The sequence below is a fragment of the Camelus bactrianus genome, chromosome 18 (genome assembly GCF_048773025.1).
Source record: "Camelus bactrianus isolate YW-2024 breed Bactrian camel chromosome 18, ASM4877302v1, whole genome shotgun sequence".
Lineage (NCBI taxonomy): Eukaryota > Metazoa > Chordata > Mammalia > Artiodactyla > Camelidae > Camelus > Camelus bactrianus.
The window spans coordinates 6,499,884-6,605,840 of record NC_133556.1 but is presented as its reverse complement, the minus strand read 5'-3'; the positions used below and the strand labels follow the sequence as shown (position 1 = coordinate 6,605,840).

The 105,957-nt window shown below is 51.5% G+C and overlaps 6 protein-coding genes and 1 pseudogene across 8 annotated transcripts in view; 2 read left to right on the top strand and 5 right to left on the bottom strand.

Moving 5' to 3' along the window:
* Window positions 1–1,995: 1,995 nt before the first annotated feature.
* On the bottom strand, window positions 1,996–3,725 carry LOC105067512 (ubiquitin-conjugating enzyme E2 E3 pseudogene; annotated as a pseudogene).
* Window positions 3,726–8,529: 4,804 nt separating this feature from the next.
* Window positions 8,530–17,386, top strand: NAT16 (N-acetyltransferase 16 (putative)). Its single transcript, XM_074346863.1, is given in 14 exon segments — window positions 8,530–8,534; window positions 9,556–9,948; window positions 13,447–13,489; window positions 13,491–13,535; window positions 13,537–13,707; window positions 13,709–13,771; window positions 14,506–14,730; window positions 15,382–15,418; window positions 15,421–15,548; window positions 15,550–15,634; window positions 15,637–15,689; window positions 15,691–15,808; window positions 15,811–15,904; window positions 15,906–17,386. Coding segments are annotated over 14 exon segments (1,482 nt in total). The 3' UTR covers window positions 15,928–17,386.
* A 5,194-nt stretch (window positions 17,387–22,580) lies between these two features.
* On the top strand, window positions 22,581–25,671 carry VGF (VGF nerve growth factor inducible). The gene is made up of 2 exons (XM_074345844.1): window positions 22,581–22,791; window positions 23,298–25,671. The coding sequence occupies exon 2, from the start codon at window positions 23,318–23,320 to the stop codon at window positions 25,169–25,171; it is 1,854 nt and encodes a 617-aa protein (XP_074201945.1). The 5' UTR covers window positions 22,581–22,791; window positions 23,298–23,317; the 3' UTR covers window positions 25,172–25,671.
* Window positions 25,672–26,394: 723 nt separating this feature from the next.
* AP1S1 (adaptor related protein complex 1 subunit sigma 1) lies at window positions 26,395–32,742 on the bottom strand. 2 transcript variants are annotated; one of them, XM_010952718.3, is made up of 5 exons: window positions 32,518–32,742; window positions 30,474–30,652; window positions 29,737–29,845; window positions 28,648–28,785; window positions 26,395–27,351 (listed from the first exon to the last, which is right to left on the bottom strand). In XM_010952718.3, exons 1-5 carry the CDS (start codon window positions 32,725–32,727, stop codon window positions 27,304–27,306), a joined length of 684 nt encoding a protein of 227 aa, XP_010951020.2. In that variant the 5' UTR covers window positions 32,728–32,742; the 3' UTR covers window positions 26,395–27,303. The 2 variants fall into 2 exon arrangements, with proteins under 2 accessions (XP_010951020.2, XP_074201946.1); XM_074345845.1 differs by lacking the exon at window positions 32,518–32,742 and adding an exon at window positions 31,693–31,833.
* Window positions 32,743–41,662: 8,920 nt separating this feature from the next.
* SERPINE1 (serpin family E member 1) lies at window positions 41,663–47,838 on the bottom strand. The gene is made up of 9 exons (XM_010952715.3): window positions 47,680–47,838; window positions 46,746–47,017; window positions 45,883–46,116; window positions 45,129–45,323; window positions 44,345–44,543; window positions 43,120–43,220; window positions 42,916–43,002; window positions 42,349–42,432; window positions 41,663–42,042 (listed from the first exon to the last, which is right to left on the bottom strand). Exons 2-9 carry the CDS (start codon window positions 47,014–47,016, stop codon window positions 42,005–42,007), a joined length of 1,209 nt encoding a protein of 402 aa, XP_010951017.1. The 5' UTR covers window position 47,017; window positions 47,680–47,838; the 3' UTR covers window positions 41,663–42,004.
* Window positions 47,839–63,757: 15,919 nt separating this feature from the next.
* Window positions 63,758–72,436, bottom strand: TRIM56 (tripartite motif containing 56). Of its 2 annotated transcripts, XM_074345843.1 has the most exons (4): window positions 72,143–72,436; window positions 71,967–72,041; window positions 71,013–71,124; window positions 63,758–70,903 (listed from the first exon to the last, which is right to left on the bottom strand). In XM_074345843.1, exon 4 carries the CDS (start codon window positions 70,900–70,902, stop codon window positions 68,659–68,661), a length of 2,244 nt encoding a protein of 747 aa, XP_074201944.1. In that variant the 5' UTR covers window position 70,903; window positions 71,013–71,124; window positions 71,967–72,041; window positions 72,143–72,436; the 3' UTR covers window positions 63,758–68,658. The 2 variants fall into 2 exon arrangements, with proteins under 2 accessions (XP_074201944.1, XP_010951016.2); XM_010952714.3 differs by lacking the exon at window positions 72,143–72,436 and having other exon boundaries at window positions 71,967–72,125.
* A 19,551-nt stretch (window positions 72,437–91,987) lies between these two features.
* The window catches only part of LOC105067509 (uncharacterized), a 68,135-nt gene continuing 54,165 nt past the window's right edge, over window positions 91,988–105,957 (bottom strand). The window contains exons 12-22 of the mRNA XM_074346862.1: window positions 101,306–105,957; window positions 100,798–100,899; window positions 100,213–100,340; window positions 99,806–99,870; window positions 97,119–97,270; window positions 96,680–96,754; window positions 96,427–96,589; window positions 95,569–95,730; window positions 94,816–94,892; window positions 92,981–93,069; window positions 91,988–92,779 (exon numbers count right to left, since the gene is read on the bottom strand). The exon at window positions 101,306–105,957 is cut by the window's right edge and continues 7,558 nt beyond it. Of these exons, the coding sequence (XP_074202963.1) occupies window positions 92,738–92,779; window positions 92,981–93,069; window positions 94,816–94,892; window positions 95,569–95,730; window positions 96,427–96,589; window positions 96,680–96,754; window positions 97,119–97,270; window positions 99,806–99,870; window positions 100,213–100,340; window positions 100,798–100,899; window positions 101,306–105,957 (5,707 nt within the window). The 3' untranslated portion in view covers window positions 91,988–92,737. The remainder of the gene's footprint in view (window positions 92,780–92,980; window positions 93,070–94,815; window positions 94,893–95,568; window positions 95,731–96,426; window positions 96,590–96,679; window positions 96,755–97,118; window positions 97,271–99,805; window positions 99,871–100,212; window positions 100,341–100,797; window positions 100,900–101,305) is intronic.

The window sequence follows — 105,957 nt, the reverse complement described above, 5'->3', positions numbered from 1 at the left end:
TCCAAAACCAATGACGCTGAGATTGGGGGTCGGAGTGGGAATTGTCCTGAGGCTGGAGAGGAGTGAGAAAGGCCAGGAAGTGCAGTTAGTAAATGAAATTGGCCCTGGAGGCTGAGATCTGGTCAAAGGGGGAAAGTGTTGCTAGTACCTATGATGGCAGTTAGGCAGGTTTCTAGGGAAAGGGGCCAGATCTGGAGGGAGGTAGAATCAAGAGGGGATCAGACCTGTATGGGAAACATCTGTGCGGGGAAGAGGCCACAACACACACAAGAAAGGTCCAGGAAGGTCAAGATCAGGCTTCTGATGACTGGACAAAGAAGCTGTGTTGTATTTATACAATGGAATACTACTCAGCGATAAAAAATAAACAAAATAATGCCATTTGCAGCAACGTGGATCGACCTAGAGATTGTCATTCCAAGTGAAGTAAGCCAGAAAGAGAAAAAAGAATACCATATGATATCACTTATATGTGGAATCTAAAAAACAAACAAACAAAAAGACAAATGAACTTATTTACAGAACAGAGACAGACTCACAGACAGAAAACAAACTTATGGTTACCAGTGTGGGAAGTAGTGGGAATGGATAATTGGAAGCTTGAGATTTGCAGATATATATATATATATATATATAATAAATAACACGTTCATATTGTAGAGCACAGGGAACTATATTCAGTATCTTGTAGTAACTTATGGTGAAAAAACTATGAAAACGAATATATGTTTGTTCATGTATGACTGAAGCATTGTGCTGTACACCAGGAATTGACACAATATTGTAAACTGAATGTACTTTAATAACAAATATATATATACAAAAAAAAACTTCAGGCTTCCGGCTCTGGGAGAGAGACTTGGCATCCACATGGGGTGAGGCAAGTAGGAGATGTCAGTACTGCTGAGGGGTGTGGAAAGACTGTGTGGGGCAGAGGAAGTTGGAAACAACCCCCCCTGGAGAATGGCAGGTGTGCCTCCCAATTAATATCCCTCCAGAGTCTGCTTGAGTCAGATGAGTGTCACTCTCCTGGTCATTAGCCAGCTTGGCGTCCTTCCTGTCCAGTGTGACCAACCAGAGGCAGCATCCCGCACTGCCATCCACCTTCTGAGTGTGCAATCCTCTCCCAGAAGCCACTCAAGCCTGGGAGGAAGCCATAGGCCAGACTTTCACCCTTTTCTGCGCCAACCCCAGCAACTTCTGCTGTCGTGTTCTGACCCCAGCCTCACTGAAAGTAAAATAAATATCTCCTGGTACCCGCTTCCCTCCTGTTATCTGGCTTTCTAGCCCTCCCTCATTAGGCATCCATCTTGGGTGGGACTTGATCTAAGGGGCTGGAACTGGGCTTGGAGAAGAGAGGAGAGTCCAGGTTCTGGGTCCTTGTCACACACACCCAGCTTGTAGGTGCAGACTCCAGATCCCAATGTCCAGGCCAGGGGTACACCAGGGAAAACACTCAGAATGGACTTTCACACATCAATTATGTCCCAACAGCTGCTGTCATATCGGTTCCAACTTGGAACAAAATCCCCAAACTCAACTGTCAGCTTGGCTGATGGGGGTCAGGCCCAGAGCCCTGTGGGAATCAAGACTCTAAATAAGATGAGCCTGAGCCCAGGCCTCAGAGCAGGAGTCCTGTTCCTTCTGGTTCTGGCCTCCTAGTCCTGGGTCCTCACAGAGACATGTACCACACAGCCCCTCTGGTGCAGTGACAATGGCTGTTTCTTGGGAGCAGAAATAGGACAGAATTGGAAGCCTCATATTCCAAGTGGAGACAAAGAACTTGGATTTGGGGACCCAAAGTGGTCCATGGGCCATCTTAGCACTGATGGGGGAGCAGCAGGGAGAAGGGGGCACCGAGCAGTCAGGAGGGGGAGGGCACCCACAGACCCGGCTTTGAATCCCAGCTCCACTGGCTACTGATCATGACTTGGCCAAGTCATTTAACCTTTCCAAGCCTCAGTTTTCCTCAATTTCTGGTAACATAGGGCTACCAACTTCAGAGTTGTGGAGCGCTTTAAAAAAAAACTTTTATTGAAATACAACACAGACAAGTACACAAATCTCAAGGGCATGACCTGATTTTTCTCCAACTGAACAAACATGGGGTTATCCCAGGAAATGGATGAGATGCTCCAAAGTTCATGGGACAGCTACACGTGTCCTTGTGCGTAGATCGGAAGAGAACTATCACCCACAGGCTTCTTTACCCTTGAATTTCTCTGCTGGGTGGGTGCCCACTCACACGATGGATCCAGGAGGAAACATCTGGGAGCCTTTTTATTTTATTTTCATTTATTGTTATTGTTTTCTCCTTCAGGAGCATGTTTATTGTGTTTGAGATGATAAATCAGGGGCTCTCTGAGCTACATAGGATAAAAGGAAATCCTCTCATTACAAACTGACAAAGGTAAAAGGCAAAATATGTTTCACCACAGCATGAAGCACATACTTAGAAATAGATCTGGGTTTAATACAAATGACATAATTCCTAGTCATCTACAGCTACTTTTATAACTTTATACAGATAATGAATTGGGCTAAAATGCACTCTAGTATTTGGCAGACTTCAGGACCAGTATCCTTAGTACATTACAAAATACATTTTGACGTCCCAAAGAAGCCACTCTTGAAAGTAGGCATTGGTTTTTGTTTGTTTGTTTTACTGGAGGTACTGGGGGTTGAAGTCAGGACCCTGTGCATGCTAAACACGTGCTCTACCATTGAGCTAAACTCACCCCCTGCAACTAGGAGTTTTAAACATAGCTAATCTACAGCTACAAAGTTCAACTCTCGATAGCATTTACCTTTTGGGGGAGGCTCCCAGTCTTCAAAGGATAAAAGCGAGGAGTGGAATCAGTATAACGTACACAGAAGTCCGTATTGTAAAGGCTATAAAGATTTGCAGCCCAGTGAAAAGATGCCCTCTGCTCCTTCACACTGCATACGCATTATGTGAACTTTTTTTTTTTTTTTTTTTTTGCGTATCTCTTGGTCCACTGTCTGGCTATCCTGTCATGTTCTGCTCTGTTGGTCAAATACTGAGTGGCTATGCTTCCAACCAGAGGATCCACAGGGTTGCAGTCTGTCCAAAGGGAACAAATAGACAGCAAAACCTTTGCACCAGTCAGAGCAGGACTCCAGTTGTCTTTAAGGATGTCCAGGCAGATGACTCCCTAACTGTTGATGTTGCGGAGAGAGAGTCTGGTGAGGAAAGTAACCTTTGGTGGCTTAAATGGGTAACTGGATGGAAATGTGATACCCAGGAAAAAGCACAGCACCTTCATATATAGAACCTAGTGGGCCGAGTATAGTAGATCTCCATTCGGAAATACTGCCTCCTTTAGACCTGCAGTTAGGAGGAAGATCAAGGGTTATTTCAGCGAGTTCCTTCTGAACTCTTTTAGCACTAGTGGGTAATTTAGCAGCGGTTTTGCTAGAGAGTTTGGTGTTTTTCTTCTGCTGGGTGGCAGAAGGTTTTCTTTCTTCTTCTTCAGGCTGTGGAGCAGCTGGGTCTCCCTGGTCCGCGTCTGAACTACTGCTGGTGCTGGGGCGCTCACTGTCGGACCCTTGCCGATCACCAGACATCTTGGTGAAGTTATTTGTTGGGAAGCTCGGCCCCCAGGCCGGCAGGCTTGCGCGCGGTTGCGGTGTCGGGGAGGGAGAGAGGAAAAAAACTCTTCCTTAAGGAAATGGAGGCAGCTGGGCGAGGGAAAAAAAGAAGCCGAGGAGGCTGTGGTCGGGGCATGCGGGGCATTCAAAGTCGGAGGGATTGTGCAGTGCCGGGCTCCGGCCGGAGGGTGGCGCCGCCCAGCGCCTTCGAAAAAAGGCTATAGGCGGTGGGTCGGTGGGAGCTCGGCTGCGCCAAGGGCTCAAGCTCTAGGCGGAGGGGACGCGAGACACCCCCGCGCGCTGTAGCCTCCCGCCGCCGCCGCCCTGGAAGCCTTTTCAGAGAAAGAAGAGAGGGGTGCCCTGCGGAGGGCTGGGGTGGGGAGGAGCCTCTAGAACTTGCAGAGGCCGACCCAGGAGGCTGGAGGAAGTTAGGGTCGGTTAGGGCATCATTATAGCTGTTTTGGAAGCTCCAGACCCGGACAGTAAGAATCCTGCTAGGGTCAGACTTCAGCCCAGAGCCATCCCCACTCACCCACCACTCACGCAGACCCTAACGTGGGCTCCTCTCCAGTCCTCCTGCTGGTTCTCCTCCAGAGCTCCAGCCCCTGTAGGTCCTCCCCAACTGCCTGTCCCTCTAGCCCTGAGATGTCACCTGTCTACAGGCAGAAAGTGGCATCCGTGTGTCCAGTGAGCTCCATATCTTGCCCTGCCTGCTGCAACCAGACATTATCCTTCCCCAGTTTCACCCTGGCGACGCCAGAATCACCTTTACCTCCCTCCTCTCTCCCTACCTTCCAGAACCCAAGTCACATTTCTTGGCGTCCTGTCTTCCTTCTAAGGGCTTCTTAGCTTCTTCTCTTACTCCACACCCCCACCCCTCCCGTGGACTTTCTCTAGGACCACTCCTCAGAGAGCAGAGGTCTTGCCTCTCATTTCCCATCTGACAACTTCTCATGCTGGCAAGATGCTCTTCCTAAAACACTGCTTTCATCGTGTCATTCCCCCCACTCACTGTCACTGGATCCTTGTTGTTAGAAAGTGTGGACTCCTTAGCATAGGATTCAAGGTGCCTGGCAAACAGAGCCCAATGCAGATACACAAGAGTACTGTCTCCTTGTGCCTGGGGGCTGCATGCACCGAGAGGTGGTCTTTGTGCAAGTTAGAAAAAGAATGCTCCAGGCTGGGCGGTGATAAGCACTTGCTATGGGATCTTCTCTTTGGGGAAGTGCATGGGCCAGGTGCCCAGAGAGAAGGTAGGTCACTAGACTGCCTAAAGGATCTATTCTATTTTCAACAGCCCTGAGCTCCACAGTACGGAGCTCTTAAGGAGCTTTCCTGTACCATTTCTCTTCCCATTTATCTAGATAATAACCCTCAACACTGTGTGATTTCTCCTCCTGATCTGGAGGGGTCTAACTTGTGTGAACTAAAGCCTTATGAGCGCAGCTAATCCCCTCCTCACAGGGCTTGTTCCCTCCCTGCCATCCTCCACATGGCCACCAGAGGGAGACTTCCACCCGCAAGGCAAATCTGTTACTTTCCCGCTTAAAGCTCTCCCCTGCCGGCAGCCCCTGCCTACAGGATGGGTGCAACCCAGAATCGCTTGTTCTTGCAAAGCAGGCTGTTTCTCAGCTCTGGGCTTTACTTAAGCTTCCCCTCCTGCCAGAGGGAGCCTGTCCTACTTTGTCATCTGGAGGGGAATTTTTGAGACCCAATTCGGGTCTCACTTCCAGGACATTTCCCTTGACTGCCAACCTGCCATACTGGTCCAGAGCATCTCTCCTCTGTATCCCCATAGCTCTTCCTAAAGTTCTAGAGTGACCCTCTGTGTCACTTTAAAACATCCATTATCCAAAAAGTTGAATAACTTGAACATTAATAAGAACAATAACTTTACTGGATTGCATCACAATAAATGTTTAAAACCCATGAGTTCATAATGGTTCTGAAAATAATAATCACCGTTGAAAGAACTACCTCATTATTTTGAAATTTAACAGATAAAGGGAAAATTTTAAGCACTTATTCTGTCTTTCCTGCACATACTATGCCTCAGGGTAATCATAGTAGAGGAGAACGTTTCCTTTTATAGACATAGTCCAGCTAAGAAAAAAAAAACAAAAACCCAGAATAACAGAATAAGAATATCACCATTTGCAGCCCTTAATAACTGATTAGATTTAAGTCTTGAGCATCAATATCTGATAAAATTCCAACAAGGCAACCATATTTGAGCCTTTGATGGGAAAATGCTACACATTAATTCATACCAATTAATTTTAATAATATTTTATTTACCCCAATAGTCCCAAAAAGTTATTTTAATCTGTACTCAATATAAAAATAGTAATGAGCTATTTTACATACCTTCTTTTTGGGCTAAGTTTTTAAAATCTTGTTCATATTTTACACTTTGAACATGTTTCAGTTTAGATGTTAAACATCCATTGGAAATACTCGATCCAGATTTAGAGTTTCTAAAATTCACAAGCAAAAAAGTGTATTCACAACTGAAAAAGTTGTTCTGAACATACTTAAAACTTTTCCCAATAACTGAATCAATTATCCATTTAAAATTTTAAATTATTTCAAATTTTACAAAATAAAAAGCTCAGTTCCTCAGTGGTACCAACTACATTCAAGGGCACAGTAGCCACGCATCACTAATGGCTGCCATTTTGGACAAGAGGGTAGATCCAAGTACCAATCTACAGGATAAACAAAGGAGAGAAATATGGTAGACAGCCTCATGGAGGTGTGATCAGCAGAATCCAGATGGCAAGGACAGTCACAGGATAAACAATCTTGTTCCTTCAAAAATTAGTTGCAAAAAGAGAGATGGAAGGGAAACCTATGGATTAAAAGAAATCTAAAATGTACATCAACTGTATCAGTCACCTGATACCATATTACTGCAAAGCAAATTGAACGTTCATTATCACATAGTTTCTGAGGGAGAAGCAGAGCTGGGAGATTTGGAGCTATTTGAGTTTCTCAAGACAAAGCAGCTGGCTTCCCCCAGAGCAAGTTAGGTGCTATGCCCTCAGTGGTATCATCCTGCTGACAATAAGGCATACTTGGCCCCCAAAGAAAACAAACCATAGGCTCTTGCGAATAAAAGGCCCAAGTAAACAAGCCCAACAGGAGGGTCAAAGCCAATTCTCAGTACTCCAAGATGCAAGGTTGTTTTTTACACAATTCAGGTCGACTACAGGAAATCCCCAGCCTTAAGAGCACTGACCTGTGCTTCATTCTTTACCTTTTGCAAAGTACTTCCATGAAGTACATCTCACCTCAGAGGGATTAGTAGGCAGTAGGGTCTGAGTTTGCAGTCAGAGGACCTGAGAGTGTCCCTTGCCAGCTATGAGACCTAGCCCAAGTTATGGAGCCTCTCAGAACCTTCTTTATTCATTTGTAAGATGGGTAAACAATCTCACCAATTCTACAGTGTTGTGAGGATTAAGCCGAAGTGCTTTGTAACCATTCTGGGTGGTTCTGGGCCTCTAGACATCACCAGGGGTAAAACGTGGCCCTAGAACCCAGGTCCGTGAAACCAGGGCTCTCACCTCTCAACCAGCAGACCACTCCTTTATCCCCCACCAGCCTTGACCTTGGCCAATTTCAACATACAGTAGTACTGGGTGATAGCCCACCTCCCTGCATCCTGAGAGCACTTAAGGATGTTGGAAGTCTCTCCTTCTCTCTTGCTGGGAGGGGCAGCCTGGAGATTAGTCATTTTTCAACTTCTTGCCACCACTGCCCTCTATCATCCAGGGGAGTCAGATGGACGAAGTCTCAGCGTAGTGATATTGGAACCCGGTGGCTTTTGATTGGCCCAATGAGCAGTGACATCTTGCTTCTGACTGGCTTGGACATGAGAGATTTGGAACTCTGGACAGCTTTCAATTCTGATTGGTTGAGGGAACTGGGGATGGGTGAATGCTGGACCAATCCAAGAGTTTCTGGTGGCAGAAAGAGGCTTCCAGTAAAAGGGGAAGGATTAGAATAAGATTGCATCTACTTTCAGTAACTAGTGACTTTTTCCTCCAACACCTTTAACTTAAAAAAATTTTTTTAATTGAAGTATAGTTGATTTACAATGTTGTGTTAATTTCAGGTGTACAGCAAAATGATTCAGTTATACACACACACATATATACATTCTTTTTCAGATTCTTTTCCATTATAGGTTACTACAAGATATTGAATATAATTCCCTGTGCTATACAGTAGGTCCTTGTTGTTTATCTATTTTATATATAGTAATGTGTCTATGTTAATCCCAAACTTCTACTTTATCCCTCTCTCCCTTAGTTTATTTTCTATGTGAGCCTATTTATGGTTTGTAAATAAATTCATTTGTATCATTTTTTTTTAGATTCCACATGTAAGTGATATCAAATGATATTTGTCTTTCTCTGACTTAACTTCACTTAATATAATCTCTAGGTTCATCCATGTTGCTGCAAATGGCATTATTTCACTCTTCTTTATGGCTGAGCAGTATTGCATTGTGTGTGTATATATATACACACACTACATTTTTTTTACACCACATCTTCTTTATCCATTCATGTGTCAATGGACAATTAGATTGCATCCAGCTTTTTGAGGTGCTTTTCCACAACTGAACATATTCCACTTTCACTTCAGCTTTGTGAGATGCCCAGTGTGTTAGCAGTCCCAAAAATCAGAAATGGGGAAGCCTTATTTTAAAAAAAAAAAAAAGAAAGAAAGAAAAGGTTGGGTGACTTAGTTCTTTATTGGCCTACTTGGCCTTGATCTCAAGAGAGGATTCTGACCCCTTTAACCCTTGGTGTGGCTTTGTGTGTGGGAGTCCAGGAACAAGACCCTCCTTGTCACATTAGCACAGCCAGTGGGATCAGATTACCAGGTTATGGAAAGTACAAACCTGGAATGAGGTAGGTGAGAGATCAGCTTTGGTGCGAAGGGGGCATCATGGGAACTGGCAGGCCCTGATGGGAGGACAAGGGGTCGGGGTGGGGGGTCATATCCTCAGGAGAACTTAATATTCCTTGCAGCACATAACCAGTTTCTAAAGAACTTTACTTTCACATCCACACTTTCCTGGCTCTTTACAAATAGAACTGCAGGTGTTTAATCTCACTTTACGCGGGTGGTGGAAGCCCCCCGGGAGTTAAGAGCCTGGGCCACCAGCTTGTTAGAGTCAGGAGTAGCGCTGCATTTACTCCTGTTCCAGGTTCACACTTCACTCTTCCTCCCACCCTTCCTCCACTCGCCTAGGGTAGCAAGGGTGCCACGCTGTGTGCCCAGAGGTCTGTGTTCCTGCCGGCACTCAGACGGAGGTGGGTGTATCTGGAAGTCTTTCTGCTTGCTGCCCCTCGGGGGCCTTGCTGCCAGATGGCTTGTGAGATACGCCCAGCTGAGTGTGACCTGAGACGGCCTGTGCACCCTGGGAGGCAAGGCTGCTCTGAGACCCCGGGGAGTGGTGGCCCATCTGATCCCTCTTGGCCTCCCTCTGCTCCTTTCAGCCTCTCGGCTGCTGCCTCTTGATGTCTTCCCTTCCCGATCTTCCTGGTCATTTTCTCCGACCAAGTCCGTAGGGTGTTCTGCCCCGCGACCCCTTTCCAGCTGCTCTTACTTATCTGGCTGCTGGAGGTGACGTTGAGGGAGGGTGACCACTGGATAAGGGGAACTGCGGGGCGCTGTGGTGGTGGTGGGGCTGTAGAGGTGCTGGGAACGCGGGGCAATAACTAAGCCAGCAATCACCCCCTCTACCAAAACCCAAGACACCTCCCTACCCTCAGTCCCGCTCCCCACTAGGACAAGGGGCGGAGTCCCGTCTTTGGAGCTTGAAGCCACTCAGCAGCAACCACCGAGGGGACCGCCCCGCCCCGCGTAACTCCACTTTCCCACGCGCCCTGTCACCCCGCCTCCTCTCCCCTCCCCCGTCCCCTCCAGCCCCCTGCTGCACCCGAGTCCGCTCCAGATCCGCTCCGGGTTTCCTCCGCGTCGCTGGGGTCTCCGCCCTCCGAGCCGCCGCCCCGGCCTTGCCGGAGCATCGCCGCGGGAGCGAAGCTCACCGCCCGAACCCCGAAGCGCTGGGCGTGCTAGCCCGCGCTCGGGATTGAGCCGCGGCACAGACCCCGCGCTCCAGACCGAGCCGCAGCGCAGACCCCGCCTTAGCATCCAAATTCCGAGTTGGGACCGGACGGCGCGGCCAGGTCCCCGCGCGTCATCGGAATTTGACCCTCGGGGCTCTCAGGTGACCCCTCTCTCGGCACCGTTCACTGTCTGCGCGGCCGGCCCCGATCGGCTTCTCAGCATCCCGGCCCTGGCCGGGGCTCGGGCGAGGTAGGGGGCCGCCGGTCTTGGGGGCTGGGAGCTGGCGTGCTGCTCCGCCGTGGAATCCGCGCAGCGGAAGGCCACGCCCCCCTATCGGGGAGAAAGCCGCCGCGCCCCCTACGGCCCAACCCCTCCCTGTTGGGTGTCCTAGATACATGAAGCCTGGACTTCGCCTAGGTGGTCAGAGGCGCTTTCCCTCTTCCACTCCTTCATCATTTGGCTCCCGCCTGTCCCCAGAGTCTGGTGTCCGGGGGGAACCCTGCCAAGTAGACAGCTTCCTTTGAGAAGGGAGGAAGCCTGCTTTCCCGGAGACCCGGGAAGACCTTCTAGTACAGCAACCCCCTTCTTCATGATCGTGGCCCTCTGGGGCACCCCCTCTCCCCAGCTCGTTGGTCCATCTTCCTCGCCCCTGCCTCTGCTCACTTTATCTTGTCTCCCCTGCCTCTCTTCTCTAAGTCTGTTCTCTTTCAGCCTCTTTTCTGGTTTTCTCCTCCCCCTGACCCTTTCCCCCATTGCACACCTTCGGGAGAAGGGGCCTTGTCACGCTGTTTTCTATTCATGTTCTCCTTGGGGAGGGGGTGTGTGCTGGGACTTTTTTTTTGGCATCTGCTGGGCCTTGAGTCACGAGGTGTCATGTCTGTGACTCGGTATCCGTGCCTCCTCGTGCTCTTCTCTCCCATCCTCTCCCACCCTGCATCTCCCTGTTGCCTTTGTCTCCTTTCTGCCTCGGTTCCTGTTCTTTTTGCTCTCTTCTTTGGGCGCTTTGTGTAGCTAAGTCTCTTTGTCTCCGTCTCTCCTCTCTCTGCTCCCTCTGCTCCCTCCTCGAGCACAGAGAAGCTGCGACCTCAGGGCTATCACTATTTCAGGTGTGTGGAGTTGGGGAGAGGTCGGTAGTGGGGTGGGCTCCCGGCATGCCCAGCGATGACTACAATCGTCCCGTGGCCAGAGTGGATCATTCATATTTATGAGATTGAGAGAATGGATACAAGGATGACAAGAGAAATACCATCCCTTTTCCTGGAGCCTGTTTCAGGGGGTGCTTGAACTAAATCTCCCACAGTGCCCTGGAGGCACAGGGCTTCCTCGGCCTCTGCCTAGACACCTACTGGGAGTTATAATTCAAGGAGCCAGGTTGGAGGGTGGGAATGGATCGGAGTAGGGAGCAGGGGTTGTGGGGCCAGCTGGCTGCTTTGGATTGGCCTGGGACCTCTGACCTGCTGTGTTCCCAGCACCCACTCCCCCAGGGTCCTTGGAAATTTTGTGTCTCTTCAAAAGTGAATCAGAGTAGAGTGCTTGGGAAGAGAAGATGCAGGGTGAATTGGCAAGCTCTCCCCTTCTTTCATCTGACCCTGGGAATCAACCACCCCCCTCCACAACTTTATCTGAGCTGTAGACACACTCTTTGGAAATGATAGCCTCCCCATCTTAAAAAGAGGAGGGAAACCCAAGCCTAATGTGTTGGTCTCTATTGGGTGTGTTCCAGTCTACAAGTTGCTCATATTCTGCCCTCTTCTAGGGGCAGTGGGGGAATTGCTGGAGTTACCACTGAACTACCAGCTTGTATTTTTCAGAGACCCGTGAATTGCTGGTGAGGTTGCCTGGAAAGGGAGGCAGATGGGAGCCTCAAGCTCCCATCTGCCTCTGGAACCCATCATCTGCAGAGCCTGGGGTAAGGAGTCTGATTAAGCTGGTTGTTGGCATAGGAATTGCTGACAGTGGGGAGAGGGCAGTGGGGGTTCCTGACACAATCCCATCCTGGTTCTGAGTCACCTTAACCCTCAGCACTTGAGCCCTTAGGCTACTGCCAAGGACCCAGTAATTCCTACCCTTACTCCTAAGGCTGGAGTTGGAGGCCCAGTTCCCCCCCCCCAAACAGGGTCTCCCCACTGTCCTTGGAGTCAGGAAAACTTAACTTTTAGCCTGGCTTTGCCCAAACTGAGTCAGTCACCTTAGGCAAGATCTTAACCATCAAGGGCCTTAATGGATTTCCTCTCTGTGAAAGGAGTGGCTTGAACCTGATGGTTTCTAAAGGCCCTAGCAGGGGCTTAAAGGTCCTGAGCCTGCACTTCTATCTGCCCTCTGCTGATGCTGGCCCGAGCTGTCTTACTTCACTTCAGCTTACCTGGGAGAGCCTTATGCATCAGCATCAGACTGGAAAGAAAGAGGGAGATGGAGCTCTTGTTATGAGGCTTGTTTGCATAGGAAGCACTCTGTGTTTACTTAAGCCGTGTTTGTGGTTTAGAAGCTAAACTCACCCCTAAACCACCCCTTGGTGCCCCTGCTGGTCCCTTCTCCCAAACCCAGGTTGTGTTCTTGAGGGAAAAAAGTCTAGCCAACTCAATATCACCCCCCACAAAGTAGCTGATCTGTGTGTCCCCTGAGATATTGGCTACTGAGGCTTATGTAGGTTCTGTGAGGGGACAGTTATAATTGACTGAGAGAGGATGGGGATTTGATTGGTTGATTTGGTTGGTCTGGAGGAGAGAGGGCTGAAAATGAGGAGGCATCCGAACTTGGGGAGGGGGCTTTCTCGTTGGCTGTGTCTCTGGGTGCCAAAGTGGTGCCAGATCCCAAAAAGAGGACTGACTCAAGAAGGAGATCCTGAGGAATGGGAAGACCAGGGATGGACTGAGTGGGAGGTGGTGCTGGGATTATAGGGAGATATTTCAAAAAAATAAGAAAAGAAGAACAGAGAAAGACTCCATCTTTGGAAGGGAGGTAAGTGGGGAGGGGGCATTGGTGGTCATTTTGTTTGCTAGAGCTCCAACAAAGCTGTCTTCAAAATGATCATCTAGCCCTGGAGTGGAGCCAAGTCTCCCTCTGGAGAAGGAGGGAACAGGCTCAGAAAGAAAAGGGTGATTTTGATTAGCCTGGGAGGAACAGCTTGAAATTTTCTAATGGAACTGTGCATCCATCCACTCCTTCAGCTTATGTTTAAATACGTGCGTTGGGGGGTGGGGCACTGGGGCAGCGATGTGGAGTGATCTGGGGTCTACACACCGCCCCCCATCCTTTGCCCTGAGAGGATAAATGGCAGTGGTGGGAAAGGGGAGAAGAGTTAAACCCTCTGTTTCTCCCTCTCAACCCCTCCCTCCTGCCACCTGGGGAAGAGGGCTCTGGGAAATCTCCCGTAGGGGTAGCAGAATTTCTTTTTCATGTTCTTGCAGAGAGGTGGTGAGACTCTTGAGGGGATGCCCCTCCAATATCCTCCCCCCACCCACTGGCCTCCTCTCCTTAATCTGAGTTCCTAGGGGGTGATGAGGAGCTCATGGGGTTTTGAATGCGGGAGTTCCAGAAGCATCCTGGAGGGTGGAACAGGGCAGGATTGGGGGGTCTGAGAGCTGGAAGAAGGAGGGGAGCTGGAGGCTCTCGATTCCCAGGGTCTGGGTGGAGAGCGGAGAAGGGATGTTTATATATGTAGGAAGAGGTTGTGGGGACTCTGTGGAGGGGGCCAGATGCAGAAGCAGGGGACTCTGATGCTGGTGTTGGATTCTCTCTTTTCTGCAGGGTAACGAAGCTGGAAGCCAGCTGTGGTGGAGCCACCTCAGAGGTCAGAGGTCCCTAAGCCGGAAAAAGAGGCCAAACCAGATGCGGAGGGGCACTTAGGGATCCCTAACACAGGAGGTCAGGTCCAAGTCCAGGTCCAGATCAGGGCCTGAGATGGAGGCTGCGCCTTTGGACTTTGTGATGGTCACAAAACAGGAGTTTGAAGAGGTGATGGCCATATCCTAGGGCGTCTGAAGTGGCCTCGACTACCTTCCCAGCCGCCTACCACCTCTCGCTCCGGGATCCGGACCCCACGGCAGTGCTGGCCAATTGCAACCGAGGAGTGGTGAGAGCTGGGGGGCGGAGCTCAGGTGAAAAGGGGGTAAAGCCACGTTTGAGTGCATGGATCTTAGGAAGGAGAGGAAGAGAACCTCACCTCAGCCCTCTTTCGATTGTTCAGGAAATAGAATCGGCTTTGGAACCAACAAGTAGGGCGTGCGGATCCAGGGGCCCAGCCAATGAGAAGAAGGATGGGTGGGGGATGTGTAGAACTCAGAATAGTGGAGGAACGGGAGGGACTGATGACAGCTTCAGTATTTGAGGATTCCTTTGAGGAGTTTATGCGGGAGCACAGAAAGTGGGAAGCAGACAAGAGGGGGTAGTCTGGGGTGGAAGCAACTAGAATGGGATCCGGACTACTGAGTAAACGGAACTCTCTGGATGCGGAGAGCAGAACCAGCTCAGAGATGGGCTCCGGGGCTGAGCTTAGAGGAAGCCGGGCGTAGCAAGCTCCAGGGGGTGGAGCCAAAGAAAGGGGCGTGGCGAGTGGGCAGGGACCTGGTGTGCGTGGAGCTCGAGCATCACAAGAAGTGGAAGACGCCTGCGAATGATTTTTCTGCCGGCTCTTGGAATCCGAGACCTAAGTGCTGAGGAGAGCTCCCTGGGCAGGCCCTGGTCTGGCCTGGCGCCCAGGGTGGTGATGACAGAGTGCTCAGCGTTCGGGAAGAGGCGAGCCCCGTGAGCTGAGTCTTGGCTGGGTCGGAGGTGGGGCGTGGTCCCCCTAAAGGCCTCGGTCCGCAGGTCGAGCTGAAGGCGATGCACGTGATCGACGTCGGGGAGACGGCGCTGGTGGAGGGGCTGCGCGTGGCCCCCAGGGAGCGCGGCAAGGGCGTGGCCGGGCTGCTGGGGCACTTCTACTCGCAGTCGGTCAAGCGACAGCACCCGGGGGTGAAAGTGGCACTGCTCACCCGGGACAACCAACTGGGCCCCCAAGAGCTGAAGAAATACCGCCTAATCGCCAAGCAGGTGAGAAGGACAAGGGAGATAGGAGGGCAGCGCCTCTCTCCGGGAGCCTCCGGGCGTTTTCCCCTCAGCGCGCACCCAGTGACTGGCTTTCTTTTGCTGCTGGCTTTGACGAGTGGGGGCGCCCATGAGCCCTGCCCTGGGACTCCCAGTCCTTACCCAGGCCCTTCTGCCCAGAGAAAGTCAAACAGCTCCCCACTTCCAGTCTGTAAACGCTCAGTCCTTACTTCAGGACGTTGGAGCCCAGGCGTGCGGACCTCCATGACCCTGCCTCCCCTACATCGATCCTGCCTCCCTTCAGGGACCCAAACATCCTAATCTGAGCCTTTGTCCTTCCCCTCCTCCTCCCCCATCCTACTGACTGATCTGCTTCCTTGGCTTCCACTCCCCTCAGAGACCCGGGGCCCACATACCCAGTTCCCTGACTACTCCACGTTGATCCCGCCTCTCCTGGGGATCCAGGTATTCCGAGGCCTTGCCCCTGGTTCCTCGACGCTCTCGCATACCCTACTCCACCCGGCCCCACACGGTTAGGCCTTCCGAGGGACCCAGGTGGGAGCCCCCAGGGGGCGAATGAGGGAGTGCAAATGCCAAGAGGCGCCGGGCTCGCAGCCCTTCCGCCGCCTGCCCCGCGCTCACTCGTGCCTCCTGCAGAGCATCCTGTTAGTCCAGTTCAACTCGTCGGAGCTGTTGGAGGAGCTCGGCTGGCGGCGCTGCGGGCCTCCGGCATCTTCTCGCCGCTGCCCACCGGGGCCGTGTCGGAGGCTGGCAGTGACATGGCATGCCTCCTGATGTCGCCCTCCGTGCAGCGCGACGTGCTTCCCGGGCGGGACCATCCAGGATTGGCAGCCCTACCGGCTGAACGAGAGCAACCTGCGCTGACTGGCGATCAAGGGCCTGAAGTGGCGGGACTGCCTCACGTGATCACGCTGTGCACTGAGCCCCTTCCCCAACCTACAGGACCGCGAAGGCACAGGGCGCTACCTCTACATTGACGCCTTCGGCAGCGACGGCGCGCAAGTGCAGAGCCAGCTTCTATGGCATCTGCAGAGCCAGGCCCCACGCCTCGTCAGCCTCAACGTCTGTGCCAGATCATGCTGGCGCCTCAGTTGTTGTCGCAGCTGGCTGACTTCTGCCAGGTTGGCTTAGGGCTCGAGCTGGTCAAGGGTTATGCCGAACCTGCTGGAGGCCGACATCTGAGGCCTCTCAGTTGGGAAGAAAGAAGGTGCCCTTTTGATCCACCTTCTTCCGCAGATCCCCGGACAGCCCCGCCTCTACTGTTTTCTAGCTCCGCCCCGTCCCCCTGCCCTTGGTAACAGGCTCTGACGCCTACCCTTACCCGGTGCCCAACACTCCCCTCCCTTTTCCCCTTATCTCTGTCTGCCATCTTGACTAGCCCCTCAAACGCTATTGCTCACACCCTGATCTGAACCGCTGGGTTTGGGGAAGCCACTTGCGCTGCTGTTGTCCACACTTTCCCTTTCCTCGACAAAGAATGGGTTCCTTCACGGGCTTCAGAGCCTTTATCAGTCCTTGCCCCCGCCTGGGAGTAAACTCTGCCCTTTCTGGCTTCTCCCTTCTTCCTCTTCGCCGTGAATGGAAGCTGGCAGAAGTGTGTGCAATACCCAGCACCCAGCCAGAAGCACAGTTGCTCATTACTTTTCTTCCTCCTGCTCTTTCTCAGGCCCTCAGAGCTTTCCCTGCGCCCCTCTCCTCTGCGCCATCTCACCCTCCTGTACCTGGACCTCTCCTATTCCCCGTTGCCCATTTGTCTGCCCCTCCATTCCCCTTCCTCTTCCCCATAACCTCTTCACTACCCACCCTGTGTGTAGTATGCAGAAAGAGCCTGGAACGGAAATAGATTTATAATGCCCCACCCCCATTTAGCCCCTGCTTACACTTTTGGTGATGCATCTTTCTGAGGCTGCCTCCTCTGACTAGGGTTTCCTCCAACTGCATAATGGTGCTGTTTTGCAGTCTCCCTCCTCTGCTTCAGGGGGTTCTGGGTGGAGAGTTTGGTGTAGTGGAGGGCAGGTCCCCCAGCCTGGTGCGAGGCTGTCTCCTGGTTCTAACCAGGTTGCCTTCTAGTGCAACTGGAACCCCTACTCCCAGATATTTCTAGACACCCCTACCACCCACTTGTCCCTTTATGCTTTTTGTGGACTTTGACGGTCTTCTATTTAAATGCAAGTAGTAACTGCTGCATTTGCACAATGATGTCTCCTACACGGGATCCTCACATGTACCACAGAGGGATGACATAGAGTTTCAGAAAGATCCAGGTGACTTCCAAGTCACTCGTAGTAGCTGGGAGCCTGGCAGGGACTAGAACCAAGGTGTCTCAAGCCCAGAGCATGCTTCAGAACCTCACTGTATGTAACGGGGTAGCTTGAACTTCTTGTTGGACAATGGACAGTTTCTAGGGATTTGTTGACAGCGAGCACAGGGTTCTCTGGAGATGGAATGAAAGACGTGGACAGAGGAGGGCGCCAGCAGGCGAAAGAAGGTGGACAAAGAGGACAGCCTCTGCTCCCCACTGTCCCCAGTTCCAGCTGTGCTGCTCTGCCTTACTTGGCTGCCTCCTGCGCCTGGCCATGCTGCCCTCCTCCCTGTCCCTTCAACCACAGCTGTATTGCAATAAAACGGCCCCTTTAGCCCACCCTCCGTGTCTGTTTCACTTCTTCTCAGTGGGGAGGGATGAGCTGTACTGTCCTCCCCCCTTCCCCAGCAGCCTGTATTAGAGAGGATCTCTAAGCCCTGTGGCAGTGAGGCTAATGACTTCCTGGAGGGGAGATGGGGAGGGCTGCTGGCCATTGCGTGCCCCCACCCCCACCCCAGCCAAGCTGCAGAAAGAAGTGATTGCTCAGAACCGAGGCGGGCAGCAGCGAGGCACCTTGGCTAGCCCGGGGCCTCGCTTTCCCCTGGACCTGAGAGACCACTGCTATCCAAATTTTTGCTCTTCTCGCAAGTTCCCCTTGGCATCCAGGACCAGCCTCCCTCATTCCTACGATCTAGGCTTCTAACTCCCAGCTCTCTCATGGCCTATGCTATGCTCTCGCTTTCCCCATTCCTGGGTGGGCACCGCGCGGATGGGGAAGAGGTGGAGGGAGCCTGGGCGCCGCCCCGCGGGAGACGAGCTCCGGATCCACGGAGACTGCGATCCCGAAAAGTAACACGCGGGGGCGCCAGGACGTGTGCGGACGCGGGCGAGGCAGCGCAAGGTGGTTTCCGTCCGTGTGAGTGTGTCCATGGGCGTCTTTGTGTGTCTGCGTTTCTGTACATGTGTGTACGAGTCAGGGGGGTCTTTGGGAGGGATGTATTTGGAACTAGGTGCCTGGCGCATCCCAGAATCAGGTACTCCAAGTGGCTTCTTGATGAGGATGCTTGATATGTTACTATGTACGTGTCGATGGGGAGGCAGGCGACTGTGTGTTGTCGCGTGTGCAAGGCATAGCCTGTGAGTCTTGGATTTTTGAAGTTACATTCCTTCAGGGCTTTTACCCCCTCCCATCATCCAGTGTAAAATGAATTGAGAGCTCTCAACGCCAATCTCCATTACCCTGGTCACATCTTCAGCATGTGTCTGGGAGACTCTGCTAGGCTAGGTGTGACATTGTGTTTGTGTAAATGGGCGTGTCCCAGAATATCACTGTAACTCTGAATGATAGTGGTGTGTGTGTGTGTGTGTGTGTGTGAGAGAGAGAGAGGGAGAGAGAGAGAGACAGGTGGATGTTGGAGGGGGTTGGTTTAAGATTATGGAAGTACACAATTTCCTTTCTCTTGTTAGTCTGCGGATACCACCTTCTTGTGTGTGTACATTTTCCTTTCTTAGTCTCTCCAGTTGTTGTCTCTCTTTGTGTCTCTCCTCATCTCTGTCTCTCTCTCTCTCTCTCTTCCTTTCTTGGTGACTCATCTCTGCGGCTTTGCCCTCCCCCGGCTTGCTGAGTCTCCCCTCCCCCACCCAGGAGTGGGTGGGGGTATGAGGAAATGGGACCCCAGGACTAAAAATCAGGGTGAGCACCCCCTTCCTATTACTCATCATTCCCAAACCGACCAGTGGCCCCCAGCCCTCTCCTAGTCCCTTTCCCAGGACTCCCACCCTACTGAACTGGGGTAGGCAGGGGTTAGGGCAATGATGCTTTCTAATGGGACCATTTCTAGGAGGACCTTCAGCACCATCTTTCAGTTCAAAGTGGAGACCCCTGCGTCTCTCACAAAGTGCCCCCTCCCTGCCTGCCCCCCTCATCGCTGACGCATTGAAAGGCTGCAGAGGTGAGTCACCGTTTGGGCAGAAGGGAGGAAGAGATGGGACAGTAAGCTATGGGGGCCCCCAAGCCCCTGCCCTTTTTTTTCTTTCCCAAACCTTCTCAGGGAAAAGACCCAGTGCTCTGCCCCCTTCGCCTTGTTTTCCAAATCTTCAGCTTGGATCACTACTTAGCTGGCCCCCATCTTCTCCTTCTACCCTCCCGGAGTGTGTGAGATTCAGAAACAAAGACAAAGAGATGGATTTATACAAACAACTCAGAGCAAACACCAGGCATCCCCTCCTGGTCCCCATCTCAGCGTTGCCTTTTCCAGTTCTGTCTCTCCTTTCTCTTTCCTGCCACCTCCCTCCTCTCCCCAGTCCCAGTAACCGGTCCCTAGTCCAGCTCTTTTCCAGAAGCCCCTAGATGCAGCAGGGTATGAAGGGCACAGCACATCTTTGAGAGGTGGGGTGTGTGTGAATGAGTGGACCCAGGTAGGGAGCTGAGATGGAGGGAGGTAGAAACAGACCCAGAGATTCAAAGTCCATGTGGACATAATCCAGATTGTGGAATCACCAAACCGATTGCAGTTGGCTTCCACCTCACTGCCCCTCCCCCACTCCATGATAACTGAAGACTCTTGGGATGTCGATTTCTGAGAAGCTCCCCTGGACTTCTTGGCTGAGTGGAAGAAGAAAGGGTTGGGAAGAATGGAGGAATGGGGGAACACTCTAAAACACAAGGGGCAAGACCTGAACTTAGGGGCTGCAGATGAGTGGCTAGGATCCTGAGGTTTTCCTGCACAGAAATCTAGAGATGAGAGGAACGTGGGGAAGGAGCAGGCAAGATCAAAGACATACAGAAACCCGCATAACCTCTAATATATATGAACAGGCATGGAAGGAGCCAGAGACATGCACAAAGACACACATGTACACACACATCTTATTGACACACCAAGCCAGGCACATTTTTCAGACACCAGCAGATGCCCAGACTGGATGCATTCAGACTCCCAACCACACAGATATAGGGGCATTCATAGAGATCAGGACCCACACACACTCACGCTTAGATACAGACACCTAGAAACAGATCAAAACACAGACCCCACAGATTGGAAGAAATTTTTCATATTTAACTTGCAACACTGCTATGCCCATCCACTCTCTAACTGGTTAAATACACACTTGCCCGCCCCATTCCCTTTCTTTATCTTTCCCCTACATGTTTCATTAATCTCTGTACACACACAAACACACATGTACACATATGTACATGTACACATAGGTGCATGTGCGCATACACAAGCCCACAGGAACAGTTTCTCTAGATGCCTGTCTCCCTTATCTCACACTTGGTCTCTTAGCCCCATCAGCCTCTCAGTCTGCCCCTCTTGCCTCTCTCCCTCCCTCTTTCCTTCCCTCTTGGATGGCTTCCCCTCCCCCCACCAGATGTCTGAGCCATCTCTCTCTGAATCATCCATCTCAGGAAGGTAACGTGACCCCCCCCCTCCCCATTCCACTGCTCTCAGTTAAATGGCTGGGAGGATAAGGGGGGAGATGGGAAGAGGAGGAAGAGGAAGGAGGGGAAGCCACAGGGGATGGGGAGGTCCTAGATAGTTTTGTGTAGAGGGGGTGGGTTGGGGGGCGTTAAGGCAAAGACTTGAGTCTGCAGTCCCCTCCCTCCCTCCTTTCGTTGGCATCTCTACAGTCACCTTGGTTCTCAGGTTTTTGGTTTTTTTTTTTCTCTCCTTTAGCTTGTTCTTCTACCTGTTCCAGATGCCTGCCTTCCTGCCTCCCTCTCCTGCCCCCATCTTTCTCTTTCCTCTTTCTCTCTACTCCTCCCCACCTCTTTCCCTGCAGAGCGGATGGGCTGATGGGCTTTCTTCTGGGAAAGTCGAGCCACTGATGGAACCGAGAAGCCACTGCTGGCTATAGAGGGAAAGCACGTGAGTGTGTGTGTGTGTGTGTGTGTGTGCAGAGAGAGAGGGAGAAAGGGGGGAGGGAGGGAGGGAGAGAGGGGGAGGAAGAGAGAGAGAATGAATGAGGGTCAGTGCTAGGAAGAGATGAGGAGGGGGTTGAGAACTGTCTCTGAAAGAATCTCTGAGCTCCTGACAGACAGCCCTGATTCCAGTTTGCAGAGCGTAGGGCTCCGGTGCCCTGCGTGTGCCCATGGACACCCCTGTGTCCGCAGTTCTTGTGTGTCTGGCGTGTGTCATTCCACTCCCCCCTTTCTCTGCCCACGCCCCCGCGCAGCTCTCTGCTTGCACCGCAGCCCCCTCCAGCCTCCCTCCCTCCCCTTCATTCCTGCAGTGGCTTCTCCCTTTGCCTCCCTCCCCTCTCCCCTGCCCCCCTCCTCATTTCCGTCCTCCCCCCACCCCCGCCCACGTCTGGTCTCCCTTCACTGGACCCGGCTCGCTGATGGATTCTCTTTGCGCAATCTGTGCGTCATCGCCCCCCATCCTCCCGGAACCTCTAACTGTCCAAGACCCCAGTCCCAACCCCTCTGGCAGGAGACGCGGACGAGGGGTATGGTGGCAGAGAGGGCAATCTCTGACGTTGCACCCCCCCACCCTCCACCCCCCCGCATCGCGTTCAAACCTTTCTTTTAAGCAGTGGAGAGAGATGAAGTTGAGTCACCCTGCCCCCACCTGAGCAACCCCCTCCCCACCTGGTCTGCTCTCGTCCTCCAAATGTCCTTTGGTGGTGGTGGGGAGGCAGCGAGAGGGGAAGAAGCAGGAGGATGGTGGGGCGAGGTGGGCTGCAAAGGGGCACAGCGGGGACGCCAACATACGCTACAGAGTCAGCTGGACAGAAGGACAGACACACCTTTTTCTCCAGACACGCACCGACCATGAATAGACACGACACAGGCACACACATCCTCAATCTTTTCCCCTTCTCTTCCGACTCGGACTCTTTCCGACGGGATTACTCAAACCGCAAGATCCACCCATATGCCTCGGCCCAGAGCCCGCACCCCGCACCGCAGACCCGCGGACAGCGCCCGCAGGCGAGCACAACCGTCCTTCCTCTCTTAGGTTCACGCTGTCCTTGGGCGTGTTCCCCACGGACGGTGCAGTAGGAGGATGAGTATAGCCCCCTCCTCAGCTTTGGACTCCTTATTTCCCTCCTTCCCTGTATAGATCTCCTACTGGGGCCCAGTCAGACGTTGGGAGTGCCCCCACCTTATTCCGCTCAGCGACGCGGGCTCCCGCCGCTGCAGGTTGCTCTGTAACCCACCCTCCCGCCTTGCAGCTTCTCAGCATCCACCCTTCCATTCATTCTGCCATTCATTCTGCCATTCATTCATTCATCCTTTCTACTCGTCCCTCCTTCATTCATTCATAGCCCCCTGCCCCGCCCGCCTCGGCATTTCATTCATTCATTCATTCATTCATTCCTTTCCCGGGTGCTAGGCTAGCGCACGCCTCTCCAACCGAGGCCTGCAGAGCGCAGGCGCAGGCCGGGAGAGGCACGCATTCTCCAATCGTTGGGTGTCCTCCCGCCTCTAGGCGCCCGCCCGCTTCCCCATGAATGAACATTGACGTCAATGGGGCGGGGCGAGCCCACATGACCCACCGCTCCTCTTTATAAGGCGGCAGCGGCGCGGGCGCTGTCCAGCGTGCTGAAGCCGGAGCGAGCGAGCCTCCCGAAGCTGCGCCGACTCAGCTGAGCCCAGCCCACTGGACGCCAGACCTTGACCATCGCTCGTATCTCAGCCACCGCTTGGAGCCGAGGCGGACGCGTCCTGATCTTTCCCTGTTCCCACCCCGCCCCGACCCTCCTCTCCACCTCCCGCGTCGTGACACCAGCTGGTAAATACTCTGCTGTCCGTCCCTCAAACCCTCGGCAGCCGTGGGCGTGAGGGAGGGCTCTCTCTCGCCCCAGATGGGGGTGTTGAAAACACAGCGGGGAGCCCCCGGTAAGGGTCCCTGGTAAATGGGGGAGTCGCCGCTTTTTTCTTGCTGCTGAAGTCGCCCACGCACCATCCGGGGAGTCCTGTGGGGAGGGAGCAGAGATCCCCCCCCACTGCCCCGGTATCCTTGCTGCTTAGTACGTGGGCGCTGGCAGTGAAATGGCTCAGGGAAGGGGGCGAGGAGGCACTGGGGGAGAGAGGTTTGCGGGCGTTTTCCCATTTACACGACTCCAGAGATCGGCACAACAGCTTCCTCTTTTGCTCCTAAACGTCCCTCTTCTGGGTAAGGTTAGGGGGATAAGGGAAACCCCGGATTTCCCGATTAAAGGTGGGGGAAGGGAATATAAAATCAGAGAGCAGAAAATTCTTACAGAAACCCTTTCTTTGGTCCCTTCTATTTTTCAGTCTCCGGCAATCCTTTGGTCATGAAAGCACTCAGGTTGCCGGCTTCTGTTCTCTTCTGCTTCCTTCTACTGATCAAGGGGATGGAAGCAGCGCCTCCGGGGCACCCTGAGGTGCAGCCACCTCCCCCCAGCTCTGAGCATAAAGAGCTGGTAGCCGGGGACGCAGTGCTCGGGCCGAAGGATGTTAGCGCCCCAGAGGTCCGAGCCGCTCGAAATTCAGAGCCGCAGGACGAGGGAGAGCTTTTCCAGGGCGTGGATCCCCGGGAGCTCGCCGCGGTGCTGCTGCAGGCACTCGACCGCCCGGCCTCGCCCCTGGCGCCCGGTGGCTCCCAGCAGCGGCCAGAGGAAGAAGCAGCAGAAGCTCTACTGACCGAGACCGTCCGCAGCCAGACCCACAGCCTCCCGGCTCCAGAGACCCAGGCGCCCGCGGCCCCGCCTCGCCCTCAGACTCAGGAGAATGGTCCCGAGGCGGGCGACCCCTCCGAGGAACTCGAGGCGCTAGCTTCCTTGCTCCAGGAACTGCGAGATTTCAGTCCGAGCAGCGCCAAGCGCCAGCAAGAGACAGCGGCAGCAGAGACAGAAACTCGCACGCACACGCTGACCCGAGTCAACCTGGAGAGCCCCGGGCCGGAGCGCGTGTGGCGCGCTTCCTGGGGAGAGTTCCAGGCGCGCGTCCCGGAACGCGCGCCCCTGCCGCCCCCGGCTCCCCCACAATTCCAGGCCCGTAGGCCCGAGAGTGGGTCCCTTCCCGAAGCCCACCAGTTCAGGGAAGGAGTGTCCTCCCCCAAAACACACTTAGGTGAGGCACTGGCACCCTTGTCCAAGGCGTACCAAGGCCTGGGCGCTCCCTTCCCCAAGGCGCGCCGGCCGGAGACCTCACTCCTGGGAGGCTCTGAGGCGGGGGAGCGCCTTCTACAGCAAGGGCTGGCGCAGGTAGAGGCCGGGAGGAGGCAGGCAGAAGCCACACGGCAAGCAGCGGCGCAGGAAGAGAGGTTGGCCGACCTCGCCTCCGACCTGCTGCTCCAGTATTTGCTGCAGGGCGGGGCTCGGCAGCGCGGCCTAGGGGGTCGGGGGCTGCAGGAGCAGGAGGAGGAGCGAGAGAGCGAGAGAGAGAAGGAGGAGGCGGAGCAGGAGAGACGCGGCGGGGAGGGGACGGTGGGGGAAGAGGACGAGGAGGCGGCGGAGGCGGAGGCGGAGGCGGAGGAGGCGGAGAGGGCGAGGCAGAACGCGCTACTGTTCGCTGAGGAGGAGGACGGGGAAGCCGGAGCCGAAGACAAGCGCTCCCAGGAGGAGACGCCCGGCCACCGACGAAAGGAGGCCGAGGGGGCAGAGGAGGGTGGGGAGGAGGAGGACGATGACGAAGAGATGGACCCGCAGACGATCGATAGCCTCATTGAGCTGTCCACCAAACTCCACCTGCCAGCGGACGACGTGGTCAGCATCATCGAGGAGGTGGAAGAGAAGCGGAAGCGGAAGAAGAACGCCCCTCCGGAGCCTGTGCCACCACCCCGGGCAGCCCCCGCCCCCACCCATGCCCGCTCCCCTCAGCCCCAGCCCCCTGCCCCGGCTCCCGCTCGAGACGAGCTGCCCGACTGGAACGAGGTGCTCCCGCCCTGGGATCGGGAGGAGGACGAGGTGTTTCCCCCAGGGCCCTACCACCCTTTTCCCAACTACATCCGGCCGCGGACACTGCAGCCGCCTGCTGCCTCGCGCCGCCGCCACTACCATCACGCACTGCCACCTTCGCGCCACTATCCTGGCCGGGAGGCCCAGGCGCGGCGCGCCCAGGAGGAGGCGGAGGCGGAGGAGCGCCGGCTGCAGGAGCAGGAGGAGCTGGAGAATTACATCGAGCACGTGCTCCTCCGGCGCCCATGACCGACCCCGGCCCCGCCCCCGCGCACCACAGCGCGCGCCGCCGCCCACCCTCCGTGTCGTTCCTCTCCCCTCTCGGTGTTTGCATGCGCCCGGCCCCGCCCCTGGCCGCCGCCCGGCCCCGCCCCACCTCCGCCCGCGGGCCGTCCCAACCCCCGGGCTGGGCTGGGACCCGTCAGACTCTTTCGTGGGTCGGAAGTCCCCAAACACACTCACTGGTGTCCCAGGGCCAGCCCTGGCGAGCGGGTGGTTTGTGTGAGTTCCCTGCCCCCGCAGGATCCCGTCCCCACCTAGTCCCCCCTCGGATGTCCCCGTCTGAAACCGGAAAAAGCGTTTCCAGTTGTGTAAGGAAGTGTCTGTCTCCTGCCCTTTGGGTCTCCTAAAAGCCTCGCCACCCTCTCTCCATCGCTGTGAATTTACCCCTTCTTTCCCTACCCTGTTGTAAATACCCCTCACGGAGGAAATAGTTTTGCTAAGAAATAAAAGTGACTATTTTATTAGGACTTTGTTCTCGGTTATTCACCCGTCCCCTTGGGCCTGCGTGGTCCTTCCCAAGGGGCGGTGAGGGAAGCACCAGCCAGACACCCAACTCCTCTGGCTCAAAAGTGAGGGTTGAGTGGTAGAACCTCAGCCGTATTTGAGGGGTAGAATAGGTTCACATATTCTAGGAAACCTCAAATTCCACTTTCAGCGTGGGGGGGGTTAGTCACAGGTCTTGATGCAGAAGCAGAGGATAAGGTGCGGCAATTCTGGGCCATGGGAAATTCTTTGCATGATCCCTGGGCCACCTAGGTAGTCGCACAGACCCTGTCGCACCTTATCCACCTTCTTCCCTTAACTGCTCCTAAATTCCCTGGTCCTTTGTACTTCATAAGAAATATGGGCAGGACGGGTTAGCAGCCACAGAAACAACCGATTCTCAAGTCTTTTCTAAGCATAGGGGGTGGAATATACCCTTGAACTCCTGAGTCACCTCCCAAATGAAACTAAATCTGGCAAATGAAATTTTCCACAAAGAAACCTCAGAGGAATGAAACCAAGTCCCCAGGAGTTGTTCCTCCTAGTCTGAAGGCAGCACAGGGAACTGGAGGCACCTTGGTCAGTGGTCTTGGTTGTGGTCAGAGGCACTGAGCTCACAAATTTGTCTGGGGAGAGGTGCTAGGTAAAATACAGGACACCCAGTTAAATTTACATTTCAGATAAATAATGGACACATTTGCATAGGGTACACTTATCCTAAAAATTTATTTATTAGCATAACCAATTGAACTGGGTGTCTTCTACTTTTTTTTTGTTTGGCCCTAAATCTGGTAGCCCTAATTCCGGGGGCATGTGGAGTGGGTAGTGTTCCCTTCTCGTCCTGACTGATCCCAGCAGCCCTGCCTTCCTTCACAGAGCCTAAAGCAGGCAAAGTCCAGAAACGCTTTTCCATTTATTTCAGAGGAAAGGAAATAAAGTCAGACACTTTCCCCACCCCACCCCCTTAGCTCCTGCCTCACCCAGAACATGGAGTGAAGGAGGGACAGGGCCCAGTCTTCTGTAAAGCCTGCCCTTCCCCCAGCCCTCCCTTCCCTCAAAGTGGCAAGGTTAGAAAAAAATTAACTATGCTGTTCCTTTTCTGGAACTGGACAGAGGCCCCACTGCAGCCAAGAAGGAGGGGGAGGGGGCAGAGGAAGGAAAGGACTTCCCCCTCAGGACACAGAAGTCCCCCTCCAAGGCAGAGAAGCTGCCCTGGCTGCCGTGGGGAGGGGTGGAGGTAGGTTATGGGGCAGGGCGAAGAGAAGAGCCCTGAAAATCTTTTCCCTTTAACCTGACATATTTATATATTTACAATTATGGGGGTGGGGGAGTTCATGGTGACATTAGTTCTTCAAAGGCAGGGAATGAAAGCCAAATAGCACCCCCAACTTGGTTACATTTTCCTGCCTCCTAGCTCCTAAAACTTTCAGTGGGAAAGGGGGAAACAGGAGGTAGGGGGTGGAGGGAGGGAATGTTTGAGGGTCCTGAGCCCACCACTCACTGCAAAAGAAGGGGAGGCAGTGGAGGCAGAGCAGCTGGGTCCCACCAAGAAAAGGGCCACCGATGCCTGGCCTCTCCACCAGCTCCCCACATCTCCACGTGGCCCCAGGCGGGGGCTATGCCAGACCCATCTCCTCCAGCACACTGCGTGGCGACTCATCTTCCTAAGGCAGAGACAGACAGAGGGTGACACACAGACACCAGGAGAGACAGGCGGGGGTAAAGGAGAGGAGGGTGGGCAAGACAGCGAAGACAGCGTAGGGGAAGCACAGAGAGACACGGGGAGGGGAGAGAGAAGCCAACGTGAGCCCAAGGCTGGAATACCTGGGGACCTTTCAGGGGAGCTCCCCAGCCTCCCAGGACCATGCCCCAGAGCCAACCATGGCAAGGAGCAGGGTCCAGATTGAGTCCACCACCACCCAGAGAAACCCAAGGCCAGGAGCTTGGTGAGCAGGGGGCTTGGCCTTAGTATCTGAAGGGGAAGGGAGTAAGGCTGGGTCTGCAGGATGGGAAACCTGCTTTCCCAGGGCTGGGGGTGGCAGATGGCTGGGTAGGTCCTTTTATTTTTTCAGAGTTGGCAGAGGGAGTAAGAAGTTGGCATTAGGTCCGTGAGGAAAGGTGGACCAGACTACAGAGAGATGAGTCATGAGGGTCTGAGCAAAGTACCAATAACAGGTGTGTGTGTGTGTGTGTGTGTGTGTGAGTGAGTGAGAGAGAGAGAGAGAGAGAGAGAGAGAGAGAGAGAGATGGGGGAGTGGGACTGGTGAAGTGGCAAGTTCGATTCTGTCCCTTCTCCCACTGCAGGCAGGAGCACCCCCCCATGTCTCCCCCTCCTCAGAGCCAGCTCTGGCCGCCTTGCTCATCATTGCAGGTTCTGGTGACTCATCTCCCTGCACCAAGGCTCAGCAGTGGCACAGCAGAGAGGGGGCAGGCAGTAATGGGGTGAGGGCGGGGGTGCTGGAGAGCAGGCAGAACAACAGCCAGGCGCCCTTGACCCCAGCGCCCCCATCCCTGCAGCAAAATTTGCTTCTGAGAAGCAGACGCTTTGAGCATGAGTGTGTTAAAAAAAAAAAAAAAAAAAGAAAGAAAGAAAGAAAAAAAAAGGGAAGACACCAGGGAAGAAAAAAAGATCTATCATCTCCCCTTTTTCCAATTCTCTGAGCAACCCTGAATGCCAAGAGAAGCATGGAACAAAGGCCATTTGGCTGGGATGAGACATCCTGTGTCTTGGGAGAAGGAGGGGAGAACTGGCACAGCCCTACTATCTCCCACCAGAGTAGTCAGGGCTTGAGGGCAAGCTGGCCAACCGTGCACTGTGAGGGCCAGACACCACAGGGAGGGGGGGCCCCTGCGCGGTGGCGGGAATAGGGCAGCTGGGGCCGGCAGGCAAGGTGTCCAGGGGAGGGAGGGCACCCTCTGCCACGGTACTCTTCCTCCTCCTCACTGCCTTGCGCCCATACCTCCTGGAGCAGGTCTGCCTGCTCGATAGCCTTCAGCACGCTCTTCTTGGAGGTGTCCTGGACATCACCCCCCATCAAAAACTCATCCAAGATGAAGTAGGCCTTCTCAAAGTTGAAGATGATGTCCAGCTCACAAACCTGGAATGAAGGGGAGAAGGCAGAGCTTACTGTGGAGGTGCAGCCCCACCCCACCTGAAATCCCAGCAGCCCCGCCTCTTTTCCCATCCTGGCCCCAGGCCTTCTTGACCACTCCTCCAACTCCAAGCCCTTAGTCCTTGGTTTGGCTTTTCTTGCTCCTCTTGCCTCTTTCTCTGTGATGATGAAACATTAGTGGCTCTAGTCTACCCTTGACTGTGACTCCTGTTGCCTTCTCCTCAAATGTGTGACACTGCTCCCACTGGAAGTGGGGCTAGCTCTCTGCCCTTGGCACTGAGACAGCGCAGAGGAGGAGATTCCAGATCCTGGAACTTGAGTTCCAAGCAGTGCTATGTCACTAACCAGCTAGCTGTACATGCCACTTAATTTCTCTGAGCCTCAGTTTTCTCATCCAAAAATGGAGACACCGACACCTACTCACAGGAATGGAATGAGGAGCAAACAGGAGAACCTGAGAGCACTCTGTAAATTGTTAAGTGGAATACAAATTATGGAATTATTACTATTTCCCAACTAAGATCTGAGCTGACTGCCAATGCCTGGGCAACAGCCCAGATCAGTTAATTCAGAATTTCTGGGGGTGGGACCCAGGCATGGCTATTTAAAAAAACAAAAACAAAACCAAACCTCCAGAAGATTCCAGAGCTAAGTAGGTCAGGAACCACTGATAAAATCTGAACTTGGCTTCTGTCCTTGTTTGAGAAGTCTAGATGGACTGATGGAGTGGCAGATTCTGGTCCCCATCCTCCTTCCTGGGGCTGATTAAGAGGCATGGCTAATAGGCTTAAGGCTTAAGGAGGGAGATTAATTACTGTTCTCATTGCTCCAACTTCACCTTTCCCGAGTCTTCTAGGGCAGAGGCTGGAAGGGTCCCAGGGTTTGGTAGAAAGAGGGGATTGCCTGGGGGAAACTGGGGTGGGTGGGGAGACTTACGCTGCCGAAGTATTTGTCCAGGAGCTCCACGTATCGGTGGATCAGCTCCAGAGTGATGAGCTCATTGTCTTGGCCCTCGATGGCACAGCAGAAGTAGAGGCTGGCATATCTGAAGATGGCGACACAGGAGGGCTAGCTGGGAGGGCTGCTGGGTCTGCTTCAAGACCCAGGGACCCAGGCATGTGGTGCCAAACCTCTCATTTCCCCTCATTTTCAGTGTGTGCCCCTATTGGACACAGGCGGGGTGACCCCAGGGTATGCAAATAGTAACTCATTCAGCCTCTTAGCGCCTCTCATAAACACAGGCAAAGACGCAAGCTCTTTCCCTCTTGCCCTCTGACCTGTTCACTTTGACTCAGCAAAGTATCTTGAGTCAATTAATTCACCTGCTCAGAGAAGGAACCAGAAACGGGGTGTGTGTGTGTGTTGGGAAAAGTGGCACAGAATCCATGACTGTTGAATGAGGCTGCAAGGGACGTGTGCAATAGACAAGATAGAGCCTTTGGGACAGAGGTGTGCACGTGAACTAGGCTTGAGCAAAACCAAAAGGGAACAAGGATTTCTTCACGGTGAATTTGCGAAGGAAAGGCAGCTGGAGTTCATCACTGCCCTCCAGATGGCCTTAGCTCTCAGCTCTTCCTGACCTAAAGGACAACTTATTTCTCAGCCATTGGAACCCACTGCCAGACCCCAGTTAAGCAGGATCCAGGTGGTACTGACAGAAGGTGGGGAATCACCTCTTGTAGACGACTTTGAGGTCCCTCCACTCCAGGAAGCTGCACATCTTAGGCTTGCGAGCCAGAACAACCTGCATAAGCTCCCGAACCATCTTCTTTCGCTCCTTGTCTGATGTGGCCAGGTACCATTTTTGCAGCCGCAGCTTCCCCTGCCGGCTGAACAGCAGCATGAATCGCATCTAGGGGGCGGGAGGGGGTGGAGTCAGAGCTGACTCTCAGAGATTTGTTTCTCCGAGCTTGTTTCCTCTATAAACACACAGCCCCAAACTCATCTCATCTAACCCATCTCAACTCATAGCTCCTACTTTCTTCAAAACATCAGCCCTTGCTGTCAACTCCAAGTATTCCCAGAAGCAGGTGTCTTTCCTTCAGGGGGTGTCAGAGTTTCTGAATCTTATCTTTTGGGTTCAAATCCTGGCTCTACTGGTTTGAGTAATTTGCCTTGGGCAATTACTTTCTGTGTCTGGGCTTCTGTTTCCTGATGTATAAGATGGAAATAATCAAAGTACCTACCTTACAGAGTTGTTAGGTGGGTTAAGGGAGTTTTTATATGAAAAAGTACCTGGCACATGGTAAGCACTATAACACGTTAGGTGTCACTATTCCCTGACTTCCTGTTTCCTAATCCTGTTTTCCAAAGGTGGGTAAAATGTTAGCACAGTGACAAGCAGCCTGTACCTGATGTCAAAGAGATGTCTGTTTTCTTCCCTGCTCTTTCTATTCATCACCACGCGGAAATTAGGCATTTTGCCCCTCAAGAAGCTACCTCAATTCTGCCCCTCTCCCGCCCCATTCTAGCCATACACCCTTCCTGGTGTCCTCAGTACACTGCTCTCCAGTGCTAGTCCTATGTCCAAGGGTATCCTTCATGTCAGCACATGGTACTGGGACCCCTAAACTCCACCTTCCTCTCTTCCCAACCATCCAGGCATTTGGCTACTGATATTTCTACTTTTTTCCTTTTAGGAAGCCTCCTGCTACACGCCCACACCTCCCCAGATATCAGGTGACCAATTTCCCTTTCAGTTCCTCAGTTAGGACACAGCCATTCAGGGTGGCTCACCTAGGGAATGCCTGTGGAACAAAGCACAAGGGGGTGGAGTGGGGAGGAGTGCAGAGCCCTCACTACCCGGTGCACACCCCCACCCCCACCCCCGCTTCCCAGTTCCGGAGGGTCCGGGCCACAACACTCTGTAGCTCTTCTCTCCAAGTACATTACCAGGGCTGGAATCCTGGGTGTGTGGAACGTTACTACTTTAGTAGGCTAAAGATCAAAATTCAAGAGAACTGGGTTTTTTGGTGGCGGGGATGGAGAAGCGCTGCTAGCGCGGTGGGAAGGCAACATAGGGGCGGAAGGGAGCCGCTCGCGGCTAGGATTAGGGGTGGGCCGGGGCGAAGGAGCAGGAAGACGGAAGGCCTGGATTCCGGAAAGAGGAGGGGGTGGGGGGCGGAGAGTGAGGAGCACCAGAACCAGGGAGCCAAAGCCCGGGTCCCGAGAGCAAAACCTCGAGCCAGCTTGGCTTCCCCACTTTACCCCAGTCTCTAGGTGAGCTGGGCGACAAATCGAGGCAGGACGTCCACTCCTCGTACCCGGAAATTATCCCCTCCCACACGCCGCCCTCCCCCCCAGCCACCGCTCCTCTCTGGGCTGCATAGGGGCAGAGGGTCTTGGTGACCAACGACCCCCGCTGCCTCCCTCCGCCAACAGGCCCCGGAGCCCCTAATTCTCGGGCGACTTCCTTGCGGCAGTGGTCAGGACCCCCTGGATCGCGACCCGCGCGCTCCCCTAGGCTCGGGACGGTCCCGCTGCCCTCTAGTCACCTCTCTCGCCCCACAAATGTGCCCCCTCCCCGCCCCTTCCTCCGAAAGCCATTTCCAGCTGCTCTTCTTTCCGAGGCCGGCAGCTCACCCGCCCAGGTAAGTGAGGGCCTCTGAGGACCAGAAGAAGACAGAGCGGTTCACACAGAGGGCGGCCCCCAAGGACCCCCGCAGGTGCAGCCCACGCCCCTTGGTTCCCCCTCCCCTCCCTCTTTGCACAGCCTACCATCCTGCAGCCTCCGGCTCTGCGCGTCCCTCTTCGGCCACCGTAGGCGCCAGCTCCCCTCCCTTTCTTATCCTTTCGCCTTCTTCCCTCCCTCTCGCTCGAAGCCCCGCCCCGTCCGCCCCAGCCTAGAGAACCAAAGCGTTGCGTAATGCGCAGGCGCCAACGCTGAGGGGCGCGCTGGTGGAGCTGGAGGCGGAGAAGCGGAGCCATGGCAACCAGGTCCTTGACTTCAGCTTTGAGTAGCTCTGTCGTCTTGGTAACAAGGCTGTCTTGTGGGCTGGTTGGAGGATGGGGGAGGAGGACAATGAGGTCCTCGCGCTTTGGAAACTTGGGGAGAAAAGGCGGGAAAAGGGGTGAGAGGTGGGTGAGATGACCATTGGAGTTTGTGAGCAAGTAGGGAGGTTTAATGGAAGGGGCGTGGGCGATTGAGAGCTAGCAGGGTGGGGATTGTCTGTAGGGAAACAGGAATGAGGAGGAAGGGAAGACAAAAGGTGGTGGTGGGGCAGGCATGAGAAGAGTATGGAGCTCAAAATACATATCTACCGAGAACCTGCTAGATGCAACACTCTCTTAAAGAGAAATGTGTAGATAATGAGGAAGATGAGAAACAAAAGAGAAAAGGAAGGGCTGATAGAAAAGTGATGTAAGGAAGAGGGGGAGAAGGATGAATTAAGGCGAAAGAGGAAAAATTAGAGAGATTCTTAAAAGGTTAGCATGGGTCAAAGCTGAAAAGGGACAGTTGTAATCTAGACACAAATGTAAATATGAGAAGAATGTAGATTGTAATACAAGATTTTTTGGCTGAGGATGTGCATATATGAGTGCGTATGCTTGTGTGTATCCGTGTAGTAAAGAAATTTGCTTATAAATAAATGGATACGAAAGTCTTATATTTTGTCATGCTGAAAACTTAATGACATATTTCTAGATAATTATTGATAACAAATGGTGCTATTATTTTTGAGTAGCACTTGAAGTAAATATTGGTAAGGCCCTACCTATCTCCACTTTGTGTTCTTTTTTTTCTTACTCTTTGTTATGGAGGTAATATGCTTTAGTTGCAAGAGGGTGGACCTCATTCACCTGGAATGCAATCTAGTCTCTGGTCCTTAATGTATAGTCTCAGGTGGGTCATTTAACCCTTCGTTACCTTGTTTAAAAAAATGAGGATATCAATACCTACTTGTAAGTCTGATTTGAGGCTGTATAGAAAGTATCTGATATGCTGTAAACACTTGATATTGGTAGTGATTACTACTATTTGCCTCTTTCTTCTACTGCTTTTCTTCTCCCTTTTTCATTTCTTTTTCTCCTCTGCCTATATCATAGGCTTGCCAATGGCATAGATGTTGGCTGAACTTGGCATTATTTTTTAGGTTAAGAATAATATCAATAAAACAAGTTGTTAGAGTTAGAAAGGGTAAATCATTACAGAGTGAAAAGAAGGAATGGGAGTGTGTGAGAAGGGCAGAAAGCAAAACCATTACATGTGCTCAAGGGGGAGAAGAGAAGATTGTATATAACAAAGCAATGAGCAGTGAGGTAAAGATATAAAGCAGAGAGCTAAGCAACTCCCCAAGGAAGTGCAGAAGATCTAGAGATGTAAGCGCCTATGCTCTTTGGAAAGATGACACTTTCTAGAATTCCTTGTCTCCACTTGGTATGCCAAGCTACAGAGAAGAGAAGATTCATGAGAGAATTGTTAGACATTCGGGTTTTGCTCATGTAGAATCATCGACTTAAGTGGCTTAAACTAACTAGAAGATGGTGGACTGGATTTCTTTATTGTTCATGAATGACCAATGTAGAGAATCCATGAGTTAGGATCCAATACAATTTGTCTCTGCAGATGAGGTCAGATTTAATGCAGTGGGCAGTTGGGTGTTGTTATGGTTGTCTGAGCTGGGGAATAATTTGGTGAAAGCAGTTTTGAGAAAGTTAATCTTATAGTAATACAGGGGACAGTTTGAAAGTGCAAATGGAAGACTGGAACATCTAGGAGGCAGTTCTGGGAATCTGGGCACAAAGATGAAATGGAGAGGAACAGATGGGAGCGATACCTATAATGGGCCAGTCAACTGTAGTTGAGGACTCATCTAAGTAGAGAAGAAGGAAGAAGAATCAGAGATGAGCCTGGAGGATTAGTGGCACCATTAGTATAAGAGGTGAGCTTCTCCTTCATAGGTACGGGTGGTGTTTGTATTGTTATCCTACAAACCATGCGGACACCTCCCTGAGCTTTCTCTCATCTGGTTGTAGAGGTGGTTCCTGCAGTGTTTGGAGGTCCAGATGGCCTCTGAAGCCTTTCATCTCTATGAGTCTTTGATCTGTGTTTCTCCCTCTTTTTATTTTATTTTATTTTTTTTTGGAGGGGAGGTAATTAGGTTTTTAAAAGTTTCTCTCTAATGGAGGTACTGGGGATTGAACCCAGGACCTTCTGCATGCTAGGCATGTGCTCTACCAGTGAGCTATACCCTCCCCCTGTGTCTCTCCCTCTTGTGATGCTGTCTGCAATCTTAATTTTTTTTGCAAATTCTTTATGTAGTCAGTGTTCCTTGATGATATTTGTAGTCATCTCTGTTTTTTTTTTTTTTAACTTCTTTTTCTTTATTTTACTGAGCAGTTGGGACCTTTATCATATGCTATTCCTAATAGTCTTGACAATTAGAATACTTTCTGTGGTAGATGTTTGCCATTCTTTTTGTCACTTCCAAGGCTCTAAATCAACTTCCTAGAGTTTGGGAATCCCCTCTTATAAGTCTAAGGGGAGATAGAACAACCTCCCAGTGTAGCATTTGAAATTCCCAGATACTCCCTTTGATGGCCTTCCTTGCATCCATGGCATGGGCACCTCTGCTGGACTCAGCCAGTCCCTGAACCTGCCTGGACTTTGGTCTAGGAGGGAATGAGACGGGGATGGGGTGATGAGGGTAGGTAAGACTTCAGCAGACGGTCAGAGGACAAGACATAGGGTTCCAGTGGACTTCATCCTCAGGTGTGTACCGTGAGCCTGCCTTGCTGTTATTTTTCCTTTGTGATTTTGTTCACATTGTTTTCTGGACTGCCCTGCCGTTCCCTCCCTGCAGATCCAAATCTGTCTTACTCATCCTTTGGGTTTTAATCAAGCAGCCAGTGCTGATGAGCCTTTAAGTTCTAGTTTAGACTAGAGTGTTCATTTCTACAATGGTCCTTTAAACCATTTTTACAGGGACTCCCATAGCATTTCAGCTTTTTGGTATCCATTCTCCTTAGATACAGGCAGACTTTGTTTTATTGTGCTTTGTTTTATTGTACTTTGCACATACTGCTTTTTCTCTTTTTTCCCCCACAAATTGAAGGTCTATGGCAACCCTGTGTTGAGCAAGTCTGTCAGCACAATTTTTTTGACAGCATTTGCTCACGTTGTGTCTCTGTGCAAGAATTTGATAATTCTTGCAATATTTCAAAGTTTTTCATTGTTATTATATTTGTTCTGGTTATCTGTGATCAGTGATCTTGGATGTTCCTGTTGTAACTGCAGATGTGGTAGGATGGTGTTTGTATTGTTATCCTACAAACCATGCTGACGCCTCCCTGAGCAAGAGAACCAGAATTAGCAGCAGAGCCTGAAGATAAAACTGAATTGCTGCAGTCTGGTGATAAAACTTTCATAGATGAGGAGTTGTTTTTTTCTGGATGTGCCAAGAAAGTGGTTTCTTGAGATGGAATCTACTCCTGGTGAAGATGCTATGAAGACGGTTGAAATGACAACAAAGGATTGCGAGTATTACACAAACTGAGTTAATTTGAGAGGATTGACTCCGATTTTGAAAGAAGTTCTACTGTGGGTAAAATGCTACCAAATGACATTGCATGCTCCAAAGAAATTGTGAAAGGAAGAATCAATCAGTGCGGCAGACTTCATCGGTGTCTTATTTTAAGAAATTGCCACAGGCACCTCAGCCTTTAGCAGCCATCACCCTGATCCATCTGCAGCCATCCACATCAAGGCAAGGTCCTCCACCAGCAAAAAGATTACAATTACAGACTAGGATGATGGGTAGTACTTTGTAGCAATAAAGTACTTATAAATTAAGGTACACACTTTTTTGGACATAATGCTATTGCACACTTCATAGACTTCAGTACAGTGCGAACAGGACTTTTATATGCACTGGGAAAGCAAAAAAACTCATGTGACTTGCTTTATCGCGAGATTCTGGAACCAAATCTGTATATTTCCGAGCTATTCCTGTACTTGATAGTAAGAAGGGTCACTTACACTGTTTTAGAAGTGCTTCGTTTGGAATGGGGGTTAGTGGTAGAGTGTATGCTTAGCATGCATGAGGTCCTGGGTTCAATCCCTGGCACCTCCATCAAAGGGAAAGAAATAGAATAAAAGTTCTTCACAGCCCCCAGTATACAGTTCAACTATTAAAGAAAAGCTTGTTCAATTGAATGGACTCCAAACTTAGCAAGATTTGGGCTGAAAGCACAGCTGCTGTGCTCCAGAAGCTATCCACTGGGCTCAAAGCGACATCTGGTGGCTAGGGGATAAAAGGCTACGTCCAGGATGTTCTTGTTCAAGCTGGTAAGGCAAAGATGGGCACACAGGACACCCTGGCGACCGGCACGTGAGGGCAGCACCTTTGCTCGTGACTGCGTTGTCGGGGCCCTGCTCTGTATTCAGGGAGACCTGTGTCCACAAATGCCATAGTGAGAGCCCTGCAGGGTGCGGTGAGGAGCACAGGCGTGCCTGAGGCTGTTAAGTAAAAACACTAAGAGCAGCGAGTTATTCCGCCTCCCTGTGTCTTACTTTCCTCCTCTCTACACAAGTCCCTGCTGCCGTTTGTACAATTAACCTTACTTGAGGAACCTCCTAAAAATGATTTGGAGAACAGATGGTATCTCCTCGACAAGTTCCATTCTGATAGCATCTTTTTCCCGTGGAGGGATTTACAGAATCCCTGCTAGTTGCCCGCACACGGGCAGATACGTAGTTCCACTGGGTGAGGTGAACAAGACATCTGCCGGCATGATGGCTGGAGGCAGATCTTGTGGGGGTTTTAATCCCTAGAAATAGAGAAAGGAAGAGTCAAGGAGGGGGCCCAGGTGGAGCCAAGCGGAGCTGAGCTGGCCTCTCGCTGTGAGGCTGCATCACCTTCTTTGTCCTCAAAATATCCGAGAAAAGCAGAAGGCACTGTTAAATGGGGCACTTCCTGGAGCAAACTCCCTCGGTGGTAAAGAGACCTTCTGAAGAACTCTTTTCTTTTGAGCCTTCTCAGCATGTACAGACAGCGTTTGAATTATATCCTGCAGAACTAAGGCTACCGTGTCCTGCTTTTGGAAGCATCACGTGCAGAAGGAAGCTCTTTTGGTTTCTAAGCAAATCTGTTACAGACGGGTGACTCCTCATCACCCGGCCCAGTGCCTGACAGTGGTCTTATTTTCAGATATATCTGGGTCCTGGTGTCCCTGAGTCCTTGGACTTTTGCCTTTATGAGCCCAGCTACCTACTATGAGCCCAAAGAGTGATCTGTATGAGAGAAAGGAAAAGAAAGTGTTCCTTCGGGAGAGGAATCCTTTAACACCAGCTAAAGTTTTGGTCACAAATCTCAGTGCAGAAGTACCTTGTGAACTGATCAGGCCACATCTAGGTTTTGTGTCTATGATCTAAGCCAGCTAGAAAGAGGCCAAATGCCCTCCATGGCCTTTTTTTTTTTTTTTTTTTCTTTCTCTCTCTAGTTATACAACCATATTTTGGTTCTCCAAGGCTTGCCAACTGCCCAGGAAGAATAGGAAAGGAAAGATGGAGAACTCAATGAGGTTAACAGAGAGCATCTCTCTCGAAGCTGAGCATAGCTTTGGCGAGCTACTCATTCCAGGCCTCCTTTCCTCTGGGTCTTGCCCTGGTTCCCGCTGGCTTTCTAAGGAGACAGGAAGACCTCCCTTCCAGGCCTGATTGCCCTGCTTTCTACATCAGCCTTTTGGGAGACGAGAAAGCCTGAAGACGGCGACTCAGAGAGGGCTCCATAAGAAGAAGGCATAGCAGTCACAGCTCCCTTGAATCTCTTCGTGCATCGTGTTGGGGTCACCTAAGAATGCCTGGGACTGGCCCTTGAGAGGGAAGCGGGAGTGGGAGAGGCAGTGAGAGGGCCCTTAGTACACGTAGAATGATTGAGGAGGGAGGGGATGAATGAATACCCTTTCTGGATTGACTCTTGAAAACATTATAATCAAAATTTGCTCCAAGGAAGTTTAACATAATTTCAGGGAAAATTATAATGTGGAAACATCTTTTCGTTCAAGGTCTAAAATCTCTCTTTATTCATGGCAGTGGACTTATTTAGGGAAGCTGTGAAGGCTTATTTAAGCTTCAGAAAAGGTAAGATTCTTCCCAGGCGAAATCATCACTTTGGATTGTTTTGTACCACTTGAAAATGTTTGTATTGCTGGAATCACATAATTGTAGGGTTGGGAGATTCTTAAAGGATATTTAGTCCCATTGCTAGGAAGTTAGCCTATAGATACACAGGCACACGTGCCCTGGGATAAATGTGCATGGATATCTATCTCGACTTTGTTGGTAACAACAAAGATATTTTTAAAGAAGCCATGAAACAACCAAAACATCAATCAGCAATGGTTAAAGAGTTATAGTGTATCTATATACACACACCTGGTGTAAAGAATTAGGGAGAGGTGTGTAGGATGTATCACTAGGTAAATAAAGCAAGCTGCAGAACACTATACATGTTATGATTTTATTTGTATAAAAGTAAATAAATATTTTAAATATGACTATAAGTGCTTAGCAAAGTTCTAAAAGAACACCCCTCAAATTGGGGGTCTATTACGTTTCCACTTTTACCCTTTCAAACTGTTTGAATGTCTTAGTATGAGCAGGTGCTCCTTATCATTTAAAAAAAGTCACCTGTTCTATGCTGACTGCTAAAGCATCCCACCAGGAGGTCGTCCTGGCTGTCTTTGAACACTTCCAGTGATGGAGAACTCACTACCCCTTAACTATCAGACAATGTTTAGGCCAAGAACCCCAGACAATGATTAGCTTCTATTAAGACATGACTTAGGTTTCCAGGGCTCTGGGTCTATCAGATCAATCTTTAGGGTTCTGGAGCTGGACAGCACCCAATTTTGACAGCCAGTTCTTGGTATTTTTTTCAGTTTAAAAAATTGTTTTTGAATATACGAAAGGAAAATAATTGTCCTCTGGCAAGAGCCTTCAAGATGCTGGAGGAAGCCAATAAAGGACTCTTCTGGTTGCCATTTTCAGGAGGATATTAAGCATCTATGTAACCAAAGAGCCTTGTTTCCAAGGAAACTGATCTGTCAGTGAGAGTGGGGAAGGTAACATGCACACTCAGAGTTAAAGAGCATACATGCAGGCAAGCACTGTTACACACCAGGAAAAAGAAAGACAGGTAAATGCCAAGTAGAAAGCGCTGATTGGACTGGGTCCATGAGGGATCCATGATGGAGGAAATAGACTTGGTCTGGGTTTTGAGAAATGGGGACTGGATTGAGTGCGGGGGATGGAGGCACTTGGCGGGGAAGGTAATGGCGTTACCAGAGATGGGAACCCTGGGGGAGAGTGAGCGTGAGCAGGTCTGTCTGGGTGGGTGGATGGTGTTTGGGGAACCCTCTTTCCTTTTTGAGTATGATGCCCAGGGGGAGAATCATACATGGACAACACATCCCCAGGGGTCTTCTTGCAGAGCCCCGGTAGCCAGCCTTGAGGATTTGCCCATGACAGGTCAGCGTGTCTTGAGCTTTTGGATATGTGTTTCGCCATAAATACTCGTTTTGCCCAAGAGGTCCGTGAACTGACAGGGTTTGGGTTTTGTCCGGTGTGAAATGTAGAAAGTAAAAGCCAGGGACTATTTTGGAATATTTATTTATTTATTTATTATTTTAAAAAAACATTTTTTACTTGCTTACATATCAAAAGTGAAAAAGCATATAATGCAACACAATTTCACGAACACTGGACCCCCATTTGGGTATCCTTGGGAATATTGTGTGTGGCTATCATTGTCCAGTGCATAATGAAAAAAGGAAAAAAACCACCAAGAACAAAGATTTTTCACGGGAGAGCACCGTGGGATGATGAGGGTTCTATTAGGTTACATTCATTCGCCATCTATGTGTAATTCTTCAATAAATTGGTCTTCACGCCGTACCCCCTAGCTAGTTGGTTTTCAGAAAGATTATCTAACAGGGGTAGTTGAGCTCGCTGTCTCTCTCATTCTCTCTCTCTCTTTCACGTGTCCACTGCTCACACACAGCAGCCGGAAATGACACATTGAAGTGAGTCACAATGCGGCTGTGAGTCACCCTGTAATTGGGGAAAGTTCTGTCCTGCTAGGTCATGTAGCCCCTTGCACTCCTGCTCCTAAATATATTGGAAAAATTTTGAAACTGCTCTGTACTCCCTGTAGTCTCCCTTCACCCACCACATCCTTTTGGTCCCTAAAGTGGGCTGCGAATCTTGGCAGGGGTCCTACTCCATCAAGTGGAAAGGCAAGGAAAGGAGAGGAGCCAAGGGGTTCGGGCAGCCACCAGGTGGCAGTGTGGGTCCCATCGAGCTGGCCGCAAGGGGGGAATGACAGTCAAGTGGCCAGGCTCCTGAGACGCAGTGACACAGACCACAAAGGAACACTAGGAACAAGTTTAAAGAATACGTTTTTCTCGACAGTCTTTTTTCTCTCTAACAAGCACACAAGGACAAGGATGTGATAAATATTCAAGCACACTCCTGGCATTCCACCATCCCCATCTTGGAGATTGGAGCCAAGAGCCAGGCATACATCTCATCTTTCTTCCTCTATTTCTGCAAAATAAAGTTTATGGGAAGCAGAAACCTGCTTCTCTGAGTAAACAAGTCACCTACACTCCAAAATAATATGTGCACACTGTTTCTGGGGAGGGGGCGGCTAGGCTAGGGTGGGTCTCGCACCTCTGAGCTGGGGGAGGACGGACCTTGCCATGAAAGGGTGTTTCTTCCATTGGCCTTCTTTGGCCTGCCGCCAGCCTTTTCAGCAGTGGCAGACAGTGCAAGAGTGATGGCAGCGTGAAAGGAACACAAATTATTTCTACCAAGCACACAAGTGATCCTGTAAGCCTTGCGGTGCCGTCCTGCCAGGACCTCAGTGGGACCTGGGTCCAGAGACCCGAATGGGCAGGGTGATGGACAGAAGCAGCTGCGCAAGTGGTTCTGGGAGTTCTGCAGTCTGGGAGACCTTCGGGGAGTTGTGCTTCCAAGGTCTGTCTCAGGGTCTCCACTGGGGAGTTCTACTCAAAGGTCCTCTTTTCCATTCCTGGGAGAGCCTGAGGTCTAGGAGGCAGATCCAAAAGGTTTACCATTTTTTTAAGGCAAATGTCTTCTCTTTCTCCAGAAAAGTGAATTAAAATAAAAATTCTTTTCTCTAGAGTTTCTTCTTGGACACATCTCCAGTTCTGTCCCAGATGAGGGTGGCTTTTCCCACAGTCAGGGTTCCATCACTTGGCCCATGAAAAGGACTGTTCCTGAGGATGGAAGAATCATGGGAGGTGAGAACTGGGGAGGGGGGTGGTTGGGACAGCTCACCCAGCTCGGTGTTTACAGATGAATTGAGATACTGGGAGATGAGTGAGTGTCTGGGGACACAGCTGCTCCAGTGACTAAGCCGGGACTGGGAGACAGACAATGCACTCGGATAGAACACTGCCTCCGAGGAGGGGAGTGGAGTAGAGTTACGATTCCTGGGGGGAAGCGGGGGGTGTCTACACCTGTCTGGACCGGTGCTCAAGACGAGAGTAGGGGGAGGGCTGTGGGGCCAGCCTCCTGCTCACCTGTGGGGTTATGCCGCACCACGAAGAGGAAGGGTCTGTCCATGATGATCTCCTCGGGGGCCATTCGGGCTGAGACGATAAAGGCTGGAAGAGAAGGGACAATGTCTTAGAGCAGAGAGATGTCGGCACTGGTGACTGGATTGGGCAAAGTGATTCAGTGACCCCAGCACGGCACTGGGAGGTGGTTTTTAGGAGGCTTGGCTGTTTCCTCGACGTGAACTGTAAAAGTCAGGAAGTCCGCTGAGGCCTGGTTTCCTCCAGGAATTGGGCAGAGATCTGTCAGCTGCCCACTTCCAGGCATGTTTATCTAAACCCTTTTAGGGCGTGTTGGAAGCAAGTTCCTTTAAGTTGACTGGCTACCCTGAGAGCAAGCCGGGCCCTCACATTCAGGGGACCTCAGAGCCAGCAGGTGAGGGGCAGGGGATGGGGCGATGCTCTCTGCACAGGAAGCGCTGCCTTACGAGGAGAGGCTCCGTGGCCCAGGGTGGCGGGGCCTTCCTGGTTCACCTGGGGCTTGGCTGCCAGGCCGCAGCCCCTCCTGGAAGCCTGGGGCTGAGCCTGACTCACCTGTGGAGGACGACGCCACTGTGCCGCTCTCGTTCACCTCGATCCTCACTTTCTGCAGCGCCTGCGACACGTACAGAGGCTCTTGATCTACAACAGAGGCGGACACCCGGGCACATCAGCCTCCGTCCTCTGGGAGAAGCTCCTTGATCCTCTGCGGGGCCCCACAGGCCACCAGGAGAGGACAGTGGAAGGAAAACCTCCTACCTGAGAGACTGGAGAAGTCCGCCTGGTTTGGCCTAAACATGTCGGTCATTCCCAGGTTCTCCAGGGGCCTCCTGAGGTTGACTTCACTCTCCAGGGAGAACCTGTGGGCAGGAGCGGGAAACAGCTCGAGCTCAGGCCACCTCTAGCCTCCAGCGCCCTCCCTCCCAGTCCCCTACCAGGTGTCCCTGCCTCCCAGGGAGCAGGGTGTGTGGGGACAGGACAGGAGACTGATGGGGAAGTGGAAGCGGGAGGCTGATTTTTTTCAAATCTGTTTGCAAGGTTTCTCTCCTTGCTGGAGGTCTCTAGTATTAAAGAACATTCCTCTGCAATCTGCCCACCCCCTTGAACCTATGACTAATTACTTTTCTCAAATAAGGCAGTAGTTTCAGCATGATTTTATTCAGTCTGGCTTGGGGGCGGAGTAGGGGGGACAAGGGCAAATTCTCCTGCAAGGATATTTGAACAAAAATTCATTCTGTTGATTGTGTTTCAGAGAGCTAAGCCTGAAAAGGACTCAAGCAGCGGGGATTTGGGGTACTCTTTCTGCTTCCCATCAGGGCACAACTAATTACCTTGACTTAGAGGGAGAGAGAGAGAGGGCAAGCTACCCAACTAAATTACCCTCCTTCCCTAAGCCTGGCATTATAGCATCTGGAAATTTGGGGTCAGCATGGTGGGAGGCTTCCCCGCAATTCTGGAATTACCCAGCCTCAGCCTTCTGCACCTTCTTTGCTTCTGCAGAAGGATTTTTTTAAAAATCTGCTTTGTTGGAAGCCAGCTAGCAGCTGTAGTTCAGGCTGTTCCGCCTGCAGAAGTCAGTCCTTTTGTCCCCATTGTTTGGATATTGACTTGAGAAGATGGGAGTGGGAGTGAGGGGCGTTCATAAGAGAATGCAGATCAATGAATCCCCTCGCCTTCATCATCTCTCTGGCTCTTCCTTTGGCTAGCTTTGGCTGGGTATTCAGAGGGTGGTAGACGTGGGGCGTGGTCTAGAAAAGCTCGCCCTGCCCCCGCCTTGGCCTTCCGTAGAAGAGGGACAATGAGAAGCATCATAATCAAACCCAGGCCGGAGTGTTTCCCATCAGCCTCCCACACATGTCCCTGCCCTGCAAACGTCACATTTGGGAAACTCAACATGGGGGTGGCACTGCTTCCAGGGAGCTGGGGGAGAGGGGAGGGGGTAGACAGGCATTAGCAAGTGTGCCAAGAGCACGAGGTGGCTTACTTGGGCAGAACCAGGAGGCGGGTGAGTCTGGTCATATTCCCTTTCCACTGGCTGATGAGCTGGGCATCCAGAATGTTGGTGAGGGCAGAGAGAGGCACCTCTTTTTCATAGGGGGCAGCAATGAACATGCTGAGGGTGTCCCCATGGTAGGGCAGTTCCAGGATGTCGTAGTAATGGCCATCGGGGGTGGAAAACTCAGCTGTAAAGACACCAAGATGGCACATTGCAAAGGGCTCCTGCTCTTGTTGATTCTAACCCAGCAATGGATTTTCAGCTGGTTTCCTCCTGTCCCCTCTGCTGGTTCTGGAAGCCAGCTCGCCATCATGGCCCCAGCACTCCCCTGTTCAATGTTTTCATTCCCATTTCCCTTCTCTTCTGCCAATTCAGTGTCTTCTGGGTTCTCTGTGTCTTCTTGGCCTGCTTTGCTTTCACACCCCTGCCCCTCACACCCAGCTACTAATGCGTTCCGATCCCCATCGCCTTCATCTCAACTCCCCCATGGTCCTTGAACTGTGAAGCCCAGGTAATCACCCTAGAAACACAGGAGGATGAGAGATGGGGCAAGCAGTCAAATGCGGGCCTGAGGGAATTTCTGGATTTCAGCTTCATCTTGCACAAAATGAAGCTGCTTCCTGCTGCTCTGATGATCCTGGTGTCTCCTACTTGGGAAGACTTTATCAAATCTGGGGTGCACTGTAGGCTTTCTCCTCCCTTAAAGGGGACCACCCAGGGATGAGGTGCAGTGGTTGTGGGACGTGGGGAAAGGGGTGGGTCTTGCACTTACTGTAGTTGAACTTGTTGGTCTGAGCCATCATGGGCACAGAGACGGTGCTGCCGTCAGACTTGTGGAAGAGGCGGTGGTGGGTGCTGGCCTCTGGGAAGGGCATCTTCCACTGGCCGTTGAAATAGAGGGCGTTCACCAGCACCAGGCGCGTCAGCTGGTCCACAGCTCCTTCACCAAGCAAGTTGCTGATCATGCCTGTGGGAAAAAGAGGTGATCAGGAGGCTGGGTTTTTTTTTTTGTTTGTTTTGTTTTTAATCCTCTTAGATGGTTTCCTTGAGCTCTCGGTCCTCCAATGAATGTGTGTCAGAAGGAATCCAGTCAGAAGACAGACGGGGTTTAGTGAACCAATCTCGCTCTTTTCAACGTGCTCCAACTTCCTAAAAGTCTCAGAAAGCTTTCCAGCTCACCACCCTTTCTGGATCCTGGCATCCTGTCCAGGATCAGACTTGGAAACATAAGCCTCCCCTGCCTTTGCTCCCTAAGCTGCCATCTTGAAGGGTTGTGTGCGCTCCTTGTCGTGGTTATTACTGTTCTTACACCATCTCATGACACTTTTTAGGGATGCCTTTAGAGTTGGTTCACGGGAAAGCCTAGTTATGGAAAAACACATGATTCTTCAATTCTTAAAGAGCTTGACCTTCTGCCTCCAGAGAAGAGAACGAGGGAAGGGAGGGGGTGGGACACTTGGGATTTGCTTCCAAGTCTCCTTTCTCTGCAGGCCCTGGGGACTGGCCTCCCTTCCCTGCCTGCTCACCTTTGGTGTGTCTCTTCACCCAGTCGTTGACAATAAACCTGGCTCTCTCCATCTCTGAAAAGTCCACCTGCTTGACCGTGGTCCGGAACAGCCTGAAGAAGTGGGGCATGAAGCCCTGGACCAGCTTCAGATCCCGCTGCACGAAGATGGCATCGGCTGTGCTGATCTCGTCTTTGTTCCACGGCCCCATGAGCTCCTTGTACAGTTGACGGAGGGCAGGGGCCATGCCCTTCTCTGGACCAAAGTGAGGAGGAAGGGACACATGAAGCTCATGTTGAACCCAGGGCTCCCAGCGGGGCTGACTTCCCCCACAAGAGGCCCAACCCTGCCCACGTGCATGGGGCTCTTCTCCCCCCAACCAAGGGTCTGTGGAGGGAGATTTCATCTCAAACCTTAATCTCTTCTGCATCTCCTTCTTCTCCTCAAAGATCTTAGGTCCTAAACCCTTCTTTGGCTGAGAATATTTTTCTTTGTTTTTAAGTTATAAGTCCTAATTTTTTTCTTTTAATAATAATAACCATGCTAGGCATTTCACATACAGAATTCTAGTTACTCCTTACAACAGCCCCTCCTGGTTGTTGTTCTTATTGTCCCACTTCGCAGATGAGGAAACTGAGGTTCAGAGGGGTGATGTTCACTCAGTAACTGAGTGGTGAAGCAGGGCCATCTCACACCAAATCCACTTGCCTGTACACCTTGTGACACAGGATGTGGTGGGAAGAAGATACAGTGGTCCCAGTGGCGTGGTAGTATAGAATTTGGCTTGGATAAACTGGGATCAGCCCTTCCTCTGCTCTGGTCGGTTAGACCCCTGTCCTGGGAAGACTGTGAGGACCCGTCTCCCACTCTGCCCCCTCTCTCACCATCAATCTTGAATTGCATCGCCGCTTGGATCTGCTGCTGGGTTTCTCCTCCTGTGGTCAGCTGCAACATGGCCAGGACTGAGGCCACCCCATAAGGTGAGAAAACTACATTTCGGTCCTTGGAGGCCTGCACCACCTGCTGAAACACCTTCACTCCGAAGTCTGTGGCCAGGCGGGCCGCCTGAGACTGGTGACGGTAGGAGGCCAACCCTTCCCCAGAGATGAGGGCCAGGCCCAGGGCGAGGCAGGCAAAGACCGGAGACATCCGCATCCTAGAGCAGGTGGACAAGGATCAGATGAGGGAATGGTTCTAGAAGAATGGCGAGTGGGGAGGGGTGATGACACCCCAGCTGTGGGCCCAGCTCCCTGTGTTTGCTGCTGGCTGGTGATGCGTGAACACGAGGGCAAGATTCATAGAGAAACCAGGATGGGTTCAAATCTGAGCCCTTTCCTCCCTGTCTCAGCCTCAGGGAGTCTTCAGTGTGTTTTCACCTATGGGAATCTTGAAAACCACTGGCCCACCTTCCAGGGTATCTCCCTTCTCCTCCAGGAGACTGAGATGCTAAATTATAATAACATCTTAAATTTGCGTGATGCTTTTTAATTCTCTTATAATGCTATCACAATTGCTGTTTCATTCAAATTAGCAGGCATGAAAAACCCCTCTCCTGAGGTGGGAAAGGGAGGTATTTTGATGGAGAGGGGCAGAGACAGTTGAGGTCCTTGCTTCTGGGTGGTGAGGCTGTTGGGGGGGGCACTGACCACCTTCCCTGCTCCCCTGTGATCACTGCTATGACAGGGTCAACTCAGGGCTGCAGGTCTCCAGGGGGAAGAAAGAGGAGCACTGGGGATCGTGGATGGAGGGGACTCTGCAGAGGGGTGTTCTCCGCCTTAGCCCAAGATATGAGATGGAGAGAGTCTGCTTTGCTCTTACCTCAAGTTCTCAAGGTGCCTTGTGACTGGCGGCTCCTTCCTGCCTCAGCTGCGGCTGACGATGGTGGCGATTCCTCTGCTGGAGAGGGGCGTGGCTCCCTCGACAGTGCTCTAGGCCCTTCAGCCAGAGGCAGCTGTGCTCCTCTTCAGGCTGCTGCTTCTCTTTATACCAGATGTGGGCCGGAAATAGATTAACTCATGCTTCGGCCCCACCCACTTTCTGGCTCTGACTGTCTGTCTGAAGGGCAGCCGGGCCCCCTGAGCACCTCCCTCTGCCAGACTTGCAGAGGCATCTGTGTGTGTGCGTGCTGCTCTGTGTGTACGTGTGAGAGTTGAGGGCTCCAGAACAGTTGAGCAAACTCCAGCTGCCTTGGCCCCAGGGCCTCCCTTGATTTTGCTGATCTTATGCCAACTTCACCCTTGGCAGGGCCAGAAAATTCCCAGTGTTTACCTCCCCCAGTGCTCAGTGTAGGGAAAAGAGTTTACATGTCCTCCTTTTCCTCTGGAGAAATGGGTCCCTGTAAAGTTATCAGAGAAGCTAAGGATTTTGCAGACTTCTGTCTGCCAGCCCCATGCGCTGGCCAGACTGGGAAGAACACGCCCCCACCCCTTCTTGGCTGCATCCCAGCAGCCAGAGGGCACAGAGCGTGCCACGTGATTGTCTGGGTTTTGACTGTCTAGGACATGAACCTGGCAGAGGACTCCCTCCCGTCTTTCCCTCTTCCCTGCCAAGTGCTTGCCCGTCCGTCCAGTCCGTCTGTCAGTCCGTAGGGTGATGCAAGGCTGACTCCCCCACGTGTCCAGACTCTCGTGGTGCCCCAAGGGCTCTCTTTGTGTAAAATGCCCTATCTGGCTGGGGTTTGAGGTGTGCCGGGTGGGGTGGCGGGTTCCCGGGGTAAAGGGGTAAAGTCTTGCCAAGGAATTAGGTGCTCAGTGTGTAGGTTTCAGTTCTCTGAGCTGCCTGCGGGGACTGGGGAGAATCCTGCCTTATCCTTCCCCTCCAGGCACAGGCATCTGGAGGGCTGGAGCTGCGGGGGTAGGGATGGAGGCTTGGTGGGGTGTGCTTCTAGGGCACTGGAGTTAGGGGTGGAAAAGTGACCAAAGAATTCTATAGAGGGTTGACATTGGCTAGAGGCAAGTGTGTAGGACTAGGCTGCTGCATTTAGGGTCTGGTGGGGTCAGGCACCCTTGGCTGTGTGGCCTGATGTTGTGGATTGGGTGGTGCCAGAGGGGTCCTGGGGGAATATTGCCCTTGACTTGGGTGCCCACACACTGTCATGCTTTGTGTAAGTTGTGGGGTTCAATTGGGAGTATCCATGGAGACAGCCAATAGCAGAATCACAGGAAGTTTAAGTGGGTGAAGTGCAGGGATGTTTGTTTTGGATTTTTTCAGTAAACAGCTACCCAGGGTAACCACAGCTGGAGGGCTTTCCCATCTGCACTCTGCCTCCGCCTTTGTTTTCCCTGTTGCCCCTGGGAGCCAGGTAGGGATGTGGGGTGGCTGGGAGAGAAGGGGAAACCTCAGCTGGAAAGTCAGGCTCATTAGCCTGTTCCCAGGACAAGACTGTTCCCTTGTAACTGCTTCTTGTTTTTGTCCTTTTCCTTTTCTTGGTTTGGCTTGGAGTCTCTGAGAGAGTGGTTAGCCATGTGGAGGAAGCAGTTACCCCTGACCTCTGTCTGATGAAGAGGACAGAAGTTCAGCCCCAAAGTCATCTCCCACCCCCAGAAAGGCCCCCAGTGGCTTGCCCTCCTCCCTTGGGAGCCAGAGACAGGCACCTGAGAGTCTGCATTGGGAATGCCAAGCCCTAAGTAGGAAAGGCATTGGATCAAGACTCAGCTGGAAGTGGCTCTCTGGAGGTACCCCACCACCCAGTCTCTCCAGACACTTCAGCTGAGCCTCATCCCTTCCTCCAGGAGCCGTGGTCCTTCTCCCTGCCAGGCCTCGGCTGTAAAAATCCCTGCTGTTTCCTGAGACTACCTGGGCCCTGCCAGGGCGGTGACCACTGCTGTCCCCACCCCTGGACCGGAATGATCCTGGTGCCATTCCGTTCCCGGTTGCAGGAGGGCCTGGGAGCAGCATTATGTCCTGTTGGGGAGGGGGTGTGTGCTTTACTTTGGAGACAGAAAGCGCTGACTTACTAAGGGGAATTTTCCCAAATGAGAGGGGACCTGTAGGCATCTGGTGGGTGTGGATTAGAAACTGAGGCAAAGCCCAGTGTAACTGGGTTCCATGCTGAGTTTTCTGATCCTCCCTTTGACTTCCTGATCAAGGATCTAAACCCGGACTTGACCATGGTCCCTGCCTCTCCTCTCCATGAAATGGCCTTGCACCCACCTGGTCTGCCCTTGGGAGACCTTCTCCACACTGGGGTGCAGCCCCATCGCCTGCCTCCCCAAAGCAGACCTCCCTGCCACACCCTTCTCAGAATCTAGCCTGACTCAAGGGACTGTCACTTTCCCCTCTTTCCCTGAGCCCCAAACTAACAGCCTTGACCCATCACCTCTTTTCAGCCTTGGTTCTTTTGTAAGGGGTCAAAAGTCCCCACTGTTGAAATCACTGGATCTCTGACTCCCGGAGGGTCAGAGATAAGAGGATGAGTTACAGGGCTGTGGATTTCTGGGGAAGTTCCAGTTCCAGCCAACTGGGAAAGATGTTTCCATCCGGCCCGCTGCAGGTGGTTTGTGACGGGACCAGACTCACGCTTTCCGTGACTGTCCCCTGTCCCACCCCCACCCCCACCCCAGTAGCCCTGGTCCAGTCCAGGCCTCACCATGCTGCTTTCCTCCAACCCTCCAGCCGCCCTTCTGCTCTCTGCTCTTCCTCTTTGCTCTCCGAGCACCAGCCACACAGACTCTTTTTCGCTTTCCCTTTCTCTGTCTGAGACTCCCTCGGCTTGATCGCTTCTACCAGCCCTCCATGTCCTGGGAATCTCCATGCCTCCCCTCAGGTCTCCTCTGGTCTCAGCCACGTGAGCTCTCATGCCGTTTTCCCACTCTCTCTTTTCGGCTGTCTGTGACTCAAACCCTCTTTCCCTCCCCTCTCCCTCGCAGAATCCCTTTTACAGTCAAATGCTTGGCTCCAGGCCTTCCCGTGGGGAGGAGAGGCTGCCTGCTATCAGTTACACAGGCTCCCTGGAATGTTGGAGCAGGCCTCCTGATTCTTGGTAATTCCTCTGGGAGAGCCGGGGGTGGCAGAAGGCTGGGGTCCTACTAACTCACAGTACTATTTCTGGCCTGGTTGCTCTCCAAACAACACAACGCCCAAAATAGCCTGTGTTTGGGCTGGGTTCTCGGTCCCTCTCGTAGGAGTGAGTGGAGGCGAGGGCTCTGTGTCAGTCTCTTCTCATTGAGGATCACAGCCCTGGGACATCCTCAGCTGGTCCAGGGTCCCTTCTCACACTGGCGCCGAGCCTGACTTCCCCCGAATCTGTTTCCAGAAGCCTCTCTTATTCCTGCCTTCTCCAGCCTCCGCCAGCCATCTCTCCTTAAACTCCCAGAATAGTGAAACCTGCCTCCTCGAATGTGTCTGCGGTTGCTTTTTTCTCCAGTTATGTCATAGAGTTTCAGAGCAGGAGGGGTCTGAGAACCATTTAATCCACTCCTTTAAATTTGCAGGCGAGGGCTCTGAGGCCCAGAGAGGCCGTGTGATGTGTTCGAGGCCAAGTCCTGAGAATGGGAGAATGGTGCTCGTTGCCCCGGCCTGGTCAGAGCTCTGACACTTGGCTAGTTAGGCGTCTTTCGGCAAAACTTTGTGAGCCTCAGTTTTGGTGTGCGTAGGCAGGTATGTAGATAGGAATTTGCAGTTCGATAGATACCGATTCCCACCCTTCCGGGTTGTTTCGAGGATTGAATGAAATATTGTGAAATAAGTGTCTGGCATCGTCTAAGCTCTCACTCAGTGGCAGCCACTCTCCACTGGGGCAGAAGAGGACAGGAACCCAGACAGCTCGAGCTGTTAATTTTGACAAATGGCAAGCGCCTTGTTCTAGGCATTTCTTTTGACTTCCTTCAGTGATTAGCAGAGTGGATTCAAAGCCTGGGAAGCGGACTGGCTGGTTACCAGGAGAATGGCTGCCGGCGCCTCTGTCCATTTCGGGCAGATCTTCCTTATTTCACCCCGGTCCTTACAAGCTCCCACTGGCCGACTTGGCAGGCTTTAGATCCCAGGAAGATTTTCGTCTCTGGGCTGCGGGGTCACCTGTGGACCTCACTGACCTTTGACTCGTCTTGAGCCCTCCAGCCTACCAGGACAGAGGGGGGCTTGCTTTATCAAAGGTCAGAGTCTAGCTGAATATGACCTGCTCTTCTAGTCTTGGTCCTTTTGACGCATTCTCTGCCACCCACCCACCCTGTCTCTTTTTAATTCCCATGAAACACCCCATAACTCTTTAACCATCTTTCAGCATATCGCCTGTCTTACAGCCATTTCTGTTTGCTGTGGCCATCTCCTTGTCTCATTTGTCCTGATTTTTCAGAGGGAGGTAAAGGGGGAATATTCCCTGGGGTGGGGGCTCTCAGAATGTCAGTATTCCATGAGCACCAGAGACCCTCATGGACCCCAGGCAAGAAAGAGCCTATTCTCTTCGGAGAAAGAGGCAGAGGGAGTGAATGGGGCCCACGGTGACCACAAGGGGAAGTCCGGGCCAGATGGAATATGTAGATTTGTGGGGTAGGTGTGACCACATAGCATGCCAGTGTCAGCCAAGATGAGGCAGTGCAGGCCTGCTAGGCATCCCCCACCCCTGGGCCCCCTCCGGGTCAGATTCAAACCTTTCACTTCTCTTTCCCCAGGTATGTGGGTTGTCCAGCTCTGATTCACTTCTTTCCTCTTTACCAGAACTTGTTCCTCATTCCCTGCGTTCCTGAGTTTCCCTGTGTCACTTTCTCTGGACACATCTGTTTCACTTTCTCTGGACACATCTGTTTCACTTCACCCTGGCTGTTGTGTGAATCTTGGCTTCCCCAAAATGGCCACCCAGTTATGGACAATCAACGCTGGGTGGTGCGGTTCAGTGAAACACAGACTTCTCCTTTCCCTGAAGGCACATATACCCATAGTGGGACAGGAGATTAATGTACATACAATGATAAGATGAAAACTGTCTGTATGCAAAGTTGTAAGACTCTGGCTAGCAGGATGTAGGCTCGAATGTGGAGGGAAGGCTTCCCAGAGGAAGAGGGCCTGTTGCGGGGTTGTGACGGAGAAGCAGAGGGCAACATGGACGGGGTCGGTCCAGGGGATCACACAGCCCAGGATGGGGAGGGAAGAAAATGCTCCCATCCTCTCTCCACCTGTCTCCACCTCTAGGCAGAAGCCCTTTCTGCCTGAGGGAGTCCCTCCCGGTCATGCTCTCTCCGTGGGCTTTTCGTGTTATAGGTCTGCTCTTTCTGGAGCCTCTTCCCATGTTCTTGAAGTAGATGTTCCTGTTCTAGTCTGGATCCTGGCTCTGGATGCAACCAGCTTACTGAGCTGGGCAGACGCCCAGAGAGATAGTGCCCCTGGGTCAGTGGGGACCTGTGGGTGGCAGAGGTCCCAGGAATGCAGCAGTCTGGTGATGTAGCAGAGATGGAATTTACCACTGGGGAGGCAGGGATGTCCCGAGTCACTGACCATTCCTTCTCCCTTACTTCCTCACCAGATGGAAGCAGAGCTTCTCTGCATGTCTCTTTATCTGAGTCACCTGGATTGCTTCAGCTGGCTTGGCAAGCAGGAAGGCAGTCGGGCTGCTGGCTTGCTTGGATGGATGGGGGGCCCAGAACCTTTACTGTGCCCCTCCGTGTAGTTTGGCGGCTGTAAGGGCTGGGGAGAGTGGTGCGGTATGTGAACGAAAGGGAGCAGGAGGACCTTAGCCTGGTCAGGGAGGTTGGGGGACGGCTGCCTTCCCTTCATCCTCCAGCTCAGCTGTTCATACAGAAGCTTCTCTGGATCTCTTCTGGGATGGGTTTGATGGGACATTCAGAGATGTAGAGGGTGAGCTCCATTGTTCCTTCAAAGAACTTGCACTGTGGTTCCTGTCCTAAGCAGCACCCTCTGCCCCTGCGGGCTGGAGGTCACACAGGAACACTTTCCCCACTGCCCACACCCACATCCTGATCCCGGCTTTCCTGTGCCCACTCCTGTCTCAGAGCACCCAGCTCCTCCTTGCCACTGCTTCTGGCCCTGACGTCACTTGCCTTTGGAGACTTGCCTTTTCTCTCCAGGGTCCCTGTTGCTGCCTCCTCCTGGCCTCAGGCAGCCCACCCTGCTTAGGAAAGGCATCCCAAGGAGGCCCACACCACCAGAAGATTCCCGTTCCCTTCTTGCTAAGCACAGCCGGCCCCTCAGCCCCGTACCTGCGAGTTCCACTTTCACGGTTCGACCAACCAATCACAGCTGCAGTCACTTGAATCCTGAATCCCTGGATGCGGAGCCCGCGGATACGGATACGGGTACGGGTATGGATACGGATACGGGTACGGATAAGGGTATGGATACGGAGGGCTGACGGTACTTTGCCATTTTGTACAAGGGACTTGAGCACCTGTGGGTTTTGGTATCCGTGGGGATTATGCAACCAACATCCGCAGATATCGAGAAAGGACTGTATTCAATCAGACCTGCTTACTGAGCCACATGTGGTTTCTCTCAACACATCAGGTTTCCACCGGTGTTCACCACTCTGACCAGACAGCCTGGCTCCGGTTATCCACATGGTCGTGAACAAATCATTCTCGACTCCTAGAAGCCTCAGTCTCCCTAGACAGACACCCCGGGTCTGGACATGATGCTTTCTGTAGAAAGAGGCAGATGAGCCTGAGGACTAGCAGGAGACTCTGGGCAACTTCTTTTACTCCCCAGATCCTTACTTTTCTCTTCTGCAAAACGAGGAGAATGATAGCACTTCCATAACTATGTTGTTGGGGTTTCAAAAGATGGCATGAGTGAAATGACCGACTATATCTGTCCAGAGGAAGATAGTGATCAGTAGGTTTCGGCTGACTTGAAAAGTTGAGTTCATGTGTATGTGTGTATGTGTCCTCTCTTGAGCCCCTTGGTTTCCTGAGGGTAGAGACCAGGATTCCTGTGCTAGAGGGGGGTTAGCTAATCAGATCCTTGGGTAAGGAGCCCCAGAACCTCAGCTAGGGGAGCCAGGGCACTGGGGCAAGGAAGACTCATACCTGGTGCTGGCAGGGCAGGACCAGGCTTCCTGCAGATGCTTGAAGAAGGCATTCTGACCATGTTAAGAAATTCGATCTAAAGCAGATGCTGAGAGCTGGCAGTGCCTGTTCCCAGGACTCAGAATTCTAATACAGCTTCCTCTTGAGTCCCTTGCCTGGGCGCCTTGCTGTGCCCCCTACATCTGCGCCAGGAGCTAACAGGGCTGTGTGAGTAAAGACTGATGCAGGCAGAACGAGGAACAGTTATTCACATCACAGCTCTGCCGTGGGGGGTGGGGGTGGGGTGGGGGAGGAGCTGGGCTGTTGGAGGGAGGGGAGCTGAGGTGGCAGGTGCGAGATGGCCCAGACGTGACAAGGGCTCCGGGGCCCCCTCTGCTTTGTGGCTGGAAGAGCAGGTCGGCCTGGTCTGCACTTGACGCTCGGGAATCAGACTTGGGTCCCTTCCAGGAACTGGCATGTGGGCTCAGGGCTAGCTCAGGAGAGGGGAGGCCTGAGCCGCCCCACCCCGCACTGTCCCTGTCTCCCCACAAGAAGTGCCATGAGTGGGGCAGTTGGCACACATTGGGCAGGACCACCTGCCACCTCCTCCCTCCCCGCCTACCCCAGCCCGGCGACCACACTGGAGATTAGCTCCAGTCTTGGCCTGACTGTCTGGGCTCCTTGCCTTCCTCAGAGCCAGCAGGGTCTTGCACCAAATCCAGGGAGGAATGACTTGGGAGTAGGAAGTCCAAGGTTGTAGGGTATGTCCCCATCTGTGTACAACCTCCCTGCTACAGGGGTGAGGGCTTGCCCACCCATGGCGGACATGCCACCCACAGTGGGCACACCACCCACAGGGGACACGCCACCCACAGGGGACACACCGCAGGCCCTGCAGAAGAGGCCCGAGGCTCTGACCAAGGACAAACATCAGCTCCCCACTTCCTGCCTCCACCCTGTGCTGTCCTCAGCCCCTCTCCTCTCCACGAAGGGCCAAGGTTCTGGCTGGTAGCCAGCACTGTCTGGACAAGAGGAAACCAGGATGTGAGGAATGGCGGCGATGGGAGTAACGCAGAACACTGAGTCCTCAGGAGCAGAAATTCCACCGGAAAGAAAACAAGTTACAGGGACAGAGTCACCTTCCAGGGAGCACAGAGCAAGGAAAGGTCGGGACCTTTCTGCCCCAATCAGGTAAACAACCCTGGGAAACCCCAGCGTGAACCATCCTCCAGGTATGGGTGCTGGAGTGGATGGCCGGAGGTCTGGGTCCCTCTTTAGAGAAGCTGGGGGAAATGGTCCCTGCCCCCTTCTCTGGCCGCCTTCGGCAGGCGAGCTGCTATGGGGGGAGGAGAGGACCCCTGCCAAGGTCAGGAGAACCAAGGGCCCACCCCCAGTGATTGGAACCTTGAACTGGAATCCCAGGATCCTGGAGTTTGTTTTGGTTTGTTTTTACCAGTTCTTAGGGTGCTTCTAGGATTGAGACTGTGACTCTAGACCCCGTGAGCAAGTGATGTGAAATTGCGGGCACCTGCTACCAGAGGGTGGCTGTAGGAGGCAGGTCCTTTTATCACACTAGGAGGAGTCTACCTGACAGCTGGTCAGGGTTCCCCGAGGCCTGGAGGTTGGGTCACCTGGTGACGGGAAGCTGCAGCCGCTGGAGGGGGGTGGGGAGGAGGATGTGTGCGTTACCTTTGACCCAGTTGCTCTGTGAGGAGTTTTTGTGCACTGTTCATGACTGTGAGCTGGTTTTCTCCTGACTTTGGACTTCAGACTTGACTCGTAGATGGAAGGAGATGGGAGAGAGAAGGAGAGAAGCTGATCCAAGGCATGGAGTCAGAACATGTCTCCTTGAAAGAGCCACACTGTGAAATGTTCAGGAAGGTTCCCTGTGGGGGGTGGTCCATGAAGAACGAAGGTCACTACCGTCATTGTCATCTGCAGGCATTCCTGGAGAGCCACTTTCATTGGGTTTTCTGACCCTGGGCCATAGACAAGTGCTGGGGCTGGAGATAGGGCTCCAGCCCCGGAGGGACTCAGGGCCCCTATTCCGGAGAAAGACAGGCGTTTCTCAAGATAAGGAGTTCAAGGAAGGCTGGACCAAATGCCTCTTGAGTGATACATGAAGTCAGGCATCCAGCCAAGGAATGTCTGAGGCCTGAAGCAGGTGGGGGAAAGTCCAGGGCCTCAAACTTTGGGAGAGGGCAGAAGGGCCGGCGGGGAGCGTGGGGAGGACATGTCAGCCCGAGAAGCAGAGTCATGTGGGAAGAAGAGCCTGGCAACGAAGGACACCCAAAAGCAGGCCCGGCCAGGCAGGGGATTTGCTCCTGGGTGGGAGCCTGCCTGTCTCCCTGCTCCCCGGGCGTCGCCCACCTGCCCGGACCTGCTCTCTTACTCAGGCCCTGTGCCAGGGCTTCTGCCCCTGCGGCTGCAGGGTGGCGATGAGGCCTCCGTTATTCACAGCCTGGACCGACAGCTGGTTCCCTCGGGCACGCTCCCTCTCTCCCTGGGTGCAGCCCAGCCTGCCAGCTCACCGTTCTGCCAGGCTGGCCCCAGACCCAGACAGCCCCGGTCGTGCCAGGGTCACCAGGAGCTGGGGGCCTTGAGGGCAAAGACCTCACCCTCCTCCTGAGCAGCTCCATCTCGGGACCAGACTGTCCGGGGAAGCACGGGGCAGTTGTCTTGTTTCCAGAATCTAGCCCTCTCAGAGGAGGCAGAGTGGCCTTGGGGTCTAAGAAATTGGGGGAGAGACCCCTTCTCATTCTGAGCTCCTGCTTCAGACTCGCACTAATGGAAGCCATGCTGCCCTGGATGCACCGAGTGTCTAAAGCAACACAGTGGGGCTCAGGGGGTGCTTCTCCTCCAGACCCCCGTCTTTCAGGAAGTGACATGCCAAACTCCAGCTTCTCCTCTTCTGCCGGTGGTGGCAGCTTACTCAGGGAGACGGGGGCGGAGGTGGGAGCCAGCAGCAGAGCCCAGATGCAAAGCCCCTGACTCAGGAACTCCCTGTTATCGCTTCTGAGAATCCCAAGGGGCTCGTAGGTGAGGGGAAGAGGTGGTGTTTTGTCTAGCACAAGAGGCTGGTTTCCGGGCTGAATCAAGTCGTGGTCAGCGCAGCAGGTGGAAGGCACTGGGCTGTCCCTCCTGGCCTGGGGTGGAGGTTCCTTGCCCTCTGACACCGCTTTCCTGCGCAGCAGACTGTTGGTTCTGCAGTGTCTGGATGTGAGTGTTTGTGTATGTCGGGGTGGGCGGGGGAGACGGGGCTCTGCCAGGACCTCCCCCCCAACCCCGGCCTCCCTGAGCTTCTCACCAAGCCCAGCTCCTGAATGGGACAGAGGGACATGAACAGTGGGGGACGACAGAGGGACTTGGCAAAGCATCCATGATGGGAGCAGGGTCTGTATCTGCCACATCTGTCCCCTTCTATCCGCACCATCTGATTCCCATCCCCCCCCCATTTCTTGCCCCTGGAAAGTCCCACCTCCCCTGCTTCCCCTTCTTTTCCTATGTAAATCAACTGTCCCCAGAGCCTCCCAAAGTGCCTCAGCTTCTGCCTTTCCCCCAAAGCTTTCCCGGCCTCCTCCAGGCCACTCTAAGCTGTCTTTCCTTTGAACTTGATCCCGCTTACGATCAGACCCACACAGTCACACGTTCAGCACTGGATTATTCGTCGACTGAGTCACATGTCTTCCTTTTGTTTTCCCTACTGGATTGTACCCCGTTTAGATGTGGGCACTGTTTGGGTCTAAACTTTCCTCCTGGGTCCCTTAATACTGCCCTATGTGGGCAGGACTTGGGCCTGACAGCCAAGTACATTGAAGTTAACATTGCCTTCTGAGAATTCAATTAGGAAGAAACTCAGTTTGGGAGAGGATATTAGCCCTGTGTAGAAATTACCTAGGAGACTGTTTGTCTGTGAATATCCCAAATCCAATTAAGGAGACCTGGGTGAAACCTCAGAGGAGCAGATAAGATGGTGATTGCATTTTAGTGAAGTAACTGCATTGTCATCCGCCTGAGGGACAATGCCAGCACCGGGGAAGTTTCCTCCTCTCTACAAAGGGGGATCCAAGGAGACCCAATTGGTGCGTGGTCTCCAGGCTGTGCAGGAGAGTTGGTGCCCTGTCCTGCAAACATCAGTTGCCAGCACCCAGGACAGGTGTGTCCAGAGGTGGCAGGGATGCCTTGGACTCTCCTTCAGCCATGCAGATCAGCCAATGCCCCAGCTTGGTCCTGATCCTACACTGAAGCCACATTTTGAGACCCCTCCCCCGACCCTCCCCAAGGTGCCTGGGGATGTGGCTCTGTCTGTAAATTAACAAGCTAGCATTTTGTGTCTGTAAGCTATTCTTTGAGCACCCGATTCCTGTTGATCGGCCCCAAGATTGGTCTGTCCGGGGTGTGCATTCAGAGCAGAGAAGCAGGTGCTGGGCTGGGACAAAGCGCCACAATAAAGCTGCCTTGTCTGGGTGACCAGCCACCCTCCCCAGCTGGCCAGGTCTTCCCCTGACATTTTGCACTTGCTGTTTGCATTTGGTTACTTAGAGGCAGGGCCTAATAAATACTCTCCTAGCGGTGGACTGGGTGGTGGGTGCGTGGGTGGAAGGAAAACAGCCCAGCCTAGGTATTTTGTTTCTAAAAGGATGGGGATAAGGCCCACGGTCCCAAGGGGAGAGGGGAGGAGTGAGTGAATGGCCATGGCCTGAACATCTCCACTGGCTGAGTGCCTTTACCTCCTTTGTCTTGTTTATTTATCTGGGAGCCCCGCCCATTCATTTTACAGGTGAGGAATGGAGGTTCAGAGAGGTTCAGTAACCAGGACTCTGCTCCTTGTCTGAGCCCAGCATTTGCCCTGGGGAGGCAGACTTGGCAGCTGTAGTCCTTCGCTAAGGATTAAATGGTAGGAAATGAGCTTCAGGGAAATTCCAGTCTTGATTCTTTGATGAGGCAAAAGCTGGCACGGTACCCGGCCTGGGAACACCCTAACAGCATGTCCCCCACCCCCATGTGCTTTGCAGAGCACAGAGATACACCCCCTTCCCTCATCTAAACACCGGCCAAGATGCCCAGCCCCCATCACACAGGCAAGCCCATAGGTAGGGCGTGGCACTGCTTCCCAACATCTGGACACAGATTCTCCCTGACAGACCCCAAACCAGCTTCTCCCTCCCCTGCTGGACCACTTCAAGCTGTTGCTCAGACATCCTGGCATCCTTCTCTTCCTCTCCCACTGCCTCCCTGAGCCCTGGGATGGAAACCTATGGCACCGTGTCTCCCTGAGCTTGGCTGCACGTGTCCGCAGGACTGCAGCCTTCTCCCCCTTCCTGATGTTCTTGGGTCTGTATTCTTTTCTCCAGGGGTCACACAAGAGTGGAGAAGGGGACTGGGGAGTGAGGCAGAAGGTGAGAGGGCCTGGCTTTCCCTGCCCGGGCCCTGCAGAGCTGGCCTGGAGAGGGGACAGTGTCTTGGAGCCCTGGTGCTTTGAGGTGGGCAGGGCCCTCGCTCTGTTCTAGCACAGCTTCCAGCAGCAGGGAACCCACAGTAAAGTGACTTGGGGAGTTCCCTGGGCCTGGGGCTGGGAGCCTCCCATGCAGTCTGCCAGGAAAAGTCTTCCCAGCTGAGAAGAAGCTGCATTTCGGGGCAGAGATACCTTTGAGGGGGTGAAATGGGGCCGTGTGGAAAGTTAGTGGGAAGGAAGAGAAAGAAAAAAAAAAAAACCTCACCCAGGAAAGATGGAGTGGGGAAGGCCTTGTGCACAGCAGCTCGCCAGGGAGTGGTGGAGAGCTGGCCCCAGGCCAGTCAGGGCGGTGTTGGCCTCTGCCCAGCTCTGTGCCCAGCTCCTGGTGATGCTGCTCCGGTTACATAATCCCTTTAACCCCACCATCCTCATCTTTAAACCAGGGATGAGAGTAACATCTACCTCCTAAAACTGCCTAGGGCATGACATGAGATAATATATGTAAATTATGTAACAGATGGAGAGGGTCCTGGTGCGGAGTAAATGTTCCAGAGATGCCATTCCTTTGTTTCATTCAGTGTCTGCTATATCCTAGGCACCATTCTACTGGTGGAGGATGTATTAATGCACAAAATGGGCAAAAATGCCCCATCCTAGGGCTTTCATTCTACCTGGGGTGGAAACTAGGGGAGAAGACAGACGATAAACCATAATGAAATGAATAGCTCAATGAAACTGTTATGTCAGAAGGTTAAAGTGCTCTGGAACAAAGGAGAAGCACAGCGGAGCGAGGTTACTATCTTTTCTTTCCAGAATTTGGATAACTTCACTCTTACTCACACTCCCTTCTAAGGAAAAGGGATAAACCCGTTTTGCTCCCGGGCCTGCCCGGGCGAGAGTTTCCAGCTCCTCCCAGTGTTACATCCGACATGAGTTTTAGGGCAAATTCCCTCATTTGTTCTTTTCACTAACAGATGTTTACAGAACATCTGGTCATGCAGTGTTCTGTGTGAATCAGATGTTCTTGTCCTGAAGGGCTTTGCAGGTGAGGGAAGAGGTGCGTGTGAATAATCTAGGTGAGAAAGTGGTCCGGGCGGGGAGAAGCGTGTCTGTACGCCCTGCACGTTGACCTCTGGACTTGGTGCCCTGGCTCCTCACTGGGTTCGGAGACTGTTTCAAGTCACCTTGCCTTGGCTCTTTTCTTCTGGTGGGTTTGATACAAGAAAAGTGGGGCGTGAGAGGATGGCTGTGTCCCAGGTCCCAGGCGAGTCCCTGGGATGCCCCATCAAGTGAGGGTCCTTGGCTTCGCACAGGAACGAATTTAAGAGGGAGCCATAGTAGAGTGAAGGTAGATTTATTCAGAGAGATACGTACTCCGTAGACAGAGTGTGGACCATCTTAGAAAGCCAGAGAGAGTGACCACGAAGTTAGTTTTTGTGGGCTGAGTAACTTCATACGCTAACAAGTGAGAGGATTATTCCAACTACTTTGGGAAAGGGGCTGAGATTCCCAGGAATTGGGCCATCCCCCACTTTTTGACCTTTTATGGCCAGCCTCAGAACTGCAATGGCGCCTGTTTGGAGTGCCATTTACCATACTAATATATTACAGTGAGCATATAATGAAGCTTAAGGTTTACTGGAGGTCAAATCTCCTGCCACCCTGGGCCCCAGGGTCTACTGGGAGTTGAATTTTCTGCCATCTTGGTGTCATTCTTTTAATGGTTGTGCCCTGCCCCTTCCCTCCTGTCTCAGCTTGACGGACTGTCCATACCTTAGTGGTCAGGGAAGAGAAAAGACACTGCTCCTTCTGATGGGGGAGAGACACTGTCTGAGTTGGCCCTGGAGCAATATCAAGACCCTCAAGCCCCAGTCCCCTGACCCCAGTGGTGAGGAGGAATGGCTGGGCGCTTGACCATTTGCCCAGTCAAGCGCCCAGCCTGTGGCATGCCCCTACTTCCCCACCCCTACTGTGTGGCCTCTGTTGCCCTTGCTCGAAGGCAGCCTGACCCTGGCAGGGTGGTGGAGGGGAGAGAGGCCTGGGGAGTCTGTGGCCATGGCAACTTGCTTCTGATCCCACAGCTGCGAGCAAAGGCGGTGGGCCCGGTGCCTCTAGGGCTGTGACTTCTCCAGTGCAAAGGTGGAGGGGCCCAGGTTTGAAGGAGGAGGCTTGGCCACATGGCTGGGAACCGAGGCCATGTGTGTGTCTGACCACAGGAGCAGACGCTCCACCTTGGGGTTTGGAGCTGGAACAGGCCGTCCTCCCCACAGTCCCCGCTCACAAGGACCCCGCAGTGTCTCCTGCGCCCGGCCCCCTCAGCTGCTGAGTCACACTCCCCAGGGTTCACCAAGGCGCTGGGCCAGAGCCGGGCTGAGTCATTAGATGATGAATTGTGGAATTTTTATTCAGGCTGTCACCACAGCGGCGGTGGGCCCTGATCCCCACCCCCTACTTCCCCACCGAGCAGCTCAAAACATTCTCTTGTCACTTGTCATCCCTTCTCCATCTTGGGGGGCTCTGGCAGGGAGCACAAGATGGTGGTGGGGTGCGTGGGGCATCCCTGAGCTTCCCTGCCTGTGTCTAGATTCCGGACCTGTTAGAGGGATGGATGGGGCCTGGCTGTGAGCTCAGCGAAGAACCTCAGATCTCATTTCGTTTGGCTCTCTCGTTGATGACTGAGGAAACAGAGGCTCAGGATTCAGAGGCGGTTGGAAGGGCAGCTTTGGAGTCAGAATCATATCTATTTCTAACAAGCAAACCGAGGCTTCACTGCCTGTAGCATAATGCTAACGGTGCTGGCTTCGTAGGCCAGGAGGCTTCCGGAAGCCGATGGGTGTGAAGCACGGGTGGGCGGCACTTGATGACTGTTATTTGATCCTGTATCTGATGGGGAGGCCAGAGGCTGAGTGAATTAGAAATAAGGACCTGAGGTCTGAGTCCTTCCTGCTCAGGACTCAGAGGGGAAGTTCAGGAACTCCTTGAAGTCTCCTTTGGAGACCAGGTCAGAGGGCATGGGTTTGGCCAGTAGGCAGACAATCCTAAAGCCTGGGTACCTCCCAGCCCTGCAGGGGTCACCGTGGGATCACAAATGCGGGTGCAGGTGCTTGTTTGGTTCTCCCAAACCAGAACACAAGCAGAAACCACTGGTGGGCCCAGCCGCCCTGACTTCCTCACCCACCTCCTTCATACACACCTCCAAGCAGGCCTGCGGGGCCAGAGAGCCTGCTGACTCCCTCCCACCAAACGTGAGCCTGGAAGGTGCACACCTCTGCCCAGAGAGCCCCTCTGTCCTACAGGCCAGAGTGGCCAAGGAGGAGGGCTGGGACCACAGACGGTGACTATGCCGGTCATCATGCTCCTGAAATGTCCCCAAGGACTCTGTGTAGCGCCTTTGGAGCTATGACAGGGATGGCAGGCTCTGTAGGCCTCCACTTCCTGGGCCTGGGTGCTGACTGTTTCCCATACCCATCAACCATCCGAGAAAAGGTTCAAGTTTTTCCAAAGAATTTATTAAGAAACAGGAAGAAGATATAAAGCACACAATCAAAGGAATGAAAGAGTTTACAGCCCAGATTCTTCGGCCCCTAGGGACTGAGAAAAATCTGCCTGGCTGACACCGTGGTACTGAGGCCCTGATTCCTTTTTCAACCCCATTTCTCTTGGTTGCTAAGGCAACCTGTTTAAAATTAATTGGAAGACAAGTCAGATTGCCTTCTAAAACCTCCCCAAACCTGCTTCCTAACTGCCTCCTTACATACGGCCCTCTTCGGCCTAGTCCCAAAGGTCCCTCACCCAGGCTTCAGGGGAAGTCGGCTGACCCTGCGGTGCCTTCCCCACCCCTCCAATCACTCTGTGGTCTCTAGACCTATTTTTGATCTTGTTCTGATCCACTTAATTAAACTACATTCATGAACCAGTTGGGAAAGCTGGTTCTGCTAGCTTTGGTCAAGTTACCTATTTTCCTAAGCCTGCATCTGAACTTGACCTTTCTCCTGTTTGGGCTATCTTCTTGAGCAGTCTCTCTGGCAGCTCCCTGCCCCCTCTAGTCCAAGACTGCTTTCTCCCCCAGACAGAACTCTGTACCCCCATCCGATCTCCCATTTAATGCATGGTATAGCTGTAGTTCTCAGCTGACCTGCCCAGGAGGGATGGCCTAACACCTTGATCTTGGCTCCTACTTACCGAACCTTGCCCAGCTCAGATCACCAACCTCATCAACTTCCTCGGAATCTTTCTGACTTCTCTCTTGGATGTCTGCCTTTTTTGAATATTGTCTCTGGAGATTTATTATATGACATGGCTTTATAGATACAGTAATAATGACTACAGCAAAAGGAGAGTTATTCCCTCCCAAATTATATTTTCTCTCAAATATCAAAAGATTGGGCCACTCTTGCTGTTTCGAACGTCTCCATGCCTCTGGTTATCAGGCCTTCATTAGTACAGCCTGATTCTCTGCTGGAATAGCACTGACCCTTAGCAAGGTGCCCATTGGTCCCTTCTGTTCCTGTGGTCACTGTTGTGTCTTACAAATGGCTTCTCCAAATAACTGCTGGAAAGCGAAACAGCCTCCTCCAAAGGAGAAGCAGGTAGTAACTCTGCCCAGACATTCCTGAGCTTTCCCCTCATAATACACGCACAGAACATCCCCATTCGCGCTTACCCTGATGGAAGACTAGTAAGTCAGTACAAGTCGGTTAAACTTTTCCCTAACCAAGACCTCAGATTTGAGCTTTATGATATACAAAAGACACCCACTGCTCACAACAACCCTGCGAGGTGGGCATGCTGGATATTATCTTCCCTATTTTACTGACGTAGAAAAAGACGTTCAGAGAGGTTAGTGAGCTAGACCAAGACCACAAAGCTGGTTAGTGGAAGAGCCAGCACTCAACCCAGGTCTCTGCTGCCTCAATCACTTTCCTTTTTCCGGCACAAAGAATATGAACGGGGTTCTCCGCTCTTTCTCTCTACCTGAAAGGCACCCTCCTTTCACCAGTACGTGCACAAACTGGAAAGTTCCAAACAGGAAAAGGAATGATCGATCGCGTTAATTGCCATGGTCCACGGCGGCATGGGGGTGGAGGGGTGTTGTCTCTTTCACGATGTTCCTGATTTCTTAACACCTGTAGCTGAACCAAGAACTCTCTCTCTCTGCGCTGAGTGGTGCTTTTTTCAGGATGCATTCGGATTCCTGGGTCACAGCTGAGGTGCTGGGGATTTCAACTCCAAATTATGCTCAATGCTGTACTTCCCATCCACTTCACATTTGCCACGGGTGCCTTCCCACCCCTACCCTCCCACAAAGAAAATTCAGTATTTCTGTCAATTGTCTGATGCTCAGCTTCCCAGGATTCTCATAGCGTCCTGGAGAGCCCTGTGTCTCCTGCATCTTTAGAGCATCTGTGGGATTCTCTTCCTGCGTGCAGGTGATGCTTCCCTTCTGAAGTTCTCTATTCCTGCTTTGCCTCCTAGGTGAGCCACTTGGCTGGAGCTGTTCCACCAGCCAGGCCCTCTGCATAAGATTCCTGTGCAGCTCTGCAAATCTGTTGCTCCAACCTGAAAGCATATGATCCCCTAGAGGCCAGCACCTCCCAGGACCCGCTCCGCACACATTAGCAGGTCCCCCTCCCCACCATCTCATCTCTTTTGTGACTCAGAGCTGAGCCACCCTCCTGGAGGCTAGAGTAGTCTGTGTCCACAGTGCCCCCTACTGGATATTTCCCATAAGCCAAGGTTTTGGACGATTCAGTTGGTCCCATCTGATTTCTAGATATCAATTCATTCCACAGACATTACTGAGCACTTACTAGACGCCATCACTGCTGACTCTGCAGAGAGAGCTGCAAAGAAGACAGACACAGTACCCCACTCGTGTAACTCATTCTATACCAGCTGGTTCCACAGAACCAGCTCTTGATTTCCAGTTGTCCTGAATTAGCTGGTGAACCCAACAAGACCTTCCCCACCTCTGGACCCTCCACAATGACCAATCACCGGAGGGGACCGCCTGACCTCTGCATACCTTCCCCAGGCAAATTCCTCAGCCAGTCACCAGACAGGCCCCTGCTCTGATGACCCTTCCCACTCCTACCCCTCCTCCAACAGAACCGTCTCTCCTGACTCATGTATTCATTCGCAAGGCCAGTGGTTATTCTTGAATATCACTTTTTTGAAAAAAAATTTTGAGTATCATCTATAGAGGTACACTTTTCTGACGTAAATATTCAGGTACATATGTTATTTAATGGACAATAATAACTAGTAGAAATGTGCATATATGAATACCAGGAAATAAGTCAAACAGAATCCAATCTCCCCACTCACTGACTATTTACATATTTTCAACCTATTTCCACCTGGGAACTATTCAGGTATACTTTACCCTGTAGCTAACCTTATGGGATCATAAATCCAAAATATATTTTTTTTAAACCTATGATTGCATCATATAACATCATACCCTTCTAAATAGTTCTCATAGTTGTCATACACGAAGGCAGTACCTCACTGTCGTGCTAGACCACAATCTACTTGGCAATACCCCCAAGCTGAGCCGTTTCCTGTCAATGACTATAATATATAGAGTGGCCACAAATATCTATGGGCAAATACTATTTTTCTCTTGACTTATTTTCCCAGAAAGTATTCCCCAAAGAGAGATAACTTTATCTTACAATCATTTTTTTTTTTGACTCTTGTCAAGTACTGCCAAACTTCTCCAGGAAGCATCGTTTTATAGCGCCAGGAGTCTGTTTCCCCACGACATCGTTTTAAAAACATATTTTTAACCAATGCAAGGGATTGATTTTATTTTATTTTTTATTTTATGTGTCCTGGCCTGCGTGTGTTCCTCCTGGGTGCACAGCTCATTTGTCCCTTTGACCGAGTAAATCTCTTTAGTCACTGCATATGTTGGAGACTCAGCTCTCCCTCAGATCAACTCTACGTAATATCCTCATCTTAGTGATTTTCCTTTCATGTTCATTGTTCTTTGCTGTGCATACATTTCAAATTTTTATATAACTGAATTTGCTGCCCCCCACCCCCAACACTGATGATTTCCCCTTTCGCTTCATTAGACAATCAATAACCTCCCTGGAAAAGGATTTTCTTTTCCCTACACCTAATGTCCTGTGCTTTCCATCTGGACTTGTCCAAAATCTCTCTGGTTCCCATGAACGCTCATTGTTCATGATCCTTACATGAAGATTCCCTTTGGTCATCTCCTGACAGTCCCTGGATAAACGTGTCCACCTCAGTTCCACCGTTGCCCCAGCCCGTGCAAAGGGCCGGTGGTCATGGCTCACTGCTGACTGGATCCCTCCCTGCGGTTTTCACTGCTCCACCCATCCCAGCCCCACTACCAACTTCTCGGGTTTTCCATCTGGTTTGGCCCTGTAATCCCACACCTGGCCTCTAAGCTTAGATGTTTTCCACACCAAAAAATGGCAGTAATAACAAATGCCCTCACCCTTTAATTCAGCCAAGTGAAGGCCAAACTTTCTCGAAAGGAATTATGCTGGAAAACTAAAGGGAAATAAAAATAAACTCCAGGAAGTGACATCAAAACGGAAGAGATTTTACATCCTACATAGATCTTGCCTCCGATTGGCTTGGAGGTGGGAGGGGAGCTGGAGGGTAAGATCCAGTGTCTCCCCATCTCTAATACTCAGAACCCTGTGTTTTAGGCTCCAGCCCAACTGGGTTCTGTCTTCTGGGAGCACATTCTCTTCATGGACTTCAAGGTAAACACCTATTGGCTTTGACTGGTGTCTGTACTTGGCCCCCCACAAAGCCCACCCTGTACTTCCCTGGGGAGCACCATTATCAGAGGTACCTCTACTTCCTGGCTGCAGCTGGTGGGAGACGCCATTTATGGCCATTTCAAAAACCCAGGCCTCTTCTGACCTGGTGGGTCCCTGTTCCAGTCTGAGGGGAGCCAGGTTCTCAGCTCCCTTCCAGAAAGCACATCCTTGACAGACCCTGAGCCCTTCTTGGCTCAAAGGATTCCTTCCACCCGCCTCCTCAAGTCTCCCCCTGGCTCCTCCATCAGGAATGGTCGTGCAGAAAGAAAATCAGGCCTAGCTTACAAATCTCAGAAACCTAGACTCTACAGCGGCGGCAGCAGCAGTCACCCACAGAAAGCAAGAGGGTGGTCAACACCAAGAAACCCTTCAACCCCTCCTCCTCTGCTTCTGAGGGTTTTGGTCACGCCACCCGCCTTGGTCCCTATTCCTGCACACCTGCAGAGGGGTTTGGCATTTCACGTGGAAAAGTTGCCACCCTCTGCCCGCTGGGAAAATGCCCTTAGCAGAAGCCCTGCCTCCCTTCTCCTGCCCCAGTCCCGCCCCAGTCCCGCCCCAGTCCCGCCCCAGTTCTAGCCTTTTAACTGTCAAGAGGGCGGACCCGGAAGACGTGGATGGTCCCATTACTGAGGGACACGACCAGATATCTGCCGTCCACCATGGTGGTCACCCGGGGCTTTTCCAGGCCGTGATAGGCCGTCAGAAAGTCGCCGAGCAGTGACCCCTTCGGATCGAGGATCACTACCTTGTTGACCTCGCGAAGGGTCAGAAAGATGTAGCCCTTCTTATCTACAGACACAGAGCCTGGCTGGCAGCCGTGCAGGCCTGGCCCCCGGTACTCCCCGATCACCTGACCCAGCCCATCACAGACCACCAAGCTATTCTGCTGCCAATCTGACCCCACAAAATTGCCCTGGGGGCTGGTGGTCAGGAACACCAACGCCCGCAGGCCCCGGTTGGCCTTGCCCCCAGGGATAAACCGGGTGGCCAGGCTGCCTTCCATGTTATATACCTCCACGTGGCCCGACACGCTGACAGCCACTCGGTCCCCGCTTGGCATGGCAGCCACGGCGTGGCTGGCCTGAGAGAGGCTCAGAGCCCGGCGCCACTGCACCTCACCCTCAGGGCTGATGAGATAGAGTCGCGCACCGGCTGAAAAGGCCACGGCGTCCCGCAGGGCAGCCACACTGCACGGGGAGCAGCCCTCGGGGACGGGCACCGCGCCCTTGTAGTCGCCATTGAGGGAAAAGCGCTTCAGGGCTCTGTTCTGCTCGTCTGCCACCAGTATCTCCCGGGGGCCAAACGGACAGAGCCCAGTGATCCGGGGAGACCGCTTGTCTCCCGGCATCCGCGTGGGGAAGCTGCAGAAGAAGATGGGCCTGGGGAGGAGGCCGGAGCCCTCCAGGTTTGGCCCGGGTGCTGGGCTGGGCTCCCGGGAAACTGACTTGAACCTGCCTTTGAATTTCCTCTTCTTGTTGGATCTGCCACCCCTTGGTATCTGCGCTCCTCCGTCTTCTTGGGGTGTCTGGGCTCTGTCCTCTTTGGGGGTCTGGGCTCCATCTTCTTGGGGAGACTCGGCTCTCTCCACCTTTAGGATCTGAACTCCATCTTCTTGGGGTGTCTGGGCCCCATCTCTACTCTGGGGCTGGGTTTCATCGCCAACCTGGCTTCCAGCTCCATCTTTCTTGCTGTCCTTTTGGGACTGCTGCTCCTCAAACGAGAGCCTGAGCAGGTGGCAGTTCTCGTCCAGGAGCCCAGGATGGAGCTCCAGCCGGGGCAGCAGGCAGGGGGCTGGCCCAGGCAGCCAGGGACAACCCTGCAGCTGCCGGAGCCTCTGGGCAATCGCCCCCTCCAGTGAGAGTATCTCAGCCTCGCGACCCAGGCCGAGCACCCGACGGGCGAAGGTGGCCGCCTCCCTGGCCACTTGCTCCTGGCCCTCCAGCTCCCTCAGCCTCTCCCGAGCAGCCTCCTCGGCAGCCTCCACATGGGCCCGGAGCTGCCCCAGCACCTCCTGCTTCTGGGCCAGGAGGGCCCGGAGGACCCCTTCAGCTGCCTCCTCCACCTGTGTCCCCACCCTGGCTGCCTGCTCCCGCAGCTGGGCCAAGGCTTCCTTTTCCATCATCCGAGTGGCCTCAAGCTCTGCCAGGTTGTTGTCCACACCGGCCAGTAGCTCCTCGAGGCCTGGCCTCCGGGCACGCACAGCCTCGGCCAGGGGCAGGCAGGGGTGGTCCAGGTGGGGGTCCAGGCGGCACTCTCGGCACAGCAGCTGGGAGCAGGGCTGGCACAGGAAGCGCAGAGCCTCCCCCGGGTGCTGGGGACACTGGGCCGCCTGGCGCTCCCGGGCCTCCTCGTCGTAAAACCCCGCCCTGTAGCCCACCAAGTCCACCACCCGGTGGGTGTGGGTCTGCCGGGTGCAGCGGTGCCCGTCAGCACAAGCCTGGCACAGGTCGTCAGCGCAGTCCAGGCACCGGGCTGTGGCTGGCCCCCCTGCGCTGGTGCCTCCCATCAGGGGACACAGCGCGCAGGCCGGTTTCCCTGCGCACAGGTCTCCATCGGCCCGGGCCTTCACCAAATCCAGGAGCCCATTGACAAAAAAGTTGGTCTTGAAGGCGGCCACACCCGTGGGTGGCACAGGTACGGACTCACGGCACTCAGGGCATCGGAGGTGGCCACCCTCAGCCAGCTGGGCCAGGCAGTCCTGGCAGTAGGTGTGCAGGCAGGGCAAAGTCTTGGGCACCTGCAGCTGCTCCAGGCAGATTTTACAGGCCAGGAAGTCGCTGTTCAGGGCTTCCAGCAGGGAGGGCGAGGAGCCCTGGGAAACCATTCTGCAAGGGAAGAGTCAGGGTCAGAAGGCAGAGGACACCCCCACGGTGCCTCCAGCCTGCCCTCCCACCTCTCCCCCTTCCTCCAGCCCCGCCAGGTCTGGGGTCTCACCTGAATGGCCAGGAATTTGCTTCTGGTCTCTTGAGCTAAAGAGCTGCCTCTCTCCTCCCTGCATACATTCAGCAAATGTGAAGAAGTAAAGGCTGTTTTCAAAAGTCAGGTCCTGCGAGAAAGAACAAGACCAAGAAGCCCAGCCTCAGAGAGCTGATGGTGGAATGACCAGCGCCCCGGCTGAAGGCCTTGTGGCGCGAGCCCCGTGTGAATAGACCCTGGGGTCCTGCTGGTGGGGGAATGCTGGGTGGGGGCCGGGCAGAGGGGACACAGCCGACCGTGCAGGTGGGCGGAGTTGCTTTGACTCCTGGCAGGTGGAAAGTACGAGGGGCCCCAGTTCCCGGCGCCCCAATCCTCACAGCCCCTACACCTGCCTCCTAGACACTGGCAGCAGCTTCTCGGGGAGTGGGGGCCCCACGTCCTGCCCGACTGTCCTGAAATGGGTTTTGGAGCAGAAGGAAGGAGATCTGAGGGAAAGAGGCTGCCCTGCGCTTTTCTTCCAGCTCCTCAAACTCAGGGTCACTGCAGCCTGTTCCCCAGCTCCTCGGGCCCTTTTCTTTCAGCCTTTCCTGCTGCAGGAGGCCTCCTGCTCTCCTAGAAACCTCTGGAGGGTCGGAGTCACGTGAGGAGTGTCTGTGAATGCCCCCAGCTCCCAGCACAGTGGCTGTGAAACACTTGATAAAGAGACTTGGAGGATTTCTCCCAAACTTCCAGGAAGCAGGGGCTGGGAGGGGAGCTCAAAGAGTGGGTGGGTGGGGGCTTCCAGGGAGGCCTCGGCTCTCCGGCCTGAGGGGTAAGGCCCGGGGCGGCCGGGGTGCTCAGGCCCAGCCTCTCCTCCCCTCCTGCCTTCTGAGTCCCTCTCCCCCCTCCCTTCCTCTTCCTCCCGCTCTCTCCCTTCCCCCGCTCCCTCCAGTTCAGTTCTCACTTCAGCGGCCCCCAATCCCCAATCCTTACCTAGCCAGAGCTGACCTTGGGCTCCAGGGCCGGACTGGGGGGCCCTGAGGTCCGGAAGCCACTGTTGCTGGGTCCCTGAAAGAGAAACAAAACTGAAACTAATTGTACTTCTGCAACTTCCGTCCCAGGCCCGGGACGCCGACTTGCACAGCCGCAGGCCCCGCCTTCTTCCCTACCCCAGCCTGGACCTCTTCCTCGGGGCCTCCACCCCCAGCAGGGCACAGCCCCCCACCAGCCGCCTCCTCCAGGGCTCCCGGGCCAGGTCAGCTTTCACAGCTGGAGTCACCGAGATCAGCCTGTCAATTTGAGCCTCAGGATTCTCGCAGCCTGCTAAGTGTGTTTATTGAAGTGTGTTTGTCGCAGGCACAGGGGAGGTGCCCCAGGGTATGTCCTCTGAGGGAAGAAATGAGAGATCATCATCAGTGATTCAGAGACGGAGCTTAACTGCAGCCCCGTCCTCAGGGGAAGGTCCCAGTGCTGCAACATATCTGCAAATCCAGCCCTAGGGGAGGCCCTTCGTGCCATAAATTTCTGCTGAGATACGGGGCTGTAGGAACCAGATAAGGGACCTCAAACTGAGAGGTCAGCAAAGGCTTCCTGGAGGAGGCATCATCTGAGATGAGAAGAACACAGGGAAGAGCATTCCGGGAATCGGAAACAGCAAGTCCATGGAATGAAATACCATGACTCTCCTGGGGGCTCCAGTTAATTCAGGATGGGGGAACGGGACATGTGGGTGGTAGCAGATGGGGTGATAGAAGGAGGCAGTGGTCAGATCATACAGGGCCTTATGTTCTATACGAAGGAGTCTGAGTTTTATCCAAAAAAGCCAAAAGAAACCATAGAAGGATATTTTCCCCAACATCTTATGAAAATTTTGAAGCACAAAGGCATCGAAAGAATTGCAGTGAACACTCATATACCTACCACTTAGATTCTACACTTACTATAGGTGATTCATCACGTATCTATGTACAACTCCCTTTATCAATAGAGGAGAGCTGGTACAGAGTCCAGGTGAAAAGCAGAGGAGTTTGAGGTGACACGGTGGCACTAGGGGCAGAGAGGAGAGTGGAAGATGGTGGCTTCGCGTGTGAGCAATTGTTGCAGGTGTAAGAAGCCATGAGTCTTGTGATGGGCCCTGGGGAGGGAGGTGCGGGAAGGAGGGGAGGATGTTTTCAGGTTTTGCAGGTCTGGGGTCAGGAGGGAGGGATCGGCTGGCAATAACTGGGGCTTATGACTTTTCCATACTGTTAGCGGATGGAGGGACCCCTAAATTAGGAGGCCACCAAAGTGTGGGTTCCTGCCGCCGACTGTGAAAGAATTCACACAGCAGAGGCAGAGGGACGAAGTGAATAGCTCCTTATTGCTCTGAAGGGGAAAAGGAAGGAAAGTGCTCAAGCAGGAGAAGGGAAGGAAAAGCACTTGAGGTGGGGATGGGGACAAGGCACTCCAGTTGGGAGCCGTCAGCCAAGATGGCTGGTAGGAGCAGCTCCAGCCCAGATCAGGCCAGGTGGACTTTTCTGAGAGGCTGCCACTGTCATGTCCTCTTTCCGGTTGTGATGGAACCAATCAGTCTTTGCTGGAATTTTTCAGTCCTTGTATGGACTTGTCCGGTTGTTGTCATGGCAATCGTCAACTGTCACGGGCGCTGGTGGGCGTGTCACTTAGCATGCTAATACATTACAATGAGCGAATAATGAGGCTCAAGGTCCACTGGAAGTCAAATCCTCCACCATCTTGAACTGGGTTCTAACCAGTTCTTGTTTCTTCTCTGCAGCTGCCTCCTGAGACTTAGATAAGAGTAATTAGTTTCTATTTGAGGGAGGGGCAGGGATGTGATCCTGGGAACGAAAAGGAAAGCTGCTTTTAACCGGAATGCCTGCAATCTGATGGACCCAGCATCCCTCCTAAAAAACCATCTCCAGAGATTCTGTTCAGTCATGAAAATTTTATAGGAAATGAAGGAATGATCTCAGTTACTCTTTGAGAATGGTCGTCAGAGTCGTTGCCATCCCCCAGTGCCTGCAGGCTTGTCCTCATCAACTGCTTGAGCCCGCTCTTCTGTGACTCAGGGAGGCCTGGGAGACTGCAGCTCTTCAGTAAACAAGAGGCAAGGCTTTTTTGTGGTGGTGAAGGGAGCGGTACAGGGTCCTGCTCCCTTTCAATACTTTCCCAATATATCTGTGGTTTTGATGAAGTCACCCAACAGTGTCCAAAGCGAGAAGAGCAGGGTCAAGATGGCATTATGGGGACACAGACAGAAATCCGCGTAAGAGAAAGTCCCAGGAGCCACAGCTGGAGAATGCTGCCCTTCCAGAAGGAGGAGAGGGTCATCGCAGGTGAATGCTACAGGGCAGATGGTCAGCCAAGCTGAGCACAAAAAACATGTTGGCACGTGTGTGTCCCTAAGTATGTGCACACACCTGCACATGTGTACAACCTCCATGTGTGCTGGTTTGTGCAGTCACGAATGGATTGTTGGATGCCTGCCTTGGCCAGACTGCATGCCACACACTGTGCAATATACAAAGATCAATCATATATGTTCCCCACCCACAGCAGTTTATCAACAAATGTAGGAGGTGAGATTTGTACATGATGCAATATGAGATAGACAAATGTCATATTAAATGTCAAATTAATTATCACAATGACCTCCTTTTACTGAGTATTTACCATGAGCTTGGCATGGAGTGTTGTCAGTGTAACCTGATTTAATCCTCACAGTAACCTGGTAAGATAGGTACCCTGATTGACTCAGGAAACTGAGTTATAAAGAGAGTGAATGTCACCCAAGGTCCCAGAACACAACACAGAAGAGGGAATGTTTGATTTCCCCTGGAATGGTGTGGCAGCGGTGGCAATCAGGAAGGCTTCCTGTAAGAGGCAGCATTACAGCAGCTGTCCTATCTCATCTCCCCAAACATTGAACAGTTGCTCAAAGTGCCTCTAGTGTGTGGCAGACCCCAGGAGGACAGTTTCTCCACCCTGAGAACAGGCTTCTGAGCCAAGTGATAACTCAGCTATAGCCAAGAGATAAGTGTTACCATGGAGACACATATGGGGAGGAGCAGGTGCTCTTGCCAGATGCTGGGGATTCCTCAAGATGACTCGAGGGAAGGCCTCTCACAGTGGATGGTCTGATAAGGCTGGAGAGCTGGGAGGTGGAGGGCAGTAGCCAGTGATGGGAGCGGGCAGGCAGAACACACTTCAGTAGGACCTGATGAGAATTCTGTAAGGCCGTAAGGTAATGGGGAGCCTTACTTTTATTAGGCCAGTTTGGACTTTGTTCTATAGGTACTTGGGAGCAGGGCAAGCAAAGCTTTTTCATTTTAATTTATACAAATAATCAGCATAATTGAAAATAACATTTAAAACTCATGTCACCAAATAACTTTAAAATGTAAACCACTTATATCATCATCATAACAAAATACCTTTTTTCCTACGTGTATTTCCTTTGGTCTCTGATAGGAGCATAGCTTACACAGTGGCCTCTATATATTTATAGACAGTCGGCGTGATTGTAGTTGGAGTGTGTAGATACTTCTTGTCTACTTGTCAGTCTCAACACACATGCTCTTCAGGACTTGGAAGTTCTCCTTTTTTGTTGATTCTCTCCCCACGGATTTCTCTGTTTCCCCGTCTGGATCTCCCATCATTCAGATGTTCCGTCTCCCAAATGGGTCCTCTAATTTTATCTTTTCTCTTATTTTCTATTCCTTTCTTTTTTTGTACTACTTTCTGGGAGACGACTTCTACCTAAACCAGTCCAGTCCTTGTGTTGTGTTTTTTCAAATGTACAGTCACAGTTTTAATTCATGAGTTCCTTTTTTTTTTTTTTTTTGCACCTTATTTTTCTTTCACGGAACCAATATCTTCTTTTTTTTAAATTTTTTTTAATGGGGGGAGGTAATTTTAGGTTTATTTATTTATTTATTTATTTAATTTTTAAAAACAGAGGTACTGGTGATTGAACCCAGGACCTCGTGCAGGCTAGGCACACACTCTACCACTGAGCTACACCCTCCTCCAGAACCAGTATCTTCTTACATCTGAGGGTATGGATGATTGTGTGTGTGTGTGTGTGTGTGTGTGTGTGAGAGAGAGAGAGAGAGAGAGAGAGAGAGAGAGAGTTTTCTTCATCTTGCACAGTATCTGTTACATCCAAGTTATGGTTTCCTTCCTCCCTCCCTCCTCTCCCTTCCTCTCTCTTTAGGTCACTGTAACATTTATTGTTTTATATTTTCAGATTAGCTTTCTGAGGTATAATTTATCCACAATGAAAAATCACTAATTTAAGTGTAGAGTTCAATGAGGTTTTTTTTCAATTTTTTATTGCAGTGTAGTTGATTCACAATCTTTCTTTTTTCTTTTTCTTTCTTTCTTTTTTTTTTATAATGGAGGTACAGGGGATTGAACGCAGGACCCTGTGCATGCTAAGAATGCGCTCTGCCACTGAGCTATACTCTTCCCCCTCAATGAGTTTTGACAATGTATATGGTCAAATAATACCAACACGGTCATGCTACAGTACCATATGAAATAAGGAGGTTGACATCGCCACAACACTATTAACAAGACCATAGACCTTATTCAGATGTCACCAGTTTTCACATGCACTCAAGCGTGTGTGTGTGTACTTTGTGTACAGTTCTATGCAATTTTATCACAAGTATTACCCCCATGTGACCACCACCATAATCAGGACACAGAACTCTCCCATCAACACAGAGAAACTGTTTCCCCATCCCTAACCCCTGGCAGCCCCTTTTCTATAATTTTGTCATTTCAAGCATGTTATACAAATGGAATCATAAAGTATGAAACCTTTGGAGATTGGCTTCTTTTCGCTTGGTGTCCTTGAGACACCCCTCCCTCCACCTTGTCGCATGAGTGTTAATAGTTCCTTTTACGGCTGAGTAATATCCCATTGTTTGGGTGCACCGCCATTTGTTTATCTATCTTCTCATTGGAAGACATTCAGATTATTTCCACCTCTGGTTTTTACAAATAAAGCTACTACGAACCTTCATATATAGGTTTTTGTGTGAACCTAAGTTTTCGTGTCTCTGGGATAAATGCTCAGGAGCACAGAAGCACAACTGCTTGATTGTAGGATAAGCCTATGTTCAGTTTCACAAGAAGCTGCCGAACAGTTTTCCAGAGTGGCTGTGCTACGCCCACCAGGAATGCGTGAGGGATCCGAATCTTCACATCATCATCAGCATTTAGTATTGTCAGGTTTTTTAATTTGAGTTCTTCTAATAGGTATGACATCTCATTACGATTTTAGTTTGCATTTGTCTGATAGCTAACGGTGTTGAATGTCTTCCACATGCTGAGAATCCGTATATTCTCTTTGGTGAACTGTCTGTTCTTTTACCAGATTGGATTTTTATTATTTTTTAAATTTATTTTTTAATGAAGATTGGCATATTTTATAAGGTTCTTTTTTAATATATATATATTTTATTGAAGTATAGTCAGTTTACAATGTTGTGTCAGTTTCTGTGCACAGCACAATGCTTCAGTCATACATGAACACACATATATTCATTTTCATATTCTTTTTCACCATAGGTTACTACAAGATATTGAATATAGCTCCCTGTGCTATACGGAAGAAACTTGTTGTTTATCTATTTTATATATAATAGTTTGTATCTGCAAATCTCGAACTCCCAATTTATCCCTTCCCACCCGCCTTCGCCCCACTGGTAACCATAAGTTTGTTTTCTATGTCTGTGAGTCTGTTTCTGTTTTGTAAATAAGTTTGTCTTTTTTTTTTTTTTTTTAGATTCCACATATGAGTGATATCATATGGTATTTTTCTTTCTCTTTCTAGCTAATTGGATTTTTAAATTACTGTTGAGTTTCAAGAGCTCTTTATATATTCTGGATACAAGTCATTTGTCAGATTTGCGATCTGAAAATATTTTTTCTGCCAATCTGTAGCTTACATTCGCATCCTATAAACAGTGCTTTCTGCAGGGCAGAAGTTTTTTATTTTGATGAGCTCAGTGCATCAGGTTATTCTTTTATGTTCATGCTTTGCATCATGTCTAAGAAATCTTTGCCCAACCCAAGGTCACAATGATTTTCTCACACAGTTTCTCCTACAAATGTTTTCTAGTTTTTAATATACAGGTCTTGCATTTCGTTTGCTAAATTTATTCCTAAGTATTTTATTCTTTTTGATGCTTTTGTGAGTGAAATTATTTTTTAAATCTCATTTTTGATTGTTTATTGCTAGTTGATGGAAGTACAACTCGTTTTTACATTTTGATCTCGTATCCTATGACCTTGCTAAACTCATTTATAAGTTCTAGTAATGTTTTTTCTTTTTATTTACTCCATACAAGGCCATGCCATCTGTGAATAAAGACACGTTTACTTCTTCCTCTCCAATCTGTATGACTGTAATTATTTTTCTTTCCTTTTTGTACTAGCCAGAATCTCCAGGAATAGTTGAATGGAAGTGGTGAGAACAGGCATTCTTGTCTTGCATTTGGTCCTGGGGGAATCTTGCACCATCTGAAACCAGAACTAGTTTCTGCCGACGACTCTTCTCCCCTGAGTCTGGGCCACGCTTTCCTGCTTCTCTGGGAACCTTGGAGCATTTGGTGCTGGGGGTTGTTGCCCATGCCGCTGTTGCCTACCAACTAGACTAGCCTTAGCTATGGATTTTGTTTCCTGGGGGTTGTGAGGTCACTGACCTCTCTAGCTGGTTTTTCTGTCCTTATTTTTCAGTCTGACTTTGGGATTTCCCTATGTCTACATAGCTTAGTTGTCTGTCAGTCACTGATTTGGAGAGATGGTGTTCAAAGACCTGGAGCCCTATAAGGCTCCTTCCTTCTGCCAAGTGACCTGTGTGTGGTGGCCTGCGGGCACATTTGGGGTTCAGCTATACTCACATCTCCCCCGGCTTTTACTTTCTGCTGGGTTCCCTCCTTTTCCCAGAGGAAACCGATATGCAGATCTCATGGGATACTTTGCCATATTTACATCCCAGTTTCATTAAAAAGAGCCATTACATTCTGGAAGTAGCTATGCTGCAAAATAGTTTGAAATGAAATTATTGGGTAGTATTCACTTAAAAGTAAAATTATAGAGCCAGATTTAGCCTGAGGCTCTGGCATTTACTGCTCCTGCCATCCAGCGGAGCTGACAATGTGGGCTGGATGTCTGTGTTAGGTCTGTGTGTATCCTAAACCCATCAGGCTGGAGGTGTCCACTTTCACTAAGAAGCATGACTGATGCTTATCTCCTGCTCCAAAGGAATCATTCATACCTCCAGCTGCCCAGGCAAGTCTGGTTGCAGTCTCCAAATTTCTGCTCACCTTCAGCACGATAAAGCTGCCAACTCGGTGCTGATTTTCTTGTTGGCGTGAGTCTGAGATTCAGTCAGTCTTACAGCAACCAAAGTTGCTCTGAGTCACTCAAAATCCACCTGGTCACGGGCTAGCCAGCTTTTGTGGCCCAGAGCCATAGGCCCAGGATCAGATGCCCAGTGACAGCAAAACCTGCTTTGCAACTCAGGTTGATAGTAGGTTCTGTTTACCTTTTACACTCCTTGACCTCTCTGCTATTTTTTAAATTTATTTGTTTAAGGTTCTGGAGTCACAGTGGTAAGGAAGGTCACTCCTTGATAGTCAGAACCTTATAACATGTTGGGAATATCTCTGAGATAGAACTTCACTTCCGCTTATAGGCAGTACAGGTAAAATGTGTGAAGGGACATTCTTGACCTTGGTCCTAGATTCAGAAGAGAAGAGCAAATAGTAGAGGCTTCTGTTTTATTTTATTTTTATTGAAGTATAGTTGATTTATAATGTTGTATTAGTCTGGTGTACAGCATATTGTCTCAGTCATACATATACATACATATATTCCTTTTCATATTCTTTTTCATGACAGGTTCCTATGATCCATTGAATATAGCTCCCTGTGCTCTACGGTAGGAGGTGGTTGTTTATCTGCTCTGTACATAGTACTTTGTATCTGCCAGTCCAAGTCATAGAGACTTTTAAAGGTCCAAGCCAAGATTCCTTTAGAAAATTTCCACGTACAAGGTAAGGTTCCCATCTTAGTTTACAAAATGCCGTAGGCTTGAATATGTTTACGTGTAAATGTACACCTCTTGCTGCACCTATGAAAATAATCAGACCAAAATTAAAGGAGGCCTCTCTGACACTTGAAACTGTCCATCACTCTTTTCTCAAAACTCGCTCCTCTCTTGGCTGCCCCTCCTCCTCCTTCTGGGACCACTGCCTTCAGGGGCTTCCCTTCCTTCCTCTTCCACTCCCTGGTCTCTGGGAACCCAAGCAAGCCCAACTCCCAGCTCAATCCATTCTGAGCTGTCTTCCCACCCAGGCCCACCAGGGGGAGCTCTGCCCCTGCTGAAGCTGACTAGCCCCAGGCACAAACCTCCTCTCGTTTCTGGGCTTTGTAGGGTGCCTGCCAGCCTGTGGTGCCTCACCCATCACCAGAGGCCCCATGCCCCGTTATTCTTATACACTCTCCTCCCCTCAACCTCCCTCTTATACTAGGCTATCTCCCTCAAAGATTCCCCCTTCACAAGGCTTCAGGTGCAAAAATCAAAAAGAGCACCCAAAACACCATTCATCAGTGTAAATATTTTATGCAATATTTTAAAATAATAATTAGCACAACAATCCATAATAAATAAAATTTCAAAATTTTCGGTCCAGACAGAATCGGTATTACTGATTTTTCTTTTGGCCTCAGGCCTCAATCTAGCCCAGCCCAGGCGGGGTTTCACCCCCTACCACCGAGTAGAGGACTTCGCTTCTGTATTTGCCTCTCTCCTGCACCATCACCTTTCTCCTCTCCCCTGGATCCTTCTTTAGCATATTTCCCATCTTAAAAACAAAAGGAAACCAGTCCCCCCCCCCCCCCCCCCCCCGCCTGACCTCACATGCCCTATCATTCCCTGTCTTGTTTTTCTTTTTCTCTTGTACTGACTACAATTAGGCTTTTGTTCTCAACACTCCTCAGAAAGCGGCCCTGGCCAAGGTCACCAACGACCTTCACCTCGTCTGTGCTCCTCTTATTTGGCGGCAGTGGCGTCTGGCAGAGGAGATCACCCCCTCCTTAAAGCTCTTTCCCCTTGGCTTCTTGGTCTTCCAACCCTCCTGTTCCTCTTCCTGCCTCCCTGCCACGCCTTCTGTGGGTTCTCCCATCTTCCTGACTCTAAACATCAGAGACCTCACTCATAACTGTTGCCTCACACTGCCCAGGGCAGAGGGAGAAGAAAAAGAGTCATAAATCTAGTGTTTAAAGCCTTTTAATAGTTGGCACAATCATTCAAGAGATTTAGACAAATAGCTGTCCCTTCCCATTGCAAGTGTTGGAAGAGGCTGGATCCTGGGGTAATTGCTAGTGGAAACACGAGCATTGGGGGAATGAGTGTTTCTGTCAATGGAACCTATATGACCTCTCCTGGGATACCATGATTTATAATACAAAATATTTATTTGGTCTTCATCCACAGTTCTTGGCACCGAGCTCCTAAAACCCTTGGAATTTCCTAAGTGATGAGAGCCTTAAAGGAGTCTTTTCTTAAATTACTGAGGTGACTTTTGGGCCCCACCTAAGATAGGTGGCTGATTGCCAGGAGCACCAACCAGGTTATGAGAGAATTGGAAAGGGGCTGGAAGTTGAGTTGATCATCAGTGGCCAATGATTTGATCAATTATGCCTATGTGATGGAGCCTCTGTAAAAACCCAAAAGGGCATGGTTTGGAGTGCTTCCAGGTTGGTGAACGAGAACTCTTCCTTGTGCCACCGTGCCAGCCCCAAACTTTATAGGGACAGAAGTTCCCTTGTTTGAGACCTTGCCCTATGTATCTCTTCATTTGGCTGCTGAATCATATCACTTAATGTCCTTTGTAATAAACTGGTAATCTAGTGAGTAAATGAGCTTCTTGAGTTCCGTGAGCCACTCCAAAAATTAATCCAACCAAGGAGGAGGTCATGGGGCCTTGTGCTTTATAGCCAGCCAGCCGGCAGTGTATACATAACAGCTTGTACTTGGGATTGGCATCTGAAGCAGAGGGCGGTCTTGTGGGAATGAACCCTTAACCTGTGGAATCGGACACTGTCTCACTTCTGACAGCTTCAGGAGTGAGTTCAATAGCAGGACACCCAGCTGGTGTCAGAGAGTTTCTTGTTGGTATGAAGAAAACCCACCATATGCACATTGGAGACTGGTGGCCCAGAACCCTTACCTCCTTACAGAGAAAATGTTTAAAGTCCCTTGAGGGACTTTAAAGATGATCTGTGTAAAAGGAGAAATACAGTATCTTCATGACTGTGATGACTCAGCACTGCAAAGGTGACAGCTCTCCCCCAAGTTAGTCTGTTAAATGCAATCCTAAATGTATATGGTTAAATAAAGTCCTTACATAGTTAGAAAATGTTGGCAAGAAGGACTCACTCTACTAGTTTAAAATGTGTTTTATAAAGTCATGGTAATAATAATTTTTTTAAAACCACGAAAACCACACTGACACCTTTGCTGGCACAGATAAATGGGAGTAAATGGCAACAGAACAGAAGAGAGAGCTCAGAATGAGATCACACTTGCAATATCTGAAATTGACAAAGGATTCATATCCAATACACAGCAAATCAATTTTCAAAAGACAAGCAACCCACAGGAAAATAGGCAAAGGTGACGAAACTAAATAGCTAGCAAGCATTTTAGAAGATGTTCACTGGTAGTCGGTAGCTTTGCACCCATCCAAAGGCAGGTCTGTGGAGACAAGGGAACTGGTGGGAGTTAACATGGGCACAGCCATTCTGGAGAGCCATCTGGCCAAGCAGTGAGACTAAGTTATGTGTACATCTGATGACCTAGCCATGCAACTCCTAGAGAAACACTCCTGTGGACAGGTCTTAAAAACCTCAAAGAATAGAAACAGAAAAGATGAGTTCCACAGAACACATTCATGTGCAGAATTTTAAAACACTTGCTAAGATAAAACAGCACAATGTAACTTTCAAGGCAACACTAATATACTGATGACTAGTTAATATATACGTGGTGCATTGGAGCAGGCACTGACGGAGGAAGGGAGAGAGTAGGCATGGGTACAGAGGGACAAAGGTGATGAGAAATAAGTCTTGCCTGGGCTGTTGACTGTGGGGTGATCTGAGATGTATCACCAGCTCAGCCCTCTGGCCCTGAGGTCCAATTAAAGGTCTAGGAGGGCAGCTGTCACACTTTGGTGGTATCAGAATCACCTAGTCCCCATATTGTGGCAACAAGCTTGAGCCCCTGGGTTCTTTGATGGTGATTCTGACACTTACTCTAGTGTGAGAACCACTGTTGCAGGAGAAGAGCCATGCTATGGGTTGAATTGTGCCCCACTCCCCAGTTAGTGTGTTGAAGTCCTAACCTCCAGTACCTCCCCCACCATGACCTTACTTGGAAATAGGGTCTTGCGGATGTAGTTAGTTAAATTGAGATGAAGTCATCCTGAAGTCATACATGGTTAGCCCTAATCCAATAGGGTCAGTGTCCTTATGCAAAGGGGAAGTTGGCACAGAGACATGAACACAAGGAGACTGCCATCTGAAGACAAAGGCAGAGGGCATGATGCATCGACAAGCCAAGAAGCGCCAAGACTGCCGGCCAACCCCCAGAAGCCAGGAGAGAATCACGCAGTGGATTCATCCTCTTGGCCCTCAGGGGAAACCAACTCTGCTGTCACCTTACTCTTGGACTTCTGGCCTCCAGAACTGCTAGCAAATACATCGCTGCTGCGTCAGCCACTCAGTTTGTGGCACTTAGTTATGGCAGTCCTAGGGGACCAGTCCAGGGGCTAGCCCCTCCTGGGGTGCGTAGGAGGTCTTGGTCTAGTGCCTGATGAGTGAGTCTTGGGGGGGTCTCCCCGGCCTGTGGGGCTGCTCCTGAGAAGAGCTTACCATCAGGAGTCCCGAGCTCAGACTGCCCCTCCAGGTTTAAGAGTGAAGCCACAGCAAACACTTGGCTGCTCTGGCATCGAATCAGGTGTCTCTGATTTATTGGACCAAATCCCAGGCCTGGATATTCTCAGCATAGGTCTCTGCAGTGCAGACAGCCCCATGCCGGTGAGGGAGGAAGAGGAAGGGAAAACAGCTGAGTACTTGCCCCCTGCTTCCTCAGCCCTGGAAGGTTTTAACTCAACCCTGGGCATGAGATAGCCAGGAGCATCTTTCCTTTCACTTCCATCTGGTCTCCCCCACAGCATAGAAACAGACACCCCCAATGCTGTTGGAAGAGGTCCCCACCACTTAGGCAGAAAACCTCCATCCTGATGGAGGTGCTGGGGGACAGCTGGCTCTGCTAGCAATTATGACCTAGTGGTATTGGCCCTGGCGTGGGAGAGAGAGAGCAGTTTCCTTTCCTAAAAGCTTGTTCACATAGTCGGCTTTCAAGCTAGGCATGCCCAGTGCCAACCTACCTCTTCCTAAGTGGGTGACCACAGGCAAGTGACTTAACCCTTCAACTCCTCAGTTTCCTCATTTATAAAAAGGAGATAAAGGTCCTTGCCTTGTAGGGCTGCTGTGAGGATCAAATAAAATAATGATGTGCTTTCAAATCTTTTCCATGACTGGCACATGGGAGAAATGATTGCATTGGTAAGCAGTTACCTGAGGGTGGGGAACCAGCCTCTGGCAAGCCCTGCCTGTTGGTCCAAGGGCTGGGAGCTCCCTCTGCCCACCTATAGCCTTTTCAGGGCACGCTTTCAGGGTTGAGGTGCCCAGGTTGGGAAGCTATGAATTAATGCACGTGCATGCTTGGCACTAGGCCTGGCATTTAGACCAAGGGCTCACAAATGGTTGAGCTGCGACTGTGATCAGGGTGATTTTGGAAGTCTGGTCAACAGCCTGTAATGGTTGTGGAGGACAAAGTCACTCCGTCCTTGCCAGACATTTTGGGTCCTCTTTTCCTGAAGATTCAAAATTTTAATCCCATTGAAATGGGGAGGGGGGTAGGGCAGAACCAACAGGCTACAGTTTTATCTCACAAACCAGAGATTCTGGGGTTCCTCCACCTACACCACGAGAAGCCTGTGGCCTTCCACCAAGATCAAGGCTGGGGAGCTCTGCTCGTAACCGAAACATTTGGCAGATGCTGAGTCTTCTCTCAAGGGTGGGGCTTGAGAAGGGGTTGCTGATGGCGGAGCTTGAGCCTTTAATCTGGCCAGCACCTGCCCCTCGGAGAGCGCCCAGTGAGGAGGTGCTGTGGGCACCCCAGCTCTGCCTACTGTCCTCCTCCTCCATCCTGGCTTTCCCACCACCATGCCTAAAGGTCCCCACTCCTAGCCTTCAGTCTGGTCGCTGGTCCTGACCCACCCTCACTCCCATGACTGGGCGCTGGGTTTGTTTTCTCTGGGTTTGTTGCTCTACATATTTCTCTGGGCTTTGGATGCTCTTGACCTTAGCAAACCCCAGCCCCTGGGGCTCCACATTGATGCTGGCTGATCTATCCTCCCCACCCCCACCCCACACTGCCTCCCTGCCCTTGACTCTCTCCAGGAGGCCCTGAGCTAATCAGGCTGATTATTGCCCAGGTCCAATTCTACTTTCCTTGGCTACAACACGCAGTAAATTTCCTCAGCCGCCAGGCTCCCCTGTGAGCCCTGCCTCTTGTCAGGCAGCCCGACTTAGGAAGCCGCCAGCTCCCCCGCCTGCTGTATCATCACAGATGAATCAGGCCTGCCCAACCTGGGGGTGTAATCTAAACGCCATCTACAGAATCACATCACCCTCAGCAGCAAAACCCAACTGTCACATCTTCCCGGGTATCTCCGGGGTTCTAAACACCAAGAACCTTACTGCTATTTGAAAGCCTATACTATAGTCTGCCTGCAGAGAGCTGAATTTTAGAGGAAGCTTTAGAAAATGATCTTCCTCCTCTCTACACATCCTAAGGGTGGGCTAGTGGCATTAGTCTTAGTTTATCATCAGGGAATTGTCCTTGAACTTTCAGCCTCATTTCATACTTGACCCATTCCCAGAGTCTCTGGGTGACTGAAAGGATCTGGAGAGGCCTAGAAAAGGAGAAGGAAGGAGATCAAGATGCTTATTTATTCCCAAGCCCAGGGCCCCCTGTGATGGACAAAGAAGCTCTGCTGACCAATCCTTTTCGTCTTGCTTTCTTCCAGAGAGGGCAAGGCTTGGCCGTGGGAGGAGGGGATGTACAAATGTCCATGGCATGCACAGCCTGAACTGGATTCTATGGCCCCAAACGTGGTGATTTCTGTAGGATCAGAGATAAGCATGTATGAAGCAATTCGAGAACAAGTAAGAACTCAATTATGTCGTGTTGACACCAGTCCAAAAGAAGGCTAGAGAAGGCTGAGATGAATGGGACAGAAGATGCTTAAAAAAAAATTTATGGAAGGGGGGAGGGTATAGCTCAAGTGGTAGAGCGCATTCTTAGCATGCAGAGATCCTGGATTCAATCCCCTGTACCTCCTCTAAAAATAAATACATAGATAAACCTAATTACCTCCCCCTCAAAAAATAAAAACTTTATGAAGATGAGGTTTGATTCAATTAAATTTAACAAACATTAATAGCATCTTCTATGCACAAGGCCCTTGTTAGGCATTGTAGGGGTACAGAGGGGAGCAAGCCACATCCTCAGTGAGAAGGGACAGATACCTAGGGAAAATTATGAATGTGACATAAGAAGTATACATAACAGTGTTTTTCCATAGCAGTGTTACGGAGTACTATGGACTGAATGTTTGTGTCCCCCCAAAATCAGTATGTTGGAGTCCTAACTCCCAATGTGATGGTTTTCTTGGGTTTATTTATTTATTTTAATGGAGATGCTGGGGATTGAACCCAGGACCTCATGCATGCTAAGCATGGACCTTACCTCCCCCGCTTGTGATGATTTTTGGAGATGGGGCCTTTGGGAGGCAGAGTGAGATGAGGTAATGAGAGTGGGGCCTTGGTCTGATGGGATTAGTGCCCTTATAAGGAGAGACACCTGAGAGCTTGCTTCCCCCTGCCTACCTGCTGTGTGAGCATACACAATAACATGGTCATGTGAGCACACAGTGAGCAAGGGGCTGGTCTGAAAGCCACGAAGAGAGCCCTCACCAGGACACACTCTTGTCAGCACCCTGATGTTGGACTTCCAGCCTCCAGAACTGTGAGCAAAATCAATGTCTGTTGTTTAAGCCACCCAATGTATTGATATGATATTTTGTTATAGCAGCCTGGGTTGACTAAGACAGAAAGACATGGATGAGAGAGATTAATTGTAAAAGGTCATATCAGAGAGGGCTTCCTAGAGGAAGTGGAATTGGGGTTTCAGGATGAGTCATGTCCTAGAGAGGAAGATGTGGAAAGAGCTGTTTGTAAACCAGGAAGTGGGCTCTCACCAGACACTGTATCTGTCAGCACCTTGATCTTGGACTTTCCCACCTTCTGAATGGTAAGAAATAAATGTCTGTTGTTTTTAAGCCATCTAGTATGGTATTCTGTTATAGAAGCCAGAATGGACTAAGACAGCCCAGTTTTTGGAGCTGGGTATTTTGATGGCAAATGTGAGAACCAACCAAGTGAATGAAGTCTAAAGATCTCTCGTAGTGAAGCTGAATGGTGCCTGAAGATGCTCTAAGCATCCATGAGGGGGCAGCAGAGCCTAACCTCGTTCTTATGTTAAGGTTTAAGTGGGGTGGCTTGTGAGAGACATCTTCCAGAACAAAATGAATCTTGAGTTCCATGGCAGGAATAGTAATAAAGCAGCCTACAAATTTGAAAATGACAGTGGTGAGAGGGACTTTAGAAACAACCTAGTCCTTATTCAGCAGAAGGCAAGACTGAGTCCAAATGGTCAAATATGATTTTTCCTAAAGTTAAGCCAAGGATGGGATGAGAAACCTGAAATGGAACCCAAGACTCCATCTCTTCAGCTCTACAGAAAGACACATTAGCCTGTTTCCAGAAGGAGAGCTTAGTTCTCTTGCAAGAGGAAGTGAGTCCCTATATCATGTGAGTGAGTGAGTGTGCATATGTGCTGCCTCATGGCATCCTTGATGGACCGTAAGTGATGATAGGGAAGGTCAGGGAATGGCTTTCTTTCTGGCTGCAGACTTCTCTTTTGTCACCTTGAGGCTAAACTCATCAGATTCTACATCCTGGAGGTGAGGAGGAGAGAGAGCATGACAAGTGAGAAAAGTGACCTTGTATAGGGCATTGACTGGGGAAAGGTCTGGGAACCATGAAAATTTTAATGAAGTTGTTTTTGTTTTTAGTTATTGTATAATATGTACTGACTAACAACAACAACAAAACCCCAGAACCTGCGGATAAAAATAAGAACTTTAAAAATACTCATAATACTATGTACTCGAAGAAAATGCTATATATTAAGAACTCATGTTTTCCACAAAGGTGGAATGCAATAGAACTTACACGGGCATTTTGTCTAATTGGATGTTCAGTGCAGTGTTTAAGCAAGGTAAGCTAGTTGATTGGGGGCGCTGTCCTTGGTGCTGAAACGGAGCAGGCAGGAGGAAGGACATTCCTGGAATAAGCAGAGGGGCCTTGCGATCATGGTAAGGCTATCGGAGCTTCCACGGTGTTTCTATTTGAGAGTTTCCCAGCACTGTGGTCTCTCTCCTCTTCGTCTTTGGTGAGTACAAGTGTTGTTTTTCATCATGTTCCTGTGGAGTGTTCTCAGCTGGGAATTTTTCCACCAAGCTCAGCTGAACTGTCTCTGCACTACCAGACCTCAAGCTCCATATGAAACTGCCTTTACCTTAAATCGACGTCACCATCACCTGGGGCAGTGAATGAATCTGAATTTTTATCTGGAGAGATAGAACCAAGTGAGGGTTGTGCCCATGAGGAGCCTGGGATTTGGAAGCATGAGAGTCTTGGGACTGGGAAAGTGCTCAGCTTAGAACTGAGCTTATCAGCTGGAGCCCAGCACAAGCCAACTGTCCACCCACCCCCAAGTTAGGCAGGTTTAAAGGTTTCCTGACTAAGGCGTTCACCTTTGTCTCAAGGCTCTCTCTAGGGAGTACAGTACCTGAAGCCAATTACACTTCTTCTGAAGTGTGAATACTCTTGATGGTATATTTCTGTCCTCAAATATCCATCTAATTGAAATGAAATGGAAGTAGTAATCAAGGAGTGGCCTCACCTTGCCAAATGACTAATCTTGGCCTCAATCTGAATGGGACAACCTGATATCATGTACCTCTTTAGATGATGCAATAACATTCATAATCCATGATGTATACTTAACAAAAGTATTTGAGCTGAGTCTAATCAAACCTCTAGGCCTAACTGCCAGTTTATAGGAAATACAGAGGATTGGGGAATAAGTTCAATGACACCATGAGGAAATAATTAGACAAATCCAGAATGTGGGACAACCATCCTAGACTCTTAAAAAAAATCAGTATGTTGAAAAGCTAGGAGTCAGTTCTAGATTAAAAGACTGAAGAGGCACAGCAAAAGTCAATGAGTGAAATTTGTTGTATTCACATCTGAAAAAACTAGTAATAAGATATGTTCCTTGGGTTAGCTGGAAAGATAGATATTGGGTGTTGTGGAATTATCAGCTTGCTGGGCATGATAATGGTATTTGAGGGTGTGTGTTGTATTGTTTAGGGATCAAGTGTCAGAATGTTTGCAACTGACTTCCAAATGGTTCAACAAAACTTGGCAAGGATATACATTACATAAATAGGAGACCAAGAGAATAGCAAAGCCACCAGAAAAAGGAACCTAGATCCCTGAATCACCTCATGGAGGAAAGCTGTCTCTAAGCAGGAACACTGTTACATGAGCAAGGGAAAGAAAACTTATTGTAGTTGAGCCATTGCATATTTGAGGCATACATGTTATAGCAGATACAAAAACATCCTAACTACTACAGTTAAGGGTGTCATTTTGCCCCAGGAAGAGATAGAATTATTCTAGTCATCCTAGAGAAATTCATACTTTTAGTATTAATATTTTCATATCAAATAATCTCTTTACATTCGAGGGTTAATACATTCATAACGTTCAAGATAATTTGGCCTATTGGAACTGTAGTTTCAATTTAAAAGACATAATTGAGTGATTGATTTAGACTTGTAATTTTACATTAAAATCTTGCTAAGGTTGTAAACAGTGTTAGAACACTTAAGAGAAATTAAGATTCATCATATATATATATATATATATATATATATATATGTTTAATTTATTAGGTTTGTAGAATTAGGTTTTGGGGAGGCTTTTAAAAACATACATTTAATGTATTAGATTTATGGAGTTTCATGAGTACTTGGAAAGGTTTTGTTTATTAATCAAAAAATGGAAGTCTTTAAATAGAAAGTGTAATGCATTAATTTTATAAATGCAACTCAAAATGTTTAATGGAGTTTAATTAGCCAAGTATATAAAATAGATTGAACACTAATCAAAGGCCCTCATCAAAGTAATTGTTCTTCTGATTGTGGGCAAATAGCTTTTTGATTCCTGGTATCTGTTATATATTGAATTGTGCCCCCTCCCCAACCAAAAGATGTATTGAAATCCTAGCACTCAGTACCTCAGAATGTGACTTTACTTGAAGCCAGGTTTTTACAGAAGTGATCGAGTTAAAAAGGGGTTGTTAAGATAAGCCCTAATCCAATATGACTGGTGTCCTTCTCAAAAGGGGAGGTTTGGGCACAGACATGCACACAGGGAGAAGGACACCTTAAGGTAAAGGCAGGGATCAGGGCAGAGGGAGATCCTGGGGGTCTGAGCAGGACCCGCTATCATCCTCTGCCAACCTGGGCCCAGTCCCCATGGCCATGGAGCCCAGAGCAGCTGCATTGGAAGGAATCCTAGAGGCCCCAACCCTTGTCCTTTAGGGGGAGAAACTGAGGCCAGAGAGGAACTGAGTTGTCCCATGGTGTATACACTGCTTCGTGGCAGGATTAGAATCTGAGGCTCCCCAAACTCCTTCTTGTGCCCATTTGGGTATGACAGTGGTCCTTCCTCTGGTTCTAGGATGCCTGACAGCACTGTGATATCCTCAGGGCATAAAGGTGGGATGGAGTGATGCAGAAACAGCCAGGACAAGAGCCGGAGACATAAGGCGTTTGTCTCGTGTCACATAAGGGAGACCCTGGGCATTTGGTGCAGGGGTGAGAGGTGAGGGAGGGTTGGAAGGGCACAGTGACGGGGAAGGACAGCCCCTACCATTGACTGAGCATCTGTCATGTGCTGGGGATCATTCCTGGGGGAGTCTGTCTGATCCTTCAGCCCCGACAAGTTGGCTTTCTTATTCTCACTTTCTGGAGAGGAAACTGAGGCTCAAAGAGGCTAACTCAGAGGAGCCCCAAAGTTCTAGCTTTTCCCCCAAATCTCTCTGGGGAGGGGAGAAGAGTAGGTGAGGGGCGAGAGGCTGAGGGGCGAGAGGCTGAGGTTCTCCCCACCTGTGCCCCCAGGACGCAGCCCTTCCTGAGCACGGGCAGATCCAGGGTACAGAAGGGCTGGGGGTGGGAGGTGTTCACCACTAGGGGGTGGGGCAAGAGTTGGAGGAGGCAGCAGGCAGAGTGTCATTGTCACCAGTCTCGACTTCAGAGCTCAGAGGGCAGCACTCCTGCCCTTCACCCATACAGGAATTGGCAAAATGCATGCCAGTCAAGGAACCCCAGAAATAAATGGGCCCTTTGATCCCTGAGACACTGGAGAGCTGGGGGCCATCTGAGGCAATCTGGAATCATCACTAATGACTAGGGGGTTCGGGCCCTGTTCCAGGCCAAACGGCAGAGGGAAGAGGACCCCCTCCCTGGCCAAGCAGCACACAAGCACATGCGCCATCAGATATGTCACCCCAGTGGAGGGACAGGTGCTGGGCCTGAAGCAGCCTGGGAGAACTGAGGGAAGGAAGGAGCTGGGAGGTAGAGGAGAAGGGTGCCCTGCTTTTGATTCCAGTCCCGGAGAAGGAGACCCCTTTCCCCTCTTCTGAAGCCCCCTTTACTGCCCCTATGGGTACCCCACCAGGTCATGGGCTGCAGGTCATGGATCCCCCTGGGCCAGTGCCCAGCCTTGGGATGGCTGAGAGTTCTTGGGTCTGTGGCTTCACAGGTAAGCACAGCCCTTGTGACCATCTGGAGTGACCTTGGCCCCTCTCAAGGTCAGCAGGGCCAAGTGTTCACTCTTTTGCCTTCTGGGAGCTCCCACTCCTCACTCCCTGGGCCCAAGTTCTACTCGCAGGATGTGGCCCTAAGCTCGTCTGCCACAGAGACCTCAGGCAGAGGTGGATCCGGCCCTGCCCAGGCCTGGAGTGGACAAGGGGCTCCGTGCCCCGCAGGTGGGTACAGGAAGGGACCCACATGCATCCAACCCTGGGAGGAGTGATCTCCCAAGAAGGACCTTCCCAGAGACGATGGCCTGCCGCCAGGCCCCTGCAGGCAAGGGGAGGAGGCCATTCATGCCTCGTTCTGTACATTATTTATTGGTAGGAAACTCCAGAGTGGGGAGTCGCCGTGGAGCCAACAAGATGCCAAGGTGTCTGGGCAGCCTTGGGGCTCCTGGATGGAGGGTGAGGGAGCAGAGGGGGCTCACAGCAGCGGGGGGCGGACTGGGCGAGGCAAGTCTACCAGCTCTGAGCAGGACCTCCTGGGGACCTGGACCTGCCATCTCTTTCCTCTTGACTGACCTGGGGCCTATGTTGGGCTCTCCGTCTGCTGCTGCCTTCTCGTCCAGATCTGGGTGAGGGGTGGGAGTTCCTGTCCCCCTCACTGAACAGTTGTCACCACACTGGGCCTCTGAATGTGGATCTGGGGGGTGGGAGAGAGGCGGTGAGGCCGAGGAGGTGAGGCCAAGGAGGCCATCGGTGATGGCTGCATACAGAGGGAGTGACCTGCCTCTGGGCCAAGTGGGCCCTACCCTCTCCAGGCAGCCCCGGGATGTGGGGGTGCGGGGGGCAGGGGTAGGGGAAAGGAGAGCAGCCCCTAGCTGGGGGCGGGCTCCCGAGTCACCTCTGTGGTGGGGTCGACGTTCTGCAGGGAGGGCTGGAAGTGTCTGTAGGTGTTTTCAAGGCCAAACTTGTCCCCCTTCAGATTCTGACCTGTAGGGAGAGGTACCGGGTGAGCCTGGGGTAGGCTGAAGAGGCAGGGGGAGGGGCTTTTTTCCAGTAAGAGAAATGGGTTTGAAGAGTCAGCCCACAGCTGCCCTAAACTAGTCTCCCCCTGCCCGGCTGCCCTCCCAGCAGGGCAGCCTGTCCGTGACGCAGCCTGGGGCGCTGGCCCAGTGTGATGCAGGGACAGAAGGGAGCCAAAGCAGCAGCCCTCTGACATGCCCCGGGGCCAGAAGTGAGCACGGGCCACAGGCGCAGGGGGCCCAGAGTTAGGGCGGAGTAGGGGGAGGGGGCCACGCAGGGGTCATCTGTGCCTGCTTCCTCATAGCAACGGTAACCACAGCAGAGGGGAGGCAGCTGTGCCTAGAATCTTCTTGTTTGAGTTGGCATGTGTCCAGCACCCACTGTCCCAGTCTTGTAGATAAACTCCCTCCCTGGCCTCCAGGCCACAGGTTCCAGGTCCTCCTGGCACCTTCCTGAACATTCCTTCGCTGACTCCTTCAAGATCCTCCCGGGAGCCCTGCAATCGGTCCTCCTCGCCCACCTTCTCCTCCAACGTGGGCTGAGCTGAGCTGGCAACTCCCAGCCCTGCCCACAAGCCGCAGGCCTCTCCCCAGGCTTCTGTGATCTGTGGTGCCTCCCCCAACCCTGCACGCAACCAGCGCCCCCAACTCAGTGCATCCCACCGGTTGCTTGTCCCCACTGCACCCGTCTCATCATCCCCACCCCAAGCCTGCCAACAACACACCCCGCCCAGCTCCCTGGCATCTGAACTGGATCATCTGCTGTCCACGCCTCCCACGCCCCACTGCCCCGACTCAGCCTCGCTGTCCCTTGTCTGCATTAGAGTGGAGACACTTCCTTGGTCTCCGCAGTTTCATGCTGTCCCCCCAAGTCCTCCTGACTGAGCTGCTCAGAATGCACGTCTGGCCCCTTCCCTTAAAGTCTCTCCAGCAGGTTCCCCCATCATGGCCCACAAAGTCCTCCCTGACCTGGCTCGGCCATCCTCACGTCCCACTGACCTGCCCTCGGTTCCCCCCACAGGCCATGCTCTCTCCCGCCTCTACATCCTTTCTTAAGCAGGGCCCGCTGCCCAGAAAGCCCTTTCCTTTCCCCCTTCCCCTCACAAGGTCTCCCTGTTCACGGGGCTCTACGTTCTCTGTTCTCAGGAGCAGGAAGCACACAGCTTACTCCCAGCACTGCCCCGGCCCTCAGCTCAGCCTTATCTGATGCCTGCTCCACCCTGGGCTGGCGCAGGGGGCCTCTGTGCCCCACTGAGCCCTCGTCATGGACTTATCATTCCCACTAACTCTGTGCATCTGGTGCCTTCACTGGGGGTGGTCTCCGGGGACAGAATCAGGCTCAGCCATCTCTATAGCCCCTCCGTTGTCCTGTGAGAGGCTCTGGGAGCTGGAGAAGGCTGAACCCACAGAAAGGTCCGTGGAGGGACAGCATGTGAACCGAATCTTGGAAACAGAGTGGGATGGGATGCACAGAGATGCAGGTGAAGGGAACCTTTCAGACAGTGGTGCAGTCTGCGCGAAGGTGTGGACCACAGACTAGAGTGCAGGGAACTTGACAGGGAGTCGAGCAAAGGCTGAAGGGTCAGCAGGAGGGGCTGCAGGTGAAGCCTCAGGGTCAGAAGGCTGCAGAGGAGTTTGGCTGGTGCAGCAGAAGTGGGGCGGGGCTGGCAGGATGCGTGTCACCCACTACCACCCTTGCCCCCATGAGATCTACCTTCCCAGACGCTTATGCTCTGGAAATTGCCAGGGACATCTTCTCTTGGCCACTCACGAGATATGTTGTACTCTTGCCTGCCAACAGAAATGCCGTGAGCAACTGGTGGCAGAGAGGTGGGGGAGGGGGCTCAGAGCTCTCTGACCCTCGGACTCCAGAAGAAGCTGTCATGGCCAAGCCCTGAGTCAGGGAGGGGTCTGATGCCAGCAGCAGTGGCAGAAAAAGAAAAGCATGCCTGGGGCTGTCACCATGGCCTGCCCCCCTCACACCCCTCAGTGGGCCTCAGTGTCCTTATCTGTGAGATGGGGGCATTGGACTAGCGTCAGGGCAGCTTGCTTCAACTGCCAGCCAGGTGCTGGGCAGGGCATTACTCAACCTTCTCAGGTAGATCCTACCCATTTTACAGCTGGGGAAAGTGACACCAGTCATTCCAGTGTCCTAGTGTGACAGTGTTGCTCTGTGGCAGCCAAGGTGATAACAAGTACTAGGTAATTTCATTACATAATTTAATTTCACTACATAAGTTTCATTTCCATTTCTCTGCCAAATGGATATATCCTATCAGATCAGCAGGCTGCCCTTTGCTGTCCCCAGAGCTGGGAGGGGCTGGCAGGGGCTGGGAAGGATGGGGAGGGGCAGGGCTCCACCCTTGGTGCGGACTCAGCTGACCTCTGACTGCTGAGCTGGATGGAGCAGAGCCTCAGGATACTCTGACTGTGGTCCCCTCTCCCCCGCCCAGCCCCAGAAGCTCACCTGTGCAGTTTTTTCTGGGATCGGCTGAGGAAGATAATCAGGACCACCACCAAGACCACCAGTAGCACTGCCACGGCCCCCATGATCCCGTACACCAGGCTCTTGCTGGTGCTGCGTTCACAGGTTTCTCCCCAGTACCAGTGTGTGTCTGAGTTGTGGCATCTGAGGACATACACAAGCTCAGGCCAGCCCACCAGCATCCCTCATCCACCCAGTCTCCCAAAAGAAAAAAAAAAAAAAAACTATGTCAAAGCACAGGAAATAGGCTCTCCCTCTGAGGGCAGGTACTGGGTGCCCTCCCCAACTCCCCAAGGCTAATGGGCATTGAGGGGCTGTGGGGCAGGGACCCTGAATCTGTGAAACAGGAATTCAGAATCCAAGAGTGTCTGGTGCCTCATCCCAGATACGTGGTGGTCACTCATGTAATTGCTAAGTAGCTGGCACCTTGACAGATTGTTACCATGTTTTATGTTTTGTACTTTAATTTATGGTCTCCCAAATGTAGGGCCCCAGCTATAGCTAGCGGTGATATTGGTATCGTGGCTGGGATGACGTAAGAGAAATGAATGAGAGATGGAGATAGCGATTCATAGACATAGATTTGGAAACTGATAACTGGAAGTTTCTCAGGACAGGGTTTTCTTGGTCCTATGACGCCCATGTCTGTAATCTGCACCTCGCCCTCCCTCTGGTGGGAGTGGGGGATGGGACACCCCGTAGAGGAAAGAGGGCTATAGAGGAGGCAGGGAGGAGCCTTGCAAGCTCTGCCCACCTCCACCCTGCCTGCCTTCGGTGAGGAGAGTGCAGCCCTGCCACCAGAGAGGGTGGGCACGGGGCTTCGAGGGGACAGACACTCACAGGCAACGGGGGCCACTTTGCTGCAGCTGGCAACTGCCCTGGTTACAGTTCATTTGTGACTTCGTCCCCTTGGTGCACTTGGTCACACAGGCCAGCTTCCCATCCAGATCATCCACATAGTAGAATTGGGCAAAGTCCTTTGTAGCCTTCTGAGTGCATTGCTCTGGGGATGGGGGGCAGGCAGCAAGCTTCAGCCCAGTAGATGCGCCCCTAGCCCCCATATTAACTGCCCATGCTATGCAGAGCTGCTTACCTTGCAGGTCAAAGCCAAGCTTCACGGTCTCATTCACAAAGACGGATTTCTCATCATAGCACAGACGTGAGACGCCTGCCCAGGGTAGTGGGAAAGAACAAAACAGATATACTGCCCTTTGCCCCCTGGGGGCAACCAGCCTCCCCTTCCTCCATGCAGGACCAAAGCCAGTAGAGTCTTGGCCCATCCCTAGATGCAGCAGTGAGCAGGCTCAAATGGGGACTTTAAGGCTAGTGACAACCTTAAGCCCAGGAGGAGGGGCTGCTGGGAGCATCACAGAATGTGGAGAAGGTACCCAGACTTCTGAAGTCCTATAGGGAGGCCTCTGAAGTTCCAGAAGAGAGGAGAGATTTGGGGTGTGGGGTTGATATAGAGACCTCCCTAAAGGACCCCTCCCATCCTTCCCCCACCAATGTCAAGGGGTTTTAGGAGGACCTACCTTTGCACTCATCAGAATTACTGGGTAGCCTTTTGATCTCATGCATAAACTTGGCCTTTATGACCTCAGTGAGGTTTTTAAACAGCTCCTGAAACTCTGAAGTGAAGTTTGCCTCCATGACAACTTCGTGTTCCACCACGATGCTGCCCTGGCTAGAACAGGAGTCATCAGTCATCCAGTGTTGCTCACCCTCCCAGCAAGTGGGGCCCAAGAAGCAAGAGAAGTGATGAGAAACAATTAGCCATATGACCCAGAGGCAGGACAGAAGAGAGACTCTTCCCTCCTTTCCCTAGAGGGAGGCCACAGAGTAAAATCCCGAAGTACCAGTGATTATAGTAAATGCCAAAGGGCAAAACACATTCCTAAAAACAGAGACTCTTGGGCAAAGACGTAGAGACATCGAACCCTTGTGCATTGTTGGTGGGGATGGAAAATGGGGCAGCCACTGTGGAAAACAGTGTGATGATTCCTCAAAAATTAAAAACAGAGTGACCATATGGTCCAGCAATTCCACTTCTGGGTATCTACCCAAAAGAATTGAAGCCAGGGACAAAAAGATGTTTGTACACCCATAGTCATAGCATTGTTATGCATAATAACTATAAGGTGGAAGCAATCTAAGTGCCCATCAGTTGATGAATGGATAATCAAAATATGGTCTATACATAAACAGTGGAATATTATTCAGTCTTAAAAAGGAAGGAAATTCAGAGACATGATACAATATGGATGAACCTTGTAGACATTATGCTAAGTGAAATAAGCCAGTCACAAAAGGACAAATACTGTATGAGTATTTATGAGTACTAATATGAGGTCCCTGGAGTAATCAAATTTGTAGGGACAGAATGTAGAATGGCGGTGGGCCAGAGGTGGGATGAAGGGAAATTGGGAGTTACTATTTAATGAGTTCAGAGTTTCGGTTTGGGAAGATGAAAAAGTTCTGGAGATGGACAGTGGTGGTGATTGCACAACAACGTGAATGTACTTAATGCCACTAAACTGCACACTTAAAACGGGGAATTTAATGGTTAATGGCAAATTTTATGTTATGGGTATTTTAAACCACAATAAAATATTTTTAAAAACTAAAAAATTAAAAAACTTCAAATAGAAGCTATTGGATTGTATTTTTGAAAGCCAAATAACTGAGCTTTTAGAAATGAAGAAACATGAGGTCACTTTAGAAATGTTGGATTCCAACCCAGAAGCTTCTTGTTAGATGGTCAATAATGCTGCTGAGGGAAGAGATCTTGAGACAAGGTCCATCACCACTCACAGCCATTGTGACAGAGAAGTCAGGAGCGGGACCCTGGAGGATTTGAACCAACAGAATCCTGAGCCAAAATGGAGATGGAGACAATGGCTTTGATGCTGGGTTGGGGTGGAGGATGCTGAGCTAAGAAACCCCACAGGCCCTTGACATGTTGGGACCCGACACCCTCCAGGCTCCCTTCCCCCTCTGTCCGCTTCTTTCTTCTCTACTCTCAGAGCTCAGCTTTTCCTGCTTATCCTTTAAATGCTGGTGCTTTTCTGGGACATCTTTGCTCCTGTGCAGTGACCACTGCCCTGACCATCTGGTCTACTCCCCAGGCTTCCAGTGACATCCATCCAGGGATGCCAATGCCAGCGTCTCCACTGCAGACCCTTCCTATCACGTGTCCGACCACTGGCTGCTCCATCACTCAACCACTCCACATGGCTGGGCCCTGGGCACTTGACAAGGCCCACCCTTGTCCTGCTTCTCCTTACATTCCTCATCTCAGCAAAGGGCGCCCAGCACTCTCAGCAGCCCAGAAATCTGGTGTCATTCCTCCTTTTCTCCAAACACCCAAGAAATCCTGATGAAATCCCCATGAAATCCCCATGATCTTCTGGTTCGGCCTCCTAAAACCTTTCACACTGAACATTTCTTTTCTTATCAAGTCTCAGGTCCAAGCCACTATCATCTCCCTCCCCTGTCCACCCATTCTCAGCCCTGCAGTCAGACTGAGCTGTCTGCAGTGCAAATCAGATACTATCCCACGTTGGCTGAAACTTCTGATGCTTCACATCTAAGTAACTTGGCGTGGGTCATCTTTGCAACCTCCTCTCCCACCATGACTCCTTGGCCCTCAAGCAGCCAAGCGTTCTTTATGCTCCTGGAATCTGCCCTCTTCTCTCTCACCCCTAGGCTCATCTATCATCGATTTCCTCTGCTGTAACACTCTTTCACTCCTTTCCCTCTACCTGGGTCATCCCTCCTCATCCTTTAAGCCTCAGCTTAGCTGTCACTTCCTCCGGGAAGATTTCTTTCCACCTCACCAAGCTTGCATTTGTAAACTCTCCCATTGTACCTTGTGTGTCCCTTATCATAACTCTAGCCAGACTGCACAGCCATTCTGCTTTCTGGGTTCTGCCACTCTAAGCTCCATGAGTACTGGTACCACTGTGTTCCCAACATCTAACCCAGGGTAGGCTTTCAATACAAGTTTGTTAAATGGATGAACGATGGATGAGCGAATGCATGGTCTCAGAGCTCTCAGGTATTGCCTCAGGTCTGGGGGTCTTTCTGGCCCAGCCACGTACTGATACTCTCGCCATTCATGATAGCGGGAGGCAGGAGAGCAGGCAAGTGAGAAGGAGCTTCCACAATCTATAAATCTCCACACACACACACACACACACACCCTGGCTCCCATACTCACAGCAGTCTCCTAATGATCACGCCTACATATTGCGGAAAGTCGTTGCCCATGTAAGCTTTATCCATCTGAAAGAAACAAGACAGCTGAGCTCATAAAGACCTAGAGTGTGCAGCAGCCCCTGTTCTGTGTATTGAGGGGAAGCCTGCCAGTGCCTCTTTCCCCCAGGGAGCCAATCTCTTAGCCCACAGGAGAGAAGGAAGGGAAGGCATAGGGCTGCTCCCACTTCCAGGCTGTGGGTGGGGCAGGGCTTTAAAAAGGAAGCTCTCAGAGGACCTCCTCTCAGGACTTAGGAAGACGGAAGGGACCCAAGAGCTGATAAACACTGAACAGGAAGTCAAGATGAGCTCCAGCAGCCCCTCTCACATCAGACATCCACACTGGGGAATCTGGGCTTTCTCTGCTCTTACCTGACTCTTGAATAGTTGAGTGAAATTCTTGTATGCAGAGGAGACTGTGTCGTTTAGGTCTTTTGTGAAATTCTGGTTAGTCACTTTCACTCTCAGTTCTACAGAGGCATTGATTTTTTCCGGGATTTCTGTGGAAACAGGCAACATTACACATGAGACAGCAACCTCCCAGTAACATCTTCCAGGATTGGTTAATTCTTCACATGCTGACCTAATGGAAGTAAAGAAAATGTGAAGGAGGGAAGATAGAAATTCAAAACGCAGGAAGGAGTAGCTGAAACTTCTGCCCCTTGTCTCTGAATACCATGAACAGCGAGTGGCCAGGATCAGGACCCAGAGAGACCTAAGTGGAGGGCTCAAGATGATCATTCTGTTGAGAGAGGCAGATTAGCTAGTAAAATGGGACTTGAAGAGGAGGCAGAAGGTCCATGTTTTACCTGCATTTTGGCCTGGGTGAAAGTTACACTTTCTCCTCTACCTGCACAATTAGACACTGGTAGCCAATGATCCTTCCAGTGCTGCCTTCCTATTTGAAGTGGTTAAGGGGTGTGGGGATGCTCTACAGGTCTCAAATAAGCTCTTTACCTAGGATGAAGTACTCCGAAATGGATTTACACAGGAAACCAAAGTGGCCTTGGGGACAGACACAATCTTTTCCATTCCAAGTGGTCCCACTGTGGCACTGCCCTGTGGAGGAGTAAAAAATTCATATGCATTACCATGGAAGCCCAAGACACAAAAAAAATCAACTCCTCTTCCAAGTCCCATCATTCAGACAATGCACTGAAAGATAGGGATGGTACCAGATGACCATGCAACATCAAGAACCCTCTGTCACCAATTCAATCCCCAGGAGACAGGGGGAAATGGAGAGTTACAATGAAAAGGAAGGAAGAAACAGGTGACAGAGGACATGCAAACAAAACAAGGACCCTACAAATAAAAACAGAACAACATCATTGGCATGAGGAGGTGTATGGACAAAAACAAGGCATTGGAAGGTGGAACAAGACTACAAGAAGGGCCAAACTGATTAGTTGGTAAGGGAAGATGGACAGGAGGGGCCCATAAACAGAGATGCAAGGAGACTTACGTGCTTTTGTACTTGGAGAATGGGTTGTCATTATGGCTTTCTGCGTGCTAGTGACTGAAGGAACAAGATTTGAATTGGTACTGAATCGAGGGACTGAAGTACCAGTGGACCTACGTGAAATGGAGGACACAGAAGGAGAAAGGCCAGAAAAGGTTGATTCCTCTTTGGGAGTCACAGACATATGGTCCGAGACCACAGTGAGGGTAAAAGGATCACTGGGAATTGATGTATAAATAGGACTTGCTCTGGCTCTGCGAGAAGAAGAGGGAGTAGAGAATGTTGAGGACATTGTGTACAAACTGGATCCTGAAGAAAAAGACGTGGAACTGCGTCCATCAACAACAGAAATGGTTAAGGTCTCCGTAGCACTTGATGTGAAGCCAGACGTTACAGTCCCGGAGGTGATGGTGCTATTCAAGGAACCAGCAGGGTCTGATGAAGCAGGGGTGCTGGCAGAGAAAATGGGTGTTTCTGTGAAATCTGTGGTTGTCTGTGCTGAGACAGTAGGGGTGGCAGACAGTAGGCTGGAACTGGAAGAGGAAGCAGCACTTGTATCAGCCCCTGGAGCGGAAGTTCCAAAGGAAGTGGCTGATTCTGTCGACCCAGAAATGGTTGTGCGGGCAGAGGACATTTCAGTAGAAGTTGGAGGGCTATGTCCAGTGGTCGAGGTGGTTGTAGAAAGTCCCTGAGAGCTGGAAGGCAGAGAAGAAGCTGTGGTGTAAGAGGGGTGGGTGTGTGCTGATGGCGCTGAGAGAGTTGTGGACACAGTGGTTCCGACATTATAAGATGTGGTCGCTTGTTCGTGACGAGTGGAAGAGGTAAGGGATTCACCTGGACTTGAGGTGGACATGGGACTTCCACCACCAGTAGTCAAAGGCGAGTCTGTGAGTTGAGTAGTATCAGAGACGGTGTTTTGCTTCGTGGATTTCTGAGTGACACCAGTGTCCGTCGGCCCTGATGCAGCTGGACTGGTGGATGTCCCTTCAGGGCTTGATGGGGTGAAAATTGGTGCTGTGGACACCTCTGAGGTGGTTGTGTAGGACGTCGATCCTGGAGGAGAAGACGGAGTGCTGTGTCCTTCAGCAACAGAAGTGCTTAAGGTTTCTTCCGGTCCTGATGTGGAAGCATAGATTTCAGCCCCTGTGGTGACGGTGCTATTCAAGGTACCAGCAGGTTCTGATGAAGCAGGGGTGCTGGCAGAGAAAATGGGTGTTTCTGTGAAATCTGTGGTTGTCTGTGCTGAGACAGTAGGGGTGGCAGACAGTAGGCTGGAACTGGAAGAGGAAGCAGCACTTGTGTCAGCCCCTGGAGCGGAAGTTCCAAAGGAAGTGGCTGATTCTGTCGACCCAGAAATGGTTGTGCGGGCAGAGGACATTTCAGTAGAAGTTGGAGGGCTATGTCCAGTGGTCGAGGTGGTTGTAGAAAGTCCCTGAGAGCTGGAAGGCAGAGAAGAAGCTGTGGTGTAAGAGGGGTGGGTGTGTGCTGATGGCGCTGAGAGAGTTGTGGACACAGTGGTTCCGACATTATAAGATGTGGTCGCTTGTTCGTGACGAGTGGAAGAGGTAAGGGATTCACCTGGACTTGAGGTGGACATGGGACTTCCACCACCAGTAGTCAAAGGCGAGTCTGTGAGTTGAGTAGTATCAGAGACGGTGTTTTGCTTCGTGGATTTCTGAGTGACACCAGTGTCCGTAGGCCCTGATGCAGCTGGACTGGTGGATGTCCCTTCAGGGCTTGATGGGGTGAAAATTGGTGCTGTGGACACCTCTGAGGTGGTTGTGTAGGACGTCGATCCTGGAGGAGAAGACGGGGTGCTGTGTCCTTCAGCAACAGAAGTGCTTAAGGTTTCTTCCGGTCCTGATGTGGAAGCATAGATTTCAGCCCCTGTGGTGACGGTGCTATTCAAGGTACCAGCAGGTTCTGATGAAGCAGGGGTGCTGGCAGAGAAAATGGGTGTTTCTGTGAAATCTGTGGTTGTCTGTGCTGAGACAGTAGGGGTGGCAGACAGTAGGCTGGAACTGGAAGAGGAAGCAGCACTTGTGTCAGCCCCTGGAGCGGAAGTTCCAAAGGAAGTGGCTGATTCTGTCGACCCAGAAATGGTTGTGCGGGCAGAGGACATTTCAGTAGAAGTTGGAGGGCTATGTCCAGTGGTCGAGGTGGTTGTAGAAAGTCCCTGAGAGCTGGAAGGCAGAGAAGAAGCTGTGGTGTAAGAGGGGTGGGTGTGTGCTGATGGCGCTGAGAGAGTTGTGGACACAGTGGTTCCGACATTATAAGATGTGGTCGCTTGTTCGTGACGAGTGGAAGAGGTAAGGGATTCACCTGGACTTGAGGTGGACATGGGACTTCCACCACCAGTAGTCAAAGGCGAGTCTGTGAGTTGAGTAGTATCAGAGACGGTGTTTTGCTTCGTGGATTTCTGAGTGACACCAGTGTCCGTCGGCCCTGATGCAGCTGGACTGGTGGATGTCCCTTCAGGGCTTGATGGGGTGAAAATTGGTGCTGTGGACACCTCTGAGGTGGTTGTGTAGGACGTCGATCCTGGAGGAGAAGACGGGGTGCTGTGTCCATCAGCAACAGAAGTGCTTAAGGTTTCTTCCGGTCCTGATGTGGAAGCATAGATTTCAGCCCCTGTGGTGACGGTGCTATTCAAGGTACCAGCAGGTTCTGATGAAGCAGGGGTGCTGGCAGAGAAAATGGGTGTTTCTGTGAAATCTGTGGTTGTCTGTGCTGAGACAGTAGGGGTGGCAGACAGTAGGCTGGAACTGGAAGAGGAAGCAGCACTTGTGTCAGCCCCTGGAGCGGAAGTTCCAAAGGAAGTGGCTGATTCTGTCGACCCAGAAATGGTTGTGCGGGCAGAGGACATTTCAGTAGAAGTTGGAGGGCTATGTCCAGTGGTCGAGGTGGTTGTAGAAAGTCCCTGAGAGCTGGAAGGCAGAGAAGAAGCTGTGGTGTAAGAGGGGTGGGTGTGTGCTGATGGCGCTGAGAGAGTTGTGGACACAGTGGTTCCGACATTATAAGATGTGGTCGCTTGTTCGTGACGAGTGGAAGAGGTAAGGGATTCACCTGGACTTGAGGTGGACATGGGACTTCCACCACCAGTAGTCAAAGGCGAGTCTGTGAGTTGAGTAGTATCAGAGACGGTGTTTTGCTTCGTGGATTTCTGAGTGACACCAGTGTCCGTCGGCCCTGATGCAGCTGGACTGGTGGATGTCCCTTCAGGGCTTGATGGGGTGAAAATTGGTGCTGTGGACACCTCTGAGGTGGTTGTGTAGGACGTCGATCCTGGAGGAGAAGACGGGGTGCTGTGTCCATCAGCAACAGAAGTGCTTAAGGTTTCTTCCGGTCCTGATGTGGAAGCATAGATTTCAGCCCCTGTGGTGACGGTGCTATTCAAGGTACCAGCAGGTTCTGATGAAGCAGGGGTGCTGGCAGAGAAAATGGGTGTTTCTGTGAAATCTGTGGTTGTCTGTGCTGAGACAGTAGGGGTGGCAGACAGTAGGCTGGAACTGGAAGAGGAAGCAGCACTTGTATCAGCCCCTGGAGCGGAAGTTCCAAAGGAAGTGGCTGATTCTGTCGACCCAGAAATGGTTGTGCGGGCAGAGGACATTTCAGTAGAAGTTGGAGGGCTATGTCCAGTGGTCGAGGTGGTTGTAGAAAGTCCCTGAGAGCTGGAAGGCAGAGAAGAAGCTGTGGTGTAAGAGGGGTGGGTGTGTGCTGATGGCGCTGAGAGAGTTGTGGACACAGTGGTTCCGACATTATAAGATGTGGTCGCTTGTTCGTGACGAGTGGAAGAGGTAAGGGATTCACCTGGACTTGAGGTGGACATGGGACTTCCACCACCAGTAGTCAAAGGCGAGTCTGTGAGTTGAGTAGTATCAGAGACGGTGTTTTGCTTCGTGGATTTCTGAGTGACACCAGTGTCCGTAGGCCCTGATGCAGCTGGACTGGTGGATGTCCCTTCAGGGCTTGATGGGGTGAAAATTGGTGCTGTGGACACCTCTGAGGTGGTTGTGTAGGACGTCGATCCTGGAGGAGAAGACGGGGTGCTGTGTCCATCAGCAACAGAAGTGCTTAAGGTTTCTTCCGGTCCTGATGTGGAAGCATAGATTTCAGCCCCTGTGGTGACGGTGCTATTCAAGGTACCAGCAGGTTCTGATGAAGCAGGGGTGCTGGCAGAGAAAATGGGTGTTTCTGTGAAATCTGTGGTTGTCTGTGCTGAGACAGTAGGGGTGGCAGACAGTAGGCTGGAACTGGAAGAGGAAGCAGCACTTGTGTCAGCCCCTGGAGCGGAAGTTCCAAAGGAAGTGGCTGATTCTGTCGACCCAGAAATGGTTGTGCGGGCAGAGGACATTTCAGTAGAAGTTGGAGGGCTATGTCCAGTGGTCGAGGTGGTTGTAGAAAGTCCCTGAGAGCTGGAAGGCAGAGAAGAAGCTGTGGTGTAAGAGGGGTGGGTGTGTGCTGATGGCGCTGAGAGAGTTGTGGACACAGTGGTTCCGACATTATAAGATGTGGTCGCTTGTTCGTGACGAGTGGAAGAGGTAAGGGATTCACCTGGACTTGAGGTGGACATGGGACTTCCACCACCAGTAGTCAAAGGCGAGTCTGTGAGTTGAGTAGTATCAGAGACGGTGTTTTGCTTCGTGGATTTCTGA

Coding starts and splice junctions, on each gene's coding strand:
- VGF (XM_074345844.1), top strand. CDS start 23,318: ATGAAAGCACTCAGGTTGCCGGCTTCTGTTCTCTTCTGCTTCCTTCTA.
- SERPINE1 (XM_010952715.3), bottom strand. CDS start 47,016: ATGCGGATGTCTCCGGTCTTTGCCTGCCTCGCCCTGGGCCTGGCCCTC. Junction 45,324..45,882: donor GGTGAAGAGACACACCAAAG/GTGAGCAGGCAG, acceptor TTTTTCCCACAG/GCATGATCAGCAACTTGCTT. Junction 43,003..43,119: donor GGACTTCTCCAGTCTCTCAG/GTAGGAGGTTTT, acceptor CCTCTGTTGTAG/ATCAAGAGCCTCTGTACGTG.
- AP1S1 (XM_010952718.3), bottom strand. CDS start 32,727: ATGGCTCCGCTTCTCCGCCTCCAGCTCCACCAGCGCGCCCCTCAGCGT. Junction 30,653..32,517: donor GAGCCGGAGGCTGCAGGATG/GTAGGCTGTGCA, acceptor CCCGCCCCCTAG/ATGCGATTCATGCTGCTGTT. Junction 29,846..30,473: donor CTCAAAGTCGTCTACAAGAG/GTGATTCCCCAC, acceptor CGCCATCTTCAG/ATATGCCAGCCTCTACTTCT.
- TRIM56 (XM_074345843.1), bottom strand. CDS start 70,902: ATGGTTTCCCAGGGCTCCTCGCCCTCCCTGCTGGAAGCCCTGAACAGC.